The 144,179-nt window shown below is 40.6% G+C and overlaps 1 protein-coding gene and 2 pseudogenes across 2 annotated transcripts; 1 reads left to right on the forward strand and 2 right to left on the reverse strand.

The window, feature by feature from the left end:
- The first annotated feature begins 3,454 nt into the window (after window positions 1–3,454).
- LOC148011803 (dentin sialophosphoprotein-like protein) lies at window positions 3,455–118,850 on the forward strand. Of its 2 annotated transcripts, none has more exons than XM_087670059.1 (12): window positions 3,455–3,934; window positions 4,026–4,553; window positions 25,850–26,073; window positions 26,151–26,209; window positions 26,311–26,385; window positions 26,468–26,802; window positions 70,132–70,206; window positions 70,420–73,292; window positions 73,366–73,443; window positions 117,559–117,688; window positions 117,988–118,038; window positions 118,184–118,850. In XM_087670059.1, the coding sequence occupies exons 2-12, from the start codon at window positions 4,224–4,226 to the stop codon at window positions 118,232–118,234; spliced, it is 4,281 nt and encodes a 1,426-aa protein (XP_087526185.1). In that variant the 5' UTR covers window positions 3,455–3,934; window positions 4,026–4,223; the 3' UTR covers window positions 118,235–118,850. The 2 variants fall into 2 exon arrangements, with proteins under 2 accessions (XP_087526185.1, XP_087526186.1); XM_087670060.1 differs by having other exon boundaries at window positions 117,574–117,688.
- Window positions 7,352–11,696, reverse strand: LOC148011804 (uncharacterized; annotated as a pseudogene).
- LOC148011805 (uncharacterized) lies at window positions 34,926–36,893 on the reverse strand (annotated as a pseudogene).
- Window positions 118,851–144,179: the final 25,329 nt, after the last annotated feature.

Here is a 144,179-nt window from a genome sequence, read left to right on the forward strand (position 1 = left end):
TGAGTGTCTTGCAATAGGACTTGAAAGAGATGATAAACAGCTCTATACATTGTTACAATTTCATGGGACATTGACCTACATCTATCAACATTTACTATGCAAGTCCTTGTTGACAATGAGGTATTCATAAGCATCTTTATATTATGTGTGAGTAAGCTCTTGATAGCTTTCCACTCTGCTATGGAGAAGACATGAAATTGTTGTTGATATTCCCTAAAGGATATTGAAAGATAATGTTTCTCCTTGCCATAAATTGATGGAAATATTCCTTAAAGGATCTTGAAATTTTGGGAGACATAATCAACAATGACTCATGGAGGATGTTGAAATGAATCAACAGATTTGGGAGATTGATGCTCCTATCAAAATGGTAGCTTATTAGCATATGGATTTGTCAAGCAATGAGGGGTAGGATATAATTCAATATGGACAAATTATGGGGGTCAAGGGTCTTTAAACCACGATCGCTCACCACATGTCACTTTTGAATGTGCAAGCCTTATACGAACAAGATTTATTAAGTGAATTTATAAATACATTGCTAAATTTTGATAGGCATATACACTATTCATTGCAACAACTTCCCTTGTCCTACTCAAAATTGATCCCTTGACTCTCTCAAGCTTCTTTTATGTGCCTCTCCCACTTCCCTCTATGAGGATATTATTGCTATCAAGATGGATCTTCTATTCCACTAAAGCCTTTCCCAATCCACCATTTGATCTAGCAACTGGGACAATAACTACTAAGTACACAAGTATTTATGTGTGAATAGTGAAGCACCATTTGCATGTTTTTCCGGGCTAGTGGTAGTACATGCCTTGTTGGTAGGAATTACCTTGGTTCTCAATTCATGATTAAGCTAATTGAAGAATATTAGTTAACTATCGATGCAACAACTAGACATGTTATTATTTGTGAACAATGAAGTGCCACTTGTAGATTTCCTTTAATTGCTAGTAGCAAATGCCCACTTGGCATGAGGTCTCCTAGTTCTCAATTGTCAATTAAGCTCATTTGGGGCCATTGATCAACCATTTTCCCTAAAACAAGTAATTTCTTTATGATATTGGGAAAACATAGTATATATAACCTCATTTTACTGTTCTTAATATACAAGGGGACATTGCCAACATGTGCATTTGAGTATCAGGCCATCATTGGCATTGTAATGGGTAATTACAACACATATTTTAGCTTTTTCATTTCAAGCATCTCGTACTTTAATCTGATCCTACATAGGATTATTGTAAAGGAAGGGTTTGTTTCTTTTCCTTGCTTCTAATTCCATTGACATTTTGTTAGCATCACCCTTTAGGGCATATGCTCATATAATGTTGCAGTGACAAGGTGGTGTAGGTCCCAAAAAATTACCCGCTATTGACTTCAATTAAGTGGTCCACTTAACCTTGAAATGTGTAGATATCTTGCTTTCCAAGAAATAAGAATATAATTTAGAAATTTATAGAAGAAGGGTGCTGTGTGCGCGTGCGCGTGTATGTGTGTGAGAGAGAAAAAAAGGGCAATGCTCTTGCATGTGATAGCACACCCTTGTTGAGCAACTTTGTTGTCATTTATAGAGTCCAAAGGTGAAAGGAGTTGATCCTTGTCTTATAAGTGTTTAAAATGCAATATATCGGTGAGAATCAATGTCCCTATCACAAAGCTTTGGAGATCTATAGTGACAACATTATGGTGTTATTGACCATAAGTTTGAAGTTTGAGCAATCTTGAAGTCTTTAGAGTTTTTTTAAATCCACTTCGTGCACACAACATACCATCCACTTGGCATGGATTGAGGCTAGGATGCATGATTTCAATGATGATGCATGTGATGAATAAAACCTCCCACTAGATTCGGTTAAAGTTGTGTTGGGTTGAGGTAAGGACTTGCCATTGAGAGGATGATACACAAGTCTAGGCTGTGACACCGACTTTGAATGGAGTTTTCCTAGTTAGAGGTGCAACCATCACAAATATAACAAATTCCATGGGCTGTGAATGGAGTTCTCCTAGCTAGAGGTGCAACCATAAAAAGTACAATGATTTCCATTGGTCTTATGCTCTAAAAGGAAGGGAATATTATGTATAGAGGGGTCGTGAATGGAGTCCTCTTGTATAAAGTGACTTGAGACACCAGCACCACAAATAAGACTCCTTTCTGTGGTAGGAATAATATTAAACATGGTCTTCTTTTGGAGCTTTAATGTTGAGGTTCAACCATTGATTTGTGTAGGAACGCTTGTTTCAATGATAAAATGATAATGGTGCATCATATGCATGTGTGCACGTGCACATAGATGCGTGCACATGGGGGCATGCACACACACACACACACACACACACACTCTCTCTCTCTCTCTCTCTCTCTCTCTCTCTCTCTCTCTCTCTCTCTCTCTCTCTCTAGTTTGGTCATGGTGATTCATCTCCTTGATCCAAGAGTGCACCTCAACCTTAATATCGCATTGCCCTTATGAGCAATGCTAAGGATTGTTTTGTAAGAGGGTGAATGTGTGGCTAATTACCATTTAAAAAAGGGGATCTTTGCATTCACATAGTCATAACAATGTTTTATCAATTAAACTCTTCATTCGAAAATAATATTAAAATGTGATTGGTCAGTTCGGTAACGCTTTCCTATGAACAACAACCATGTTGTGGGTTTGGAATCTACAAGCGAAATGTAGCAAATGATGTGGGTGAGGAGGACAAGTTGGTCATTTGTTTCATCCATAGGCATCATCTTTTGAGAAGCCTCAACGGGATGCATTAACCAAAAGCACGTGTATTGAAACCTTGCATGACTATACTGAAACCTCTCTATCTTTTGATTTCCATTTTATCTCTTAATCCATTCCATCATCCTATTGGAGAAACGATACCAAGATCTTGGGGGGGGCAAAGGCATGGGGGTAAAAGTGTATGAAAGACCCCTTCCCTACGAACAATACTAGGATCTTGGGAGGTAAAAGCATGCGAAATACCCCTTCCTATAGTGCCAGGTGGTGTGTGTATCAAAACCTTGTATGACCACAATAGAACCTCCCTACGAACAATACTGGGATTTGGGGCAAAAGCGCATGAAACATAGGATTTTTTGGGGGGGGGGGGGGGGGTAAAAGCATGTGAAACATAGGATTTTTGGGGGGTGGGTAAAAGCATGTGAAACACCCTTTCTTATAGTGCCATGTGGTGCGTGTATCAAAACCGCACACGAGTACGAGGGAGCCTCCATACGAACAATTCTAGGATTTTGGTGGGTAAAAAGCTTGTGAAACACCTCCTCACTAAGGACGATACAAGGATCTTGGGGGGGGGGGGGGGGGGTTGAAGGGCGTGTGAAACACCCATTGCAATAGCGCCACGTGGGTGAGAGATGTAACCGGGGTTAAGGCTGGGGAGGTCAAGTCAACTGAACTGGGGTTAGAGCTATGAGGGAGGGGATGAACGTTAGTGCTGGTTTTTTGGCCCCTCTGGAACAGAAACAGGAAAGGAAAATAACACACTGTAGCAAAGCAGAGAGCGAAGAAGAAACACCACACAGCAGAAAAGGAGAGGAAGCAGCAGCACCACCAGCAGTAGCAGAAGACGACGACGAAGACGAAGAAGAACAAGAAGAAGAAGACGAAGAAGAAGACCACAAGGTAACATACATATCACTCAAGCGCCGGATACAGAGAAACAGGGACGCAACGGCAGGAGCTGCAGCCGCAACCCGGTGCACACCCGGAGAACCAAGCACACAGCCTTCGGCCGTGCAGAAGCGATGCTTGTGCAGGATCAAGATGCTGATGGTGATGGCGATGGAGTAGAAGACTCTATAGCTTCTCATTGAACAGTTCGAGGAGATTTTTTTGTTTTGTTTTGTTTGGTTTTTCTTTTTTGGCCCCTCCTCTCCCTATCGGTATCTTCATGCCTGGCCTTTCACAGTCAGGTAGATTACAGCTTTGAAGATTGCATTTCCTTTTCCTTTTACCCCCTGTCTTTGAGCTGTGTTGCTCATGAATTTGCACCATTGCCTGCAGGCATCTCCGTTGATCTTCCCTTTATCCTCAAGAGGGATTCTGCAAAGGAGACATAAGGGAGTGGCGGCACTCAAATTTGCAGCAAAAAGATAGCTTTATGCATCTCCAAGCACCGAGACACCGTAATTGCAAATTGGTGTGGTTCGACAACTCTCCATGATGTTCAACATCATTTAGAGTTGCACAAAAGTCATCAGAATGTCCTCAGGCAGCAAATTTGCTCGGGGAGGGGGCAGGGGGCAGTTCGCTCCTCCTCATAAGCGAGGAATCATTCCGCAGCGTCAGGCCCTATCTGTAAAGGACAGAATTGTGGTGGTGCAGGGGAAGGATACAGCTGGATCTATCAATGTAGGAAATTCACATAGTTCTCAGGAAGAGTCTTACCAGCTTCTTGCCTCGCCTAGTGCAACAACTCAGCCTTTTGCTATGATGATACGGCTCACGCCAGAGCTTCTTGATGAGCTCAAGCAAGCGGAGACAGAACAGAATGTCCCGAGGATGAAGTTTGGAGCAAATGCTAATGGCCATGTGAGTTCAACTTTCTGCCTGGAATAGCTGTTGTTCTTATTAGAGTAGCAATTACTAATTCAAGCTTTTCATGATCGAGCTACAGCTAGATTGCAAATAATGTCTTCTAAGTCTCTAATTTATTGTCCAGATTAGTGTCTGTGCAATAGTGCCTTATATCGGTTTTCTAGAAGCATGGAGACGAGGCAAGAAGTTAAGCCCGGAATGGAGATTTGCCAGTCACAACTTTGATGCTTGAAAGTAGCAGTTTAGAGCAGATTATATCCTGACGGTGGATCTTTGTCAACCAAAATCTAGTCCTAAGCTGTTCAGTAGAATCACCTCACACGTTTAGATTCCTTTGTAAACGCAAGGGATGCAATGCTCCACATAGTATGTATGGCAAGTGTGTGCAATGTAGCTTTGATGAAGAGATGTGTATCTTTAAGTCTTGTGAGCACCTTGGGTCCTTTTAACTTGTGGTTTGTTCAAAAATGCCATCCAAGCCTCTATCCTATACAATGTTTGCATGTTTCCTTGCTAGTTTGAGCTCTCCTTCAATTGCATATTTAATGGTGACTTACGAGTTCTTTTCCCTTTGTTGGGTTGGGTGCAAAGTTGATACACAAATAATAGATACTCACTTGTGTGTGTGTGAGAGAGTGTTGTAACATTATCACTTGAATAATGAGTGGAAGTGAAAGCAAACTACATCTCCGAGGTACTAAAATACGCTTGGCCAAGAGGGAGGTCACAAAAAAAAAACCCCTTCCCAGTATGAATGTACAAAGTTGCCATTTGTAAGAGAGCATACACAAGGGAATGATAAAAAGAACTCTGTGTGCAACAAACCCCCTTGGAGTGAATGATGTGAATGTAAATAGTTTGTGGCATATCAATCCCCCAATTGTGGTAAGCCTAAAGTCTTGTGAAGGGCTTCAAACTTTGCTCCAAGGACCAAGATACTAAAATATCCTCACCCAAGAGAGCAGCCACACGAGAAAAAAATCCTTCCTGGCACGAATGTAAAAAATGCCCATTTGCAAGAGAGCATTCACATGGGGATGATGAGAGGAACTAACACTCCCCTTGGAGTAAATGATGTGAACGTAAATAGTATGTGGCATATAAATCCCCAAATTGTGGTAAGCCTAAAGTCTTGTGAAAGGTTTCAAACTTTGCTCTTGGAACAACCTTTCTAAACATGTTTTGCAACATTGTTGTGAGTAGGCACGTATACCAAGTTGATATCTTTTGCATGGATCTACTCCTTGGTATAATGATAGTGCATCTCAATGTTGAAGGTGGAACACAACTCATTGCAATTGGCATAGTGTTGTGACAAGTAGTGGAAATCATAGTGGGAGAAGTTTGTTGCTCATATAACTAAAAGACCAACAAGTGATTGTTGAAGCCAAACACATTGCATTGTAGCTGTAAAGGTTGCCCTATATTCAACCTCACAACTATTGTGGGTTTCTTCTTGTTGAACCAAGAAATGCATGATGTACCAAGCATCAAACAAGTGCCATTGTGAGGCGCTGTAGTGTAATTGTATGAAGCTAGAAAGGTGTTAGAACCAAGCTATAATCCTTGAACTAGACTTGGACACCGACTCATCATATTTCCAAATTCCCCTTGAATGATGCAAAGGTAATAGTGTAATAGTCTAATATTGGTCACGGAAGGGCATCATGCTTAAAGGAACCATAATGACATGTAGAAATGCCCAATAATCACGAGCAATGTTGGTTGACTTTGTCTTATTCTTGTTGTCTATACTTGCAATTGCATCATGGGATTCACCTAGTCTAGATTGCTTTTCTTCTTTGTGCTCGAAATAGTTTTCTTACAATAATTACATCTATTCTTCTTTTTCCCATCACTAGGACTTGCATTGGATGGTCTTTTAATTTGCTTGCTAAAAGCCTTGACAACCTTCACCCTTATGATCACTAGCAAAGGCTTGTTTTGTTTTATAAGAAGTTGTTGATTTTGATGACTTTGCTCCTCTTGAAACAAGCATGTATCCAATTGATCAAAAGTCTAACGATTGGCATTGCCCATAGCAACTAATCTCAATGTAGTAGCAAAGCCTTAATAAGAGTCCAATAGTCCATTCAATATAGTGGACACAAGATAATTATCTAGAACAATTTCATTAATGCTCACAAGGTGTTTATTCAAATCCTTGACATGTGTCAAGTATGCATCTATGCTATCTCTCTCATCCATCTAATTGCTTCCTCAAATAAGTAGCCTTGGCTTTATTGTGAACTTGTCATAATGAGGCCAACCGATCCTATACATCTTTTTTAGTTTTACACATGGTTGTCACGTCCGATAACGTTTGATTAGTACAGTCCGATGCTAGTACGGTACTAATCGGACTAATAAATCTTGGACCTACGTCTGATGTTACATCCGATGAAAGAAAAAATACATATAATATTAAGTCTATGCTTAATGTTTGGACTTACAATTAAAACATAAACTTAGAGATTCAAGTCAAAAGTGCAAAAGAGAGTTGAAATAAGACTCGAGAGTGTACAATGTAGCATGAATAATGAAACCAACAACTTTATTATGAGCCAGATGTGCAATCTCATACAAAAAGTGTACAAAAATGGATTGAGATAAAATCCATCATCCATGGCTCAATCCGAATCAAGATACATGATTACTTTAGGTGCTCATATCACTCTCGGCATCGAAGGTGGAAGCATCCTTGTCACCGCTTCAGGAGCCATCATCCTCCTCAACAAAATCACCCTCACTAATGACATTGCCCTCGTTATCATACTCGGGCTCTCTAAGCTCTAGGTGAGATGCAGTGATAGGTATGTCTTCTTGCTCCCACGCCTCGTGTAGCATCTAAGGGCTCCACAAGCATCACGGGCAGTTGATGTGGATGCTGAAGTGGAAGTTCCATTGCTACCGGTGCAAGGGCGAATAACAACACAGGCATGCCGTGCACAAGTGCGAGAGATCCGTCGGTCTATCTCCTCGAGCTCCAAGTAAAGCTCCCTGAAGATTTGCTCCTCCTCCAAGTCTCTCTCGCGAGTCACACTTTTAAGTGTATAAGCGGAGATCTTGAGTGAATCCACATTTATCTATATATTTAAAGAATGAAGAACTTAGATTTAGGACCGACCTGAAATCAGGGTTTCTTTTCTCTCAGCAAAGTCTCTAGGAAGTAGCTAGCGTCGAGCTTCAGATGAACCACTTTATGTAGGAACAATAGAGTCGAAGCGGATTTATGCTGCACTTGGTTCATGGAGAATGGGAAATGAGAGGGATGTGAAGCTCAACCTCTCTACTCATAAGGCATAGTCCCATTATGCTCCCCTAAAACAGCATAAATCGGGATTCTAACTCTACTGACGCTAGGTCTTCACAGTTTCGTTATCACGTCTTTCGAGAAAAGTTCCCAGCTAACCGAGACCACCCTTCCTTGCCTCTTGTGTAGGATTCGGAGGCAAGGAATTTACGGCTAGAGCCTCCCGTGGCACCCAAGCGTGTTAGATATGATCAATGCCCCACCCTCATTAGGTGCTACCAATGATCCATGGTGCTCAAAGTTGTAAGGCCCCCATTATGAGGAGAAGCCAAATGTGAGCCCGGACATTGGTTGAGTCCTGACTTGTATATCAGATGAGGTCTATGTGACCGGATGGCAAAAAGGTGACTGTTGTGGGTCTAATCTTTGGGTTAGACGGAGTGGTTAAGCTGGTAGCAACTCGAGGCACATTGCATTGAGTTGCGTGGTAAGGGAGTTAAAAGGGGCCCCTATTGTGGGGTCCGGGGGCCGCTTCCGCGGCCCCTGGCTGGGGGGTCCCAGGGGGGCCAACGGCCCCCCTGGCGGGGGTCCGGGGGCAGTGCCCCCGGCCCGATGGTAAAGGGAATATTCCCTGGAATATTCCCTGGCCGACTAGTGGAGGCTCATATGGTAGGTCGGTCAGCAGGCCGACCTAACGACCTTCGCGGGCTATAAAAGCTAAACCCCTTCGCAGCCATCTCACACTCATCTTTCACCCAGTCAGAGTTGTTGTTCCAGCTAGCCTTAAGCTCCTCACCTATCTTCTGTCTAGATCGCCATCTAAGCTTCACACAGTGGAAGCGCACGGGTGGACAGAGCCATCTTTGTATCAGTTGTTTGGAGTTAAAGAATTTTACTGATTCTCCTCTTATCTGTTGTGTACTCTCTATCTCTTTCTCAGATTCTGTTCGCTGCGCCGTGTAATATTTTACAAAGCGTCCTCCCGCTCCAAGCACCACCCTATGGAGAGACCTCTCGCGATGGCCTCGGTCCATATACCCTGTGCGGCTAACAACCCCCTTGGATAAGGCCAAGCAGGCAGTTGGAGGTAATTGAGCCTGCCTCTCCCTCCAGGTCTTTAACCTAAAGCATTAAGTGTTTTGCCTTGAATTAGTTCCTTGAGCAAAGAAGTTCAAACAATGTACTTAAGTGTACAATCACGATCATTTCAGTGGTCGTTCGTACGACCACAACTGCTAAGGTGTGATTCCTTCTTCATGAATGCTCCCAGCATTCGGTCCTGGATCGTTCACGACCTGGCAAGATTCCACGGGCTTGGCAAGCTAGGTTGCTTGTTTCCCCTTTTTCTTTGGGTTAGGGTTTGTATCCTACCGACCCTAATTATCCTTACCGAATGAAACTTCTTTAAATATATTTCATAATCTATGAATAAAGTTATGAACTAAAAAGTATAAAATTTAGATATACGATGCCTGTCTTGCCATAGACATCTCATGCATATTGTGTAGCATGCGTAGATTCAAGCGACAATAAATTAGTCGTTGCAATTTTCGTGTGCTAAGCTTGTTACGAATTTTGGTGTGTACGAGGGAATAGGCGGACCAATTCCTCCCACATGCACTCGATGAACAATCCTAAACAATATGACCAAAAAGTAAGTTTAAAGTAACTAGAATTAAATGAAAAAAGTGAATAGATTTTCAAACTTGTGCAAGAATGTGCAAGGCCACTCGTTGGAGGTGAGGCAATTGATAGCCAAATGACTCCCACCAAAAAAGAGGCTTCACTAACGATTCTCGCTTTCAACAAATGGTAGATGCGAAAGCGGTGTTCCTTTGATCGCTATAATTAATGAGCTCTTGGAGGAAGGCACCATGATACTCTTTCGCCAAAGCCTTTGGAAGAAAGGCATCATGATCGGCAAGGACATTGGCATCCATAAAGAGAGGGTTTTTTGAAGGTAGGATGCAAGAGTACTGCAAACCCATGCATGGGTCGCTTCATCCACTCACATCTTTTCTTTGTCAAAAAGAGAATGCAATCTCTTTTAGAAGTGGTATTCAAGATATCACTATAGTAGGTGTAAGATAATAAAGATTTAGAGAAGAAGATTTAGACGTGAAATTTGAAAAGAAAGTGTGAGATAATATGAAATAAAGATTCTAAAACTAAAAAGAAGCATGAATCATTAAAAAAAAAAAAAACATACCATGAAGAGACCTCCCTATCCAAGATGGTCAATGATTGTATCTCCTCCATCGCATCCGCCATAAGATAATAGAGGAGGCCAATAGTAGCCCCCTCCATGTTCGTCATGCGAAGCACCTTGTAGATGGGAGTGATGGCAATGATAATGCCTCTCACATCCATCCAAAATTCCTCCTTTAAGCAAAGCCTTTGAATGGCCTTTGCTTCCACTTGGCTTGATGTGGACTCCCCTTCAAGCCATTCCTTAAACTCATCTGACACAACAGTTTTTTGTAGCTTGTTGCGAACGTCATAGAGACGCTCGAGGAGAAGCCACATGGCCGCAAACCGAGTCTTCGAGGTTTTCTTCAACTCCAAGTCCGAGTTCGAGCGATATATCGCAAGAACTCGAACCTTGGAGTTGACAAAGCCAATGATTGTGCAAGCATCGTTGACAATCCTCGCCACCCACTCCAACTTGCCTATATCTTCCATAAGAAGATCTAGACAATGCGTAGTGCATGGTGTCCATACTATGGACGGAAACTCGGGCTCAAGTTTCCGCCCCATAGATGCACAATTCGAGGCGTTGTCTGTGACAACTTGCATCACATTTTGTGGCCCAACCTACAAGATTATACACAATGAAATTAGAATAAATTTGGGAGATAAAAAAAAGAGATTGCAAAATAATGGATTTAGAAGCATTACCTCAATGATAGCTTGCCATATGTGCCGATACACGAACGAGCCCGTGGTTCTCCTTCCCCTTGTGCCTGCATCCACTGCTCGTAGGAAGTATGTGCCAAGTGGGCAAGAGTCAAGGATGTTGATGATCCCCCTTTTTATTTAGTCACTCCATCCATTGGATAGGATAGAGTATCCATACTTCGCCCAACCGGCACACATGGGCTCAAGGGACTTATCAATCCTCTCTCTCTCCTCATGGAGTTTCTTGGTACATGTCATTGTACGTGACACTGTACCATCCCTCGCATGGACCAACGGTGGCAATGGCTTTCACCATCCGCTTCCATCGATCCACTTTGAGAATATGGAAAGAGAGATTGCACTCAATTATGGTGCGTGCAATCTCTATTTCTGCTTGCCTTTGCCTCTCCTTGAGAAAGGAGAGAAGATCGGAAACTTGCCCCTTTGCTTGTCTCTTGGGCATAGGTGCACCACTCGAATGGCTTTTTATAGATGGGATAGAAGAGGCCCCTCCAACGGAGGAAATCGAGACGGCTGGAGAGGGATCGTCTTCCGCATCCGAGACCTCACGATCAGGAGAGATCACCTCCTCACTTGCCCTTGAAAGGCCTTTGCGTCGCTTCAATGGCAAGTATTTCCGATGATAATCTTCATAGACATCGTTGGGAATACCGGGGCATGGTGTGTCTTCCCCTCCTAATTTGCAAAGGTGGATGAGAAGGCAAGTGACGGATGAGATTTGGACCTTTGGGCAATACTTGCATTGCCACTTGCAAGTGTTAGATTTCTCCTTCACTCGTTCGAAGTAGGCACAATTTAAGCGAAAAGCCTCATGGAGAGGGGGTGCCATTGATGATGTATAGAGAGAGCCTAGAGGGTCACGGCCCACAGGTGGAGGGTGAGATGATTGAAGAAAGGAGTGGAAAGAGTAGAGAGCTTGATGGAGTAGAGAGCTTGAGGGAGTAGAGAGAGGCTATAGCTTGATGGAGGAGGAGGTTGGAAGGGTTGAGAGGTTAAGGGAGGACTCGAGGAGAGAGCTTGAGAGAGTAGAAAGGATGGAGAGCTTTAGAGGAGTAGGAGGGGTGGAGAACTTGAAAGGATGAATGAGATGGTGGGGGAGGGGAGATTTTATAGAAAGGGAGAGTGCTTTGGGGTTTAGGGTTGGCCTTTTTGGGGGGGGGGGGGGGGATGAGGGAGAGTTTTTAAACTTGTTAGTTTAAAACTTTAATCTTTAATATTTTCTCTTGAGTCTTTGTGAGAAAGAAAGAAAAGATAGAGAGAAAGGAAGAAAAAGAAAGGTGAGAAAGAAAAGAAGAAAAGAAACGTAAGAAAGAAAGCTAAGAAAGAAAAAGAAAAAAAAGGTAAGAAAGATAAGGAAAACGGTCAAAAAAGTGACCGTTTATGACTTTATTGGCCGCAAGGCCCAGGCGTACGGGAGTTAGGACTCGCATGCGGGCCATGGTGTAACGGTCATGGTGAGGCGCAGTCAGTGGACGGCGGGTCATAGGGAACTAGACGGATTACGGTGGGGCGCAGTCGGGCGGGTCCGGACGGGACCGAACGCAGCGGACGGGACAGGACGGGTTGACCCGTCTGTTGGACGTGGACAACCTTGGTTTTACAAGACTTGATATGTGGAATAATAGATCTCTTAATCGAATAGGCAATCAATGAATGAGTCCTTGGTGTGGATCAATGGAAGCAAAGAGACAAAGCTAATAGAGCTTCTATAAACGCAAGGAACTAAAAGAAGAGTGAGAACACATTTACTTATACCAAAGCTCTAAGAGAGTGTAAAAAGGCGCAGATTGTGGGCAATCAACAAAGTGTTGGAATCTCCCTCTTTAGTAGGAAGTAGTGTACTCATATAAGTGAATGATAAACAATGGAGGAGAGAGAACCAATAAATAGGCCAGGGAAATACAATAAAATGAGCAAGTTGGTCAACATTAAATGTGGCGAGAAATGCAGTCGAACAACATTAAATGCTTCTCTCCATAAATAGAAATGCCATGTGGCTATGAGTTCTACCACCAAGGATATTACAATGCTAACATCCTATCTCAGATCATGGGTGATCAATTTAATAAAATATAAAATGATTCACATACAATAATGGCAGATAAGACTATAAATACCCAAGCAGTAGGTGATTAAGCCACCACCAAAATACCTTGGGAAGACATTGATGGTGATGTTGATCATACAAGTCCCTGACCACATAGAGTAGAAGTAGTTGAATCTCGATGCTTGTCATGAACGAACTTCATGGAAAGTGTTGACATGACTGTGGATTCCTTGCCTTTCTAGGCTAGATGGCTAAAAGTGTTGCATTGGATATTGTGAGGCATGACATCATTGCTAGGCCTAGAATGCTACAGAGGCCGATGTAGCCTTCATTGCATGGCCAAAGTCGGAGTCATTTGAGGACAATGACTTGTCAAATAAGTTTTTATCCTTCTTTTCTTTTCCTTCTCCTCTTGCAATGTCACTAGTTTTTTGGAATCCTTGCGAAGTGTCCCTTTTTACCATAATGGTATGACTGACTTTTCTTCTCGTTCTTGTTCTTGTTCTTGTTCTGCTTGCCACCTCTCTCTGAAATAGTCAATGCCTTTGCAGGTTCGCCGTCAATAGGAGCTGGTAACCTCGCTTGTAAATGCAAAACAGCCTCATGCTCGAGCAACATGGAGGTCATATGATCGAAACTAACGAGTGTTGTTGATGGCTGATATGGTAAGGTGTTAGTAATACCATTAGACTCTAGAGGCAATTCATATAGTATACTCCCCATAAGATGAGCTTGAGGAAGAGTGGATTGCATGCCGCAAAGTTGATCTTAGATTTGTGTCACCTTAGAAGGAATGATTGAATTGTATCACTGGCCTTGAATTGGATAATTTGCACAATTGGTCATACTCAGTAACATCTCTCATGATTGTTGGAGCCTTGTACATAAGCTAGAGCTTTTGCAATACCTCGAGAAATGTCTTGCAAGAGGTAACTACCAATAAGACTTGAAAATTTTCACCTTAGAATTGATTACATTGAAAGTTTTGCCCAATAAGCAACTCAAGTTGTAAAGTAGACCTTAGGTCCAATGAGCAACTCACTTATGATTAAGGACCCAATCATTAGGGTAAAGTACCTTTAAAAAAATAGGTACCAGTTGGATAGCACTTTTTTGGAATGTAGAACCCTTCTAATATTATAGTTGCGGAGCATCAATGTGACGAAGGGAGTTGCCTTTGTGGTTAGAACAATGAGCATGAAGCTTTACCGGTGGTCGAACAAGGGTTCAATACCTGTCATCTTACTCTAGTAGAGGATTTTTTGTTGGGTGCTCCATTGATACAAGTCAAACGACCTTTTTTTTTCAACGTGATTCACAAATACCCGTCGGTGAAATTGTGTAAACACCTCGAAATTCATTGATTGCACAATCATAGGCGACATTAGTGCAGGCGCAAAGCATTTTTTTGTCCAAATTTATGATCGATTTATAGGGATCTATACACTTTTTTTAGGGGTGTCACGTAACTGGCTCCTCTACCCTAGTTAGCCCTAAATAATAAACAAGATTTGATTTAGGAGTGATTGGTTACTCATTTAGAAATCCGATCCTTGGTTATTTGGGGGGGGGTGTGTCTCTGTTTCTTTCATTTGAGAAACACAAATTTGGAGACCACCATTCTTCTTTGCTTTGTTGTTGAAGTTGTAGTTTTCAGCCATGGAGCATGAGCTGACAGCATGTGTGTAGTTAGAACAATAGCCAATCTTATTCTCTTGGGTCCTTTGAGATTTTGAGCCTTCTACACTTAGCATCACAATCGGTGTTGAATGCTGTGCCTCAAGGTAAATTGAGCTAGATGTAGCCAAATGTCATGCCCCTTAATGAATTGAGCGTCATTGTCGATGAAGAATGCCAAATTCTTGAAAAGCCCAAAATTTTCAGTGGAATTTGGGCAAAATTTTGTCAATTCAATGAAAACCACCAAATTTGTTGATAACATTTCCAAATTTCTTCGACTAAATTTGGTGAAATTGATGAAAATTGGACCAAATTAGGCGAGTTTGGTGAAAACCCCCAAATTTGGCTTGATGTGTGCTTAGATGGGGTTGTGGGCATGAATAGGGGCTTGCTGATGTCTAAAGTAAGAGAATAAAATAATTATTCTTTTTAATCGACAAAATAATTGTGTTAGTTGAAAGCCGACAAGTTGCCGTATGGACGTGGCACCTTGGGTAGGAACAACAATGTAGCATGTCGAATCGATGACCGGAGGGACAGGCGGACAATCTATTGCGTGGTGAAGAGGCAGCGTGTTGGTCGATAGGCAAAAGGGCTGTGAGATTTGACTGATTTAGGATGTATATTTGGAACAGCAGGAAGCCACATGTGTGATGGTTGATAGGGTAGTAGGCCAACACAACACTCGATGGCTATCCCACTTGAGACACATGGCCCAAGCTAGAAGAAAGGTGGTGCACCGGGCTTGTGTGTTGGTAGCAACAATGGCAATTACAACAACAATGGCAACAAGCACCATAGGTTGACGTAGGGCAACTTTGAGCTGTTGCTAGGCACCAGGATAGCCAGGGCAAGGGCGATTGATTTAGAGAGGCAAAGGTGGTGCAAAGGGACCTAATAGAAATTGGATAGTGCTAGTTGTAGGGTAGAGGCTCAGGTGGTGATGGACATAGATGGGCTAAGAAGATGGCAGGACGAAATGCAATTGCCAATAAGAAAATAGAGCCGGCCTAACGATAATGGCTTGTGGGCAGCCAACTATTACAAGGTTGACACACTGGTATTATAGCTTCTATTTTAAAGGAGCAAGCACGGAGCACTAGGTGTACCTATTGCAGCAAGAATGCTCACCCTATCGAAGACTATTGTCATTGATCTTTATTTCTATGCCATTGAAGAATATGTGTCTACTCTAGGCACTCCTTGTGCCAATTTACTGTTTTGGCGATAGAGATTGTTTTACATTGGCAATTAATTTTCTATACTCAAGGCAATAAGATGCATATTATGTGCACCTAAGCCCTTTTCAGCAGTAGGAGGTTCTAAGACCTCACGAGGTAATAAGCGTGCTTGGGAACCCCCACAACAAGCTATAGAGATTTTTCCCATCACTTTCGGGTTTAATGGTTTCATGACCCTTGGCTTCGTAGTCCACTCCATCGAGAGAGAGCAACTGTTTACCATTTACCTTTGGCTTTACAGCCCGCTCTATCTAGAGACAATGTTTGTCTACCACCACCTTCGATCTCAAATCCACTTTATGGAGAGATGAAAGTTGTTGCCCACCTATGGCTCCATAGGAGCTGCACATTTCCACTCCCTTGTATGACTCCATGGGCACCACCTTTGATAAGGGCATTGAGGAGATTCTTTTTGACACCCCTCCCTCATGTTTTGAGTAAATTTGTGCTGTCCCTTCTCCTCATTCCCCTTCTATTTAGTTTTTGGAGGACACTTCTAAGAGTGGTTTGGCCTTTGTTTCATCACAACCTCAGATACCTTCTTCATTACTACTGGTGTTCATTGCTTCTTCATTAGATATATTGGAGGCTTTGCTTCACGAGTTTTTGGATTCCTCATATTCTCCAAATGAGGATTTAGAGGGGGATTTCAGAGGGGAATTGTCATGAGGATGTAAATTTAAATGTGCTAATGTGACTTCCACATGTAAGGTGCAAGTTAATTATTTTACATTGTGGGACCTAGAACTTGGAGATATCAGTTGGTGCCAAAGGAAAAGTTGTAATAAGTTATGCTTGATAAGTACTAGGTGGTACCTGGTGTGAAATTTGGGCCTAGACCAATTTGTTGGCCACTAATGTCAGTAGTGACATTAGAGACTACGCATTATTTAATTAATTAATGCCAATCTAGGGTTCAATAATTGCTCATGAATACTTGGGAGACAAATTGGCCGAGTTAATCTAATTATTGATTGTTGGATTTACTTTTTTGGGCATTAAAATAATTATTAAATTAATTTTAAGAATTATTTTTAAAAATTAATTTAATAAGCCGGATAATGCTGGGAAATGGGATTAGAAGATTGCTACTTGGCAAAACTTGCCCATGCAAGTGGAAAAAACGTTTTTGGTGTGGCTGGTGGAAGTCTATTCCAGCCATTGTGAGAGAGAAGGCGGCTTTTAGAGAGCAAGAAGATATTATTGATGTGAATTGCAGCCATTAGGGACTAATCTTTCAATAGATGATAGTATTTTTGGAGCCCTCTAGAACCAGGCAACAGCAGCCCAAGGTCCTTCTGGTATAGATGATAGTATAAAGGAGGGGGCAATAGTCTTTTTGATAGTCCTAAGCTATAGGTGATAGCTTCCATGGTTGTTTGAGTAAGGCATCAGTAGTTTTTTTAGTATTTCTCGTGATGAAACTCTGAAATTTCTCTCTCTACATCATTCTTTCTCAATCCCCAGCCATCTCTCAAGTTATCTCAGTATTTTTCAATAGTTTGAGTCATTGAAGGTGGAGATATTAGAAAATCTATGTTGTAAATCTTAATTTACAATAGAAATTAGGATTTGACATCCACATTGGGATGCATGCTCAGAATTGAAGACTTAGGACTTGAATTCCAGCAGTTGGAATTGAGGAATTTGAGGGAGATTCAAGAGGTTAGCTAGCCAATACCAAATTTGGGGCTGAATTTGTCTTTCAAGGAGGAGGGTGAAGGCCAATGTCCAAGCAAACCAAGGGGCAAATTGGTTTGGAGGCTTGTTGGTCAGTTTTGATGGCAAGTGGCACTTGGATCAGCGGAGGAGGTTAGAGGATCTTAGTTTAACTCCATCCATTTGCAATAAAAGTTAAAGAAATACCGAAAGGGACACCAATTTTGGGGCCAACAAGCTGTCCATTGTCCAAGATTAAAGTGGTAACATTTGCATTTTTAGTTTATGTGAATTTATGCTTGCTGCAATTACTAGTAAATTAGGTTAGTACCACCCTATCTAAGAAGGAAATGTTGGTCTCAGAATTCTTCTTTCTTTGGTATGTAGACTCCAATCAGCTTGTGATCTTAGTTCTTATTTTGCACATACGGAGCAGTCTCTTTTTGCACTGCTGGAATTCAATAGTACTGCTGGAATTCAAGTCCTAAGTCTTCAATTCTGAGCATGCATCCCAATCAGCTTGTGATCTTAGTCCTTATGCCGCCACTGCCTCATTCCAGAGGACAGCCCTATATTTGATGATGAGAAGGTTGAAATGGCCAAGATATGATATGCTTTAGTTGTTGGCAGTTTGATGTATGCTATGGTTGCTACACGCTCTTGACATTGGCTTTGCAGTGGAGTGGTTAGCAGATACATGGTAAACACTGGTAAAAAGCATTGGGAAGTAACGAAAGGTATTATGAGATACCTCAAAGGCACAAAGGAGTTGTGCAACTGCTTTGTAAAGTAGAAGACATCTGTCATTGGCTTTACAGATGTAGACTATGCTGGTTATGCGGATTGTAGAAAGTCCACTTCTAGGTATGTGTTTACCTTCATAGGAGGAGTAGTCTCTTGGATCTCCAGGCTACAAAAGTGTTGCATTGTCTACTACAGAGGTAGAGTATGTGGCTGCCACTGAGGCATGCAAGGAGGCTTTATGGCTTTCATGTCTGGTGGTGGGTGAGCTTGGCATTACAGAGTTACCTGTTTTCCATTGTGATAGTTGGAGTGCTATCATACTAGCGCGGAATCCCGACTTTCATGCAAAGACGAAGCATATACAGGTGAAGTATCACTTCAATAGAGATATACTTGACAACAAGAGCATTGAGCTTGTCAAAGTGCATATAGATGATAATCCTATAGACCTTCTCACAAAGGGTTTCCCAGCAGAGCAGTTTGCTCATTGCCGACAGATGATGGGAGTTGGATAGATATATGTAGGGTCCTCGTGCCTTTTAAATGTGCTTAGGTGTGAACACACCCTTAACACTTGTAGTTTCATATATATATATATATATCTATCTCAAAACCTAAAGAGGTACACACTTGATTGTAATCACAAGTCGTTCTCACTCTCACTCTCAACTTTTCCCTCTCTATCTTTGTCTCTCTATTGCTAGCAAGTACTGCGTGTCTTGATTCTCGCGTCTCTAAGCTCAACAAGTCATATGATGGGAATCACTAGTATGAATGAGCCTAAGGTCTCTTTGAAGATGATAATTGAACTAAAAGGTTTCTCCATTTCATGGATATGAAGGAACACAAACTCATATGTAACAATTGGGGATGAGGTAGAAGAAGGCTTTGATCATGTAGCTCCATCCTTAGCTCCTAGACAAAGATGAGGGTATTTCTTGCAATACTTCTCCTTGGGATAGGTGCCTTCATCATAGTTTAGGCATTTAGGCTTCCCCTCTAATTTTGTGTTAGAGCTCGAAGAAGTTCTCCTTTTTGTTATTGGCTTTCTTGTTGTCCTTCTTGGTCCCCCCTCCCCGAACTTGCAACAAAAGCTTTAGTAGAAATGGATCCACTAGCTCTATTCTCCTTGAGTTTCTCTTCGTGCTCCATGTTGGACCTAGAGGGGCACAATTGAGAGAGATGGAGGTCGAGCAGGAGTGAGTGTGAGAGTGTGACGGTTGGAGAGAGTGTGAGCAGAGTGAAAGTACGAATTGATAAGAGTGTACCAATAATGTGTTGGTACACAAAGAATATAATGTATTTATACTTAGGGCACGTAAAGGGTGTGTTCACGTGTACAATGTGCGTGTACTATACATGGAGGTTACTGGGCCTTTATATCCCAACACTCCAAAACAAGTAGGACTAACTCCACCCACAACATGGTGTCCTGAATTGTGTAGGCAAGTAAGCTAGTGTAGAAGACATCAAACTTCGGAGATGGGAGTCAAGTAATGAGAGTCATTGCCATATCTTCGAATGATATTATCTTGCTAGGGATGCAAGCTCATGATGCAACTCCTCCATCTTGTTGATGTGGTTCTCTATTGAAGGAGAATCATCAATGGAATTTGGAGCTTCATTGTATGGTTGTACGATGGGAAAAAGTCTTCAATTTGTTACGATGGGCAAAGATCTTTAGTTGGTAGAGAGGAGATAGCTTTGTCCAAGCCTTCACTATGGTTTGAAGCGTGTGCACATGTGCAAGGACAGAATTGTGCAAACTCATAAAGAGAAAAGATCAGCCTCAACAGTTGAGCTGATCCCAAAGAGCAGCTTTTTTGTCCATAGTGGAACCAATGCGAGGATCCTCCATTGGATGGGGTATCAAGGTAGTAACGAAGGCGCATTGGTTGAAATTATCCAATATGCACTCCACTTAGTAGGGCCAAAGAGAGTAGGTGGTGTTTTTAAGGCGATCTTCTTTGGGCAACCATGGAATAACATGCGTCAAATTGCAGGCACATGTACAAATGGTGCTAGAATGGCCATGCAGGGCCTTGTAGTAGGTGTCCTATTATAATCATGTAGAGAAGCAGGGGGAATGAAGCCGCTATGACCTTTTGGACCTGTCAGAGTGATGATCCTTTGATAATTGTGGCTTTCAATCTTCAATCTTTGTGTCACTCTTTGGGACATTCTGATTGGTGGGATTGCATGTCTTAAGTAGTATGGATTGACTCCTCGTCGGTGTCATCAAACACATGGAACCTGTATTCCATATCTCTTCAAGGAAATCTGCAAACACACAAAAAATTGCTGTGTTTTGGTGTCAGGCTGCCAGAATCGAGGAGAAATCAGCTACACTTTCCAAAATGCAGTTATAGATGCCTTGCACACTTCGTAGATCAAATAATGCAGAAAATCTATGTTCTTTGCAACAAATCTACACCAAGTAGAGTGTGGTCTCCTCGTTCTAGAACTTGTGAGTCCTCTCCCTTGGCAATGATACCATGTGAGAGTGCACAATGGAAGAAGAACATGGACATGGAGAGAGAAGGGAAGAGAAAGGCTGCAATTAAAGAAGACAATAGAAGAGAGTCAGTATGAAACACCAAGAGAATGCTGAATACAATGTGGACTGATCAGCCCTTGCATGCAACTCAGAGCGTCATTGAGGGGACCGGATCAGGCTGATGATAGAGAGAAGCATGGGATGATAGAGGAGTGCCAACGGATGCTGGAGAACAAGTCCTGAAATTTGCAAAACAATGTGTGCTGCCACTGAACGAGGCAGCTCTAAATAGGCAGGAACCTCTAAATCTCACTGATTACATAATGATGGGGCCATGGATATTGGCTGATCTGATTCTCGCAAAAAATAAGCTGAGAAAATGCTGATTGCCATCTCGAAACTGGTTGTCTTGTTGATGGCAGTGTGAACACAGCCTCCAGCCACTGAAAAAGAAAAGCATTGTGCAGGTTCACTAAAACAGCTAGTGTGAACACACTAAAACTGACTGAAAATGTAATTGATTCGAATGCACACTCTAGAAAGGGCTGCCACCTCCATCTGGCTCAGATTGAAGCTTACAAGCAGGAGACGACTTTGCATGACACAAATGATTGCTGACATGTACATGATTCATCATTACATTCACTTTTTGTTTTTGACTTGTCTCTCTTAGACTTTAGTGTTTTCTGTACACACTTTGTGTTCCCAAACCCTATTGTGCCTTTACATGCTCATACTTTATTCTTACCATGCTTTTGTTCATTCGTGCATTCTCACACGTCAATTGGGGCATTCAAGTGTTGGGGATGGCCACCTCTCAGTTGGAGGAGGACGGGGAGCAAGAACTGGGAATCCCGATTGGAGTAGGTAGGCTTGATGTTGGGAATGTGGAGCCCCATTTTGGACTTTGCAATAAACAACTTCACAAATATCCATTAACAATCTAAACATCATATCACACTAGTGAGAACAAAATGATTGGTGCATCATGTATTAGGACCAGTAGGGACGGATGGCAGACAGCAAGCTAGCCAATAAGGAAGCTGTTTGGTGGATAGGAGGTAGACATGTGTGACAGGAGGTGGATAAGTGGCAGGAGACAATGGCATGAAAACAGATGCCAAAATGGCTAAAAAGTCCTACCCCGGCTTGAACGTGGCGATCTCGACAATGTTTTCTTATGGTGGAGTGGGGAATGGGATAGTGAATGCACCAACAGCTTGTAACACTTTCCCTGTTCCAGCCTGTTTGGGAATGGGTTCCTGCCCTCCAAGCTCCCATACTTGTCGTTCCATGCAACTAAGGTGAGGATATATCACTTTTGGGATGATTGGTAATCCACCATCTTCATCTCAACCAGACCCAGCATCAGGGTTGTATAATACATTTGATTTGTGCCTTCTGTTATAAGGATGCTCTGGTTTGAGGTCAATACTTTCTCATCTTGTGTTGTTTGTAAAAGGGTGACCAGTCCTACTAGTGGGATCCTTTTTCTGCTAGTTTGCTGGACTGTTGCACTATCCTTTTTCTGGATCAGAGCCATGCTATGACGAGTATAATGATGGTAGCCAATCTCCTGACGACGGTCAATCTGTTCGTGAATCAAATGGCACGAGTGATTCCTTCTTTCACCTCCCAACCTCGCCTAGATGAGTGCTGGCTCCTCTCTCTCCGTTTCCTCTGCCAGTCGTCTGCTTCTGGTGAGTCCTACTATTCTTAGACTCTCTTACTCTCTAGGCTCCCCTTGACCCCATTTGGGTGCCCAAGTCCCCTGGACGGTCATCCCTCGCGCCTGTCTCCCATAAATTACCTTATTAATGTAACATTTCCTTCCCCTTAAGAATCGGTTTTGTCCTTGAAAACGATACTTGGAAGATGCAACTGTAAATTGGAAAACCTTTTCCTTAGGGTACTTACTCGCTCCCATGTTGAGCTTTCTTCTGAACAATCTTTCCATTTGACCAAATATTCTTGATAAATAGTATTTCTTGTTTGTCTGTTACGAACATTTAATATTCTTTCTGGTTCATGTGGATTAGATTGGTCATCTAATAGCTTCTCAATGCTATCATTTAAGATTAGATTATCCAAATCACCCAGCTTCTTCCTTAGCTTACTTACATGAAAAACTGGATGTGATTTACTACCAGTAGGTAGTTGGAGCTTGTAAGCCTGTTTTCCCACCCTTTTAAGTATTGTGAAAGGACCACAATACCTGGGTGAAAGCTTTGGACATCGTCCCGTTTTCATGGTTTTAGTTTGTTTCAGGCACCTTAAGATAGACCAATTCTCCTTCTTCAAAGGAGACGTCTCTTCGGTGAGGATCTGCATAAGCTCTAGCTCGATTTTGAGCTTTCTTAATATTTTCTTGAGCAAATTTAAACATACTATTCATATCCTCCAAAAAGTCCTTGGTTGCCTGAACCTTTTCCTTATGTAGTCCCACTGCATGAGGAGCTCTGGGCTAAAACCCATACATTAGCATAAATGAACTATATCTAGTGGAAGAGTGCTTGGCACTATTATATGCAAACTTTGCTATCGGTAAATACTCTTCCCAATTAGTTTGCCTTTTGCTTACATATGCCCTGAGCATATCTTTAAGGATTTGGTTAACCCTTTAAGTTTGCCTATCAGTTTGCGAGTGGTCCGCCGTAGTCATGCTAAGTTTAGTATCCAACTTCCTAAATACAGCACGCCAAAATTGACTATCAAATTTTCTATCTCGATCAGAAACTATATTTGCTGGAAGGCCATACAATCGGTATATGTTCTCTACGAACAATCTAGCCAATTTTGGTGTTTTAACATCAATTGAAGTTGGAATAAACCTAGCCATTTTGGTTAACCTATCCACAATCACCCACACAGAGTCGTGCCCCCTCTGTGTTCTGGGTAACGCAACAATAAAGTCCATGGAGATACTCTCCCATTTTTCCGAAGGAATCTCTAATGGGTGGAGAAGTCCTCCCATTTTCAATCTTTCAGCTTTATTAACCTGGCATTTATTACATTTGACCACATAGTCAAGGATGTACTTATTCCTTCCAGGCCAATAGAACTGCCTTTTAATAAGACTATAAGTCTTATTAACTCCTGGATGTCCCGCACTAGGGGTATCATGACACTCAAAGAGTATCTGGCGCCTTATTTCTTCATCTTTCGGGACACATACCCTACCCTTGTAGAGTAAATAACTATTATCAATGGTAAAATTTTTCCACTTGAATCCCATTTGAGCAACCCTTGATGCTCCATTTCCTTGTTGAACATCCTCAGACATTCCTTCCTCAATGGAGGCTCTTCCATTGGATCCCCATTTTCTATTGCTTCCCATATGTTGGAATATGCCGGATCAACCTGGCATTTCCCTTTTAAGGATTCAAGTAAATCGGAAGTGAACTGAGTAAAACTCAATTCATTTATGATGGGCATTCTGCTGAGTGCATCAGCCACTATATTATACTTCCCTTTCCTATACCTTATCTCATAGTCGAACTCTTGAAGGAGTTCGGCCCATCTGGCTTTACGTCCTTGTAGATCCGGTTGGTCATTAAGCCACTTAATGCTTTCATGATCCGACAAGATCAAAAGTTTGGCACCGTACAGATAGTGCCTCCATTTCTTCATTGCATGTACTATTGCATACAGCTCCCTCTCATAAACAGAATAATTTCGGTTTGCACGGTCTAATTTCTTGCTTTCAAAAGCAACTGGTCGACCTTCTTGAAAAAAAAATGTGCCTATCGCCTTATCATTGACATTGGCTTCAACCACAAATGGTTTATTGGGATCCACAATTAATAGTACTGGAGCTGTAGCAATAGCTACCTTAAGTTTTTGAAAACTTTCATTTTGGTCTGTTCCCCAATTAAAGCTCTTCCCTTTCCCTTTAAGTTGGTCTGTCATTGGAACAGCTATTTTGGCATAATCTCGAATGAATCTACGATAAAATCCAGATAATCCTAGGAAGAATCTGCAACTCTTTCAGGTTCCTTCGCCTAGATGAGTGCTGGCTCCTCTCTCTCCGTTTCCTCTGCCAGCTGTCCGCTTCAGGTGAGTCCTACTATTCTTAGACTCTCTTACTCTCTAGGCTCCCCTTGACCCCGTTTGGGTGCCCAAGGCCCCCGGACGGTCATCCCTCGTGCCTGTCTCCCATAAATTACCTTATTAATGTAACACATGCCTCTTGACACCTAGTGTTCATTAGCCAGCTAGGGCAATTCACTATTCCCGTGCAAAGCTATAGGATGGCCTGAGACTCTGGTGGTACACCTTGGGCATTAGTACATTGGAATTAGTTTAACATCAGTTATTGAATTTACCCATGTGGGGGCTTTCATAGGAGATGTCCTCTGGCGAGAGGCTTAATCACCCCATTTGTATTCTGTTGCCCTATGTCAATGTTCAATTTGTTGCTCATATACTTCCTTTAGATGCAGGATTTGGTCTATTACATTCATGTGCCATTAATCGTTCGTTCTTTCGAGTCTTGATCCTCTGGTTTATAACTGAAACCTCTACAAGAATTGGGCTTTTTAACATGCACACAGTCTAGCCTTAGCTAGACCTTGAATATTAAAAGTTTCTACATCGACATTTTTATTGAATTTTTCTAAATCTAATTTTCAGCGGACCATTTTTAGGTAGTAGAGTCTGGTTCAAACTCATATCATAGCAGATATGTTTGCGAAAGACATGTATGAGAAGTTTAAGAGTCCTCACTGATGAGAGCTGATTCTGTCCTTTTACTTCAAAGATTCATCCACATTCCTTCCCCCCAAAAAAAGTGAGTGCAGAGTACAGCATTTAATTTGCTTAATATGGAGTTTCCACGACTTTGCAGAGTCTCTCAAATTGAAGGTTTCCTAAGTCATGGAAGAAACTTCCAAGTCTGAAAGGATGTTTCCTTTGCCTTACTAGGCCAGTGCATTGATGCATGATTGGTCCTACCTGCTGCAGCTGTCTTCTTGTGTTTCTTCTGTGTATTAATCTATGTACTGATTGTTTTTATCAATAAAATGACATGCTGTTTTTGCAAGTTACAAAATTTCTCAATCTGCATGGGCAGAACTCAGAAACAGTGCTGTGTGTGTTTAGATCTACATGTTACATTTTTTTTGAAATGGGAGTGGGTGCATTTTCTTGTTTTTGAGGTTATAAGAGAGCTATTTTCTTGTTCCTGTATGCTGCAAGTCAGATTCTCTGCTTACCAGAACCTGATATTTTTCTCTTTGATTATCCTAGCAGATGATACAGATTGGCTCTGAAAATTTCAAGTTCTCATCAGCTCCCGAACCAGGGGATCTTTGTGATATCTATGAACAGAGAAGTGGTGAAAATGGCCAACAGCTGCTGGTTGAGGCTGGTTCCGCATGGCGCAAGTTATCGGTTCAGCGAATTCTTAGTGCTTCAGAGAAAGATCGGGTGAAGAAACGGACAGCTGAGGCAGAAAAAAGACAAAGATTGCGCAAGTATGTACTTTCTATCTGTGAATTTTAGTACTTATGGTTGGACTTCTATGGTCTCCCCTAATTGGAGGTACTTGCAGGTCTATCTTAGTAGATCCAAGTACCCAGATAATTATACCACAAGGTACTCCTGCAGAAGGTAAATTTCTCTGCTGGAATAGCGCCTGAGTATTCCATTGGAAGGAATGTAGTTATGTTTGACGAGCTTTTAAGATTTGTGTGTATTTTGGCTTCCTACAGCCAATGGCAGAAAAGGTTCAGTCAAGACAAAAAGGGAGCCACCCCCAAAAAAGCGAAGGGTAGAGACGATTCAAGGTTAGCCATTCAAAAATTCTTTCAGAGTTTGCTGCTTGTGCAATTCTATTTGGTTAGTTTAAATGTCATCTGTACTGTGCAGTCCCGCCTGCTGCGGCAAAACCAAGGCCTCAGCCTAGTGTTGCTCCTTTGACTGCAACTCAGCGGAATTTATCGCCTGGAACATCTCCAGTTTCTGACCCACCCAATTATTCTGTGAAAGGCATCCCTGTGCCTTCAAAGGTGCGTCCACCTGTGGTTGATGGGATGGCTGGGTCAGCACCCACCAAAGGGGTTTCTTCTCAGAAGGAAAAGGCTCAGTCTACTTCTATCGGTGAGAGTGCACCCTCTGCAAAAACAGGAGCAGGGAGCATGACTGATCTTCGCAACTTCTTGATTGGTCTCTTGCAGGAAAATCCAAAGGGGGTAACAATCAAAGTATGTGTGTTTCTTATATCCTTGCTATTTTCCGAGTTTCTGTTTCCATTTACAGGGAATAGGATATTCGTACTAGGTTACATTAACAAAGAAAATTATCCATCAGCAAAAGTTGCATCTAAACAGAGGTACTGTAAGCTGGCAAAGTCTTTGGGAGAGACTTCCTTTTAGTCATGGGGAACAACTATTCAAGAGTCAAACCAAACATGGTCATGGACATTAAGAAGAGTGACTTTTGCTAGTTAAATGTGGAATCCTTGGATGAATGAACAAACTAGATGCTTTCTTGTACCAGGAACTGTACCTTGGCTTCTTTTGAGGACCATGCTAAATTGCAATTAGAACTGCGGATGCCTGTAAGAGGAAAAGTCTATCTATACTACTTATTTTGCCAAATAGTGGGTGTTTTTATATATCTACATGCTACCCCTTTAAAAATGATATTGTCATTGTGAATCTAGGCCTTGCCATTAGTATCTTGGAGGCTCTTGCATTTTAATTCCTTTGCTCTATACCAGCTTTCTATATCCACAACCCTGATTCCTAATGCAACCCCCTAGGCATGGCTCAAATAGTCTACTTTGAATACATGCTTGAGTGGACTAGAGAATCCCACCTTGAAGGCTCACACTTGGTCCTCTTGTTGACATTCCACTATGGTTGTCACAACCAAATCGTGGTCATCTTCCCACTAAACCAACCAGTTGCTATTGCAAGGCCTTGATGTGGTAAGTAAGAGATCCTCTTTGACCGCTACATGCAATGATGTACACAATAGGGCCTTCATGGTTAAAGAAACAAATCATGAATCCGTGAACGTGTATGATGCTCTCTAGAAGCTAAATTTGGCATCTCCTAAAATTTAGGAGGTTAGTATTTTTGGAAGTTGCTCAAATGAAATTTTTGTCGCGTCAAAGGCTTTAGAATTTCGCAAGTAATAATTTTATCTTTAGTAACTATCTCAAGTTCTTAACCATTTGAGATATTTTAAGAGTAGAAGGTTTGGAAGATTTTTTATCTAGAAAAGTGACAGTGGTATTTAGAATGGAACATGTGTCATTTTAAAGAGATAAGTGTACCTACACTTGTCATTTTCAACAAATACTTGTTATTTGTAGCCTCTACTTTTCACTTTTGAGCACCTAAGCCCTACACATAAATATTGGAGCTCTCTCTCTTCATGGAATAAGCTCTCATGTTGAAATTTTAGCCACATGCTTTGTATTCTCCTATCTATCTCTCATCCAAGAAGCACTTTCTACTTAGCTTGATGTAATCAAGCACTAAAGAAGAAAATCAGTTTGCTTTTTGAAGTTTGCAGAAATTAGAGTTTTAAAATCCTAATTTTCAGAATTGTAGCAAATTAGCCTCTTTGTAGACTGTTTTAGGTACTTGGTACCTGTGGTTTTGTTTCAACAAATTCCTGTAAAGGAGGGAATGACTTTTTCAAAGTATTGCTATTCTCATGTTCTTCCCAATGCTTACATTGGTATTAGAGCAATGACTTTTTCTTTGTAAGACCTTTTTTGGGTGATGGTCTTTGGGCCCAACTTTCTCACCATGTCAATAGGCGAGGTGGAGAATTTTGGTAAACAATCGAAAGGCTCTTGATATTGTGTATTTGTATGTTTCTCTAATTATGAGAAGATACAAAGATACAAGGAGTTGAAGTCGATTAAAAAATTGAAGCTTTTATGGAGAGAAAGACTAAAGCACGGGTTGAAGCGAAGATCTTTGAAGATTGCCATAGTGAGAACGCTCTTGAGAGAGATGGTATTACAGGTGCGAAGGCCTATCTCAACATAAAAGGTATCAATGTTATTGATGTAACTAAGTCTATGAAAGGTAAATATCACCTATCATTCGAGGATCCACCTCAGCGGTGACTTCAAAGTCTCATCATACATAAGATGACTCCTCTTGTTCCAAGAATCCCTCCATAGAGGAGTGTTAAGTTTGATGTTTTCTATGGTAAGAGAGACTCTTAGATTAGACAATCTGATGCTGCTTTTGGTGGTGAAGATTATACAGAAAAATAAAAAGTTAGAATGGTTAAAATGCATAAGAAGGATCTTACTTTAAAATGGTGGCTCAAAATTGTTCAAGAGAGAAAGGAAATCAAGTCATGTAAAGAGTTTAAAGAGATGTTCATCAAGAAGTTTCTGCCTTCATCGTTTGAAGCTAATATGCAACAAGAATGGGATGAGCTGAAGCAAAGCTATGGAGATAATGTTGAAATATATATCAACAGGTTTGTAGTTATTTCTTTTAAATTTACATATCTTAATAAAATACCTTCCAATATGGAGATGAGAAAGTTTATCCATGGATTATATTCAACGATATGATGAGTTGTCAAGATGACAGAGCTTGTTACTTTGGAAGTAGCCCAAGGTACGGCCTTTAAAGCTGAAGAACTACATATGCTATGGATGCTTGGTAAAGCCTAAAAAAAAGAACCACAAAGGAAAAAGACTACGATGTTTAACCAAAAGAAGTCAGATAAACAAGAACCAAAGCATAAGGATGGACTTTGGAGGTAGACTACCTTTGCTATCCAAAAAGAAGCTAACATATCAGCAGTTAGTAGAATATACAAGAGAAGTACGATGTTTCTCTTGTGGAGAAAAAGGACACATGGCCGGTCAAAGTCCTAATAAGGCAAAGAAGGAAAACTAGTCCCAAAAGACACCTCAAGCAAATGTTGTACCAAATGAATCCTTGCAACAAGATAAAACTCCATTAGAGAAAATGAAGCTTTTTATGGCTTGGTGTAATCAGCCTTTCTTCCGTGGATAGGGTGATAAATCCCTGATTACAACTTAATTACAGCAGCAAACAATTAATGTAAATATGAAAATACAAATTTACCTATTGATCTTGGACAATGCACACCCAATTGGCCCCAAAATTGGCGTCCCTTTCGGTATTTCTTTAGCTTTATTGAAGAATAATTTGATCTACAATGGGATACTCTCGATCCCCTTCGCTGTTGATTGGTCTTCTCCAGCCCGTGGCTGTCTCAGAAGGTCCTCCAATGGCTGCAAATCAGACGAGCAGTATCTCCTCCCTTTCTCTTGCAAGCTGAATACACTAAAAATGCCTCTCTCTAACCTCTGAAGACGTTTTTCAGTCTTGCATGGACATTTTTTCCAAATGGTTTTTCCAACATTATCCATAATCAAATATTAATTTTCAGTCTTTAAAGTCTAAAAATTAATCTAATAATTATTTCAGTGTCTTGAAAAATAATCAGACTAGCCAATACTTAAATTGGCTAGGTAACTTCCATTTCCAAGTGTCTTTGCATCATCTTTGACCATCACATTGGCGTTATGTACCATTAAACGCCACTTCTTTAGTGTCATCAACTGCCAAATGAATGACCTAGGCCAACAACTGGCACTAGATACTACCAAGTACTTGTGCGGCATAACTTATAGCAACTTTTGCCTTTGATATCCCGTGATTTTCTCGGGTCCCAGGCTCATAAATTTACTTTAATCCCAGTTGTACCTCACATATGCAACATTTACTTAATCATGTGATTAAAAATTAATCCATATGTTAAGCGCGGTTTCAAAAATACACGTGTCCTCATGACAACCCTCCTCGTTGAAATCCTTGCAATCGTCCTTGATTGCACTGCCAAATGCATCAAAAGCAAAGTACTACATCGGAATTTTCCATAGGGCATCATAGTCAACACAACATTGCGCACTGCTGTTCAACCATTCCATATATCCAACATATGCTGAAAACTGCCAGCCAACATAACATAACATAAGACTCACAAAGAATCTCAAAAACATTGTCAGATTATTATTGTGACATGTCCCTTTCTCATGAGCTCAACTCATCTGGCAAAACCAAACCATAGCATAGCATAACCAAGCATAAACCATGGCCAAAACATCAATGGCATCATAACATATGCTGCTGTCCATGGAACTAGATGTAAACTATTGAAAACTGAGCATAATTTGATCATAAACTGATCACTTGCTGATCTGAGAACTAACCACAAACTGGTGCAAATGTGACCACAAACTCGTTGCAAAAACTGACCAGCAATCAATGCAAAAACTGATCCAAAAAGTGATCATAAACGGTTCTCAAGCTGATAAAAAACTGAGCTGAAACTGATTAGAATTTTTTTTCTCAAAATTGAGGCAAAGTTCATGCCAATTTGATCATAAGCTGATGCAAAAGTATAGTTCCAGTGCTTGGGTGAAACTCATACTCATTTGCATACATCTCACAGTGACTAGTATACTAAGTAGTGATCTCATGGCAAACATACTGTTAGCGCAATACCTTGGATGCATGCTGAATACATCCGAGATCCACTATATACGAGAGCTGTCCATAACTGGAGGAGTGGAAGTGCTACCTCCCCCTTGAGCATCACGCAATGCTTCAGACCCTTGCACTGTTGAACCTTGCGGAGCTTGAACTAAAGTCGGTTATAATTGAAAGGCATCTAGGTAAAGCTGCAACAATTGAGAATGGTTTGCCAAGTCATCCTCTTCCATCCATTTGACATCCATGGTTGAATAATTTTGAAATTTCACCAAGTATCTCTTGAAAAATTTACATTTGATCTTTCTTTCCTTATGTGCCAAAATCTGCTCAGGTACCAAAATCACATCGAGCTCCTCAACCTTAGGCTGAATTTCAGCAGACATATCCTTTGGCACATCACCATGAAAAGGTCTGAGCAAGCTCACATGAAAAGCATTGTGTATCCGCCAGTGTGGAGGCAATTTCAGTCCATAGCATGTATCACTGATCCTCAACAACACTTGAAATGGTCCATAGTATCTCATAGACAGCTTTGGATACAATGGCTCTTTGCCCTTCATCTTTTTCAGCCATGCCTTTTCAAATTGCAACAATACATAATCGCCCTCTGCAAAGTGAAAAGCATGCCTATGACGATCATTTGCTCTCTTTTGCTTATCCTGTGATCTTTGAAGCACATATTTAACTTTCTGATACTTGGCTCTCACCCGAGCGACCTGGGTTCAAGTCCCGGCAACAGAACCATGCAACTAGCCTTCCTTCCGTGGATAGGGTGGTAAATCCCTAATTACAACTTAATTACAGCAGTAAACAATTAATGTAAATCTGAAAATACAAATTTACCTACTGATCTTGGACAATGCACACACGATTGGCCCTAAAATTGGCGCCCCTTTCGGTATTTCTTTAGCTTTATTGAAGAAGAAGTTGATCTACAATGGAATACTCCTGATTCCTTTTGCAATTCAAACTCCCCTTGCTATCCAAAGTGACCAGCAAGTCTTCAATCTGATTTGTCCCTTGATTTGGACACTTAATTGGCCTTCACCCACTTCATGGACGATGGAAATGGAAAGGAAATTGCTAGGGTTTGCATTGAGGACAGAGAGAGTGTACGATCACGACAGAAACACAGAGAGACCGTCACAGACACAGAGGGTAAAACTCAAACCCTAAACGCAAAACTCAAAACTCAAACACAAACAGAAGAAGGGAGAGAGAGAACACAACTCTAAAGTGAATGAATGCTGTAAATGAATGTAAGAGTGTACAGTGTGCTCAAGGGCAGAGCAATGTCGGAGTGTGACGTCCACCAAAGACGGATCCCAAGTTTGTGACCACCAGTCGGAGTGTAGGAGTGTTGAATAGTGAATGGTAGCAGGTTGGTCACCAAAACGCAGTAGTCTGGAGGTTGGAAACTGGTAAACGTAGTAGTGTACCACTGATCGGAGGCTGGAAACTATGCACAGTCTGTTATAAACAGCAGGCTGAAATAGTGTTTGAGAGTGTTAGGGCTTGCAATGTTGAAAACGCAGGCTGGCTGACCCTGGAGATGATGGACATCAGACTGAACAGTAGTCTGGGACAGTCTGGAGTAGTCGCCAGCAGCTGAGAGCTGTCGCTTACAGCAATGGACATGCTGAAGATAATGTGGTTGCAGTCAATGATGGCTGAACAGCAAATAGAGGCGGGCTGTAGGCTGGAAACTGGGCGCCAACAACAGCAGAGGGTGTGTGGGCTGGTGTAACTTGCAAACAAGGATTATCGCTGAATGGGGGCAGCCTGTCTATTTATAGATGTGGAAGGGCGGCCCAAAAATTAGGGTTTTCACTAAACTCTCTTGAACCTCTCCCCGTTTTAGGGTTTCCATTGAACTCTCTCGAAGCGCTCCCCGTTTTAGGGTTTTACTCTAAAAGAGCATTTTTAGTGTGTTTTGGGGCGCTTTAAGAGGTTAATCAGCAAAGTAATGCATATTTTAGCTCAACACTCTCTCTAAGGCCCAAAACTGAGCTGAAAGGTTAGGCCAGCCATTATGATATTTATGTATTCCAAGGCGTCCCACCCCAAAGCAGCCAAGGCATTGGACAAAGGATGCACGTTGGTTGCCCAGTGGCCTACCAAGACTACAGAGGCGATGGTTATCTTGCCAAGGGAATCCAAGTAGTCACCCTAGAGAGGACAGGGCATCGGACAAAGGGTGCACGTCGGCTGCCTAGTGGCCTACCAAGCCCTACAAAGGCGGATGCAACTATATGGATTTTTTTTTTTTTTTTTGGAATAAGTGAAGTAAATTTGATGGGATACGGTTGATTGAGTAAAAGTGACTCAGAAGACGGGAGTAGGGAGGGTACACCCAACACATCATAAAACAGTACAAGCTAACCCATCCACTTAGGGTGTCGATAACGAGGAAAAATAGGTGATGAGGTATCTATGTGATGAAGAAGGAGGGTGGTGTGGTAACAACAGCTGCCGGTGGAAACAGCTTAGGATCCGTGTAAGTGGTGCTCTGCACAATGGGATGCAAAGTATGCTATATGCTGAAGAATGCTCATGCAGCAGGCGCCACTTGGATAGTGTCCCTCGTGAGAAAATTGTTCACTTACCCAAGCGCCCTAGTACATGGATGATGTAATCATGCAATGCAAAGGGTAAGATACAACAGGGGAAAGAAGCCGATGTCGAAGACAAAGTGGTGAAGCTTGTACAATACCAAGAAGGGTAGGAACCCCCTCTCAACTTGGATATAGATACGGAAGAAGGAAGAGGAGCTTGATGTTGGTCTTCATATGGTGGCAAGAACCATAAGGAATGAAAGAAGATGAAGTGGATGAAGCACCCCGCTAGAAGAGCAAGGTAGAAGTCACCGCCATGATAGTATCGAGAGAGATGTTGTACGATCCGCCTCGAGAGGGGAAACCGCCATGCTGGAAGAAGAGCAAGCACTCCTAGGAGGATGAAACCATGAAAGGAACGGTGCGTATCTCCACGTCTCTAGCCCAGGGAGGACCAATGCAATCTGCAAGTTAGCCCTACACTGAAAGACAAAACCTTGCAAAAGAGATGAGAATCTGCAAACACAGAGGTTAGTGGTGAGATGCTCCAAAGCAAAACAGAACAGAAAGAAAATCTAACGCAAAACAAATGCAATGAATGTGTATGTGTGTGAGTAAATGCAGCGGAAGACAAAAAAATGGAAAAACTAAGGATAATGAATCCTATGGGCCTGACTCTAAGAGTGTGAAAAATGAATGCTAGATTGACCTAGGGTATCCGAAAGGACCTGGAGGCATGCGAATCGAAGAAGGTGGCTACCATCGCGTATGTCCAGTAGCAAGGCTCTGCCAAGGGAACGCTTGACGAGGTGGAGAGGAAGGTGAGATGGATGCATGAAGTGCAACGGGATCGGAACTTGCAGACCAATCAGCCAATCCCTCAGGGGTAGTGAAAGAGATGGGGGTGGTTGTCACGTTCGATGACGTCCGATTAGTATAGCCCGATGCTAGTACGGTACTAATCAGACTAATAAATCTTGGATCTACGTCTGATGTTACGGCCGATGAAAGAAAACATACATATAATATTAAGTCTATGCTTAATGTTTGGACTTACAAATTAAAACATAAACTTAGAGATTCAAGTCAAAAGTGCATAAGAGAGTTGAAACAAGACTTGAGAGTGTACTATGTAGCATGAATAATGAAACCAACAAGTTTATTATGATCCAGATGTGCAATCCCATACAAAAAGTGTACAAAAATGGATTGAGATAAAAGCCATCATCCATGGCTCAATCCAAATCAAGATACATGATTACTTTAGGTGTTCATATCACTCTCGGCATCGAAGGTGGAAGCATCCTCGTCACCGCTTGAGGAGCCATCACCCTCCTCAACAAAATCACCCTTACTAATGACATTGGCCTCGTCATGATACTTGGGCTCTCTAAGCTCTAGGTGAGAGCCAGTGATAGGTATGTTCTCCTGGGCGGAAGTGGGAGTACTTCTTGAGCCACTCCCACGTCTCGTGTAGCATCTAAGAGCCCCACAAGTATCACGGGCAGCCGATGTGGATGCTGAAGTGCTAGTTTCATTGCTATCTGCGCGAGGGCGAATAACAACATGGGTACGCCATGCATGAGTGCGAAAGACCCGCCGGTCTTTCTCCTCGAGCTCCAAGTAAAGCTCCCTAAAGATTTGCTCATCCTCCAAGTCTCTCTCGCGAGTCACACTTTTAAGTATACTAGCGGAGAGCTTGAGTGAATCCACATTTATCTATACATTTAAAGAATGAAGAACTTAGATTAAACAAATGAAACTTCTTTAAATATATTTCATAATCTATGAATAAAATTATGAACTAAAAAGTATAAAATTTAGATATATGATACGTGTCTTGCCATAGACATCTCATGCATATTGCGTAGCATGCGTAAGTTCAAGCGACAATAAATTAGTCGCTCCAATTGTCGCGTGCTAAGCTTGCTATGAATTTTGGTGTGCACAAGGGAATAAGCGGACCAATTCCTCTCACATGCACCCGACGAACAATCCTAAACCATGTGAAGAAAAAGTAAGTTTAAAGTAACTAGAGTTAAATGAAAAAAGAGAATAGATTTTCAAACCTATGCAATAATGTGTAAGGCCAGTCTTTGGAGGTGAGGCAATTGATAGCTAAATAACCGACGAACAATCCTAAACCATGTGAAGAAAAAGTACGGTTAAAGTAACTAGAATTAAATGAAAAAAGAGAATAGATTTTCAAACCTATGCAATAATGTGTAAGGCCACTCTTTGGAGGTGAGGCAATTGATAGCCAAATGACTCCCACAAAAAAAGAGGCTTCACGAACGATTCCCACTTTCAACAAATGATAGATGTGAAAGCGGTGCCCCTTTGATCGCTTCACGATCGGCAAGGACATTGACATCCATAAAGAGAGAGGGTTTTTTGAAGGCAGGATGTAAGAGTGCCGCAAACCCATGTATGGGTCGCTTTATCCACTTCCATCTTTTCTTTGTTAAAAAGAGAATGCCATCTCTTTTAGGAGTGGTATTGAAGATATCACTACAGTAGGTGTAAGATAATAAAGATTTAGAGAAGAAGATTTAGAGGTGAAATTTGAAAAGAAAGTGTGAGAGAGTATGAAATATAGATTTTAAAACTAAAAAGAAGCATGAATCATTAAAAAAAAAAACAATACCATGAAGAAGAGATCTCCCTATGCACGATGGTCGATGATTGTATCTCCTCCACCGCATCCGCCATAAGATGATAGAGGAGGCCAATAGTAGCCCCCTCCATGTCCGTCATTCGAAGCACCTTGTAGATGGGAGTGATGGCAATGATAATGCCCCTCACATCCATCCAAAATTCCTCCTTTAAGCAAAGCCTTTGAACGGCCTTTGCTTCCACTTGGCTTGATGTGGACTCCCCTTCAAGCCATTCCTTAAACTCATCTGACACAACAGTTTTTTGTAGCTTGTTGCGAACGTCATAGAGACGCTCGAGGAGAAGCCACATGGCCGAAAACTGAGTCTTCGAGGGTTTCTTCAACTCCAAGTTCGAGTTCGAGCAATATATTGCAAGAACTCGAACCTTGGAGTTGACAAAGCCAATGATTGTGCAAGCATCGTTGACAATCCTCGCCACCCACTCTAACTTGCCTATATCTTCCATAAGAAGATCTAGACAATGCGTAGCGCATGGTGTCCATACTATGGACGGAAACTTGGGCTCAAGTTTCCACCCCATAGATGCACAATTCGAGGCGTTGTCTGTGACAACTTGCACCACATTTTGTGACCCAACCTACAAGATTATTCACGATGAAATTATAATAAATTTAGGAGATTAAAAGAAGAGATTGCAAAATAATGGATTTAGAAGCATTACCTCAATGATAGTTTGCCGTATGTGTCGATACATGAACGGAGGACTCAAGGAGAGAGCTTGAGAGAGTAGGAAGGATGGAGAGCTTGAGAGGAGTAGGAGGGATGGAGAACTTGAAAGGATGAATGAGATGGTGGGGGAGGGGAGATTTTATAGAAAGGGAGAGTGCTTTGGGGTTTAGGGTTGGCCTTTTTGGGGGGGGGGGTGAGGGAAAGTTTTTAAACTTGTTAGTTTAAAACTTTAATCTTTAATCTTTTCTCTTGAGCCTTTGTGAGAAAGAAAGAAAAGATAGAGAGAGAGAGAAAAGAAAGAAAGAAAAGAATAGAGAGAAAGAAAAAAAGAATAGAGAAGATTCAAGAAAGAAAAGAATAAAAAGAAAGGTGAAAAATAAAAGAAGAAAAGAAATGTAAGAAAGAAAGCTAAGAAAGAAAAAGAAAAAAAAGGTAAGAAAGATAAGAAAAACGGTAAGAAAAGTGACCGTTTATGACTTTATTGGCTGCAAGGCCCAGGCGTATGGGAGTCAAGACTCGTGTGCGGGCCGCGGCGTAACGGTCATGGCAGGGTGCAGTCAGCGGACGATAAGTCATAGGGAATCGGACGGATCATGGCCGGGTGCAGTCGGATGGGTCCGGATGGGACCGGTCGCAGCGGACGGGATAGGACGGATCGGACGGGTTGACCCGTCAGTCGGACGTGGACAACCTTGGAGATGGGCCGCTGAGGCTGTACTCGAGCCACATGTCCAACAGCAACAACGACGGGTGGTGAAGGAGCAGATGAAGTAGGAGCGGAGGACGTAGCTCTATTGGACTGTGCAGTCGCATTGGTCTGCCGAGGCTTTTTAGGTGGAAGACCTTGGGCCTTGGAGCGACACTCCTCGTCCACATGGCCTGCTCTCTGGCAATGTGTGCAAAACCGGTTTTTCTTAGGGAGTTGCTGCCAGATAGGTCTAGATTTTGGTTCCATCTGAGGAAGAGGAGTCACCCTTTGATTGGCTTGTCTTCGCATCTAACGAGTTTTTGCCACTAGTGGTTGTCCCTCCCGAAGAAGAGGCAACCAACCCCCTATGCTCTGAATAAGACTGTGATGAGGATTTTTTATGGACTTGAGCATACAGCCTTGTGTAACGCAAGAACTGGCACTCAAACTCGTAGAAGGTTGGCAATCTAGGTTGGGAGATGATGTATTGAATGAAATTGAAATACTTGTTGGGCAAATTATTCAAGAAGAATGTATCCTGATCGTCATCTGACTTTGGAGAGTCAGTAGTGGCGAACTCGGTAAGTAACCGTCTATATTCAGCCAGCTTGACTTATAGATCATCCCCTTCCTTAATAGAGAACTCTTGAAGCTCAAAGTCGAGATTGATGCGCCGAATAGGATCACGAGCCGCATAGCGGTCGAGAAGGTGACTCCAACGCTCTGACGCGAGTGGGAAGTGCTGCAACTGAGAGTGAAACTCAGGAAGCAATCCCTGCATTAGCTCAACATTGGCTGTGGCATTGGCGGGTCTCCATTGACGGATGTAATGAGGGTGAGCTAGTCGAGGGTCTGGCATAGGCTCTAGACCAATGACGAGGTCCCAAAGACCTTGAGACTCAAGCACTTGTTGCATGAAATTAGACCAAGTGGTGAAATTTGAACCGTTAAAATGTGTCTTATCGGTGAAGGCATTGTTGGCCGTTGCAACAAGAGTGGTAGTGCTCGGAGATGGATAGTGTGAAAAAGTGTAGTGTGGGTAGGATGGGGGAGTGGAGTACACTTGGGAATAGGCCCTAGAGTGCCCACTAGGCATGCGTGTAGTGTGCAAGGTGGATCCATAGGTAGGGATGGGTCGACTAGCCAATGACGAGGTCCCAAAGACCCTGAGACTCAAGCACTTGTTGCATGAAATTAGACAAAGTGGTGAAATATGAACCGTTAAAACGTATCTTATCGGTGAAGGCATTGTTGGCTGTTGCAACAAGAGTGCTAGTGCTCGGAGATGGAGTGTGAAAAAGTGTAGTGTGGGTAGGATGGGGGAGTGGAGTACACTTGGGAATTGGCCCCAGAGTGCCCACTAGGCATGTGTGTAGTGTGCAAGGTGGATCCATAGGTAGGGATGGGTCGACTAGGCATGGGCATGGTAGCCACATGAGGAACCCAAGGAGTTGGGACGAGAACACGGTGAGCAGAAGATGGGAATCCCTGCGTAGGTGTAAACCAAGGAGAGTGTGAAGACGCACCATAAGCTAAGGATGGAAACCCCTGTGTATGAGCGGTCATGGGAGATGTGAAGTTGGGGATAGTGAGGGGGATGCCCATCACAATCGTCCCAGGAGTTATGGGTGTGCTCATGTGCTGAAAGGTGAGAGACACTGTGTAAGGTGAGAGGCATTGTGTTAAAGGGTGGCAATCCCCCTAACGAAGTACCATGGTGCAAAGAGGTAGAGAATGGGATGGAGCAGGAAAAAGGTGCTAGGAGCGGAGATGGAAGATCCCAACCCCTAGGGTGTGTGATACAGATGTGGAATGTAATCCAAGGTTTTGGAAAGACGATGAGAGGTGTGATATAGAAGAGGGTGGGATGGGAGGCAAGTGAGAAGTGTGTGTGATATGCTCAAATGAAACAGAAGCTGTAGATGTACCTGAATTTCGTCTGCTTCGTGAGCCCCCTTTATTGAAGTTCATATATGCAAAGCCATCCAGATCCTGTACCTCAAAAGAAGAAATATGTGAGGGTTTTGGTTCATGCAAAATAAAAGAATTATACAAACCTGACATTGGACCTGGTTGAGATGATGAAGATGGATCGCCAGACGTTCCGAATGCCGTATGTCCTCCATGATCGGAGAGGTGGCCAGTCTCACCAATTGGTCCGGATGTGGTAGCAAAACTGGTAGAAGGGGTGTAAACATCACCATACTTGTTGCGATAGTACTCCTCAAAGTTCTCCTGTGTCATGTTAGTGAAATCTGGTGAAGGTGGAGTGTCGTCCTTCTCACCGAGTTCATAATGCCGTCTCAGGGCCTCCAATGATGGAGAAGCTTGATAAGACATAGGAACTGGAGAAGGTGTCTGGGACATTGTGATTCGGTTACGAGTCGTATTGTGTGCCTCGCACAAAGACTAGCTCTCCACAATATCCAAAGGATACTCTTTATAAGAGCACTGACTCTAATACCATGTGAAGGAAACTGCTAGGGTTGTCACAACTCTATAAAAACAGAATTTGTATCCTTTTTCATTAATTTGTCTATATAATGATTTATTAATTTTATTTCCTTTGCACTAATTAGATATAAAGAAAAGTGCATTGGAGCTGGCCACTGATGAGTGGTCATAGGTTATGGTGGACCCACACGGTGGGTTAGAGAAAAGATAGTTCACACTTCCACCTATATGACCCGATTGGGCGCCTGTGACTAGAACTCACGCATATCAGGGTTAGACTCGCACACAGAAAGGATTGATGCCTTGAAGTGTGGGCTAGATCCACCAGAACAGACAGTTACAATCAACAAGATGGCATGATCATGAAATGCTTGTATAATGTGCATGTGTGGGCTGAAAGCTTGAAATGCACATTTCTTTGCATAGGAAAGTCACATGAAGATTCGGATACCATTTTTGCGATGTACACGGAAAAAGCTTTCATATGATACCCATATTGGGGGGGTCCCTAAATTCTAGGAGATCCCTAAATTTTAGGAGGTCCCTAAATTTTAGGAGCCTCGAATTAGCCTAAAAATGCTAGTCCTAAAAAAATAGGGATGTCATTCTAAAAATAGTAAGTTCTGTACTCTGACTGTGCTTACTAAATTTGGTTGTTTCTATTCTTGACAGTATTCAACCCAAAAAGGAAGGCCATAGAGAAGAGACAAGTGTCAAGACACTTGTCACACAAGTTTCCAAGTGTCCCACCACTTGTCACATCTCATGACATGTGGCTGGACACTTGTCTTGTGCTACTCCACTTTCCCCTTTTGTACTAGCTCTCCTCTCTCCTATAAATAAGAGCTCGTTTTTCTTCATTCAACATCATTTTTCTTTGCTGTAAACTCATGTACAGCACCCACAGATAGCCAGAAATTGGCCCTATCCATCCCCATCATCATTCCCCACTTCTCCATTACTTTTACATTTTCATGGCTGTAATTTTGTGAGTAATTTTCATTTTCAACTTTAAGTGTTCATTCTCTTTTATATTAAATCTCGAAAACAAGCAAATATCATAATTGTTAAGCATACTACGTTGTTCGGGGCGTTTACAGTGGTATCAGAGCTTTGGCTCGGTCCTCACCCCCAACACTGGTAGTGCTTACAACTATAAGTTTGTTTGTTTTCAGCCCTTGCATTGAGTGCTTGAGCATATTTTTTTTCTTTAGTCTCAATGGATCAATCGAGTGCTATCCTTCAAGCCATTCAAAGTCTTAGAGAGGAGAATCAGCAAATTCGTGAGCAACTTCTCAAACTAGAAAAAGTTGAGAATCCCAAAGAATTCAAGGAAAGAAGTCCATCTACTTCAAGAAGACAAAGCCATACCAATGAAAGGAGCCGATCAAGAAGTCCAACTACTTCTAAGAGGCAGTCCCATTCTACTTCAAGACAAAGAAAGAGATCGTGTCGAAGCTCATCCTCTTCTTCAAAGTCATCTGGCGCCTATTCTGATGGATCCTCTTCTAGTAATGAAGAGTCACACCCTTCTCGTGGAAGACCTCATCATCGTCAAAGGCGTCGACATTCTTCACCCTCGTCTCCATCTTCATCCCCATCAAGCACTTCATCATCTTCAACCTCAAGAGCATGGACGAAGGCCATAAGAAGAAGAAGAAGACTAAGTCACTATCTCAACTTGAAAAGAAGATCAAGTTCAGTATGTATGATGATTCCCGAAATCCTGATCTTCTTCTGAAGTTTATTCGTCAATTTCAAATTTTGTATGGTCGTGACAAGTATAAAGAAAAAGAAAAGATTAAGTTTGCAGCTTTACATTTAACCGACTTAGCCCATACTTGGTGGACGGGGTTGGAATATGATCATGCTGCCCCAAAATCATGGCGGTCCTTTGTTCGCCTGATACAAAGCCAATTTCTTCCTGTTCATTTCAAAAGAGATGTAAAAATGGAATGGGATCGGCTTTGGCAAAAGAAAAATGAGTCACTTGGTGACTATACCAAGAGATTTTGGGAGCTACTTTTGAAGGTCCAACATTTCAAGAAGATCAACAGTTCGGAAAAGCTTAGGAAGTTTCAAGGAGGTTTGCATTTTAAACTTCGTACTGCTCTTAATCATTATCATTGTTCTAGTCTCAGGGAACTCATTGACCATGCTGAGATATGGGAAATGGAGCACAATGGCAACAAATCATTCCAAAAGAATGATAAGAAGAGAGTAGCTGATGATGAGGAGTATTCAGCCCCAAATGAAGGACAAAAACAGTGGCAAAAGCAGCCACTATCAAATCAAAAGAAGATGAAGCCCTATGCACCTCCTAATGCTCCTCAATTTCGCTCCAATCTATACCCACAAGCAAAGCAATTTTCGGAAGAAGAAAAGCAACGCTTCATGAAAGAAGGGAAGTGCTTTAAATGTGGACAAACAGGCCACATAGCGAAGCAATGTCCAAACAAGGGACAAAGCAAGGTTTCTGACAACAAGCCTAAGTCGCCAGTGAAAATCAATGCTATCAGTGATGTAGTTGCAAACACAACTCACACTCCAGAGACGCGCAAATTATTAAAAGCTTGGGGACAGTTGCAAGGTAAGCAAGCACTATTCTTGATAGATCTTGGGGCGAATGAAAATATTATTTCCTTGCAATTAGCTAAAGAGCTTGGATTAAAGAATGAAGAGATGGACACTCCGGCAGAAGTTCGCCAAGCTTTAAATGCTGATGAAGGTGACACAGTGAAGACTGTGATACCCTACATTGGCAAGCTCAAGTTTCAAATTCAAGGCTACATTGACGAAGATACCTTCTGTATCGGAGACCTTGATGGTTGCGATGTGATTCTTGGCATGCCCTGGAATCATAGAGTAGATTCAACCATCTTCTCTCAGAAAAAGAAGGTAGAACTCACCAACAAAGGCAAGAAGTACGAGATCCAAGCTGGAGTTTCTGGAGATACCATACCTATGGTAAGCCATATGCAAGTCTCTAGAGCAATTAAGGATTGTGTTCAATGTTGTCTGCTTTATGTCACTGATGTAAAAGATAATATGAATGCTAAAAACCAAGAGCAACTTCAGCTCTTGGAAAAGTATAAAGATTGTTTTTCGGAAGATCTTCCTTATCAGCTTCCCCCAGAAAGGCCTGAAGACCATCATATTGATATTATCCCGGGCAGTTCTCCTCCTAATATAGCACCATACCGTGTGAGCCGTCCTCAACAAGAAGAAATCAGAAAGCAAGTCGAAGACCTACTCAACCGTGGGCTAATTAGGCCAAGTAGCTCACCATTTTGTTCACCGGTTCTTCTTGTTCAAAAGAAAGATGGCACATTCAGGATGTGCATTAATTATCGAGCCCTCAACAAAATCACTGTGAAGAATCGGTTTCCTATTCCCAGAATTGATGACATTTTGGATCGTCTAGGAGGCTCAAAGGTTTTCAGCCGCATTGATTTAAAGAGTGGTTATCATCAAATTAGGGTAATACCACAAGATGTATACAAAACTGCTTTCCGCACTTCATACGGTCTTTATGAATTCTTGGTGGTTCCTTTCGGATTAACCAATGCACCAGCCACCTTTAATCGAATGATGGAGCGCATCTTTAGAGAGCATCGACAATATGTCGGTACTTTCTTTGATGATATTCTTGTCTTTAGCAAGAATGAAGAGGAGCATCATCAACACTTGGAAATTGTTCTACAATTACTACAACAAAATCAACTCTTGGTAAATGGTAAAAAGAGTGAATTTTTCATGCATAAAATAAATTACCTTGGGCATGTCATCTCTTTTGAAGGGATTCAGATGGATCCTGAAAAGATCAGGATAATCCAAGAATGGCCTCATCTTCGTGATGTACATGAGGTGCGATCGTTTCTTGGCTTATGTTCTTATTACCGCCGCTTCATCAAGCATTTTGCACATATGGCTTCTCCACTTCATGACCTTACAAAGAAGAAGATCTCTTTCCAATGGAAGGAAAAAGAGAAGGCAGCCTTCACAAGGCTGAAAACAGCTCTTACTTCTGGACCTGTTCTTATCATTCCAGATCTGGTAAAACCATTTGTGGTGGAAGCAGATGCTTGCGGTGATTGTATTGGTGCAGTGCTAAATCAAGAAGGCCATGCCGTAGCCTTTGAAAGCCGCCGTCTAAATGATGTGGAGAAAAGGTATGACATTTATGAAAAGGAGCTCTTAGCAGTGGTTCATGCTTTAAAGATATGGAAACATTATTTTTTAGGCAATGAATTCCTTATTAAAACCGATCATCAAAGCTTGAAGTATTTCAAGACTCAAAAGCATTTGCAGGAGAAACATGCAAGATGGGAAAATTTCTTGTCTATGTTTCATTTTCAAATTATGTACACTCCAGGGAAATAAAATGTAGTTGCTGATGCACTTTCTAGAGTGCCTCGCATTGCAACTATTATAGTGGCTCATCATGAAGATTTTCAAACGATGAAGAATACTTATGATGAAGATACTGATTTTGCAGCAGTTTGGTCAAATTTACAGCAAGGAGGTTTTCATCCAGATTATTTCATCAAAGACAGTTACCTTCTCATGAACAATCGCCTTTGTGTCACTCTTCCTGTTCGACAAAAGGTGCTTAAAGAAAGTCATGAACCCCCTTATGCAGGGCATAGAGGGAGGACAGCCACTCTAAGTGCAATTGAGCGCTACTTTTATTGGCCAACATTACGAAAAGATACACATAACTTCATCGAGGCTTGTCTGGTATGCCAAAAATCCAAATATGATAGGCAGAAGATTCCAGGATTGTTGCAACCTCTTCCAGTGCCCAAAGATCCATGGGAATCTATCACAATGGATTTCATCTCAGGTATTCCAAGAACACCTCAAGGTCATGATATGATTTGGGTCATAATTGATAGATTCAGTAAACAATCACATTTTATTCCATGTCATAAAACATTGAAATCCGCACAAGCTGCAAGACTTTTCATTCAACATATCTTCAGATTACATGGTATGCATTCTGAGATCATTTCAGATAGAGACTCCAAATTCACAAGTAACTTTTGGCGTGCTTTATTTGAGAATTTGGGAACCACTTTAAAGTTCTCCTCAGCTTTTCATCCTCAAACTGACGGCCAAACAGAGGTGATGAATCTCACTCTTTTGGATATGTTGAAAGCTTATGTTAGTGAACATAAGTCACAATGGGAGAAATATCTTCCATTATTGGAGTTTGCTTACAACAATACAGTGCACTCATCCACAGGGAAAGCTCCAAATGAAATAGTACAGGGTAAAGTGATTCCTCCTCCAATTATTCGCACTAAAGATAAGATTTTTGCTGCCGATGAGTTTGCTTCAGATTTAAAAACCGCAATGGATCAAGTTCGAGCCACTATCAAAGTTGCCCAAGAGCAACAAAAGAAGCAAGTAGATAAACGAAGAAGACCTTTGGCTTTTGAAAAAGGTCAATATGTCTTGCTAAAGTTTGATAAAAGCAGGCTCAAACAAGGTTCTGGTCAAAATTCATCTTTTCCAAAGCTCTCCAGTAGATACTTTGGACCCTTCAAAGTGATTGAGAAAATAAATGAAGTTTCTTATCGACTTGAGCTTTCTACTCATTGGAAAATACACAATGCTTTTCATGTAAGTTTGCTAAAACCTTACATAGGACCAGAACCAAAGGAACCCATTACTGAAGATCCCCCAGAAGTTGAAGAAACAGAGCAACTCTTGGAACCTGAAAAGATTTTGTTTCTCAAGGATCGAACCACGAGAAGTGGCCTTGTGACACGAAAATTCTTGCTAAAATTCAAGAATCTACCCACTACAGATGCACAGTGGGTAGATGAAAAATTCATGAAGGATTACCCAAATATTCTACAACAATATCAAGAAGATTTTCAGCTGAGGACAACTGAATAAAAGCCAGAGGGCTATCACAACTCTATAAAAACAGAATTTGTATCCTTTTTTATTATTTTGTCTATATAATGATTTATTAATTTTATTTCCTTTGCACTAATTAGATATAAAGAAAAGTGCATTGGAGCTGGCCATTGATGAGTGGTCACAGGTTATGGTGGACCCACACGGTGGGTTAGAGAAAAGATAGTTCACACTTCCACCTATATGACCCGATTGGGCGCCTGTGACTAGAACTCACGCATATCAGGGTTAGACTCGCACACAGAAAGGATTGATGCCTTGAAGTGTGGGCTAGATCCACCAGAACAGACAGTTACAATCAACAAGATGGCATGATCATGAAATGCTTGTATAATGTGCATGTGTGGGCTGAAAGCTTGACATGCACATTTCTTTGCATAGGAAAGTCACATGAAGATTCGGATACCATTTTTGCGATGTACATGGAAAAAGCTTTCATATGATACCCATATTGGGGGGGTCCCTAAATTCTAGGAGATCCCTAAATTTTAGGAGGTCCCTAAATTTTAGGAGCCTCGAATTAGCCTAAAAATGCTAGTCCTAAAAAATAGGGATGTCATTCTAAAAATAGTAAGTTCTGTACTCTGACTGTGCTTACTAAATTTGGTTGTTTCTATTCTTGACAGTATTCAACCCAAAAAGGAAGGCCATAGAGAAGAGACAAGTGTCAAGACACTTGTCACACAAGTTTCCAAGTGTCCCACCACTTGTCACATCTCATGACATGTGGCTGGACACTTGTCTTGTGCTACTCCACTTTCCCCTTTTGTACTAGCTCTCCTCTCTCCTATAAATAAGAGCTCGTTTTTCTTCATTCAACATCATTTTTCTTTGCTGTAAACTCATGTACAGCACCCACAGATAGCCAGAAATTGGCCCTATCCATCCCCATCATCATCCCCCACTTCTCCATTACTTTTACATTTTCATGGCTGTAATTTTGTGAGTAATTTTCATTTTCAACTTTAAGTGTTCATTCTCTTTTATATTAAATCTCGAAAACAAGCAAATATCATAATTGTTAAGCATACTACGTTGTTTGGGGCGTTTACAAGGGTTTGCACTGAGGGGACACAGAGTGTACGACCACGACAAAAACACAAAGAGACAGACACAAACATAGAGGGCAAAACTCAAACCCTAAACGCAAAACTCAAAACTCAAACACAAAAACTCAAACACAAATAGAAGAAGGAAGAGAGAGAACACAACTCTAAAGTGAATGCTGTAAATGAATGTAAGAGTGTACAGTGTGCTCAAGGGCAGAGCAATGTTAGAGTGTGACGTCCACCAAAGACGGATCCCAAGTCTGTGACCACCGGTCGGAGTGTGGGAGTGCTGAATAGTGAATGGCAGCAGGCTGTTCACCAAAACGCAGCAGTTTGGAGGTTGGAAACTGGCAAACGCAGCAGTGTACCACTGATCGGAGGTTGGAAACTGTGCAGAGTCTGTTGTAAACAGCAGGCTGAAATAGTGTTTGAGAGTGTCAGGGCTTGCAATGCTTAAAATGCAGGCTGGCTAACCCTGGAGATGATGGACAGCAGGCTGAATAGCAGTTTGGAGTAGTCGCCAACAGCTGAGAGTTGTCGCCTATAGCAATGGACAGACTGAAGATAATGTGGCTGCAGTCGATGATGGCTAAACAACAGATGGAGGTGGGCTGCAGGCTGGAAACTGGGCGCCAATAGCAATACAGGGTGTGTGGGCTGGTGTAACCTGCAAATAAGGATGATCGCTGAATGGGGGCAGCCTGTCTATTTATAGATGTGGAAGGGCGTCCCAAAAATTAGGGTTTTCATTAAACTCTCTCGAACCTCTCCCCGTTTTAGAGTTTCCACTGAACTCTTTCGAAGCGCTCCCCGTTTGAGGGTTTTACTCTAAAAGAGCATTTTTAGTGTGTTTTGGGGCTGTCTAAGAGGCTAATTAGCAAGTAATGCATATTTTAGCTCAACAAGAAATGCCCCAAATTCAATGGTTGGCTAGTCCTCCACGTGAATTTAGTTGAAATTCACTTTCAACCCTGAAAAATCCAAGTCTTGGAGCTTCCAATTTCTGGCACGCTTCTTGAGGCTGCTGTTAAACCCTAATTTTTGCTGTATATTAGGATTTACAACAGAGAAATCTGCAATTTCTCAGTCTCCAAGGGTCCAAATGTTGAGATCTTTGGAGCAAGGTTGTTAAATGGTTAGGGGATGAGAGAGAGAGTTGTAGAGATAGAAAATTCAGAGTTTTGTTGCGTAGAATGATTGAAAATCAGTCAAATGCAGCTGCTGCCCTACCACGACAGCTTGTAGATGCAAAGAACTGAAGAAAATCAGTCATTTACTGCTATTTCCCTATCTCAACAGCTTGTAGATGCTGTCACTTGTTGTTGATTGGTCTTCTCCAGTCTGTGGCTGTCTCAGGTCCTCCAATGGCTGCAAATCAGACCAGCAGCATCTCCTCCCTCTCTCTTGCAAGGTGAACACACTAAAAATGCCTCTCTTCAGTCTCTAAAGACGTTTTTAAGTCTTGCATGGGCATTTTTGACAAGTGGCAACCTTCCCAAATGGTTTTTCTAGCATTATCTATAATCAAATATTAATTTTCAGTCTTTAAATACTGAAAATTAATCTAATAATTATTTCAATGCCCTGAAAAATAATCTGACTGGCGAGTACTTAAATTGGCTAGGCAACTTCCATTCCCAAGTGTCTCTGTGCCATCTTTGACCATCACATTGATGTTAGGTACCATTAAACGCCACTTGTCTAGTGTCATCAATTGCCAAATGAATGTCCTAGACCAACAACCGGCACCAGATACCACCAAGTACTTGTGTGGCATAACTTATAGCAACATTTGCCTTTGACATTGTGTGATTTTCTCGGGTCCCAGGCTCATAAATTTACTTTAATTCCAGTTGCACCTCACATGTGCAACATTTACTTAATCATGTGATTAAAAATTAATCCACATGTTAAGTGAGGTCTCAAAAATACATGTCCTCATGTCACTTGGGATAAGATTTGATATCGAGTGCATGAGGATCAAGATAGAGTTCGGTTGGAATATGCATAATGAGAGAGGGAGTGAGTGTAGAGTAGAGAGTAAAGAAGAGAGTGAGAGCACAACGCTCGATGTGGGTACAATGTTTAAGTGTTCCACTTTAGGTTTTTGATAATATATATAAAGTACATGTGTAAGGGTACGTGCACACTTGAACAACGTAAAAGGCATGGTGAGCCTTTATTCCCAATAACCTTCCATCTAAAGGTAATGTGCCTGAAGATAGAGGAAAGAATTAGCTAAGTCTATGTATGTACAAAGCTGAAATACACATATTCTATTGAACCCCATCATCTAGTGGCAATAAGTAAACGGTTTTTTTAAAAGACCCTTTGCGAGAAGGTCTGCAGGGTTATCATCGGCATGTACCTTGACAACTCAATGCTCCTGTCAAGTATATCCTTGATAAAAGAATACTTTACATGTATATGCTTTGTCTTTGCATGAAAGACATGATTTTGTGCTAGCATGATAACACTCTAACTATCACAGTGGAGGATAGAAACCTCTGTAATGCCAACCTCTGTCACCAGACCTGAAACCCATAAAGCCTCCTTGCATGCCTTAGTGGTAGCCACATACTCTGCCTTTGTAGTAGACAATGCAACACACTTTTGTAGCCTAGATATCCAAGCGAGTGCTCGCCCTATGAATGTGAACACATATCCTAAAGTAGACTTCTTGTAGTCAGGATCACCAGTATAGTTTGCATCCGTGAAGCCAACAACAAATGACTTTTGCTTCCCAAAGCAGATGCACAAGTCTCGTGACACCCTTCACTACTTCCCAATGCTTTTTGCTAGGATATGCCATGTACTTGCTAACCACTCCGAGAGCAAATGCAATGTTAGGACGTGTAGCAACCATAGTATACATCAAGCTACCAATAGCCAAAGCATAAGGAATCTTGGTCATCTCACTCTTTCCATTAGTAGATATAGGGCTGTCATTTGCACTAAGTTTTATATATGGAGGCAACGGTACACCAATGGCTTTCCTCCCCTCCATATTGAAATGTTGCAAAATCTTAGTAACATACTCTTGCTATGACAGATAGAGAAGACCCTGCGATCTTCTTGAGTATACGCATGCCAAGGATATGATTGGCTTTACCAAGATTCTTCATATCAAAGCTAGTGTGTAGGGTTTGTTTCAAGGAGTCCAAAGCATGAATATCCTTGTCTGCAAAATCGGCATGTTATCCACACACAAAACCACGAGAATAAGGTTGCCATTTGCTGCCTTCTTGGTGTATAAGCAGTGATCAACTTGAGATTTATGGCATCCTTGAGATTGCATAAATGTATCAAATTTATGATACCATTCTTGTGGTGCCTGTTTCAGCCCATACAAACTCTTGTTGAGTTTACATAACCATATGCTCTTTTCCTTGTGCAAAAAAACCTTCAGGCTGTTGCATATAGATCTCCTCATGCAGATCACCATGTAAAAAAGCTATTTTTACATCCATTTGTATGAGTTCCATATCTTCAGATGCAACTAAGCCAAAAATGGTTTGTAAAGTAGTCATTTTGACTGTAAGAGAAAAAATTTCATCAAAATCAATTCCATGTTCTTGCTTGTATCCTTTAGTAATCAGTTGTGCCTTGTATCTTGGCAAAGAACCAAAAGTGACTTTCATTTTGTAAACCCATTTGCATGGTAGCACTTTTTGCCCTTTAGGCAAATGCACCGAATCGCAAGTGCCATTTTTCATGAGAGATTCCATCTTTGACAACATAGCCTTATGCCATTTCTTGCTGTCTTTTCTGTACATTGCTTCCTTAAAGCATGACGGCTCATCACAATTTGTCAACATGGCATAATTAGCCATGTAATTGACACCAGGAACAAACCTATGTGGTTGTCTTTGCATTCTGGTCAACCTATGGATCTAATGATCAAGATTTGTTGGTTGTTCAACCTGCAAATCTGCATTAACAACTTACTGTTCTGCAAGTTCAACATGCTGTACAGCTGGTTCTGGTTGTTTCAAAGGCATCTATTCTTATTGAATTTGTGGTATATCATGGGCAATATCTTGGTGATCACTTTCAACATTATTCCCTGCATTTTTAGGGCCATTTATAACAAGTATTTGCTGTTGTCTAGCAGGTTTCCTTTTCTCGGAACCTTTTGACTTTCTTAGTTTTTTTAGACTATTTGTGCATGCAATCTTCTCGGAAGATAACATCATTGCTGTATACAATTTTCCTTTTTTCGGGATCCTAGAACCTATACCCCATTTCATCCTCATCACCATATCCTAGGAAAATACATTTACAGGACTTTGGCGCAAGTTCCTTGCATTCTTTCTTATGAATGTGCACAAATGCTTCGTAGTTAAACACTCTCAAGTGAGCGTACGAAGGTGGCTTGTTCGACTGCACTTCTTGAGGGACTTTGGTCCCCCCTCCCCAAAGTCTTGTTTGGTGACCGATTAATCAAGTGTACGACTGTCATAACAAACAGCCTGTGCCCAAAATCCATGAGGTAAAGCAGCATGTGAGAGCATTGTATGGACCCTGTCTTGAATGGTCCTGTTCATACACTTTGCAACATCATTTTGGGATGGATTGTGAACGGCAGTGAGCTCCCTTTTAATCCCTTTGCTATCACAAAAGTCCTGAAAGGCTTTGGACACATATTCCTCACCATGTTAGAGCAAAGACACTTTAATGTCTTGTTGGTCTGATTTTCAACAAATGTCAATAATTTTTTAAATTTATCCAAGGCCTTGTCTTTATGATGGATTGGATAAACCCATACTTTGTGTATGGTATCATCAACAAAAGTAATGAAATACTTATGTCCCAACGGGTTATGCCACAAAGAAACACTTGGTTACTCGGTTATGGCGACTACATGGTCACACATGCTAGATACATACAAAGGATACAAAGTATCACTTTTAGAGCCCTTGACAACAATGTGAGAGCCCTTGTAAATTTTCCACTTGCTATCCCCAAAGATGGTATGATAGCCTTCGTTATCAAGCTGCCCTGTGCTTATCATTCTCTTCTTGAGCCGAGGTACTTGCCTCACATTATGCAAAACAAATATGAAGCCATACTGAAATTCCAATTTCACACTACCAATGCTTGCAATTTGGCATGCATAGTTATCCCCCAAGTGAACAACACCATGTGCACCACCATTATAGTTAGAAAGCCACTCATGATGTGGTGTGACATGAAAAGATTGCACTTGAATCAAGTATCCAAGTGTGCATGTCATTATCAGAATTTGCAATTAATGCATGTGCACTCAAAGAAGAAGCAAGGAGTACATCACCAGCGTTGTCATTCTCATGTGTGACTACATTTACCTCTATTTTTATACTGCTTTTCATTGTAGATTGGCTGCCCTTTTTCTCAGCCTTGTTGTCTTAAGTGTTTTTGCTTTTGCCTTTTTCTTTCCTCAATTGAAAACAGTCCTGTTTGTAGTGCCCCTTCCTGCCACAATGATCACACTTCACATTTTTTCCATGAGACTTGTTATGTGCTCTACTGCAAGAACTGTCCTTTTGCCGAAATCTACCCCTAGTTTGCAATGCATTAGAAGACTTGTTTGTCGAATTGTTTTGCTTGTTGAGTTCTTCCATCAGCAAAGAACTTTCCACATAAGAATATAACAGCTGAGCATTTGAGTTACTCAAAGCTGTCTTGAAAGTATCCCAACTTTCAAGCAAAGTGCATAGCAAGAAAGTAGCTTTGAACTCATCATCAATGTGGAAATCCAAAGCAATCAGCTAAATTGAGTTGAACTCATTCAAGTGTACACACATGGTTGTACCTTCCTTCATGCGAAGGTCCATCAACTTTTTCAGCCAATAAACCTTGTTGGCTGTACTTTTTTGAACCTTGTTGGCTGTACTTTTCTGAATATACAATTCCTCAAATCTTCGCTACATTTCATATGCAAAATTCAGCTCCTCAATGTGAAAGAGCAAGTTGTCTGACACTAAGAGCTCTACGGTAGAGCATGCAAGGTCATCCAAATCATCTCTCTCTTCTTGTTCCACACCCGCTGGTCTTATTCCCTTTGCTTTGATGGGTTCACTTGTTTTTCCTGTGCCAAGACATTGTAGCATTGTTTTTGCCATATCGCAAACTTGTGTGCACCCTCAGGCTTCTTGATGTGCAAAAGGTTGCTGCTGTCATTGTTTCCAGCCATTATTTGCAGCACTAAATTGACTCAAATGTCAGCAAATGCAAGCCCAAATGTCACACAAATGACCATGGTATGGTGCAAGTACCACCCAACAGTGAAAATCAAGAAATTGCAGAAATTTCAGATCTGCAAATTGATTTCCAGAATTAGAGAATGTCTGCTATTGCACTCCACAATCAATTACAGCCAGATTTATAGACTAATGCACCAATTGCATGTGAAATCCCCAAAATTCTGCTGCAATTTCTGCTCCAAATGCATTCTCGGGCACAAATTTGACGATTGTGGTCAAAAGCCCCAAATTTTCAAAGGCAAATCCGCCCAAATTGCATCAATACATGTAGGCAAGTGCATATACCAGGCATTTCTTGCACAATTTGATGGAATTCTGCCAAAGCCCCAATTTTCTTGGGTCCGGGTCGCACAAATTTCAATGAAATTGACAACATTCCACTAAAATGTGAAAAGCCCAAATTTCCCGGGCAAGTGTGCACCAAATTTACAATTTTTGAATCAAATTGTCTTGTTCTGCATTAAAATCCCCAAATCCGGGAAAACCCCCAATTGTTTGACGCAAAATTTCACACTGTGCTTATGCATGTGAGCGCCCGTTAGTGGGCCAAAGGTTTAATTCAGAAAACCTTTGAAATTCTGAAAAAATAATGAAAAATCTGTCCCGTTACCTTGATTGGACTGTTGCCTGCAGTGTGAGCTGTCAGATTGATGCAGTTTAAGGGACTGTTTGACAGAGTCTGAGGGACTTTTTGATGCAGTATGACGGACTGTCTTGACGCAGCTGTGATGTCTGTCCTGACGCAGCTGTGATGTCCTGACGTAGCTCTAACAACTTAAGCTTTGCTACCAGTTTGTCAGCGGATTGTGCGAGGATCAAGGCATGCGATGCTGTGGTTCGCACAGTGAGAGTGAGTGCAGAGTAGAGAGGGATATATATATATATATATATACATATATATATATATATATATGTATATATATATATGTATATATATATATGTATATACATCTACATACATATATATATATATATATATATGTATATATACATATATATATACATATATATATATATATATGTATATATATATATATATTACATGTGCAAGGGTGCGTGCATATCCGAACACCATAAAGGCACGGTGACCACCCTTTATTCCCAACAAAGTACTTTCTATTTAGCTTGATCTAATCCAAGTACTAAAGAAGAAAATCAGCTTGCTGTTGGAAGTCTGTAGAAATTAGGGTTTTAAAACCCTAATTTTCAGAATTGTAGCAAATTAGCCCCTTTGTATACGGTTTAGGCACTTGGTGCTTGTGGTTTTGTTTCAACAAATTCCTGTAAAGGGGAGGTGCCAGTTCCCCTCTCAATGTGGTGTTGACTCCTCTCTCTCTCCCCCCCCTATAATTTTCATGGTGATAATTTATCGAGTTGGTTAAGTTGAAAGTATTGTCATTTTCACGTTCTTCCTAGTGCTTACAACTCCAATATTCATCATTTTCCAATGCCTCTTACTCTCAAAATTGATCTACAAGCCTTTGATCTATTTTGCCCCTTGATTTAATAGGGGATTAGTCTCTAATTGACCCTTGGTTGGTCCAAATAGACCCAAAATCCAATTGGAATGGGTTGGCCACTTGAGATTTCTGAAAATCCTCAAATTCTAATTGTTGCTTCAAGTGCTAGACCTTCAATCTTTAGGCATGTGGCCTTAGGTAGTTGGTAACCCTAATTTTCGCTGTAAATTAGGGTTTACAATAGCAAATGCTTGTGCTATCCACCTTCAATGGCTGAATATTGTCATGAATGGCTGAGATTTTCTGAGAATGGGTGAGAGGGGATAAGACCTTTAACTATAGGAATCTAGAGTTCTTGAAAATGGAAAAACATAAATATTAAAAGGATATCATGGAATAAAGAAGATGATATTGAGGAAATGTTAGAGGATGAGAGAGAAAATCAGCTAGAGAGAGAATGTTATGAACAATAGCTTTGATGGTGATTTTGATGGCATCCATAGCTTCAAAAGGGCAATAAAACTCTAGTATGAATGACAAGCCCTCGGATTTAGTTTCTACCTCTTGCTAAGGAAGAGAAGAAAACTTTTTGCCCTTGTCGTGCTGCAACTAGTCTTCTTTCAATGGATGGGTGGTAATTTCTTAATTACAACTTAATGACAGCACTGAGCATTTATTGCAGAGCTGAAAATACAAATTTATTTACTTATCTTTGGACAATGGACATCCGATGGTCCCAAAATTGGCACCCCTTTCGGTATTTCTTTAGCTTTATTGAAGTAGAAACTGATTTGCAATGGGATTCTCCCAACCTTCGGAATCCAAACTCCGCTCGTTGTGCAAAGTGACTAGCAAGTCTTCAATCAGGTTTGCCCCTTGATTTGGGCAGTCAATTGGCCTTCACCCACTTCGAGGAGTGGAAATGCCCCAAATTTGATGGCTGGCTGGTCCTCCATGTGACTTGAGCTGAAAATCACCTTCACCCTTAAATAATTCAGGTCTTGGAGTCTTCAATGTTGGCACACTTCTTGAGGCAATTGCTATTTTTTGCCATAAATTAAGGTTTATAGAAAAGAAAATTGAAATTTCTTGGCTTCCAAGGGTCCAAAGGTTGAGATCTTCTAAGCAAGGTTGTGAAATGGCTAGAGAATGAGAGAGAATGCTGAGGGGAGAGAATATTCAGATCATTGCCTTGAGAAATGACTGAAAATCAGTTAAATGCAGCTGCTGCTCTATCCCGACAGCAATAAATATTGTCATTTAAACTTGGAGACCCAAAATCTGCTGTTGCCTTTAGCTTGGGACTGTCGTGCAGCTGTCAGCTGCTCTGAATCTGCAAATGCGTGCTTGCAATGGCTGAAACTCAGCCCACAATGGCTGCTTCAGCTCCTCACGATGTGTTTCTAGGAAGAATGGACGATTCTCTCTTTGTCTAAGCCTTCGTTTTTGCTCTCCTAGTCTTTCCCACGTTTTTCCTAGCCTCCCTTTTGAAAATTTAACAAGTGGTAGCCTTTTCAAATGAATTTTCAGTATTATCTAGATTATTATATTAATTTTCAGTTAAAATTACTGAAAATTAATATAATAATCATTTTGATGCCCAAAAAAATAGTATGACTAGGCAGTAATTAAAATGGCTAGGCCATCTCATCTCTTGAGTGTCCTTGTGCCATTTTTGACCATCAGGTCAGTGATAAGTACTATTAAATGCTACACGTCTAGTGTCACCAACTGAAACTTATTGAAAAATCAATGACTTAGGTTATTAATTAGTACCAAATAACACTTAGTATTTGTGCGACATAACTAACATCAACTTTTGCCCATGTGCAACTTTTAATTAAACATGCGATTAAAAATTAATCTACATGTTAAGTGATGCTTGCAAAAATACATGCCCTCATGATACATGCCACATTGCATAATCAGCTGTTGCTTGTCTCAGAGCTAATTCAATGGCTCTTGCTTCCTCCCTCATTCCAAAATGGTGAATTGAGGCTTAGCTAGCCTCCAAGAGCCTTCCCCTCCTTTGCATGGGTAGGTTTTGCCAAGTGGCAGACTTGGAAATGGATTTCTCAGTCATTTTATTAAATTTTTAAATTAATGATTCTACAAAATCTCCTAAAGCCCTTTGTCCTTGCCTAGAAAATTAAATGTGCCCCATCCACAATTATTTTGGTCAGGCCATTTTATTTCCCAAGCAATCCTATGCATTAATTGGTCCCTGAACTGGCATTAAATAACTAATGGATGCCTAGTTCCTAACGTCATCATTGACATTTTATTGACCAATTAAATACCCTAGGCCAAAATTGACACTAGGTCGTTGCCTAACATCTCACCAGAATAACTTATTACAACTTTTGTCTTTAACATCCACTAACGTTTTGGGAGCCTAGGCTTGACATTTAGACTCGGCTGACTTTACACATCACATATATACCTCACAAGTGCACATTTAATTAATGTCTAAGCCAAATACTAAGCACAACACTAAAAATTCACATCCTTGTGACACAGGGCCCTATTGTGTACATCAGTGTGCGATCATTGCTCTTGGACTCTTGGATCGTAGGTCAACACATTTGTATACTAGGACAGTGTGTGTTGGTGATATGTGACACCAGTTCTTGGGATGTGGTTAGTTTGGGGTAAGCCCATTTGGCTCTATGGTTGGGAGGTGAATTTGATGTCCATTCTGTTGTGTTCTTTATCATGTGTATATGTTAGAGATTGTCATTCCCTGGATAGCCAGGAGTGTTGCAGTGTGCAGAGTAGGACAGATCAGTAGCCACATCAGCAGCCATGTCATCTCTGCCAGGGCAAATGCCATGTGTCAGTCTCAGCAGGTGCAGTTAGACAGTTCTGCACCAGCCGACCTGGTCATTATTTGGCATTTTCTTTCAGCTATTTATTGCAGCCCTCCAGCACATTGTCTTATCACTCGTATCTGACAGATTACAGCTTGCTGGTGACGGAGACAACACTCGGGCTGACGGAGATCGAGGTCCTCAAGGAGGAGACATATACAAATATTCTCTTTGCACTCGTGTATAATTCTGCATTCTTATACATCATTCTTCACTGCAGATTTTCTGCGTTTCTCTGTCTCTTTCTCTCTCTCTTCTCTCTCCGTTCACTGTTTGTCATGGTCATTCACTTCCACATTGCTTCACTTTGACATGGTATCAGAGCATTGAAGGATTGACCTAGGGTGGACCTATCTGAAGAGGAGTTTTCAGCGCGACACAAGGCTGCGTTTTCAGTGTTCAAGTGCGAGCAGGTGGGCTACTCATCAGAAAAAGCTTGAGGCGAGCGTGGGCGTGCGAGAAAAGAGAAGATTTGTTGAAGCGGTTGCTGTTTTTTTGTTGTTAGAGAAGGAGGAAGGCTGTGTTTTTGGCCTTCAATTGTAGATTTTACCTTTTCATTGCCTCCGGCGGGTTAAAAAAAAAGGTGCTTGTAAAATATTTTGCTTCTGGGCTTGTGGTCCCGTCAAAGAGCCCACGAAGCCATTCCTTTGACACCTTAAACTGGAGTCAGCCTTATTAGGATAAGTTGAATGCTAGGATTCGTTCTTTTCTTTTTCTGTCTTGTACAACAGTAGTGATAGCCTATATCGAGCACTTGATAGTGGCTCGAGAGATATGGCTGGAACTTGACCAGATGTACAACCGGATGACCCTTATGAAGAGGGTTTCTTTGGAGGTGTAGATGCGGACCTTATACGTGAATAAGTCTTCTTTGCTTCGTGAACACATCAACAAGCTTCGACAACTTTCGATGCAGATTCAAAATGCGGAGAAGCCCATTTTCTTCGAAGACATGGCGATCACTTAATTGTCCCAATTGCCGCCACGATTTGATACTTTTTATTCTGCTCTTATTGCATTAGGGCAGGAGTCGACTCTTCGATGGCAAGAGTTGGTTCTTATGGTCTTGGACCAAGAGGAACAATTGAAGGGACAGAATGCTTCCAAATATGAGGCATTGGTTGGTCAAGCCTCTCTGAAGAAGGGAAAGGACCAAAAGAAAAAGAAGCAGGACGAAAAATCCAAGAAGAATAAAGAGAAAGAATCGACATGTCATATTTGTGGTAAAACCGGCCATTGAAAGAAGGATTGCTCCGACAAGGACAAGAAGGACACCAAGAAGAAGGACACGAAGGATTCCGGAGCCATGGCTGTACCCTCATTAGCTGCTTTTCTAAACTTAGCGATCATTGAGGATTCTACACCGAAGACTTTTGATGCTGCGATGACAACTCCCCAGGCTCGAGAGTGGATTGCGGATAGTGGTGCCTCATGGCACATGACTTCGCCGGCGGTTAGTGTTACCCATTTGCGACCATCGTGTGGGCAAATTCTCATAGGAGATATCTCCTCTGTCTATTGCTGTACAAGGTGAGATGCAGCTGATTCCAGATGGACGTGGTGGTACCCACACTTTTGAGGTATTGCATGTGCCAGGTTTAGGGTATCATTTGCTCTCGGTTCATAAGATTTTTTCTCTTGGTCTCTTGGTGGAGTTTGACAGTGATGCTGTTCACGTTCTTGATCGTGGATCGAGGAAGGTTTTCTCTTCAGGATATGAGGAGAATGACATCTACAAATTGAAGTCTTCTTATGCTCTCACCTCTCAGACATAGTTCGAGCTTTGGCATGCTCGGTTTGGCCACTTGAACTATGAGTATCTTCAGAAAGCGTTGCAAGGATCGCTTGTTCGAGGTTTGCCGGACATAGTGGTGAGCCAGCAACCATGTGTCTCCTGCATTCGTGGGAAGTAGCATAGGGATGCGATTCCTAACAAAGCTTTGAGGTGGTCTACTTCACCTATGGAGCTTGTATCTACGGATCTTTGTGGCCCGATGAGGAATGAGTCCTTGAAGGGAAACTTGTACTTCATGTTGATCGTAGACGACTACAACCAAATGACATGGGCCTACGTCTTGATACTAAATTCGGAGGCTTTCTTCCACTTCAAGGATTAGCTTCTCTTCGAGGAGAACTGATCAGAAGACCTTGCGATCAGACAAGGGAGATGAATTTATTTCTAATGAGTTTACTCGTTTTTGTGTAGATAGGGGCATTTACCTGAAGTTTGCTAATACCAACACTCCTCAAGAGAATGACATTTTGGAGTGGAAAATCTGAAGTGTGATTGAGATGGCATGCACCATGATGGAGCACCGACTGACACCTCAATTTCTGTGGACTGAGGTAGTAGTTACAGCGGTCCATATTCTAAATCGATTTCCCACTTCGACCGTTGACAGGATGACACCTTTTGAGGCTTACTTTGGGACTAAGCCTGATGTATATTTTTTCAGGATCTTTGGGTGTGACGACTATGTGCACATTTCGAAGATGCAGCGTGACAAGTTTGAGGCAGCTTCTCGATGACAGGTATTTGTTGGCTACAGCTCCCAGTTCCAAAGTTATCGCTTGTATGATCCCGTTAAGCGGGATGTCTACACGAGTTGAGATGTGCGGTTCATGGAGGTTTCGGCCATCGTGGGGGGTGAGGAGCACCCCGTGCTTGGAGATCTAGGGGAGAGTTGGGCTCCTGCGACAGTTCCTGTGGAGCCAGAGCCTCTTGATGGCGATTGTTCTTCCAATGCAGAGTCTTTTCTTCCGCTGGCCACCCCAGTGGAGATCTTGCTGGTGGATGTATATGAGTCTTCAGTGGATGGAGAGCCCCGAGAAGGGATTTGGCCTCCTCCTCGTTGGGCCCATGACACCCTCTGAGATTCAGGGATCAAGGGGGTAGCTGAAGTGGGAACCGTTGGATGGATTGCGGAGGTCACGGAGACACCGGGTACATACTATAGAGCTTGTTTGCTCTAATTACCGTTTGATGTTCCGTGTTATGCAGGATAGAGAGCCTATATTAGTGAAGGAGGCTTTACAGTTTGATCATTGGTGGAAGGCGATGGAAGCCGAGTTGGAGGCTATTGAGCGGAATGGCACTTGGTTCCTTGTGCCTCGTCCCTCTCATAAGAAGGTGATTGGTGTCAAACGGGTCTTCAAGGCCAAGTACCATAGTGATGGCTCTTTGGACAAGCACAAGGCTTGCCTTGTTGCTAAAGGTTTTGCACAACACCCAGGTGTTGACTTCCATGATACTTTTGCCCCTACAGCTCGCATGGCGAGTATTCGTGCTGTTCTTGCCTTGGTTGGCCTGTTTTTCAGTTAGATGTGAAGTCGGCCTTCTTGAATGGTGATTTGAAGGAGGAGATCTATGAAGATTAGCCTCCTAGCTTTGGAGGTTTACAGGTTAAAGAAGGCCTTGTATGGCCTGAAGCAGGCTATGCGTGCTTGGAACGAGAAGATTGATTCGTTTCTATAGGCCAAGTTGGGCTATCGGCGTTCTAGGGCCGATCCGCAGCTTTATGTGCACATTTTTGAGGGAGGTCGTGTGTTGTTTGTTTTGTATGTTGATGACTTGATTATTGCAGATGCTCATACCTAGAAGGTGGAAGAGACGAAGGCAGCCCTACACCAGAAGTTCGAGATGACGGATTTAGGACTTCTCTATTTCTTTTTGGGCCATGAGATTTATTAGTCTCAGAGGGGGATTTTCATCTCTCAGGAGAGATATGTACAGGAGCTCTTGGTAACTTTTGAGATGGAGACTTGCCGGACCATTTCTACTCCTATGGATCTGAATTGGAAGGCCACTTCACACTTAGATTCTCCCCTGATGGATGCTTCCCGCTACCGTCAGCTGATTGGATCATTGATTTGGCTTCTCAACACTCGTGTTGATCTTTATTTTGCTGTAGGTCTTTTGGCGGGGTTCATGAGTGAACCAAAACAGGTGCATTGGTAGGCTGCCCTGAGGATTCTTTGGTATTTGAGGGGGACCTTTGACTTAGGGATTTCTTATCTAGCAGGTACAGGTGCTTCAGATCTTGTTCTTGCAGGTTGGAGTGACTTGGATTGGGTTGGCGATATGGACCACCGGCGGTCTACTACAAGCTATTGTTTTACCTTGAGTGCAGGTGTTATCTCATGGAGTAGCAAGAAGCAGTCCAATGCATTTCATGGTTACCATGCCAAAAAGTACACAAAGTTGAAGATCTGGAGGAGAAAAGAGGATCTCAAGCTGTTGTGTTGCAATAACTGATTTTGATGAAATTTAGATCAAAAGCAATCGCATATCTTGCTGCAAATGGAGTAATAGATCTACCCAATGGATTCACCATGTGGAGAGAAGAAGATTGACTATTACCGGAATATTGGCTATTGTCATGACTTCATACATGCGATTCACTTATGCCCCATGGCCAAAATAAAACTAACCTTTGAAAGCCCAAAGGGTATTAAACCACATTTTAGTAAGCACCTAATTCAACTTAATAGTACATTCAAGAAGAAAATTCTGCATGCGATTGGAGCTAGAGTAATCTTGCACCACATATGACTGTTGTTGGTCCCAAAGCTTAGCGTCCCCTTTGGTATTTCTTTAGATTATTGATGTATGCTTGAAATTGGGTACAAATGGCTGTATTTTAGTGATTTCTTGTGGCACAATTGATCCACGAGGGCTTAATGACCTTGTCACCTTCAATGCCTGCCTCCAAGCAACTATAAAGTGTCTAAAATGTGGATGAACACTTCAACTTACTAAACCCAAAAAATAACATCTAGCATTTGAACCCAATTTTAGGGAGCAGTTGTCTAGATAATTTTTGTGTATAGTTTCCATGCAATCCCACATTATTCCTCTCACAAACAAAGGGATTTTCTTGTGATGAAACTGTGAGTGATTCATAGAAGCTGGCCATGCGTAATAAGGAAGCCCTCTCTAAGAGTATAGGGCTCATGGTGTTGACCATCTCATATTAGATTAAAGACTTTAGAAAAGCCCTCATCCTCTACATAATGTATTCTTTGTTTTATCTAGCTCATAATGATGTGCTATAGACATTATTGAAACCTATGGTTTCCTAGGTAATGCATCAGCCACAACATTCTTTTTACCCTCCATGTGCTCTATCCAAAAGTGGAACATGGATAAGAAGTTGATCCATCAGATAGGCTTCTCAGACAGCTTAGTTTAAGGTGTCAAAGGCATCAATAATAGATCGTTTTTGACAGTCCAGTAAAGGATGGGAGGCATTGTCAGCAAAGATAGCATCTCGGTTGACAATAATCTTGTTGATAGAAGGTTGATATAGCTAGTAACCTTTGCTTTCAGCGATATGCCCAAGGAATATGCATCAAACAGCCTTGTCACCTAGCTTGTGCCTCTTTTGAAAAGGCACATCAGCATACGCTAATGAACGAAATGTCCTCATATGAGAGACACAGAGCTTGAGGCCAGCCCATGTCTTATAAGGAGTGATGGTGCACAAAGCTCTTATTGGACACTTGTTCAAAACATAATAACACAAGTAATAACATTGAGCCAAAAAGAAATTGGTAAATTTCTATTGTTCATCATGCATCCTACCATCTCCATGAGTGATCGATTCTTCTATTTTGCTACTTCATTTTCATTGTGGGGAGTAAGGGATGGTGCACTTATGACGAATGCCTTGAGATGTAGGATACTCTAAAAACTGTTTAGAAAGATATTCACCCCCCTTGTCGGTGCAAGCTTGAATGTGTTGGTTCTTCACCATGACAGTAAAAGTCTTTAAGCAAGAGAAGACTTTAGACTTAAACTTCAGCCCATATACCCAAATGGATTGTTTGCATACATAATTGTGCCCCTTGAGGTACATGACAAATAGACTACAATAATGCTTTGCAAGAAGTGATGTACTTAGAAGCACCATTGTTGAAACATTGCAAAGCCTTGATAAGATGTAGATAGATCGTTAAGAGTAATAGAAACAAGTTGATTATTTGGAACTACTTCATCAATACTTAATGATTGTTCTTGAAGATCTTTGATATCAGTGAGATGAGCATCCATATTACCTCCTCCATGTATGTGAACATCTTCTAGTTGCTTATGTAACTTGTGAGTTGTGCTTTATTGTGTACTCGATACAAGGAAGCAAGCTGTTCCCATGCATCTTTGGCCGTCTTGCATGATTGAATGGGGGGAATGATACCTCTCTTCATTGATAAGGCAATTAAGGCATTTGTTTGGGCATCATGACTGTCCCCATCAAATTTCCTCTTGAGTGGAGGCGATGTAGAAGATGAAGATGACTCATCATGAGCTGCCTCTTGATGTAGAGGTGGAAGGTGGTTTGGATGTATGAGAAGCTGGCCTTCACTTAGTGAGGATTACAATATTCAATAAATTCTTTACAACATCAAGCTTTTCATCGGTGCCATGCATGCTCAATAAGTCGTTATTATTGTTGAGGCCATTGAAGGAACTCAATGGCCAATAGTGCCAGGCATGCTTAATAAATCATTATTACGGTTGGCCATTGAAGGAATTCAATAAAATTATGTGCCCAAGATAAATGAAGGGAGAGCATATGAATCATGAAATGGAGAATTGTTGAACCATTGATAGAAATAATACTGGACACTTTGTGAAAGTCGAATAATAATATGTTTTCTCTTGCTGCTTGGTGGTTGAGGAGAGAGGGAAATATGCCAAAAATAATAATTCTGAAGAGATATAATATTACCCATAAAGAAGGCAGTCAGCAGCAGTATGCTGAAATTAGTGATTAATGACTGTTGATGATCCACAAATGGGAACATGTGAACAATAGTAGAAATTGAGGACATTTGCTTGAGAAATATGCCCAAAAAATAGAAATTTGCTTTAATTCGAGGAGAAACAAGACCAGCAAGCTGAATCATATAATTTTTTGGACTTGCAAGGCCAAAGAAAGAGATTCGAGGCAAAACTCCCAAAATTGGGGTGCCTCTAAGGTCGAATTGGGCAGAAGCCTCAAAATTTTCTCAAAATTTGAAGAAAAATTTGAGATATTTGATGAATTTTTACCCCTTGGCCTTGGAACAATCTCCCCATGATTATTCTTATATAATTGAAGACTTCCTACTTATGGCACACAATCTTGTGAGGGAGCGAGAAATATGGGATATGTTTGGTCAATTAATGTGGAATGTTGCGCTTGAAGCTGAATTGAGCCTTGATTTTTTGAATTGGGTTTATATTTAGAAAAGACTCAAAGTTGTCGATGGAATTTGGGCAAAATTCAGCTTGAACAATGAAAATCCCCAAATTTTATCGGCAAATTGAAAATTTTTTGTGAAGTTTTACATGAACAAGCTCAATGTAGCACCAAATGCTAAATTAGGCCTCAAATTGGATGAACTTGGCCAAAATTGATAAAAACTCCAAAGATTCCCAAAAAATTGGAGAGGAATTAAAGGTGAATAGTGAAAAGCCCCAAAATTGATGAGGATGAATAGCAAATTTCAGCAAGTTAACGAGGGAATGCTCCAAATTGATGAAGAAGCCTCAAAACATTTATTTGAATTAAAGTCAAAGTGGATGGATTTGAGGAAAATCCCTAAATTTTACCCAAGTTGTGCTTTGAAAAGGGCGATGTGGGAATGTGGGTTTGCTGATTGAAATAATTAATAAATAATATATTTTTTGGAAGGAAATTAGATAAAAGCGGTATAAGTACAAGACACTAACATGTCAATTGAAATGACTATGTGACGTGGTAGATGTAAGGTGGTAGTATGTTTGATGTGCTTGATGAGGACGTGATAGATAAACAGTTAGTGTAGTAGGGGTGGCACAGATGTTGGTTGCTAGGTGCCGTGGTAGTACAAGTACGTGGCCCAATTGACAACACTGTTGAGGCAATGAGGTAATGAGTGCGATAGCCTAGGTAGTGGGTTAGTGACAAATGAGTGGCAATAGGGCAAGGAGAGCCTTTGAATTGTTGGGCAATGTTGTTTGGAGACCCAAGGTGGAGGACGCGGTTTGCACAAGTAGTAGGGGTAGAACTAATTTGTAAGCACGGGGAAGAACGTGAGAATGACAATACTTTGAACTTAACCAACTCAATCAATTATCACCATGACAATTAGAGAGAGAGAGAGAGAGAGAGAGAGAGAGAGTGTGAGAGAGAGAGAGTTGACACCACGTTGAGAGGAATTTATTAAAATAAAACCACGGGCACCAAGTGCTTGAACCACATACAAAAAGGTTGATTTGTTGCAAATCTGAAAATTAGGGTTTTGAAACCCTAATTTTTACAATCTCCGACTAGCAAGTAGATTCTCTTTTTTAGTGCTTGGATTAGATCAAGCTAAATAGAAAGTGCTTCTTGGATGAGAGATAGATAAGAGAGTACAAAGCATGTGGCTGAAATTTCAGCATGAGAGGCTGTTTAAAATAAAGAGAGAGATCTTCAATATATAGGTGTGGGGCTTGGGTGCTCAAAAGTGGAAAGTAGAGGCTACAAATGATAAGTGTAGGGGAACTCGTCTCTTCAAAATGATACATCTGAGTTTTTTGCATCCTTTTGCCCTTTGTGCCATCTGTCGCAGCACTGCAATTTTTCTTTTTTTTCTCCTTCAAAATACTATCAAGGGATTCATCACAACTTTGCATTATCTTCAGGGTGTTTTCCATCTGTATCAGACTTGCCTTAAGAGTAGCATTAAGGTCCTCAGCTGTTAGTCTTCTGGCCACTTCACTCGACATAGCTTGAATCTGGTTTTTAAGTGCTAAATCTTTTAGATAATAGATGCCACATGTCACTTTTCTATAGAAACAAGCTTTCAAACCTTCTACGCTAAAAATCTCTCAAATGGTTAAGGATTTTAGATAGCTGTTGAAGATGAAATTATCCATTGTGAAATTCTAGAGCCTTTGACGTGAACAAAATTTCCATTTGAGCAACTTCTAAAAATAGTAATCTTCTAAATTTTAGGAGTTACCAAATTTAGCTTCGGGGCAGCTCATTATATAGATTCACTAGTTCATGGTTTGTTTCTTTGATTATAAACTACTAGTTTTACTTTCTGAGCCCAATCATTATATATATATGGGCTTGTAGTCAATGTCACTATGTGAGTGTAAAAGTCTTAGTCATCTGAGCTTTTTGGTCAATCTGACCACCCGATTAAATTTTCAATTTGTCTTGGGCATCTCATCAATGACAACCCAAGTATAATTATAGGGCATTTTGGCCATTGGTCACGCTTAAATGGAAAGATGACTATTTAATCATATTTTGAAATACTTAAATAATACAAATGGCCTTTTTAAAGTACATGAGCATCAAATTAATTTGGAATCATTGAGTGAATATGTCTTAGTAATGATTGATATACAAAAGGTTTGTTACAAATCTGTAATTGGTGCTATTGTAGCTCAAAACTATATGGCAGTGGGTGACCTTGTTGAAGCCTAAGCAACACCTCAATTGAAGGACGCAGAGGTAGGATTGGTGGTGGCAGCACTAGAAGCTAAATAGCATTGTTGTAACTAATAAAAGCAGTTGATGTTGAATTCTGATTAGTGTTGGTAATGGTAGCACGATGATGTATAACCGCCAATGGGATATTTATTGAAGATTGTGAAGAATGGGAGTTGGGGTGAGGGCAATGGCTTAAATAGCGGCCGATCAAGGGATGACACTTTATGACAATGGTTGCATTGTCACAAGCAATGGCTATGGGATAGCTGCTTTGATATCTTTGCTCAGGTATGAAGTAATTGTGTGTGAGAAATGTGAAAGAAAGAGTCATAGAGAAAAAGAGACAATTTATGCACAATGTTAGTTAATCATAAATGAAAGCCAATGTACTAATAGATGAGAGTACAACACTTGAAGCGACCACAATGAACAATGCCAAACTTAGTGTGCTAGGCTTGTGCAAAGTGTTTTTTAGAAAGCCCTAACCCTAAATTGCTTAACTGTCATGAGGAACTCTAACCCTAGTGTGACTAGGGTCCTAGAGGCTAGAGTACTAGGGGTTAAAATTGTTTTAATAATAGTTTAAATACCTAGGGCATCAATGTGAAGCTCATGAGATGGCCTACAAGTCAATGGATGTTTGTTTGGCCTTTGAAGTTGTAATCTTCTAGATAAGGAGTCAAAAAAATAACCTTGGAATTCATTTATGAATTCTGCCTGCTTATTGTTCAGCATTGAAACATTGGACTTAGCATCATCTTTACTAATGTCTTTTGCAAAGACTAAGTACATGGAAATATGATTTTCATAACTAAAGAAATCACTAAAGTAGACACAATAGGAATTGACTCTCCTTTCAACTTTACATCAAGAACATACAGTCACCCTTTGTGATGAGTAACTACAATTTTCTTCTTATATATATTGATCATAGCATGCTCTCTATGACACCATGGAATACCTAGTATTATATCGCAGCCTCTAATGGCATAATATGAAAATCCTCACTATCCACATATGACTGCAAATGAATATGGAGTTTTTCCAATGATGGGGGTGATTGGCTCTGCATGTCCAAGACAGGCCATTGAGCCAAACTAGCCTCATTTCTAGAACCCATCTCATCATCTCTAATGTGGGCTGAACCCAATTTTGTGGCCGATTATGCAGAAATGAAGTTGGCACAAGCAATTGCATCAAAGAAAACTGATGCATTTTGATCCCTCACTTTGCCACATGCATGGCATAGCTTTGACGCATTTGTATTTGGTTGCTCATGAACAAGACCAAACACCATTTGTGCACATCGTTTTGTGTTCATAATAATGTGCATAAATGGGACCCGAGTCCTTTAAGTAGGACTCACACAATGATGTGCACAAATGGGTGTTGAGTTTTATGAATAGGACTCGACTGCCGTTAAGTCTAAAGTGCCCCTACTACATTCGCACTAGGTCACTTTATGACCCAACTTCCAAGGCTGCAACCAATGTTGTTGGCGGCCATGTGGATGTCCAAGGATGTAACACCTAAGCTTTGGGTATTTGCTTCATTTCAAAAGACACAACATGGGCTTAATTTTCCTTGGTGAGAGGGCCAAATAAACATGCCTACAAGGATTGCATACTTAGAACAATGCACTGGACTTCATTTCTCAAGGATGAAAATATATGAGCTACCCAAAAATTGCCGCTAGTGCACAATAATGTATGCATTACAATGTAGACCTCATCTATTGGGGCCCGTCGGGGGTGGGGTTTGCATTTTGTGACTTTCATTGAGGACTTAACGGCTCATGTCTAAGTATCATGGAATGCAAATTGAAGGAGTTTGCTTGCTTTAAAAGCTTCTTGGCTATTACAAAAAATTTAGTGGTTCTAAGTTTTTAACACTTCACATTAATCAAGGTAGGGAGTATATGTTACATGAGTTCAATGCATTTTGGACCAAACACATTATTTAACATTCATCAATCTAAATTGTACAACTCCATTCATGCCTCAACGAATGGTATGACTGAAAATAAAAATTAGTGGCTTATGGAGATGTCATGATGCATGCTTACTCATAAATTTTGGATGGAACCTATTATGTGTTTGTCTTATATCCTTAATTATTGCCTCACTAAAGCATTGAATATAGTTATGCTGTATGCAGATTGGAATGGTTGAAAGCCAGTGGTGAACCTTGTGTATATGTTTGGATGTTTGGAATATGCGTTAGTGCCATTGCTGTGTCAACAGAAGGTAGAAAACAAGGCAATGAAATGCATTTTGGTGGGCAACGTTGTAGAGAGCAAAGGGTACTGTACTGATGCTTGATGAGCAAAATCATCAGCAGTTTGCATCAATTGTGTCTTTTGAGCACTGTTGGCTTGAGGTTAAAGTCCTAGTTCTGATGCCCATTCTCCAGAAGTTTCTTGTGCATCTAGTGACTGTCAATCATTAACGAGACCTTTTGTGTTGTAAAGATGATTCAGCTCCTCTTTGCACTCTCTCAATGTGTACTAGCTTAATCCCTTGATTGAGAACGGTTGGAGCTTGAATCTTCTCGTGTTGGACATGACTTGATGCATGGTTGTTGTGGAGCTGTGCACCTGTTATAGATATGATAGTGGACCATGGACAACTTGCTTGGGTGCAAACAAGTGAGCACTTGTGATATGGGAATCAGCATCAGGCATAGTTCATGGATGGAACGCTGGTTGGTGGCTTCTAAGTGGTCTTTGTAGTTCCATGGGTTTTTCTTTCCAGAATTTCATTCTGAGAGATTGTCTATTGGATTTTCATTTCTGGTGGCTTGCAGCTATAATTTTTGTGGTTCAAACATTTAAGGAGTTTTTCTGAAAACTGTTTTGGGCTTGTTTTCCCTGCTCTCAAGAAAAGTTTTCAGTATGCCTTTGGAGTTCTAAGTCCTTGGCCCAAAAAAAAGGGACAATGATGCTTACTAACAGCAAAAGAGATATATGTGCAGGCAATGGAAAAGGCTGTTGCTGAAGGATTACCGAGTAATCCAGGACGGAAAAATATTGATAAAGTCATCAGAACGGTAGGTGCAAATAGATTGCTTTAATACTGATACTTTACTTGCTCTTTAAAAAGATGCGATATGGATATTTCCTTGTAGCTTTTACTGAAAGCAAGAAATATGCATTTTAATTTCCTTTTCTTGGGGGAGGATATTGTGTTTTTAGGTTTAGTTTGGATTGCAATGCCCGACTGCTGTGGTCTTAGCTGACTGCTTTATTTTTAATGTAAGCAGATAGCTACATTTCATGCACCTGGGAAATATTTATTGAATCCAGGTGTAGAGAAAGGAAGCTACTTGGAAGTGACACCTGTCAGTGTAGAAAAAGCAACTGAACTAGCAGATATGGGGTCGAGAGAAGAAGAATCCTTTTCCATAACCCACGGAGAAGCTGTTGCGGAAAAAGAGATTGATGACCGCACAATCAATAGGGCTTTGTCTAATGTGGCACCTCCTCAACGCTCTTCCACTAAAGAGGCATCTGCACAACCTGTGGAAAGTCAGTTGAGTGATCCAAAGAGCCATGGAAGCTCTCCAAAGCAGAGCGGTGTTGATGCCAAAGCTGCAAGTAGTGGCAGTGATTCAAGCAGTTCAAGTGGAAGTGGAAGTGATAGTGACAGTGAAAGTGATAGCAGTGATAGTGAAAGTGGTAGTGACAGCGGGAGTGCAAGTGGCAGTGGTAGTGATAGTGATGCCAGCAGTAGCAGCAGTGATACAAGCATGGATGAGGATGTTGACATAATGAGTGATGATGATCACGAAAATAAATCTGACACAAAAGGGAAAGTAAAAGCAAAGGAGGGCAAGCTAATTTCAAATGATAGTAAAGGGGAAGAGGTTTTCAAAGAGGACAACCTAAGATTTGCAGAAGAGGACATTACTTTGAAGTCACAAGAGCCGGCCTTGGTTATAGAGAAGATAGATATTTGTGATGAAGTTGAGCCAACTGGTTATGTGCATGGAAACCTTATTAAAGAGGTCTTTGGACCTGACGAAGATGTTGATGTGATGCCAGATACTAATGTTTCCCCTGCAGATGCAGGATTGTTGGGATCTGGGCAATCCAAACCTCATGTTACACCTTCCAGCAGGTATGACAAGCATGTCACCAGTGGTAGCCCTGGAAAAATGCATGTTTCCCAAAATGAAGGGAGAAAATCTTCTTCACGTGATGCTCACAGTAAGTATGAGCAAGTGGAAAAAGTTGCAAGGACTAATGAGGTGGATTCAAGAGCTTTAAAAAAAGCAAAAACTTCCAATGTCGCATTGGAAAGTTCTCGTCAAGAGAGAGTTGACATCAATGTAAATATAAGGACTAACAATCAAGGTTTGCAGGAGTCCAAGTCACCAATTCGCTCAGGTGGACTTGCCAAGAACATGGTGAAAGATACTGGTACTAATTTTGTAGAACCAGAGAAAAGAGACTCCACCAAGGCCAAAGTTGGCAGCGATGGAGTGATTATGAAGAGCACATTAAGTATAGAAGCGAGCAAAAGTGCACACGAAGGCTCACCCATGAGATCTAAAGATAGTTTGCAGAAAGTTGGAAGACCACTGACAATTGAGGACAGTGTTGGGAAGCAGCTTCCTATGAAGCAGCAGCTGAATGCAGAAGTCAGAGGATCATATGTAAAAGTTGCACAGAATAAAGATAAACAGGTTCAAGGTGCAGAAAAGCCTGAATCAGAAAAGGCTCCTGAAAGTAGTTTCAAAGATAAGAGTCCTGAAGATGTGTCCAGAGCAGGTTCCTTGGCTAATAAAAATCGTGAAGGTGCTTCCAAGCTGCATGATGAAGCAGGGCTAAGTGCTGATATACCCAATCAGGGTACCAGAGGACCAAGGGCAGAACACATGGGCTTCAATGGAAGAGATGAAGATGCTCGAGGTAAGGAAAAGGCTACTGAACGGAGCAATACCAAAACTACAAAGGGAGGAGAGCCCTCTGGGAGGCAAATAGACCTGGATATTAAAGATAAGCAACACAAAGATTCATCATTTCAAAGAGCAGGAAATAAGGTGGTTGTGCAAGGTCCCAGCAGAGATTTAAACCAGTCAAGTGGATATAACAGGGAGGTCAACAAGTCAATCAGAGAATCATCGAATCCTTCGCGGCCTATTAAACAAGCAGATGAATCGAGACACATAGATGCAATTGAAAGGGCTGGGTTAAAGGTTGAGCAGGCTGAGAGACCTTTGAAAGAAGTGGATTCCTCCAAAAGGCTGAAGGATGTGGGTGGAAAGGACAGTTTTAAAGAGGCAGAATCAGTGGGAAGGACATCTATGAATGGAATTGCTTCAGGCCTTTTACCTAAGGAAGGCAAGATGGCAGACGATATACCTTTGGATTCTGGTCGCTCATCATACAGTGGGGTTGCTAATGCGGTTTCACAAGATTTGGAGTTAGGTGAGCTTAGGGAACCACCAGTAGATAATGAACCTTTTCAGGTGAAGAAATCATATCCACGAGCTGAGGATAGTAAGAGTAGGCGAGGCTATGAAACTACAAGCAGGGTGATTTCGCAAAAAGATAGTACAAGTCCTGATATGGAAAGGTTTCCAGGTTTCGGTAGAGGCTTGTCTGATTCAATGAAACGGTCTCCTCACCAAGTGGGGCGTGATCTTCCACACTGTACACAGGATATCAGGACTGGAAAGAGAAGGGTAGAGGAGAATGAATCCTTTGAGACTGATAGAATGCCCAAGAGAAAAGTGGATTTGGTGCAAGAAAAGCAGTCTCTTCAAGTTAAACTGGATAAGCTTCCAATAGTGCCAGCTAAGGAGGACTGCCAGGAAAAGTTGAAGCCTGGTTCTTCAGATGCAAGGGAACATGGGCCTGGTTCAAGTAAAACTGCTAGCTTAGAAGCCAATAGGAGGAAATCCAATAAAGAGTTGGATGATAATAAAAACTCCCGTTTCACCAAGACAAAGACCACCAGTACACCTGTTGCATCAAAAGAAAAGCATAGAGAGAGAGCAAAAGCTGACAACTTCGATGGTGTTGGTAAAAAGCAGACTCCTCAATCTTCCGAGGTTCAAGGGAATGAGTTTTTTGCACCTTATGAAAAGAAAGAGCCAGAATTGCGGGGTCCAATTGAAAACTATGAACAGTAAGCATTATACAATTATACTAATGCAAGTTGTTTTCTTCTTATTTTGTTGCTGATTTGGTTTTGCTGGCAGGTATAAGGAGTATTGCAAGGAATATAATGAAAAGCATCCCATTTATATTCAGCTGAACCGATCCCTGGAAAGTGATAAGTATGTCGAAACTTCTCAAAATGAGCCTTTTTGCCCATTCTTCAGTTAGATACAAGTTTCTGCTTGTTCTCTGTGACAATTCACAAATAGCTGCAGTGTCTTTCATTCCACATGAGATGATGTACACAGTGCATGGGAATTTGATGATAAAATATGTTCATAGTTAGGTGGCAATCATGTCTGTTTGTGCATTCATCATGTGTCCAGCTGTCTTGTGCAAGATTACTGATTTTTTTGTTTGACATGTGTAAGGTACAATAAATTACTGCATGAGATTTACAGGGAGTGTGAGCATACTTTTAACACTGCATGAGATGCATACATTTATTGCAGTCAGACCAGCATTAAATGCTGATTGGCCACATTTTCGGGCCCCAAAGTGCAGTTGGCCAATTTTCACGATTTGTGCCTATATATGTGGCACTGCTTCTACTTGGCAGACACATTCTTTTGTCTTTCACTTGGTAGGTGCACACTCCGACTTCGGCTCTCTCTTGTGTCTCCAGTGGGTTGTGTGCAGGGATTGATTAGTCCTCTCCTTGTATTCAGCATTCTTTCCTTGTCCAGTGCAGATTTCTTTTCTTCTTTTCTTCTTTTCTTGTCGAGTCATTGTGTGTGTGTGTTCTTGTTCCTTTTTCCATTGTGCACTCTCACATGGTATCAAAGCCAAATGAGAGGATAGAGTGGAGATCATTGCGGATTTGACCAGCCCAGGCTGAAATGCAAGCACCAACATCTGCGTTTGTTGCAAACATAGTATCCTCTGCATCAAGCGATCCCTTTTGGCTGTTGGCGACAGCCCTCCTCCCTAGGCAAACAAGTTTTTGGATAGGCGACAGCTTATCTTGGCTAGGTGGGGCATCTACATAGTGCTTGTAGCTGATTTCTCATCTATTGTAGATTTCGGGCTTTGTAGATGTCTCGTGAGATATCGAAGATGTCTTATAACCAATTTCGAGGCCATGATGATACAAATGAGGAGCATTCTTACCACTCCTCTGAATGGCAGCGAGATTATCGTTAAGACTATCGTGAAGAGCGTATGGAGATACCACCTGACAATGATCATGAAGAAAGATGGAGGTTACCTAGCTGGTTTATATGAGATCCCTCGCTCCCCATTCTCTCTATGTTTCATAGAAAGCCTGTTCTACTGGCCTCAAAATGTCACCTATGGCATCCTCTATACAGGTGTGTGCACTTCTCTACTATTGGTGTTGCCACTTTGTTGTTATTGCTAGACCGTACTTTGCTCTCCCTTTCGGAAGTCCTATATATGTTCTAGACTTGGTCTTTTCACTCCTCCCAATTTATGATGTGACAAGACTTGGTACTTTGGTTGTCTTATTGAGCAAGCGGTGTTTCTTGAGGATTCTTCTTTAGGAGTTGTTTTAGAGATATATTGGCAGGAGAGCAAGCTTTAGAGGCTCCATTTCCCTTCTCTTATGCAGGGTTCTCTGAGGCAATTGTCTATTGGTACACTTGTTCTTGCTTGTGCACCATCTATTCTACAGGTTCCTTTCCATCCCCATCCTCTCCTCTGATGGTTCCCTTGCATCCCCCATCTCTTTTAGAGAGGGATGGTCTCGGTAATGTAGCTATGGATTTCTTGATCCCTAGTGTTTCAGAGGGGGCTTCCTAGGATCATGAGGAGCTTCTACATCGACAGACTTCCTTGACATTGGCATTCCTTTTGCCACCCTAAGATCTGTTATTTTTTTGGCCTTTCGCCACATTTGGGATTTGCAAGGGGGTGTTAGCAGTCATTAATGTCATGCCTTGTCATCTCCTCCATGTGAGCCTCAGTTTGAGTTAGACGAGGATTTTAGGAGCTCTGACATGTCTGTCACTTTTTTTGAGAGAGGAGGCAGCTCTATTTGAGCATGCATTTTTGTGTGCTTCCCTTGGTAGTCAGTTTTTTGTGTGCATAGGATCCTAGCGCAATTTCTGCATTTCCTAGTTTGTCACCACTTGTTGTGAAGTGTATAAATTCCATGCTATGAAGTGCATAAGTTCTACACAGTAAAATGCGCACTCCAAAATAATAATACCACCTAACTCTGTCTAATTATCTACTCACCACAATACAAAACACATTAGTATCCTTCCATCTATCTACCAAGTATGATGCGACCAGTATTGCACACACAGTTTATGCGACAAGTATAAAAAATTGACAGTAATTGTAATCATCTAACTTTAAACAATTAGACGGAATTAGGTGGTATTATTTTGAAGGTCATGATTTTTTCGCGTCCATCAGGCATCTTTTTCTTGCATTTGTTGTAGTTGGACCAACATTAAATTCTGGTCAATTTTGGGCCCCAAAGTGCAGTAAGCTAGTTTTCATGATTTGTGCCTATAAATTTGGCACTTCCTGCTTGGTGGACATATTCTTTTGTCTTCCACTTAGCAGGTGTACACTTCGACTTTGGTTCTCTCCTCCGTCTCCATTGCTGCCATCATCATTAGCCTAATCTAGTGCTTTCACTGACAGTATGGGTTGTGTGCAGGGACTAATCATTCCTCTTTTTGTATTCAACATTCTTATCTTGTTTAGTATAGATTTCTTTTCTTCTTTTCTTGCAGGTGTGTGTGTGTGTTTGTCTCTGTGTCTCTCTGTTTCTATCTCTGTTTCAATTCTCTCTTCCATTGCGCACTCTCACATGCTCCACATACTTGAGCTTGAGATTTGGGCTTGCCAACAATTCTTTGTGAGTGTAGGAGCTCTCTCTCGAGATTGAGTACGAGCATGTTCCATATACTAGATGGCTGATTGTCCTTTGGCCATTTTGGCTAAGGGGTGTTAGGTCTACCTTCATCATTAGATTCCTCATGGTTCTCGGTAGCACACAAAGACAAACATTGTTGGAAAATGACAGCCAGCTATGGAGGAGAGAAAAGAGAGACAATGAGTGTGTGTTAAAGCAAAAGAGCGGAGTATACTCCTTGAACTGAAAGAATGAGAATCAAAGGTACAAGATAGGTCTAAGATAGACCTAGCTCTAACTCAACTAGAGTTAACTTACTCTTGACTCTAACTCTAAGAGTGGTGATACAACTTATAACTTTAGTTGTGTTTACACTAAGAACTGAAAATGAACTAAATACTAAACCATTGGGCACTGCCCATAGAATTGGCAAATTCTAACATCTCCTTGTAGTGCCAATGTGGTAAAGTATAGGAATGATCAATCATCAAAGGGTAGCTAGTTTACGAACTTGCGAAAAGCCTTGAACTTCTCATGAGGTAGTGCCTTGGTGAAAATGTTTGCAACATTTTCTTGTGTAGGAACATACATCAAGTTGATCTCTCCTACACATAGGATTTCGTGCCATTGCAATAGCACTTTTACTGTCAGAAAGAATGGGCGTAGGACCCTCCAATGGTTGCACAACCATACACATTCTGTTGTTGCCATGAAGGCTGCCCCGTACTCAGCCTCACAGGACAAGCTAGCTAGTGTAGGCTGTTTCTTGCTTAGCCATGAAATGCATGAACACCCCAAAAAGAAATAGTGCCCACTGGTAGACTGTCTAGTGTCTACAGTACTGGCCCAATTTGAATCATTGTAAGCATGTTTAGATATCTCTTCACCATCATGCAAAGACAACTTTAAGCCTGGCTCCATAGGAGTGCACATAGGTTTCCAATCTTGTATATTAAGCCTATGTAACAGCTTATCCGCATACTGTGACTGTGTTAGGATGATACCATGCTGATTTTGGGTGAATTGAATCCCAAATAATAGTGTAGACAGCCCATATTTGACATAGCAAATGCATGTTTTAATTCAGCCTTGAAATTTGCAATTTTTGATTTTGAAGGTCCAATGAACCGCATGCCACCTACATAAAGAATCATAATCAGCAAGTCCCTCCCTTCATTCTTAATGTATAGATTGGGAGCAGTTGGATTGTTTTTGAAACCTTTATTGGCCAAATATGTATCGATTTTAGAGTACCATGCATGAGGAGCCTGTTTGAGACCATAAAGAGTTTTGTTTAGCTTGCATACCATGTGCTCTTTCCCCTTAACCACAAACCTTGGAGGTGTGATGCATAAACATCCTCATGTAGATCCCCATTCAAGAATGGTGTCTTAATGTCCAACTGATGTACCTTCCAATCATAATTTGCAGCCATAGCAATTACACATCTCACTGTATTTGCACGGGATGTTGGAGCAAAAGTCTCTTTATAATCTATGATCTTCTTCTGTGCATAGCCTTTTGCTACCAACTGTGCTTTATACCAGTCAAAGGTACTATCACGAGGACATGTATTTTTCAAACCTCACTTAACATGTGGATCAATTTTTAATCACATGGTTAAGTAAATGTTGCAATGCGAGGTGTAACGGGGGTTAGAGTAAATTTACAAGTCGGGACCTGAGGAAACCACGGGATGTGAAAGGCAAGAGTTGCTATAAGTTATGCCGCATAGGTACTTGGTGGTATCTGGTACAGGTTGTTGGCCTAGGTCATTCATTTGGCCATAAGTGCCAAGTGGTGACACTAGAGAAGTGACGTTTAATGGCACCTAACGCCAATCTGATGGTCAAAGATGGCGTATTTACACTCGGAATGGAAGTTGCCTAGCTAATTTAATTATTGGCCAGTCAGATTATTTTTGAGGGCACCGAAATAATTATTAGATTAAATTTTCAGCATTTAAAGACTGAAAATTAATATTGAATTATGCATAATGTTGGAAAAACCATTTGGAAAGGCTGCCATTTGTTAAAAATGCCCATGCAAGACTGAAAAACGTCTTCAGAGGTTGGACAGAGGGATTTTAGTGGATTGAGCCTACAAGAGAAAGGGAGGAGATGTTGTTGGTCTGATTTGCAGCCATTGGAGGACCTTTTGAGGCAGCCAGGGGTAGGAGAAGACTGATTAACAGCAGGTGATAACATCTATAGGTTGTTGAGACAGGGGAGCAACAGTAAATGACTGATTTTCTTCAATTCCTTGCATCTACAAGCTGTTGAGACAGTGCATCAGCAGTAAATGACAGATTTTTTTGAGTTCTTCACAAAGAAAGTCTGAATTTTCTCTCTCCTGAGCATTCTCTCTCATCTCTTAGCCTTTCTACAGCCTTGCTTCAAAGATTACAACATTGAGATTATTAGAGGCTGAGAGGTTTCAAATTTCTTTGCTGTAAACTCTAATTTGCAAAAGAAATTAGGTTTAGCAGCAACCTCAGGAAGCATGAGAGAAATTGAAAGCTCTAAGACTTGGATTCAACGGGGCTGAAGTTGTTTTTAGTTAGAGACCAGCAAATCAATGAATTTGGGGCATTTTCCATCTCCATCAAAGCGGGTGAAGGCCAATTGACTGCTGAATCAAGGGACAAATCAGATTGAAGACTTGGTGTTCATTTTGGACAGCAAGGGAAGTTGAAATACCGAAAGGGATTGGGAGAATCCCATTGTACATCAACTTCTTCAATTAAGTTAAATAAATACCGAAAGGGGCGCTAGTTTTGGTCCCAACTGGGTGTCCAATGTTGAAGATTATATAGTAAAGTGTGCATTTTAATTTTGTGAATTTGTTAATTGCTGTAAATAGTGCTTAATCAGGTTATTTACCAGCCTATTCGAGGAGGAAGGCTGGTTTTAGGTACCATCAGCCTTGCATTCGAGTTTTAAAAATTCATTTTGTGCCAATGGCCTTATTGCCAAGTGGTAAATCCACAAGATCCCATGTAGAGTTAGTGGCAATAGAGTCTAACTCATCCTGTATGGCTCGCACGCAATGTACATCTTGCTGAGCTTTGTCCAGGGGAGTAGGCTCATCATCATCCAATAGTGAGCTCATAAATACATGCTCATCACAATCATCTACTTTCGCAAAATCAGCCAAATGGGCTCCTTGTGCATCGTGTGTTGCACGTCTAGCAGCCCTTCTAGTGCATTGAGCTAAAGGAGCATCCATTATACTCTCCTGGAGAGTTTGCAACATCCATCTCAGGACTGTTTTTCCTGCATTTACAGCAGCCCTTTCATGTTGTACTACATTTTCCACTACATGTGGTATGTGGTGACGGAGAGCGTGAAGATCAAGACACGCAGGGATTGTTAGCAGTAGAGAGAGATAGAGAGTGAGAGAGAGCAGAGTAGAGAGTGTGTACGATTTTTTGTGGGTACAATGATGAGTGTCCCACTTTAGGTTTTTAGATAGATATATATATGTAAGTACAAGTGCTAAGGGTGTGTTCACACCTGAGCACATTAAAAGGCACAAGGGTCTTTATTTCCAACAACCTCCCACTTAAAGGCAATGTGCCTTAAGAGGAGAAAAGAATCAGCTAAGTCTAGGTATGTACAAAGCTGAAATACATATATTTATCCAACTCCCATCATTTGTGGGCAATGAGCAAACTGCTCTGTTGGAAAACCCTCCGTGAGAAGGTCTATATCATTATCATCTGCATGCACTTTGACAAGCTTAGTGCTCTTGCTGTCAAGTACATCTCTAATGAAGTGGTACTTCACCTGTATGTGCTTTGTCTTTGTATGAAAGATGGGATTCCGTGCTAGCATGAACAGGTAACTCTGTAATGCCAAGGTCTCCTACCAGGCGTGAAATCCATAAAGCCTCCTTGCATGTCTCACTGACAGCCATATACTCTACCTTTGTAGTAGACAATGCAACACACTTTTGTAGCTTGGAGATCCAAGAGATTGCTCCTCCTGTGAAGGTAAACACATACCCAGAAGTGGACTTTCTGCAATCCGTATGACCAACAGAGTTTGCATCCGTAAAGCTAACGACATATACCTTATACTTTCCAAAGCAGATGCACAACTCCTTTGTGCCTTTGAGGTATCTCATAATACCTTTCACTGCTTCCCAATGCTTTTTACCAGGGTTTGCCATGTATCTGCTAACCACTCCCACTGCAAAGGCAATGTCAAGACGTGTAGCAACCATAGCATACATCAAATTGCCAACAGCTGAAGCATATGGTATCTTGGCCATTTCAGCCTTCTCATCATCAGATGTAGGGCTGTCCTCTGCACTGAGTTTCACAATGGAGGCAATGGAACCCCATTTGTTTTTTCCTCTTCCGTATTGAAACGCTGCAAAACCTTGTAGATATACTCCTGTTGAGATAGATAGAGTAATACTTTCGGCCTATCTTTGAGTATTCTCATGCCAAGAATGTGATTTGCATCACCAAGATCCTTCATGTCAAAGCTACCATGAAGACTTTGCTTCAGTGAGTCCAAGGCATGAGTATTCCTGCCAACAATCAGCATGTTATCAACATAGAAAATCAAGATAATCAGGCTGCCATCTGTTGCCTTCTTGGTGTACAAGCAGTGATCCACTTGACTTCTATGGAAACCTTGAGATTGTATAAATGTATCAAACTTATGATGCCGTTCTCTTGGCTCTTGTTTTAGCCCATATAGACTCCTTTTGAGTTTATATACCATTTCCTCTTTTTCTTTTTCCACAAACCTTTTAGGCTGCTGCATATATATGTCTTCATGAAGATCACCATGTAAGAATGTAGTCTTTACATCCATCTGTATGAGCTCCATATCTTCAACTGCAATGATCATCGTTTGTGCTGGTTGTTCTTGCAAATTTCCATCTTCAGCATGTTGTCGTGGCATTTCAGCCTGCAAATCAGCATTAACAGCTTGTTGTCCTGGCTGTGCCTGCCTATGTAGGGGCTCATTATCATGGGCAATAGCTGGCTGATCATTTCTAGCATTATTTTCTGCATTTACAGGTTTATTTTCAGTAGGTATATGCTGCTGTACAACGGGTACATTTTGCTGTCCTAAAGGTATTTCTACGGACCTCCTCAATCTTTTCAAGCTGTTTATGCCTGCGATCTTTCCGGAAGATAACATCATTGCTGTGTACTACTTTCCTTTTCTCAGGATCCCATAATCTATACCCCATTTTATCCTCGTTACCATATCCTAGGAAAATGTATTTACAGGACTTTGGCTCAAGTTTGCTGCGTTTTTCTTTACAAATGTGCACTAAAGCCTTGCAGCCAAACACTTTTAGATGAGCATATGAAGGTGGCTTGCCCGACCACGCTTCTTGGGGAACTCCAGTCTCCCCCCCCCCCCCCCCCCCAACTTAAAAGACTTGTTTAGTGATTGATTAATTAAGTGTACAGCTGTCATAACAACCTTTGCCAAAAAACTATGGGGTAATGCAGCATGAGACAGCATCGTACGGACCTTATCGTGTATGGTCCGATTCATACGCTCTGCACCTCCATTTTGGGGTGGATTATGAGGGGCATTGAGCTCCCTCTTGATCCCTTTATTGTCACAAAATGCTTGAAAGGCCTTGGACACATATTCCCTATCATTGTTAGAGCAAAGACACTTAAGTGCCTTATCTGTCTGATTTTTAGCCAATGGCAAGAATTTTTTAAACTTGTCAAGCTCTTCATCCTTGCTACGAATAGGATAAACCCATACCTTTCATGTAGTATCATCAAAAAAGGTGACATAATATATCTTTCTCCCTAAAGATAATCCTGTCATCTGACATATATCTGAACGTACTAACTCTAGAGGAGATTTTAGTGAAAGAGACTTTCTATGAGACGCCCGTGCATGTTTACCATAAACACAATGATCACAATGCTCAAAACTAGCATAACCAAGACGAGGCAAGCAACCCAAACGAGAGAGCACTTTCATTCCAGTTTGACTCATGTGTTTCAAGCAGCCATGCCACAAAGAAACACTTGGCTGCTCGGTTACGGCAACAATATGATCACTCACACTAAATACATGGAGAGGATACAAGGTATCACTTTTACAAGCTCTGGCAATCACTCTAGATCCCTTACAGATCTTCCATTTCCCATCACTAAAGGTGGTATGAAATCCATCATCATCTAGCTGCCCTGTGCCAATCAAGCTCTTCTTGAGCTGAGGTACATGCCGTATATGCTGAAGCGTGAAGACAGAGCCATGCTGAAACTGCAACTGCACACTGCCAATACTTGCAATGGCACATGCATTGTTGTTCCCAAGATGGACAATACCATGTCGACCCCTTGTATGGACAGAGAACCACTCACGATGAGGGGTGACATGAAAGAAAGCACGTGAATCAAGAATCTAGGTATGCATGTCATCATCTGTATCTGCAAGTAAGACATGTGCACCAAAGTGTGAAGAGACAAAGAGTACTTCATTCCCAATGTCATTGTCATGAGTGACGACATTTACCTCTTCAATTTTAACAATGCTCTTCTTAGGTTGACTCTCTTTCTTCACTTCCTTGCTATCATTTGTCTTCTTGCTCTTTCTGTTCTCTTTCTTTCATTTGTACCAGTCACGTTTAAAGTGACCCTTCTTGCTACAATGATGGCATTCAATATCTTTGCCTCGTGATTTACTATGTCCCTTGCTATCAGATTTGCCTTTCTGCTGTGATCTGCTCCTAGTATGCAAAGCCGTGGAAGACTTACCGGATGGATTGTTCTGCCGATTCATTTCTTCAATGAGTAGAGCACTCTCTACATCAGCATACAAAAGAATCGCATTAGAATTGCTCATAGCAATCTTGAATGTATCCCAACTCTCTGGAAGAGTGCAAAGCTAAAACGTAGCCTTAAATTCTTCATCAATTAAGAACTTCAAGGCAACCAGTTGGCTGAAAATTGAGTTAAGCTCACTCAAGTGAGTAGACATTGTTGTACCCTCTTTCATATGCAAATCCATAAGCTTTTTCAGCCAATACACTTTGCTTGCGGGACTCCTTTTTGCATACAGTTCCTTCAGTCGAGTCCAAATAGCATATGTAGAATCCAAACTCTGAATGTTAAACAACAAGGCATCAGAAATTGATAGCTCGATGGTTGAGCGTGCAAGCTCATTTAACTCATCCCAATCGTCTTGATCCATATCTGCGGGTTTTGTCGCTTTCGTCTTAATTGGCTTTGCCTACTTCTTTTGCAACAAGATATTGTAGCATTGTTTTTGCCAAACTTGAAAGTTATGTGCTCCTTCAAGCTTCTTTATGTGCATGAGATGACTGTTCTCACTGCTGCCAACCATAATTTTCAGCCCAAATGCGACAAAAAATTCAGCAAATGCAGGCCCAAACTGTCACACAAGTGAGCAAGGTACAAACAAGTACCAACCAGCAATAAACGACCACGTAGAAGCAGAAATTTCAGATTTGTAAAAATTTCAGATTTGTAAGTAAATTTTCAGAAGCATCAAACCATGTGCCACAGCATTCCACAACTGATTATAGCTGTTCCAAGGGCAAATACATCACATTACATGAGAAATCCCAAATTTTAGCTGCAATTTCTGTTGTACATGTACCCATGGGCATAAAATTTGACCCGCATGGTCAAAAGCCCCAAATTTTTTGTGCTCAAAGCATTAACCACACATTTGCACTGTCTCTGACATGCATAGAATAGGCCAATTTTGCCAAAATAGAGCAATTTCAGCAAAACCCCCAAATTTCACTGACCAATCGTTCCCAATTGCATTAATACATGTTTCCTAAAGCATAAAACAGGCAAAATTAGTAAAATTTCAAAGATTTTGCAAAAGCCCCAAATTTCTCAAGTCCAAATGTGCACCAATGTCAGCCAATCTGACTTAACTAAACAGTTATTCGCCAATACAATAAAAGCCCCAATTTTTATGGGTCCAATATTGAGAAATTTCACTCAGATGAGCGAAATTTCAATAATTTTGACGAAATCCCTAATTCAAACACGCACAATGTCTGCAATTTCTGACACGGATGCCTCAATTTTGCATGAACAGTGCTTAGTTTGGAGAAGTCCCAAATTTCTAGGCTTAGATTGTACGAAAATTTGAAGCTGTGCCTCCATGAGTGAACCCTTAGTAGGGGAATTTCAAAAAAAAGATTTTGAAGAGAGAAAAAAAGTTGGATGACGAGTTCGTTGACCGGCCATGTGCAGGTCGCTGCCTAGTCGCCTACCCGTCTCGTCGTGTCTTGACAGTTGCGTGGTCGCCACCTGGTCGTTCGTTAGTGCAGCCTGCCCGTCTGCTAGTTGCCCGCCGCTAGTCCCACCGTCTCGTCAGCTAGTCCCGTGGGTGAGCCTCGTTGCTGCCTGTTACGCGTGTTGCTGCCCGTCACTGCCCACTGGTCCACGTTGGACCTCTCGCTTGCTGGACCTACCATGATCCTGCTTGCCTCGCTGAACCTGTTGCTTGCTGGCCAGTTTGAAGTGACTATTTCCACTCTCCTGTTTGCCGGACAAACACCCAGCAGCTGTACACGAGCTGTCTTTTACGTCGGGAAGTGTGCACTCTGTGCCTGCTCTGATACCAGTTTGTAGTGACGGAGAGCGCGAAGATCGAGACACGTAGGGAGAGAGAGCAGAGTAGAGAGTGTGCACGATTTTTTGTGGGTACAATGACGAGTGTCCCACTTTAGGTTTATATATATATGTGTGTGTGTGTGTGTGTGTGTGTGTGTAAGTATAAGTGCTAAGGGTGTGTTCACACCTGAGCACATTAAAAGACACGAGGGCCTTTATTCCCAACATGGTAGACCATCATTAATACCTTACTATTCAGGCACATATGGTGCAGCAACAGCTTGCTGTATTATATTTGTCCGGCCATTTATAACAGCCATAAACTTCAAAAAAAGTGACAAGAGACCCTCAAAGATATCACCGATGTCATGGGTGGTTGTCATTTGAAACTGATCATGTGAAAATGCAGCATTTTCAGCAAATATGACATCCCTATTGATAAAAACTTTTTTTGTGCGTGCGTCATATAAGCAATAGCCCTTACTTTCCGATCATGTGAAAATGCAGCATTTTCAGCAAATATGACATCCCTATTGATAAAAACTTTTTTTGTGTGTGGGTCATATAAGCAATAGCCCTTACTTTCTAAACTGTAGCTAGTAAATATGCATTTTACAGCCTTGTTATGAAGCTTCCCTTGAAGCTCTTTCGGAACATGTGCATAGGCAATGCAACCAAACACTTGAAAGTACTCAACCTTTGGTTTCTTGCCATGCCAAGCTTCAAACGGGGTGATCATCTTTAGTGCCTTAGTGGGTGCATGATTTAGCACATGATTCATACACTGAAGGCTCTCTAACCAAAATTTATGAGGTAGCTCCTTACTTTTGAGCATACAACGAGTCATCTCCATAAGAGTGCAATTCTTCCTTTCAGCAATACCATTGTGTTGAGGAGTCATTCTAATAGTGGCTTGATGCGTAATTCCATGATCAAGAAAATATGTCTCAAAAGCACGAGACATGTACTCCCCCCTCTATTCGTATGAAGTGTTTGTACTTTCAAGGCAGTTTCAGTCTCAAGCTTCTCAACAAGATGCTTAAAATGCATAACTGCATCAGATTTTACTTTTAGCCCATACACCCATGTATACCGAGAGTAATCATCAATAAATGTAACAAAGTAAAGATGACCTCTAAGTGCAAGTATCCTCATGGAACCTGTCATGAGGACATGTGTTTTTGAAACCTCACTTAATATGTGGATTAATTTTTCATCACATGGTTAAGTAAATATTGCACATGTGAGGTGTAACTGGGGTTAGACTAAATTTACAAGCCTGGGACCCAAAGAAATCACGAGATGTCAAGGCAAAAGCTGCTATAAGTTATGGCGCATAGGTACTTGGCGGTATCTGGTGCCAGTTGTTTGTCTAGGTCATTCATTTGGCCATAAGTGTCAGTTGGTGACAATAGAGAAGTGGCGTTTAATGATACCTAACCCCAATCTGATGGTCAAAGATGGCGCAAAGACACTCGGGAATGGAAGTTGCCTAGCTAATTTAATTATTGGCCAGTCAGATAATTTTTTAGGGCACAGAAATAATTATTAGATTAATTTTCAGTATTTAAAGACTGAAAACTAATATTTAGTTATGATTGATGTTGAAAAAACCATTTGGGAAAGTTACCACTTGTAAAAAATGCCCATGCAAGACTGAAAAACTTCTTAAGAGGTTGGAGAGAGGCAAATTTTCTCGAAGGCAATCCAGCGATCCTCAGGGATTACTAATCCAAGTTTCCGCCCGTAGACTAGTATGCGGGCCTCGAGATTCAATCTCGAGTCACGTCGGCCTCTTGTGCAGGACCCGGAGGCAAGGGATTTACGGCCAGAGCCCCCCTGGCACCCAAGCATCCTCCTGCTCCAAGTAGCATCCACGGAGAGACCTCTCGTGGCAGGTTCAGTCCACGTTCTCGGCGCGGCTAACAACCCCCTTGGTTAGGGTCAGACATACAGTTGGGGGTAATTGATGCTGCCTCTCCTTCCACGCCTTCAATCTGAAGCATTAATTATTCAGCTTGCAAGAGAGAGGGAGGAGATGCTGTTGGTCTGATTTGCAGCCATTGGAGGACATTTTGAGGTAGCCAGGGGTTGGAGAAGACCAATCAACAGTGGGTGATAATATCTACAAGCTGTTGAGACAGGGTAGCAGTAGTAAATGACCGATTTTCTTCAGTTTTTTGCATCTACAAGCTGTTGTGGCAAGGCAGCAGCTGCATTTGACTGATTTTCAGTCATTCTTGGCGACGAAACTCTGAATTTTCTCTCTCTACAGCTTTCTCTCTCATCTCCCAGCCATTTCTCAGCCTTGCTCTGAAGATCTCAGCATTTGGACCCTTGGAGGCTGAGAAATTGCAAATTTCTTTGCTGTGAACCCTACTTTACAGCAGAAATTAGGGTTTAGCAATAGCCTTGGAAAGCGTGCCAAAAATTGGAAGCTCCAAGACTTGGATTCAATAGGGGCTGAAGGTGAATTTCAGCTAAATTTAAGTGGAGGACTAGCCAGCCATTGAATTTGGGGCATTTCCATTGTCTATGAAGTGGGTGAAGACCAATCAAGTGCCCGAATCAAGGGGAAAATCAGATTGAAGGCTTATTAGTCACTTTGGACAGCAAGGGGAGTTTGGATTGCGAAGGGGATCGGGAGAATTGCATTGTAAATCAACTTCTTCTCCAATAAAGCTAAAGAAAAACCGAAAGGGGTGCCAATTTTAGGGCCAATCGTGTGTGCATTGCATTAATTGTTTGTTGCTGTAATTAAGTTGTAATTAGGGATTTACCACCCATCCACGGAAAGAAGGTTGGTTAGAGGATCACAAACATGAGAGTGAATAAATTGCAATTTCTGGATGGTACAGTGATTGGGGTGAGCCACCGGCCATGTATGTCTTGCATTTGTGGCTAGTAGCATAGAGATGCGATTTTCTACAAGGCTTCATGAAGGACAAAGGGTCCCTTGGAGCTTGTTTTGATGGACTTATGTGGACCGACGAGGATGGAGTCCCTTAATGGGAGTTTATACTTTATGCTCATTGTTGACGATTTTAGCAGGACGACATGGGTGTATTCCTTGGAGTTGAAGTTTGAAGCATTCTCTTACTTTAAGGATTGGTTAATCTTCGAGGAGAATAGGCTTGGTAGGAAACTTGAGTCTTTGCGATTCAACAAAGGAGAGAAGTTTGTCTTCAACGAGCCAGTTAAGTTTTGTGTTGATTGTGGCATTGTGCAAGAGTTTGCCAACACAAAGATACCTCAAGAGAATGGCATATTGGAGCGGAAGAATCACAGTGTGATTGAGATGGTGTGGACTATAATGGAGCATTGGGAGACACCTCGGTGTCTTTGGGCCGAAGCATTGGCCATTGCTTCCATATCCTTAATCGATTTCCTACATCAGCCGTGGTTGGTATGGCACCTTTTGAGGCTTACTTTGATCAAAAGACGGATGTGTCTTATTTGAGGGTGTTCAACTATGATGCTTGTATTCACATCCCGAAGAAACAAGGAGGTAAGTTTCAGTAGGCTTTCCAAAGATTGGTGTTCGTGGATTATAGCTCGGAGTCACAAGGATACAAGCTTTTTGATCTCGTTTCATAGGAGATATACATGAGTCGAGATGTTCAGTTTGTGGAGTTTCTAGTTGTAAAGGGGGTGTTGAGCATCTTGTACATGGAGATTTAGGTGACGGTTGGGTATTTGAGCCAGTATCTTCTGAGAAGAGGTTGCTTCACCATCGGATTCACCTATTGAGTTGGCACCAGTGGATGTTCCAGAGACTTCATCAAAAGCAGAGTGACAAGGGGGATATCGGTTGCCTCCATGTTGGGCATGTGATACCGTTGTAAAGGGCTTTCTTCAATATGTAAACTTTGCCATTGGATGAGGAAAAGCTCAGAGGTTGCTCAACATAGATCGCCCCCCTTAAATTGGTAGCCATCTGAGTTGTAGGTGCAAAGATATCATGAAAATCCACTTATGGCCGCTACACGAATCCTTTAGTGACTAGTTATGGCTTATGCTTATCCAGAGTGTTATTGCTATGGTATTTGCTCTTAAAGACCCACTTGACTCCAATCACCTTTCTATAAATGGGCGTTGGCACAAAATCCCAAGAGTCATTCCTCTCAATAGCCTCCAACTGTTGCTCTATAGCCTTCTTCCAGTGCTATGATTGCAAAGCCTCCTTTACAGAGGTGGGGCTCCCTATTTTGTGTGGCATGAATCATCAAACAATAGTTTGACAACGTTATGTGCAAGAGCTTTTGACCACTTTTGAGATGGAGGGTTGTAGGTCTATTTCTACTCCCAATGGATCCGAATTGGAAGGCTATGGCCAATGCAGATTTAGTTGCAGTAGATACTATCCACTACAGGCAATCAACTGGGTTGTTGATATGGCTCCTCAATACTCGGATTGATTTGTGTTTTCTTGTAGGTTTGCTTGGATGGTTCATGTTGAGTGCACAGATAGAGGAAGCGAGAAGATTTGCAGCAAAAGTGTGCATGTGAGTGAGAGCGACAGAGAGAGAGTACGATCTGATTTGGCTGTACCAACAATGTGTTGGTATACAAAGAATAAAATGTATTTATACTTAGGGCTCGTAAGGGTGCATTCACATGTACAACATAATAATACATGTGTACAATACACGGAGGTGAATAAAGAACCTTTACATCCCAACAACCTCCCACTTAAAGGTTCGAAGAGAACCTTTAACCAACTCCTACTAGTCGTATGCAATGCTCATGCTGAGTCTTGCTTAAACTTTTAGTGAGAGCATTTGCAGGGTTGTCCTGTGTTTTGATCTTGGTCAATGTGATTAGACAATCTTCCAGAACTTGTCGAATAAAGTGATATTGCACATCTATATGCTTTGTGCATGAATGATACATGGCATTCTTAGCTAGATACATAGCACTCTGGCTATCACATCCCAACACTGGAGTACTCATAGACATAGTGAGATCCTCTACAAGTATGCTCAACCATATAGCTTTCTTAGAAGCTTCTGTAATTGATATGTATTTAGCTTCAGTAGTACTTAGTGCTACGATGTTCTGCAACCCGGAGCACCAAGAGACGGCCCCGCTAGCAAGTGTAAAGACATACCCGCTAGTGGACTTGCGAGTGTCCAAGTCACTTGCCATGTCTGCATCACAATAACCTTGTAGACTAAGTGCACCTTGCCCATAGCAAATACATCTTCTTTGTGTACCCTTTAGATATCTAAGAATACACTTGACAGCCTTCCAATGTGGTTTGCCAGGATTTGACATAAACTTGCTGACAACTCCCATTGCATGAGCAATGTCTGGACAAATAGCGACCATAGCATACATAAGAGAGCCACAAGCTGATGGATAAGGAACTCCCTTCATAGCATTGGCTTCCATGTCATCTTTTGGGCTGTTGGCTTTACTAAGCTTAAGATATGGAGGTAAGGGCACCCCAAGAGGCTTAGCTTCAGCCATGTTAAATCTATCGAGTACCTTTTCAATGTACTTCTCTTGAGATAAAAACAACAATTTCTACGTTCTATCCTTGCAAATCCTCATGCCCAATATATGCTTTGAATTCCCCAAATCTTTCATGGAGAAAGTTGATTTCAGCTAATCTTTGAGAGCATCCAAGCTAGTCTTTCTTTTCCTAGCTAGCAACATATCATCCACATACAAAACAAGTATGATGGGGTTGCCATCTGTATCCTTTTTCATGTACAAAGAATGATCTGCATGGTTGCGTGTAAACCCATGAGAGAGCATAAAAGTGTCAAACTTTTTGAACCACTGTCGTGGTGCTTGCTTCAGCCCATACAAGTTGCGTTTTAGTTTACACACCAACTGCTCTTTTCCAGGAACTACAAAGCCCTCGGGCCATTTCATGTAGATCTCCTCATCAATGTCACCATGCAGAAAGCTGTTTTCACATCCATTTGGTACAACTCTAAATCCAATATAGCAATGAGAGCAAAAAGCACACGTAGAGTGGTCATCTTCACAACTGGTGAGAAGACCTCTTGGAAGTCAATCCCTTCCTTCTGTGCATACCCTTTGGCAACCAGTTTTGCCTTGTACTTGGGTTTCCCATCAACTGTCTTTACTTTGTAAACCCATTTGTTTGGAAGAGGCTTTCTTCCTTTAGGCAATGACACAAGATCCCAAGTATCATTAGACATACAGAGATTTAATCTCTTCCTACATAGCTAGCTCCCACTTACTGCTGAATTTGCATGACTTGGCCTCTTTATATGTAAGAGGCTCACCCTCATCTGTAAGCATCAGATAGTGCATAGAGGGGTCATACCTATGTGGCTGCCTTCTTAAGCGTGTAGACTTGCATACGCAATGATCTACATTCTTAGGAATCGGGTCTACAACCTGGAGGTATGTTATTTTCAGCATTTATTGGCTGCTGTAAGCCATTTTCAGCATGCTGTTTATGCTGTACAACACCTTTATTTTCATTTCCAGCACCAGCGTTTTTATAATTAGCAAGTCTCTCTTGCTGTCCATGACCTCCTTGTGCTTCTAATTTGTTGTCCATCATCATCTGGCTAAAAAAGAATTGTTTTCAGCTTGTGGTATAGGATCATGAGGCTCATCATTTGAAGTAATAGATGGTTGCAAATTCTGAAATTTGACCTTTTTCATGTCTTCATCAGAGGCTAAAGTACTTTTCAGTGACTTTGCATCATTAAACACAACATTATGGCTGCGAACAAATTTCTTGGACTGTGGTAACCACACTCTATAGCCAAATTCACCCTCATCACCATAGCCCATGAAAATGCCTTTGGTGGATTTTGGGTCAAGTTTACTCCTTAGCTCATCTCTAACATGCATAAAAGCATCACAATTGAATATCCGTAAATGGTCATATGAGGCTGATTTGCCAGACCAAACCTCCTCAAGGATGCCATTATTTAAGGAAGTGTTTGGAGAGTGATTGCCAATGTGAACCACGGTTTTAAGTGCCTCTCCCCAAAATTCATGAGGGAGATTAGCTGTGGACAGCATGTACCACACCCTCACTTAAAGTCTTGTTGTATCTTTCAGCCACACCATTTGAAGAAGGGTTGTAAGGAGCTGTAAGCTCCCTCTTGATTCCATGCAAGTCACAAAAAATTTAAACTCAGTCGATGTGAACTCACCCGCATTATTAGTTCTCAAGCATTTCAGCTTTCTACCTATTTGAGTGGTAACAAATGCATGAAACGTTTTAAAAACAGCAAACACTTCACTTTTTTTTTTTTCAAGAGATAAACCCAAATCTTACTGGAACAATCATCAATAAAAGAGACAAAATATGCAACACCGCCCAACGATTTCGTGGGCATACTACATATATCAGAATGTAGTAAGTCCAAGACATTGGACTTACGGGAGACACCAGAATAAAATGAAATTTTCATTTGCTTTTCAAACTGATAGTCATTACAAAAATCAAGTTTAGAGCCTTTTCCATCAACCCTCTTCAAAGAGGTAAGGACATCAAGTCCTTTTTGGGTCATATGACCTAATCTCTTGTGCCACAACTCCAAATGACAGCCAATTTCAGCAACTGCAAGAAACTTGCCATTCTAAGCTTTACAATGCAGACAATACAAAGTGCCCTTCTTGGTTCCTTTTGCAATCAACATGGAACCCTTTTTCAATCTACACAAACCACTACCAAACAGTGTAGCGTAACCATGCAAGTCAAGCTGACCAACAGATAGTAAACTCTTCTTGGTGGGAGGCACATATTTGACATCTTTCAACACAAGCTCTTGCCCATTATCCAAAGACAAGTGTACAGTGCCTATTCTATCAATGCTGCGAGCATGGTTATTTTCAAGATATACTTTTCCATAATTGCCTGCATTGAACATAGCAAAACACTCCAAACAAGGAGTTACATGGAAAGAGGCACCAGAGTCTACAATCCAAGTTTGAGTGACACCATCATCAACTGACAAAAGTGCATCAATCGCATCAGCCTTGGTAATCTGCATATCTTGCATGTGACATACAAGGGCTTCATAATCTAGTACACATAGTACATCAACCTCTACATCCGAGAGCTCCTCTATGATCACACTGGAGGCCACATTGGCCTTTTCCTTGCCTTTGGCTGAATCAGATGCATCTGTCTTATCCTCTTTCTTCTTTTGGTCTCCTGCATTCTTCTTTCTCTCTTGTTCTCTCTTGTAGTACCTGCAATTAGGTTTCTTGTGGCCCTTCCGACCACACTGATAGCAAGTAACATCACTCTTTTTCTTTCCTTTGCTCTTGCTTCTGCTTCTCTGTCTAGCATTTGCATTTTTCTTTTTAGCCTTGTCTCTAATATTGTAAGCTAAGTTGCTACCTTCTCCACTAGACTTACGTCTAATTTCTTCATTCAAGATTGAACCTCTCACACCATCATATGAGAGATTGGGGTTATTACTGAGAGAAACCACCAAGGTCTCCCAGGAATTAGGCAGTGCCATGATCAGAAAGATCGCCCTCAAATTATCATCAAAATCCAAATTAGCATCCTTAAGATGATTTAAAATACCAATAAATGCACTCAAGTGCTTAGCTATAGGCTTGGACTCATCCAGTCGCATATTCACCAACTTGCGCATTAAATGCACATGATTAACAGGTGTGGTGATCTCATAGGTAGTTTTCAACTTCTCCCATATTGCATGACCACTATCTAAGCCCTTAATGTTTGTCAAAATGTCATTAGTGACACCCATTTTTATATAAGCCACAACCTTTTTTGTTGACTTTGGCGCAATCTGCATTAGACATTTGTGCAGGTTTATCTTCCTGCAAAGCATCCTCACAATCCTTTAAGAACAATATGCCTTGTATACGGTCTTTCCAAATGTCAAAACCCTGACCATCATACCATTTGAAACCATCAAACTCTTAATGTCAGAATTGGAAGAAGTTGCAGTCATTTTTATCACAAACACAAGTGTAAATGCACTGAACTGCAAGAGTACAAGCTAAACCAACAAATACACTGCTGTTCTTACGCAACGAGCAATAAACCTCTGCTGTTTTTACATAAACCAAATATTGCAGATTTTACCAAAATCTGCACAAAATCCCAAATTTCCAAGTCCAATAGTGTGTAAATGTTAGCCAATCTGACCCGGCTGAGCAAAATTTCATCAATACATGAAAAGCCCCAATTTTTCTGGGTCCGATGTGAATAAATTTTACTCGGATGATTAAAATTCCAACAAATTTGGCAAAATCCCCAATTTAACTGACGTCAACATGCACAATGTCTACAATTTCTGACACAAATGTCATTGTCAAGCATTAACAACATCAAATTTGGGAAAATCCCCAAATTGTGAGAAGGAGGTTTTCACAGATTTATGATCTATGCTTATGTGTGTGAATGCCCGGAAGGGGAGAAATAAAAATGAAGTGAAATTTCTGATTTAAAAAAATGGGGAAGGGGGGGGGGGGGGACTATTGACTTGCCCGTCCCATTGCGTCAGTCCATCGCATGATGTGACCTGTCGCCCCGTTGGCCCGGGGTCGTGAGCAGTCCTCCACGTGCAGTCTCCTGTTGCTTGCCCGTTGGTGCCTGGTGGACCTCGTCGACTTGTCGTGATCGTGAGCAGTCCATCTTGTCTGCCTGGTCGTTTGTCGCGTATTGCGTGCTACCTGCTCTTGTCACGCCCGACCTATCGTGCAGTACTGTGTGTTGCCTGCTCTACTGCGATTGTAGCTTGCGACTATTGCCTGCACCTCAGCAACCTGTTTGATCCGTCGGTCTTAATGACGATTGCATTGTCTGCAATGATTGCTGGCTTGTACGGTCGAGCTCGGATACCAGTTGTTGAGTGCGCGGATAGAGGAAGTGAGAAGATTTGCAGCAGGAGAAGTATGTAGGTGAGTGAGAGCGACAAAGAGAGAGTACGATCCGATTTGGGTGTACCAACAATGTGTTGGTACACAAAGAATAAAATGTATTTCTACTTAGGGTTTGTAAGGGTGCATTCACATGTACAACATAATAATACATGGAGGTGAAAAGACCTTTACATCCCAACAGTTCATGAGTGAATCCAAGTTGGTTCATTGAAAAGGTTGCTATGAGGACTTTGTGGTTCTTGAGGGGGACTCTTAACCTAGGTATTTATTATCCAAGAGGTATAGGAGATTCAACTTTTGTTCTACAGGGATGGACAGACTCAGATTGGGGTGGAGATGTTGACCAGAGGAGGTGAACAACATGATATTGCCTTACTTTGGGTGCAAGTGCCATCTCTTGGAGTAGTGAGAAGCAGCCCATAGTTGCCCTATCATCTACAGAGGTGGAGTATAGAGCAACATCTTCTACCACATATACTATTATGTGGTTTTGGAGATTGGTAGGAGAGCATGGCTGTCCTTAGACAGGTCCTACTACCCTTCATTGCAACAATGAGAGTTGCATTGCTTTGGCATGGAATTTGGTATTCCATGCTAGGTCATGGAATTTGGTATTCCATGCTAGGTCGACTACATTGAGATACAATACCATTTCATTTAAGAGGAGATCTTGGATGAGACTATTGATGAGGATAACTTGGTAGACTTGTTTATGAAGGCTCTTCCTCGAGCTATTCTTTCATAGCACTCCAAATCCTTGAGCCTTATGCCGTGTCTAGGATTTAAGAGGGGTGGTTAGAGATTTAGTCATCCCTTGGATGGACATAGGCAGAGTATTGTTGCTCTTGACCAGATTTATGCATTTTCTAGATGAGGTCAGAGAGTTTCATGTAGTCGCTAGCTGTTTTGGAGTAGTTTTGGGTAGTTTGGCAGGTTATATAGGTTGAGTGCACTAGGTAGGAGTGCCCCATGTCATGTTGCAGATTTTACACAACTTTTTTTTGATTATTTTATTATTTTCTGCTGCGGTCGGCCAAGTTTTGGCTGATTGATCTGCATATTTTATTATTTTTCCTTCATCTATATATTGCTGGCCTGCTCTTGGTCATTCTTACTTCAGATTTGCAGGTGGAGAGTGTAAGAAGATACCCTAACACAAAAGCATAAATAGAAACCGTACGACAAAGCACAAACTGATAAAAGAACACAGTTAGGGTTAGGGTTAGGGTAACTCAGAGACAATGAGCACAGTGAATAAATGAAATGATATGACTACTAATAATATGATGCTCATGCAGCAAACTCACTATGCAGTGAATGAATACCGAACCTTGAACTCCTGTATCTCAAGGATCAGGGCAGGGGTAATGAGCAGGAGAGTGTGTCGTACTCCGAACGGATCCCGAATCGCAGCAAGGCAGCCTCCGGATGTCGAACACCAGCAAAGGCAGCAATGAGAAGTTGGATCTGATGCAGACAGCAGTGAGGAGAGAGAAAGGCTTAAAACGTAGGCAGGACAGCTTGTAGGATAGAGAAAGACTAAAAACGCAGGTAGGACAGCCTGCAAGAGAGAAAAACTGCAGCGACTGCAGCAGGAGAGAGAAAACTGTTAGGGCGGCAACTGGGGCCTGCAAACGCAGCAGTTTGCTGACGTGGTAGGCTGTACGACAGCAGTGCAGATGATCAGCAGTCAGTCGCTAGGCAGAAACAGCAGCAATCAGCGTGTGGAGGGCTGGAAACAGGCGCTAGATTGTAGGGAACAGTGATGGACAGCAAGGGCTGAGATGTCCTCCGCGAACGGGGTGTGGGCAGCAAGCTGATAACACCTGAAACCTGCAAAAAAGAGATTCGGGGAAGAGTGGAGGGCTAGTTGCCAATTTATAGAAAAGTAGGGTTCTAGATTCTCTCCCACTTAACTCTCTCGATCTGCTCCCCATTTTAGGGTTTTGGCTAAAATAAGCCTAAAATAAGCTTGTTTTGGGCTGTTTTAAGTGGCTAAGAGCAATTCTTAGCACAACAGAGAGAGATCTTTTGTGGAGATACACTCGACAACTGGTGTACATATTTGTTTTGTTCATTCAGCATTCGTACAATGCAGATTTCTGCATTGTACTGTCTCTCTCTCTCTTCTCTTCTCTCATTGTTCATTTTCTTTCAGTCTAGTCATGCACGTCCGCATTTGTTGCACTTTGACAACTTCCTCTCCCTCTTTCCCTCCCTCTCCTTGTTTCATTGACACGTTCTCTTCCTCTCCTCTCCCTCTTCCTCTCACTTTCAAGTTTCGGTACATTCCCTCTCTCCCTCTCTCTCACTTTTAAGCTCATGGCACTTTATACTTTCCATGATCTATGTTTAAATTGCATATTTTATATTTGTGTAAGCTGATTTTCTACATGATTTTATATGTATTTTTTACAAAACAACTTATTTTATTTTGAAGATTCTTGTGTATGTTGCATACTGTACATAATCACATACTAAATGTATCATACTGCGACTGCTTCCTCCCACTTCTCTCATCACAGGTTTGCCACATTGGTGCTATGGCTGCTTTCCCTCAGGTTGAGGTTATTTAACTTTAGATTGTTTCCATAAACCATTGAACCTACAAGTGAGTACATACACCTATGCAAAAGCACTCCTTGTGCGACCTTATCATTTGGGTGCCACAATTTGTTTTACTTTTGGAGTTCTATGCACAAGGCATGAAGATACCTATGATGCATGCTAAGCCATCTTGAGCTGTTGAGACCATGAGACCTCATGAGGCAATAAGCCCCGAGTGAGACTACCCCAATGAGTTATGGAGATTTCCCCACTCTATTTATGGGTTTGGTGGCTACTGGACCCTCAACTTTGTTGTTTACCCATTGGAAGAGAATAGTTGCTTGCTACTTTCGGCTTCATAGTCCGTTGTATTGAGAGATAGATAGTCACCTATCCATGGCTCTTCAAGATCTGCACATTATATGCCCTCATATTATTCCATCCATACAAAATCCCCCATGAACATCAAGGAGATCATTTGTCATACCCTTCCTCCCATCTCTCTTCTACTTAGCATTAAAGGCCACTTCTAATATCTTCTTGGAGAACAAGGTTTCACTACCTCCATAGTTGCAGTCATCATGTATAACTTCTTTAGTTTTTTGAGTGGATATTCCCTTTTCTTCATAGACTATTATTCATGAGTTTCTAAATTCCCTCTCCTTTAAAAGGGAATTTAGAGGGTGCTTGATAGGGGATCATGGTCCTTTGCAACCTTTTGTTGGAGGATTTGGAACTATCTTCGCCTCCCAAGGGATCTATCCATCTTTATTATGGAATCTTTGATTGTTGTGCCAAAAAAAAGGTTCATGTTTTGAACACACTTTTATGGAGTTTACCCATTTTTGTAACCATTACACTACGTAGACTTGTTTCAACATTCATTTAAAGATTTGGTTTCTATGATCGAGCTCAACATGAAACCCATGTCATGTTTCTATATACATCCATGGTGCTCCAATAAAAATGGTGTTAAAATGTGGCTATTTGTCACAAAGAAACAATATATGCTTGACATGGAAGAAAAATCTGTAGACACACTAGGTTGCTAGAGTGAGAGATTCGATCAATGCTACATTTAGGTGAATTAATTTTCTCACACCCATGATTATTGGATCACATATAGCAACTAGCCCACCAACATATGCAAAGGCTCGCAAATGATTTATGCAAGAACATGAACAAATGGGCCGTTGTAATCAAGTGACCAATAATAGTCTCATGGTCCTTTCAAATACGTATCTTATGGAAACATATCTTTGCTAGAGAGACAAGGTAACAACATCTCCAAGTGCATTAAAAAGCATGGCAAAGGATCCATGAGTAAGGGTATCTCATATGACACTAGCATAAACCCTCAATTTTATCTAAGAAATGAAGCAATTATCTTGCATAATATGGTTGGCATTCAACTCTTGCTTGTTGCTTTAGGGCCCGTAACAAAAGTCTCAAGGATCAAGTGGTAATACATCAATAGTGTTAGCTAAAAAAAAAAAAAAGCCTTGGCATGAATCCATATACCAAACATACATGCTTTAACATACGCTATGCTCCTCAAGATGCTTTATCCAATGTACAATGTAAGGATTATTTGCACGTCTTAGACCCATTGCTGTCACATTGATGCCAAGACTAGTATATCATGACCATAAGAAAGCATTCAATGTAAAACTAGATATAATCATTGGATCCAAACATGCGTTCAATGCATGCAAATATATACTCAATGTATTCATAACATCTTGTACTTTTCGTGTATGTCTGTTCTAATGGTTAACCTACCTTGGATATGTCCACTCTAGTATGACAACATGTAAGACTGGCTAATCATGGTTGTAATAAAAGACATGATGGACCAAGACCACAGTGCACACATTGCTGAATGTTTAACTTGCAGTTTCACTTGTGCCACAACACATCAGGAAATAACTTGTATCCGATTAAAAAGTAACTTGCAGTTATAAAACTCAGATATAGCAGTCTGTTTCCTCTTTGTTTCCCACCATTTCATCATCAAATTAGCTCAAGTGTTTGTTCCTTTTTATTATCTTGGAAATTTTTGTCACAAAAATAAGAATATTTTGATTCTCAAGCCTAATATGTTGTATGGGAAACTTGTAGTGGTATTACAACTTTGGCTCGATCCTCACTCCAATACTATTAGTGCTTATAATTATTTCTCGCCCTTGCATTGATTGCTTGAGCTTGCTTTTGTTAGAGTTTCAATGGAAGAGTCAAGAGTGCTATTCTTCAAGCCATTCAAAGCCTTAGAGGGAAAAATTACCATATCTATGAGCAACTTTTGAAAACGCAAAAAGTTGAGAATCTTAAAAATAAATAAAATTTTAAAATAGTGCAATAGAGTTGGCCATTGGTGAATGGTCATAATTTATGGTGGGCCCATGCAATGGGTTAGAACAAAGATAGTGTTTACTTCCTCCTACTTGACCGCTTTGGGTGCCTGTGATTGGATCTCAATCACATCAGGGTGAGACTCACATATAGAAAGGATGGATGTCTTGATCTGTGGACTAGATCTATCAAAATAGATAGATACAATTAACAAAATGACATGATTATGAAAGTTTGTGCAATATTTATGTGTAGATTAAAGTTTAGAATGTATGCAACTTTGTACGGAAAATTCATATGAGGATTCTAGACTTTTTTATTATATATTTGGAAAGAGTTTTCACATGACATCCATATCTTTTGTTTTTTTTTGGGGTGGGGGGGGAGGGGATGGGTCCCTCAATTGTAGGCATAGTTGCACTAGTACTATGTATGAAAGGATTTATACCATGCCACACTATAGGTACGGTACTACCTTAAGTGTTACTCAATGGATGCTTCTTTTCCGGTCTGATCCGCACTTTGGGATGAGTTAGATGAGTCATAGGATAATATAAATTGAGATTCAAACAACTTCTCTATCCTTTTTTATTCTTGTACCATATTGCACTTTTGGTATGTGACAACCATGATTTTAGGTGCCTTGGATTTGCCTTAAAAATGCACATTCTAAAAGATCTGAATGACATTCCGAGGAGAGTAGTTCTATGGCCTGATAGGCCTTACTAATATTGATTTTTTAAATTCTTGATGGTTTTTAACCAAAGAACGAAAGACATTGGTCTTATGTTGCTCTACTTTCCTTCTTTATACTAATTTTACTTTTATCCTAGGAAAAAAACTCATTTTCTTGTTCTCTGTCAAGTTTTCTTACTATAAATGTGCGACACTAGCTTAAGATAGCTCTTAATTGAAAAAGAAGTTGATGTACAATGGGATTCTCCCAATCCCTTTCGTTATTTTAACTCCCCTTGCTGCCAAAATGACCAACAAGTGTTCAATTTGATTTGCCCCTTGATTTGGGAAATCAATTGGCCTTCACCCACTTTGATGGAGATGGAAAATGCCCCAAATTCAATGACTAGTTGGTCCCTCCACTTGAATAGGCTAAAAACAGCTTCAGCCCTATTGAATCCAAGTCTTGGAGTTTCCAATTTTTGGCACGCTTCTCGAGGCTATTGGTAAATCCTAATTTCTGCTGCAGATTAAGGTTTACAACAGAGAAATCTTGGTCACAACCTTCTTGGCACTTGCTCTTTCTCCTTTAAAAATACCTCATTCTCTCTTTCTAGATTAAGTTTCCTTGCTGTAAATGTAAGACAGTAGATGAAGACAACTCCAATGTTGGTCATGACTCACAAACATCTTCCTCTTCATTTTGTTTCACTTGATCATCTGATCTCTCAACTTCTCTCTTTCTCACGTTGTTGTTTTCTTAGAACAATAGACCTGTAAATCCGTTTTCAGCACATCAGTTGAAGAATTTACTGTCCTCTTGATCCTCTTTGGGATCAGAAAGGAAGCCATGTAGATATATAACTTTATAACTGTGAAGAAAGGTTGATATCCCCTTTTCCTTCTCTTTAATTCATGGATAGTTGGTATATTGCATCAAAATTTACATATTTTGGTGTGTGTGCATTTATATATTTTTTCATGATCTATGTGAGTGAATTGTACTTCATTACTCTTAGGTTGATTGTAACTAAGTGACCATTTTAGGGGGCAGGGGTTGCCCATATTTAGCCCTTAATTTTCACTGTCTCTTTTATATGTCTCTAATTACTTTCGAATAATTTGTTGTACTCAGTTGAGGTGTTTGTTGCTTCCATTTCCTCATGATTTTTAATCATGAGAATAAGTGAGTATTTTATTTATTAAGCCTACTATGTTGAATGAGACGCTCACAACTTGAGACAACCATAAGATCATCCCCTTCAGAATGATCATGATATACTCTGGAATCTTTTGCAATGATCAAATTACAACTCATGGTTGTGCTCCGAGCAACCATATTCTTACCTCTTAAAAGAAGATGGTGATGTTGTGGCAATGGAACAATGCAGCTGTCCTTCAGCTAAGTAGAATGTAAACTTTGCAAGCACAAAATACTCAAAAGAGTAAAGCAACCAGCTAAGCACTCATAGACAAGGGAGCTAGAACACTCTTACTCAAGTCTCAAAGGCCACAACACCAACTGGCCTCAAAGCATGGCACCCCTTGTTGTACTTCTTTGTGATTCTAAAAGAAGAGCTTTACAAACTGCTGTTCATCTAGCTAATCAAGGTTCAGGTGGACTTTGATGGTAAGCAAGTACATCTAATCCATCAAACAATGCTCCATTGCAAACACTAATCTACAAACCAACCCCAAATTTATCATTGATTCCATAGGGCATGCTCTTCAAGTTAGGCCAACTTTGCCCATGTTACCAAGTGGTGATACTTTTTGCAGTTGCTTTTCTTATTTACTTATATAAATATTTTATTTTTCTTTTCTTTAGTTGTTGTTGCTTTTTACCCCCAGAGTTCTCTTGGATTAAGCCGGGATCTTTGCATGGCTAGAAGAGGCAGCCATTGGGACAAATTGGACTAATGGTTTGTCTGAGCCTTGGGATTGGATTGAATGGGCACTGAAGAATAGAATGCTAGTGGTTTGAGACTCTGTGCTTAGCCACTAGAGATGGTGCAGGACAATGAGCCTGGCCGAGATAGAAGATGCACATGTGAGAATGCTCACGGAATAAAAGTCACTGTAACTGAGCCACATTATACTTTTTGATGTGGTTGCAATGATAAAAGTTGCTCAGAACAACTTGAGGAATGCAGGGATTACCATCCCTAAAATTTAGGGAGTTACTATTTTTGGACCTCGGAATTTGTTCGCGTCATTATCTTCGTTTTTGCACGATGATTAATTCTCTGGTATGTGCCGAGGTCAAATTTTGCACTGATCATATAGAAATTTAGACCGGAAAGTTTAAATAGGAAAATTGTTACATGTATGCCATGTGTCACAAATTGGGCACAAATTCCCAAAAGAGAGAGAGAGCATTAAAAAAAAAAACGTAATAGGCAGGAGGGGCAGATCTGAGTGTGAGGTTTTCAGGGGCTGAGGGCAGATTGCTGCAAGTACATCAGCTATGGAGAGTACTTCTTTGTCTCTGACTCGTGTAGAGAGGTAGAGCTTGCTTCCTCTGGTCAACCCTCTCTCTATTCTCAGAGAAAATGCTCTGTATGATGGGTTGATTCCATCGAATGTACATTTTTGTGTTTTCTTTGCATTTTTGTCGACACAAGAGTCTCATTGTCTAGGTTCAGGAGCAACTGATTGCTTCTTCAATTCAGGAACTAAAGAAAGTGATGACCATGCCACACGAGAACAGGGTTTTCAGCTCTGATTTAGTGCTGTTTGTGGGACTGCTTTACTACTGGAATGATGCTAGGGTCAAAGGGTTTGTAGTCCATTTAGTATGGAACAGATCTGGAATGGAATAAGGTTGAGAAAAGGTCAAGAAATAGAAAGGGATGTTGTTTTGGATATGTTGTACTTTCCTTATGCGGCTGAAATTTACTTAGAAAGGGATGTTGTTCTGGATATGCTGTATTGTCCTTATGCAGCTGAAATTTACTTAGAAAGATGAAAGCCAAGTGTTCACAGGTTTTGTACTTTGGAACATTTCATTTTTTTGGTAGCCTTCCATCTTTTAATTGATAAAGAAATTCCAAGAGGGGCGCTGGTCTTTGGGGACAATGTGGGGTTGAGCAAGGGAGTGAGGTCTCTATTTGTGTGTGTATGTGAAAAGACGAGGTATTAATTGAAGGTACTGCTTTATGTGAGTCATAGACCGGTTCCAGCCTCGGTTTCAGCCCATGTGCATCTGCCCACAGCTGTTGCATCAACAGTTGCATTTCAAGCAATAAAAGTGTCAATTGAGTTGAAAGCACTCCAACATGTGCTCACATGCACACAATCCACAACAGCTCTAATAGTAGTAGTATGAATTGTAAACCCTGCATTCTTGATGCAATCCACAAGTGAACTTGCTCTTTGGAGAGTATACACCTGATTTGCATAGATTACCAAGAATCCTAGTCATCCTTGCCTCATCAAAACTGGTCAATAAGTGTGGTAGTGAGGAAACTCAGCAAATTATAGAATAGTCCTAGAGCAGAAGGCAAACAGCCAAATGCTGATCAAAATCAGCAACATGATGCTGATTATTATGTAACTACATGTTGGCCATGATTGCATACACTGACTCGTTTCTCAACATACCGTGATGCAGTTTCCAACTCACACAAGGTCCTTGTTGCTACTCTAGTACAATCTCCACAGTGTGACGCTTCATTCTTCTTCTTCTTGTTCATTCTTGGCATAAAGAGGTCAGATACAAATGAGTATATTTGACCATGTCTTGACTTGAGAACAACAATGAAAATAAAAGATGCCTAACTATACTGAGGCTTACAATCATAATGGCTTTAAGTCTAGACTACCATCTTGTACAAATGATTACTTGATGATCTTTTAGCTGACCTGGAGGATCCTCCCCTAATCAATAGGACTCTCCAGGAACACTATACTCTCCTTGAGGTAAGAATATGTCATGGGGTAGTCTAAGATAGAGATTCCACTGAGAGGGGTACTCCTCTTTGTGGCAAGCTATGATGGCTGGAATCTATTGAAGGAATGATATTGGGTGTGGAGCCAAGTTATCGTAATTTGGCAGCTGCCAAAAGGGTACATTCGCTGTATTTGCATTATAACCAGCAACATATGAAGCATTTGTATGATTGACATTTATTCCTTGAGCCTTATACATACTAGGGGGTGCAATGCATTACCATACACGCCACTTTGTGCTTGAGGCATCATCCCCATAGTACCATACATGGGTTTTGCATTCCACTTTCCATACCTTGATACATTGGGTTTTGCATTCTATGCATAGGTGGATTTGTGCCATACATTCCTATATGTGGTCCTTGACCAGCCATAGCATGGAATATTGTACCACTACCAAAGCAGCTTAGGTGCTACATATTTGCATGCATGCCTTGCTATTGCAAAATCCATTGGATTGGCACTACCCACATGGCCTTGCATTTGCAAGTCTAGCCTCCCTAGCATTGGTTGCTTTTTCGCATTACCAAGTTTTGGAGCATCTTGAGGTTGCGGTTGCTCTTCTTTGGGAGCTTCTTGCTCTTTGGAAGCTTTAGGGGATGACATCTTCTTCTCACTTGTCCTTTAGAAAGCCCAATAATTGCATAAATTGTGTTGGGAATAAAGGCCCTCGTGCTTTTTAAATGTGCTCGGGTGTGAACACACCGTTAGCACTTGTACATATATATATATATATATATATATATATATATATATATATATATATATATATACACACACACACACACACACACACACATATGTATATATGTATATATATATATGTATGTATGTATGTATGTATGTATGTAAAAACTTAAAGAGGTACACTCGTCATTGTACAAAAAAAAATCGTGTTCACTCTCCTCACTACTCTGCATTCTATCTCTCTCACTCTCTCTGCTGCTAGTAAGCAGTGCGTGTTTCGACCCTCGTGTTCTCTGTCTTAGCAAACTGGTATTTGAGGGGGCAAGAGACAACTCAGGTGTACACGCATCTCAAGACAGTTGACAGGCGTGCGTAGGCTTAGCAGCAGGTGCATGTTAGAGTCTGTAGTCGAGTGCTTGACAGAGGCAGCCGGACAAGCGGGCACGTTTTTTGTAGAGGGTGGGCTGTTGGAGAAAAGGTGATAGTTACTGCTAGAAAGGTTAGGTGAACAGGCGATTGCCTTGACCCGGGCTGATGAGCGTGCAACGGTTGGGCGAGTAGGCAACGGCTTGGTAAGCAGGTGACGAGCTGGACAGGTTAGTCACGGACCAATGGGATGTGACAAGTGACGTGATTGCACAGTGACTTCATTGGCGCTGAAGGCGAGATACGGTGGGCGACAGGATTGCAATAGCGCGGCAGTTGACAGGACATGCGTGGCGCTAACAAGTGGTGTTAGTCGTGACGGGTCAACGGACACCCGTCATCCAACCTTTTTTTCTCTTCAATTTTTTTTGAAATTCCTCTTCCACTACCGAGATTTAATGCGCACGAACACAAAAGGACAAATTTTTGCAAACTTGGTCCAGAAATTTGGGGCTTTTCCAAATTGAGTGTTGTTCATGTAAAATTGAGGCATGTGCATAAAAGATTGCAGACGTTGTGTCCATTTGAATTAGGGATTTTGCCAAAATTATTGAAATTTTGCTCGTCTGAGTGAAATTTCTCAACATTGGACCCATATAATTTGGGGCTTTTACTGTATTGGTGAAATTCTGTTCAGCTGAGTTAGATTGGGTGACATTGATGCACATTTGGACCTGAGAAATTTGGGGCTTTTGTAAAATTTTGTGAAATTTTGCTAATTTTGCCCTTTTTTGAGCACAACATTTTGGGGCTTTTGACCGTGCGTGTCAAATTTTATGCCCGTGGATACATGTACAATAGAAATTGCAACTAAAATTTGGGACTTCTCATGTAATGTGATGCATTTGCCCTTGGAATAGCTATAATCAGTTGTGGAATGCTACATGGTTTGGTGCTCCTGAAAATTTACTTACAGATCTGAAATTTCTGCTTATACGTGGTCATTCATTGTTGGTTGTTACTTGTTTTGTACCTTAGTCACTTGTGTGACAGTTTGGGTCTGCATTTGCTGAATTTTTTGGTCACATTTGGGCTGAAAATCATGGCCAGAAGCAATGATAGCAGTAATCTCATCTCATGCACATTAAGAAGCTTGAAGGAGCACATAACTTTGGAGTTTGGCAAAAATAGTCCTACAATATCCTGTTGCAGAAGAAGTAGACAAAGCTGATTAAGACCAAAGGGGCAAAACTCGCAGACATGGAAGAGGAAGATTGGGATGAGTTAAATGAGCTTGCACACTCAACCATCGAGCTATCGATTTTTGATGCCTTGCTGTTTAACATTGAAGGTTTGGATTCTGCATATGCTTTTTGGACTCGATTGGAAGAACTGTATGCACAGAAGAGTGCCGCAAGCAAAGTGTATTGGTTGAAAAAGTTTATGGATTTGCGTATGAAAGAGGGTACAGAATGTCTACTCACTTGAGTGAGTTTAACTCCATTTACAACCAGCTGGTTGCCTTGAAGTTCTTGATTAATGAAGAATTTAAGGCTACGTTCTTGCTTTGCACTCTGCGAGAGAGTTGGGATACATTTAGCACTGCTATGAGCAATTCTAATGCGATTCTTTTGTATGTTGATGTAGAGAGTGCTCTACTCATGAAAGAAATGAATTGGTAGAACAATGCATCTAGTAAGTCTTCTAGTGCTTTGCATACTAGAGACAGATCACAGTAGAAAGGAAAATTTGATAGCAAGGGACGCAGTAAATCACGTGGCAAAGATGTTGAATGCCATCATTGTGGCAAGAAGGATCACTTTAAATGTGACTGCTACAAATGGAAGAAAGAAAAAGGAAACGGCAAGAAAATAGATGACAGCAAGGAAGAGAAGAAAGAGAGTCAGCGTAAAAAGAGTAGTGTCAAAATTGAAGAGGTGAATGTAGTTACTCATGATAGTGACAATGGGAATGACGTTCTCTTTGTCTCTTCACACTTTCGTGCACATGCTTTACATACAGATGATGAAATGCATACTTGGATTCTCGATTCAGGTGCTTCCTTTCATGTCACCCCTTATCGTGAGTGTTTCTCTGCCTATACAGGGGGGTCGACATGGTGTTGTCCATCTTGGGGACAACTATGCATGTGACATTGCAGGTATTGACAGTGTGCAGTTGCAGTTTCAACATGGTTCTGTCTTCACACTTCAGCATGTACGGCATGTACCTCAGCTCAAGAAGAGCTTGATTAGCACAGGGCAGCTAGATGACAATGGATTTCATAACACCTTTGGTGATGGGAAGTGGAGCATGTGTAAGGGATCTAGAGTGATTGCTAGAGGTTGTAAAAGTGATACCTTGTATTCTCCCCGTGTATCTAGTGTGAGTAATCATGTTGTTGCCATGACCGAGCAATTAAGTATTTCTTTGTGGCATGGCAGGTTGGGACACATGAGTCAAACTGGGATGAAAGAAGCATGGTGAGGCAAGCCACCTTTATATGCTCACCTGAAGCTGTTTAGCTACGAGGCTTTTGTGCACATTCTTAAAGAAAAACACAACAAACTTGAGCCAAAGTCCTATAAATGCATTTTCCTAGGATGTGGTGACGAGGGTGAAATTTGGTATAGATTATGGGATCCCGAGAAAAGGAAAGTAGTATGCAGCAATGATGTTATGTTCCAGGAAGATCGCATGCATAAACAACCCGAAAAGATTGAGGAGGTCCGTAGGGTTGTATTTTGGGAAGAAATACATTTTGGACAGCAAAATGTACCTGCTATACAGCAGCAAATACCCTTGTAAATGAACGTGTAAATGCAGAAAATAATGATGAAAATGATCAGCCAGCTATTGCCCATGATAATGAGCCACTACATGTGCAGGAATGGCCAAGACAACAAGTTGTTAATGTTGATTTGCAGGCTGAAATGCCAGGATAGCAAGTTGAAAATGCTCAACCGCCAGCAAACAATGATCATTAGGTTAGGAGATCGTCTAGGGCTACTTGACAACTTGATAGATTCATTCCTGATGCAAACAATGTGGCTGATTATGTCATGTTGACAAAGTGTGGTGAACCATCTTGCTTCAAGGAAGCAATGGACAGACATGACAACAATAAATGGTATAAAGCCATGTTGTCAAAAATGGAATCTCTTGAGAAAAATGACACTTGGAACTTGCTGCAGTTGCCTGAAGGGCAGAAAACACTTCCATGCAAATGGGTTTACAAGATGGTCACTTCTGGTTTCTCACCAAAGTACAGAGCAAGATTGGTTGCGAAGGGATACAAGCAGGAACATGGAATTGACTTTGATGAGATCTTCTCTCCTAGAGTCAAGATGAAACCGGCCTGTTCACTGGAAAGAGTGGTAGTGTACAACCAAAATATATAAATGCTTTCACCCAATTCACAGTCGCCCACTTTACGTGAACTTAAAGACACAGAACCAAGAAGAAATATAGGAAGCTAGAATGCTCCTGTTGCGACACAGACACCCTGTTGGCCCCTAAGTCAGGCACCCCTTGCGGTATTTACAAGCTGTCCTTGTACAAAGTGGAGAAGGAAACATAGTTCCAACTTGACACCATAACGGCAGTACAACTTGACCTGGTCATTATCTTTACTCAATAGGTGCCTCCATACACCTAAACACACTCAATGAAGTGCCTAGTAAGAAATTCAGCACGCTGAATTTTCTGGTTTTTGTCTTTAAACTGCTCCAAAATACATGTACAGTGTCCTTGGAGCTTCCTTGAAGCTTCTGGAGCAAATAGACACAAAAAATGTCCAAAAACCTAAACCTGCAAAAATATACAGCAAACTGTAATTTCCTGTTTTGGGCCCTGTTTTACCTGCTAATCACTTGTGTGCGTAGCCAACAGGCTCCCGCAACTTATGGGCCACTTGCCCTTTGAATCTTGTGAGATTTTACACGAGAAATCTCAGGAAAACAACGTTTTCCACACAAGTATCTGCTTGGGAATGCAATTAGCAAACCCTGTACCTGTTCAAGAGGCTCTTGCCTCGGCAATTATGCATAAACCCACAACACTGTACACGATCCATCTGATCAGCCCACAACACTGTACATAATCCATCTGCTCAGATAAGGAGAGAGTGACCTAGGAGGAGCAAGCTCAACCTCTGTACATGAGTCAGAGATGAAGAAGTACCCTCCATAGCTGATGTATTTGCAGCAATCTGCCTTGAGCCCCATGAGTTCCATGCTTCAATGTGCCCCTCATGCATTGAAACTCGTTTTTGTGTTGCTCTCTCTCTCTCTCTCTCTCTCTCTCTCTCGGGAATTTATGCCCAAATTGCGACACATGGCATACACGTAACAATTTTTCTGTTTAAACCTTTCGGTCTAAAATTCTCTATGATCGGTGTAAAATTTGTTCTGAGCACAGACCAGAGAAGTAATCCTCGTGCAAAAACGAAGATAATGACGCGAACATATTCTGGGGTCCAAAAATAGTAACTCCCTAAAATTTAGGAGTTGCTTCCATTGCATCCCCACTAGTCTTTTGACCATCTTTGCAGACTATGGCTACATCCAAATTTGCAATGTAGCTCAACTGAAAGTGAATTTCCACTGATGACCCCACATGGACTAATCTCTTGCAGATTTGTCCATCTTCACTTTGAACTAGTCTCTTCCAGGCTAGCTCTTCAACACACTTGTCCATATACACTTTCACAAGTCTCTTCCAGGCTTGTCAATCTACAGTGCCATCAGTCTCTTCCAGACTTGTATTGGACCTTAACTATCCAGTCTTGACTCACTGGACATTCCTGTCTGTTTCACATACTGGCTATGCAACTCAGGCGTTTAGATTTCAAGATGATCCTTCCAAAAAGAAAAACCAAATAAAGTAGTAATAAAGAAATCAGTAAAAAGATAATAGTTGTCACAGTCTTGTGATACAAGATGACTATATAGAGAACCATTTTGGGCTTGGTTGCAGCTGAAGATATGGAGCTCATACAGATGGATGTAAAGACTGCATTCTTACATAGTGATCTGCATGAAGACATATATATGCAACAGCCTGAAGGGTTCGTGGAAAAAGGAAAAGAGAAGACGGTATGTAAACTCAAAAGGAGTTTATAACAAGCACCAAGAGAATGGTATCATAAGTTTGATACATTTATGCAATCTCAAGGTTTACATAGAAGTGAAGTGGATCATTGCTTGTACAACAAGACGGCAGCAGATGGTAGCTTGATTATTTTGGTTCTGTATGTTGATGACATGCTGATTGTTGACAGTGATACTCATGCCTTGAACTCACTGAAGCAAAGTCATTATGGCAACTTTGACATGAAGGATCTTGGTGATGCAAATCACAGTCTTGGCCTGCGAATAGTCAGAGATATGTCAAAAGGATTACTCTATTTATCTCAGTAGGAGTATATCTCCAAGGTTTTGCAATGTTTCAATATGGAGGGGGGGAAAATAATTGGGGTTCCATTGTCTCCATATGTGAAACTCAGTGCAGAGGATAGCCCTACATCTGATGATGAGACGGCTGAAATGGCTAAGATACCAGATGCTTCAACTATTGGCAGTTCGATGGATGCTATGGTTGCTACACGTCTTGACATTGCCTTTGCAGTGGGAGTGGTTAGCAGATACATGGCAAACCTTAGTAAAACGCATTGGGAAGTAGTGAAAGTTATTATGAGATGCCTCAAAGACACAAAGGAGTTGTGCATCTGTTTTGGAAAGCAGAAGGCATTTGTTGTTGGCTTTATGGATAAAGACTATCCTGGTCATGTGGATTTGGTATGTGTTTACCTTCATAGGAGGAGCAATCTCTTGGATCTCGAGGCTACAAAAGTGTATTACATTGTCTACTATAGAGGTAGAGTATGTGGTTGCCACTGAGGCATGCAAGGAGGCTTTATGGCTTTCATGTCTGGTGGGAGAGCTTGGCATTACAGAGTTACTTGTTCTCCATTGTGATAGTCAAAGTGCTATCATGCTAGCACGGAATTCCGTCTTTCATGCAAAGATGAAGCACATACACATGAACTACCATTTCATTAGAGATGTACTTGACAAGAGCATTGAGCCTGTCAAAGTGCATATAGATAATCCTGTAGACCTTCTCACGAAGGGTCTTCTAGCAGAGTGGTTTGCTCATTGCTGACAGATGATGGGAGTTTTATAGATGTATGTATTTCAGCTTTGTACATACCTAGACTTAGCTGATTCTTTTCTCCTGTCAAGGCACATTGCCTTCAGGTGGGAGGTTGTTGGGAATAAAGGCCCTCGTGCCTTTTAAATGTTCTCAGGTGTGAATACACCCTTAGCTCTTGTACTTTCACACACACACACACACACACACACACACATATATATATATATATATATATAGAGAGAGAGAGAGAGAGAGAGAGAGAGGTACACTCATCATTGTACCAAAAAAAAAACGTATTCTCTCTCCTCACTACTCTGCATTCTCTCTCTCTCTCTCTCTCTCTCTCACGCTCTCTACTGCTAGTAAGCACTGCGTATCTTGATCCTCGCATTCTCTGTCTCAACAAATTGGAGATCCTTGGCCAGCTGAGCAAAGATGTTTACTGCTGTCCTCAATCGAGCCTTGAATTGTTCATCATATTTTGGCTCTTCTTGCTGGTCATCAGCATCTTGTGGTCTTGAGGGACCTAGTTGTTGCTCTAAATCCACATTTTCTCCTTGTTGCCTATGCTGAGTGCCTATTCCAAGGTTAGGCATTGCATTTCTTGTATTGCTTTGTGTACCTTCGGAGGGTGAAGCTTCATCATGACTTGAGCCATTGTATGATGACATGGTTGTTGTAATGCACTTAGCTGATCACAATTTGAGCAATATGCAACTTCCCTAACTCGTGCTCAGGTGCTTCGGGCCCACCTAATTAAGGGAGTTGATATATTTTGGCAATGGAACCATATGGGCAAGGAGCCTTCCTTCTTGGCAAGGGCGGTGATAACTTGATTTAACTCAAATTGCAACAAGCATTAAATGCACAAATCTGGAAATGCACACTTTACCACTTAATCTTGGACAATAGACACACCCAATTGGTCTCGGCAACTAGTGCCTCTTGTGGTATTTCTTTATCTTGTATTGCTATAAAGTTGAGATTTGGATTAATCTCCTTCAATCTTCAATACAATGGTTGTCATAAATGACCAGCACTGCTTGGGCACATGTTGCCCCTTGATTGTATAACGATTCGGTGTGAGTTTGGGTCTTTAATCTCTTGCAGGGGGCGGCAATAATTTGAAAAGGGCTACCCCTCGGATTAGCACAAATTAATGCCTTTTGTTGTTACATGAAGTACTTAGTTTTCAATACATGGGCTTATATCCCAAGGTGTCTGTGGAAACCCTAAATTTTTATGTAAGTTAGGGTTTCAATAACAAATTTTTAGTTGCTCTTCACCCAAAGCTGGAAAGGACTGAGAATTGTTGAGAGATTAAAGTAGACGGGTGAGAAGCTGATGAGAGAGGAATCTCTGATTTCTATTGTGAGAAGTGGGCTTAATCTACTACCACCACCCCTAGGACCAGCTAGAATGCTGTTGCCTGTTGTCAATCAGGCAACAGCATTGCCTCGATGCTATTGCCTAGCCTTGGATTGCCTCTTCCTGGCTTGAAATGCCTTGAATTGGCTGGTGCCTGCAGTCTACAACCACTCTTCTTTCTCTCTCAACCTCTAAATGGCTGGAATGACCCTCAGCCAGTCCCTAAACAGTCCTCACTCAGTCTGCATGGGTAATTTTGATGAAAGTGACAACCTGTTTTGCCAATTGGTAGCCTTCTAATTGCATTTTCCAGCATTAATTAATTACTTTTCAGAATTTAATATATGAAAGCAATTAATTTTCCATTTGATCTTGGCCAAGAACTAGCTAATGCCTATTCCCAATTCATGTGCTAACCCCCATAGGACTTTTAGTTATCCCAACATTAATTGGCCTAGGGATAGCATTAATTTATTGATTAATGCCTAGTTCCCCAATGTTACCACTAGACATTTAATGGCCCAATTAATGGCTTAGGCCCAAATTGATACCAAGGACCCACAAGTACTTGTTTGTATAACTTTTATGATTGTCACCGACTGTTCACTTGGGCTACTTAAGGCCGTCATATGACTTAATTAACTTGCAATGCATATGTGCACCTCACATGTGTACAACATATTAATGTTAAAGCTAAGCATTAAAAATACATTTCCTCGTGACACTTGGAATTATTTATGTATTAATGTTGGAAGCGTGGGAGAGAGTGTGAGAGAGCCTTGGAATTATGATAACAAACATATGCCTTGGAAGACGGAAGATATTGTATGGTCCAATTTACATGGTAAAAAATAGCTTATTTTTTGGTACAAGTGGTATGGATACATACAGTACAAACCATATGGGATGTACAAGTTCGTATATTGTACAAGTACAGCTGTGTGCCATGGTATCATTTTAAAACATGGTCGTGTTTACATACAAATGAAATGTCTTAGAATGTTCTTCTTCCCAAATTTCCATCTTGAAATGATTCTCTAGTTTTACTCATAAATTCTACATTTTCAACTATGCTTGTGATAAGACTAGTATCTCCATGGATTTTGTAGTAGCATTGCCACATATAGTGAGATTCAGAGTAAATTGACATGCTTGTGATAGGATTATCTCTCTTTAGATCTCTAGTGGCCAAGCGGATAAGACACGAGTATGTTGACGATGCATTTTTTTTCCTATGGTCACTCCATCGGTCAGTGCGAATGGAGTATATTGATGATACATTTTCTCCCATGGTCACTCCATCTGTTGGTGCGAATGAAGTATATTGACGATACATTTTTTTCCTATGGTCACTCCATCCGTCGGTGTGTAGCCCGAATTGCTTGCTGATTGTTATTACAGCAAGGGGCTTTTAGAACAGCAAAGGAGATTGTGGAATCTTAGCTTGTACTCATCCCATTAGCAATCAAAGTTAAAGAAATACCAAAAGGGACGCTAGTTTTGGAGCCAAGAGGGTGTCAAATGTCCAAATTATTTAAGTAAATTGTGCATTTTAATTTATGTTTATTTGCTAATTGCTGTAATTAAGTGCTTAATCAAGGAATTACTACCCTCTCTAAGAAGGAAGGCTGGTTTCACTGGTTCATCCTTTGCATGGATCCACATTTCCAATGGCTTTTACCATCTTCTTCCATTGCTCTTGCTTTAGGACATTAAATTGGATATTGTGTCAATGACTGTGTGCAAACTCAAGGTTTGCAAGTTGTTTTTTCCTAAGAAAGGAAACTGATCCTATATATTGTTGGGGTCTTGGAAGAGAGTGGATTGCCTCTCTAGTGCCACACAAGTCTCTATTAATTGTTTTTTAAGAGATAGATGTGGATGTGGAGTCAACATCACCAATGGTAGAGGCATCGGTTGGAGAGAAACCTATATTCAAGACTTTATCACAAGTTGGTATAGGTATTGGTCGTCTTGACCCACCATCACCTCTTCCTCTAGTAGATCCCCCTCTCATCTTGGCAAGAATCTTGTCCATGGTGTTTTGAGGGATCTCTTTACATGGAGTGACTTGTCCCCCTATCTTTGAAATATATTGAAGAAGTCCGGTCATGCCACTTGTGTAGTGTTTCTTGCAATACTTGCATGTCCAATGGTGGGAGGTGGGACTTCTTTGTGTCCTTCACATGGATGGCATGCAAGGTGAAGGCCTCATACTTGTCCCTTGTCATGATGCTGATGGAGGCTTGGATGTTGAGAGAGAGAGAGAGAGAGAGAGAGAGAGAGAGAGAGAGAGGCTTGATAGATTGTAGTCTGGTGGGAGGGGAGGGGGGAGTGTGAGAGCTTTCCTCTCAGGTGATGCTTAAGAGAGGGACATTAGCTGGCTGAATGCTCGTTGTTTTTGTGTGAAAGAATGGAGAGGAGGAGCTCCTTTTATAGTGCAGGAGAAGAGAGGAATCTGAGAGTTTAGGTGGCTGGGATCCAAGGCTCTATGAACAGTGAGAAGGCTGAAGCTGGCTGCATAGGGAATCTAAGGGGGCTGGGGTGTGCGCATGATTGGAACAGGGCTGGAGCAAGTGGTCCCCAAGGCCAAGTGGGCTGAGGAAAAGTGCCACGTAGGCAGGACATGCAGGGGACATGCAAGCGGGATGTGGATTGAATGTATAGGGACATGCCAGACATGGTGTCCAAACTGAAGCTTTATCGTATGAATCTGTTTGTACTCATATGGTATGGGCACTGTACAGATTGTCCCATGCATACTGGTCGGGAAAAAGTGCCACATAGGCAAGACAGGAAAGGGACACGTAATCAGGATGTGGATTGAAAGCATAGGAACGTGCTAGATGCGGTGTCCAAACTGCAGCAGTTGTATTGTATGAATCCATCTGAACTGGCATGGTACAGCACTGTACAGATTGTACCGCTGCGTGCTGGTCCATGTATGATGTCTGAAGACAACCATGGCAGCCTTCTAAATGCAATTTCTAGCGTTAATTAATTGATTTTTGGAATTTAATTTTTGAAAGTTAATTAAAATATTAAGAATTTAAGTTCTGAAAATCAATTAATAATTCCTTTGTCCTTGCCTAAGAACTGGCTGTTGCCCATTCGTATTTAATTGATTAATGCCCAGTCTAAATGTCACCCCTAGACATTTTAATGGCCCAATCTGGCCTAGACCCAAACTGACAGCAAGCACCCACAAGAACTTGTCTAGCATAACTGTACACAACTTTTGCCAATGCCACCCATTGCATATTTAGGGTACTCAGGCCGTCACTGTGACTGAACTGACTTTCACTTCACATGTGCACCTCACATGTACACAACTTAACACTAAAGGTACATGTCCCTTTAATAGGACCTGTCAAGAAGCTTTTGGGTTTGGGAGGAAACTCAGACCACGAAGATGTTCTCTTCTAGGTAACATGGCCTTTACGGTATAAACTGTATAAGATGCTCGGGTAAGCAGGAATGCCTAGAACCATGCATCAAGCTGAACGAAACTGTAGACTTGACTCGAGTGCCCAAGTACCTGTCAAAAGCTGCAAGCTCAGAATACTCTTGATCTCTAACTATCATGAACTGTAGCTGATACTTACTATTCACATCATATGAAGTTTTTGGCTTGGAGGCAGCCGCTGGCTGCTGTGATGGTGAGTCAAAGTTGTCAATTGCACACACATGAAATTTTTGGCTTGGAGTAGAAGTCAGCCATGCGAACAGCACTACTATAGGGGGAAGCAGGGGATCTTCATTGCTATATACAGGTCTGCAGGGAGGGAGGAGAGGAAGGGAGCAAGGGATCCACATGGCTATATGTCTGGAAGGAGGGTGGAGAGAGGGAGTGTCTATGAGAAGGACTAGAGGTGGCTGGGCAGAGAGATCCGGAGCAGTGGCACAATAGATAGAGCTAGGTGCAACATGAGGCATGAGTTGGCTGATGACCATGAAGGTGTGGCTAGCAGAGGCTGCAATCAGGCACAGAGCAGGGAAGTAAACAGCTGATGACAAGGGATGTGTTAATGCACCCCCTTTTTTTGGGGGATTGGGGGGGTGGGTGGGAGTGGCGCATGTGAAGAAGATAAAGGCCAGGAGGATATGGTAAGAAATAGCAATGCAGTCACGTAGTCCAGTACTAGATGGATGTTTTGGATGTGATGTTGTATCTTTGGAGTGTAATCCACCAATTTCAGTTTCAGTTGCTGTTCAAGTTGTATCAGGAAACAATCTTAGAATAACTGTGAGAAACGTGGATACCCTGCTACGCTCCTGCATTTAACACTGTTTAATAAACTGGTCACTTGGTTGTGGTGTATTACATGTATTCTAGCATAAAACACAAAACCTAAGATGGACTTCCCATCCACTACCTGTGCAAACTTAATATCAGTCTTGAGTCAAATTTTCACTAAGAACACTCTCAGAACACCAATGCACTAGCATAAATCACCACAATGTTGTTTAATTCAGAGGCATAGTATGCAACCTGAAAACATGTTGGTATCGTAGGTCCTCACTTTTATGTTTAGCGATAGCAGTGGATATTTAATGGTTTTTGAAGTCAGTGCTGATATTCACCCTCTAAACCAAAGTGCGCTATTACTTGATAAGTAGTTGTAAATGCTTTCTAGTGTGCTTGAAAAATGTGCAATTGGTTGTGCACATCTTACTGGGTATAACTCCTCACATACAATGTCCATGAAATTATTAAAAAAACTACATTGTTGTTACTGATGCCTTTGAGTATTTAAAACTGCATTTAATTAATGCAAATTTTAATTGGTATTTTTGTTTATAGTCTGGTGCTAATTCTGAAGATTGCTGATTTAAAAGGCCATCACTTTACAGGGAGGAGTTTGAGTCTCTAAGAAAGCAGATAAACGAGGCAAAATATAAAGATGATAAAAATAAGCTTGTGAGTCTTTATGGAAGAGTCAGGAAAGAATACTCCCAGTGTCACAAGGTACGCAAAGCAAACTCATGGTACTAGCTCTCCATTGCGTGGTGTTTGTTGACATTTTGGATTATAAGATAAAGCAACGCGTCCTACTGTTGTTCCGCTGTCTCACCTGTGCTTTTATATTTGCATGTGGGTAGGGATGCATGTGGCTGTGCGGTTGCATGTGAGGGCATATTTGTGTATGTGTGGTTGCATGTGTGCAGGCTCATCCCCACTTCAGGGAAATGCATGCATTGTGATGGTGATTGTTCAATACTTGGTTCTTTTGCTAAGAGTTTTTCTTATCGTTGCTATGATTACAGAGGTACAGACGAATGCAGTCTACGTTTCGGCTACTGCATCAGGAGCTGCAGGTATCTGATCTTAGGATGAAGCTGGTTCTTTCCAATATGCTAATGCATAATTTTTGCGAGTGCTGAAGATTAAAACTGGTTTGTTGAAGTAGCGGGGTTGTTTTGTCGTTCACCTTGGCTCTGGTTTGGTGATGATTCAATACAGGCCATTAAGCTACGGTGTAAAGAGTACGCAGAAAAAGTTGGACAGGGCTAATTGAGGAAGACTGCTGCTGCTTTATCAATTATGTTACACCCTGTAAAATTGGTGCTGGTGGCTTTGTCAGGCAAGTGTGTTGTTTGGCTACGGTGTATTCTCCTGTGGCGTCCACCCACATCTCCTATGCGTGTACCCATTGCCTAGTGTTGGCACCTGAGTGTAAAGTTTTCCATATTCTTTCCATTTCTATGATATTTGTACAAATTTAAAGAGTTGAACAGGATTGGTGCAATGCCACACAATTGTAACACTTTCAGTGTGTTAGCAAGATCTGTTATAGGCTCATATTTTGTACAGAGCCAATTTTGACATGAGCACGCCTTTATATGGTCAAAAGGGAATGTATATCTAATCTTCCTATCGAAATGCTGCTTGACCAACATATGGTCCATCCATTGGGGTTGCCAACTGTCTGATGTAACCTTCATGCAATTGACAGTCAAATAGCCTCTCTTAGAGGATGATGACGTGAATTGTTGAATATCAGCATTTGTAAATTGGGTAAGCAGCAAGAGCTACCAATCAAAATCTTGGTTGCTTTTGAGCACCATCTTAAAGATTAAAGATGTGTCTGTCTACTGGAGTTAAATCAGAATATACGAGTTTTGAATAGACTCTGTTCTTCTTGAAACTCTTTATGCATTCTGTTTTAAGAATCTTTTGTCTATTTTATGTACCGTTTGTTAAGACTATGGAGTGCAGAGGACAATATACATGGTTTCACCGCATGGCAAAACTGGACTAAGAAGTGACTGACTTCATCTGTGTCAGCCATCACCTCAGCAAGTAATAGGCACTATGACACCTGCATTTATCCTCTGCTCGTCTACGTGCAGCTTCATGATGGTCAAAATGGATTCTAGAGTACAAATGAAAGTATAGGGGCCATTAGAGGATATGATTAAGTACATGCTCCCTTATAAGTTGGAAAAACCAAGCCAAGGGGCACAATTAAGAGAAGGCATCCTTAATCCCAAAGTTCACAATGGGATCATCAATCTACCTACTGAGTGGTCATCATAAAAATCTAATATCTTGGTTGGAAGTCAAACTTAGAAAATAATCTTGCGGTAAATGTTCATACGACTAAACTTAAGCTATGAAGCCACATTGGCTATTGGATTAAGAGAGTAATTATTTGGACAACAAACTATGGGCAGATTTGGAAAGATAGTGGAGACTAAAAAGCACAATGTCTCTATCTGATGTGCCTATGGGAAACATTATAGACACACAAAGAATTGATGGACCAAGACAATGTTCGTGCGCCAAACATCCTTATTGAGGCTCTAAATGAGGACATTGCGAGAGAAGTAATGACTTGCCTTCTAATATGTTCCCTCAAGGTAAGCATTGTTTACCTTGTCTTTTAATCTTTCCAAAAACATTAAACTTGTGCTTAATAATAATCTCAATTGCAACGGAAACTTGATACAATCACTTTGCCCTAATTAAATACTATTCGATTGCTTTAGGATGCCATCTATGAAATTCTCCTCCTTGCTAGGCTTATAGTTTCTCTCTAAGCTTTTGCACTTGTCATATATACATAATATCCATAATTATAGAGCTTTTGTTGAAATTGTACATCTTGTATTGTGCTTGTTTTATATGGCAATCAAAGTGCACATTCATTTAGCTTTTATGGATCATGTGCAAGACATGGATTGATGTAATCTAGGTATTGAGAGATCTCAGCAAAGTCTCAATTCACAACATAAATGTAGGGTTAGGGTCTCACAGGCAGCTAGTCTCAATCCAATTACTCTTGTGAATGATCCTTCTCTCTCCTTTGCACTTTGGCTTATGGCTTCTCTCTTGAAGCTCCAGTGCGAGAGAAGAGCATTCTTAGTGTTTAAGGCTCTCATTAGTTTGTGTATATATAGGAAGTTATTTGAGGCTTCAATCCTTCACTTTGAACATGAGAGGGATGAGGGTTGTAGTGTTTTGTTCTACATGTTATCTAACAAATGGCTCAAAATTTAAAACAAGATTCAATAAGCAAAGTTGCCATTTTAATGAGCTTGGTAAAATGAGATGAATGATATGTATCACCCATTTGAGAATGATGGAAATATCTTACACCATGAGCTCGAGCTCTAAGCATATGAGAAATAATTGCAAGAAAATCTATGTTGTACCATCAAGTAGCATCTTTTTCATCTCTTCATAGAGAAACAAAGAAAACAATTGGAACAACAAGAACATCTTCACACAACATTATAGACAATCTCCCACCGATTTATCTTTATTAGAACACAGTCTTCATAGCAATGAACAAAAGAGAACAACTTATATACACCATCATATGAATGGAATCAATCACGTAACCTTCATATTATAGCCTTCGAGAATGTAGCCATTTCTTGCTCTCTCACAATCTCTCTCATATACAATATATCAATCTCTAAAATGACTATCTTTCACTCAATATATCTCTCTCACATACTTTAGATCACTTATGATGATTGCTGAATTTGCTAGCTACTTCTATAGCTTGTTGATAGTCATCCTCATCGTCTGAGAATGGCAAGTGAACGGTTGCCAATACACGCATCCAATCATGCTCATCCTTAGGGCAAGGAATATGCTTAGTTAAGGGTCCATGTTTGTACTTTCCTTGTGAGTCACCCTTTAGCATTGCAGAGATAACATCAAGGTCAAATGGTGTCCATCTCTACTTGAATAGCTTCTATCCTATTGCCCAAGAATATTAGGCCATTACCCCAATCCTCTATGAGTCGGGCCTTTTCATAGGTTGTGGCTCGCTTGGGGATTATTTATCAGCGACATATTCGTTGTCTATCCTAGTGATCTTATCCATGTTTTTTCTTCTATTTTGCATGCATTTCTTTGTGTGTCTAGTGTGTGTTTGTATGCCATCTAAATTTCTTCTCAACTAGTCAAGTATGTTTTCTTGGTGCCTAGGGACTATTATTTGCTTCTCCAATGGGATTTTATTTGTAAGGCGGGCTTGTATGAGTCCATGGCCAAGCCATTGGCGCTCTTATATGAGGATCTAGCCTTTTGTGACACCTTCTTATCTTCCAACAAATATGCCAGAACTGTCCGTGACACTACCCTCACAAAAACCTCTTGGGGTCTCAAGAAGGCTTTGTCTCTTCCATATCACATAGAAGCTTTTCCATCAACTCGTCAACTACTATCTAAATAAACCATACTAAATGTGCTCTAGAAGCAAACACCGAAAACATTGGTGGTAATCACTTTCTCAAGTGTGTCAGTAGCTGCCATGCTCTCAGATCCTTTTTGGAAGCAATTATGCAAATTCCTTGAAGACAGATTCATGCTAGTGGAAATTCCTACCTATTATCTTTTTAAAGAGTTATTCAATGCTTCCCGTCTAGTGCTTAAAGGTGTTGTTGTGGATTGGATTACTTACTTGTGTGCTAAGATGGATCAACATTTTTTGAAGGTTGCCCAAGGTAATGTTGCCTATGTCATAGATGGTTCCTACTTGTATGCTCCTTTGACATTTAATGCCCCTTCAAAAGATTTATCTCCACTACCTATAGATCCTCCTATAGCTTTTATTCCTATCAGGGATCTAGTCCTTATCAAGGAAGATAATGATTCTTCCCCTCTTCTTGTGCTTCAATGCAAACACTTGAAGCCTATTATCGAGACAGTACCTGATCAAGCCCCTACAATCACGATCCCTACACATCAAGAAGTCCTCTTCATGCCTTTTGACATGTTCAAATATATTCTTTAGACATAGAGAGGGTAATCTTAAAAATTTATTTACTTTCTTCCACTACCTTGTGGCAGGCGATGTGATTCCCTTCTTATGTATGGATGTTCAACACTATGGAATTAGTAGTCACTCCTAGAGTTCAAGAGCGCTCTATTCCTCTTTCCATAAAGAATTTGCAATAGTCCAAGGATGAGCTTCACAAAACCCAAATAGAGTTAAGCTCTACTAAGGAGACCTTGATTAACGTTTTTAAGCAAGTGGAGGAGTCTACCAAGCTATTGAAAAGCCATAAATCTAAAATATCATTCTTACACGTACAAGTTAATGATAGTACAACTCAATTGACTTAGGTTATATATGAGAAGGATCACCTTGTTTATGAGGTACATGAACTTAAATCTTTAGTTGCTACTCAAACAAATGAGTTACATTCTACTAGCTATGCTATGAATGATCTAACTAATAAGACTAAGGAGTTGCAAGATCAATTGGCATAGTCCTACTTCATTTTCCCTAGTTCAAATGTTTCAATAGTTCCATCTCTTTCTACTACGAACTTGGCACACCTTAGATAGAATACTACCTTGTGTCCTCTCTTTCTAGCAATGATGGTTAAAAGATTCTAGTCTTCTAGACTATCTTTGAGCAATATGTGGAGTATGTTCCTCCCAATCACTCCTTTTGGGTCCATTACCAACAACAAAAATTGGTCTTTCATATGAAGTTGTCAACAATCAATCTATCTCATCCTAAGGAAGGTTGGTTTGGTGAGTTGACATCTAGCCTCTTGGTTGAGGTGGCTAGAATGGTCTTTGAAGATTCTATTATGGAAGGTACCATGATGACATATTTCATGTTTTTTCAAGGGGACTTACTCATTCTTGATGATGAGGATATTTCTTGGTATGTTGGGGACATGATTCTCCAAGCTACACTTTATATTTATCATGTAGAATTGTGTATAGATGATATCTTCCAAGAATATTCTTCGAGAGTGGTTGGTTGCTTTTAGTCTACTTGGTACTCTACCATATGGACTCTATTATCCTAAATCATCAACAGTTAAAGACCCCTATGAAAGTGCAAAATCATAATCAATTGAGGCATGACCTCTTACCTATATTTCATAACATCCGTATTTTGAGTCTTCGTTCTATGAAGCTTATTCTCATAGATATGCTTTAGGACCCTCTGTTCCCTATTATCAACACAATTTGCCCATAGATATGAAGCCTCTCTTTCTTTAATAACATCTCAATCCTAAGTTATTCCTCCTCTTTTATTTCAAGCATCATCAAATCCTCAAATTCCAATTTTTACTCATTGTCCATACATTATTGTTCATATCTTTTCTCCTACTCCTATATTTTCTACACCTCCTATCCTATTTCTTTTCACATTCCTACCTTACTTTTTAACTCCCTTCCTATATGATTCCATTTCTTTCTCAAAATCTCTTTCTTTGTCCCTCTCTTCCTTTTATGATTTTGCATATCCAATGTTAGTTCCATTGAACCTTGTTCCCCTTCCTATTTTCACTTTTCTTTCTCTTGATCCGCCTCAGTTGGTTGGTGATATATGCAATGTTTGATTTGTTGAGAATAGCAAATGATGCTTAACATGAATGCCCGTAGAGGTTGGATGTGTGCCCAAAAGAGGCTTGCTCACAAGTGGCTTTTTACTAGAAGATAGACAAATGATGTATGCTCTAGGAAGAGATGTTCAGAATCCCATATGCATAGTGAGGAGAGTGATACTATCCAAAAAGCTATATAAGCATGTACTTGACACTCATTTCAAGGTAATGGAACTATCGGTTTGAGTTACTTAAGACTGTCTTTATGAGTCCAAGCTAATCTATCTTGGAACCTAATTCACTTGAGTTACAATCTCTCATTTTGATAATGTATCGTGTATTTGATAACTAGGTGTAGATCCGTGTTTCTCAACATGGTATCAAAGCCATGGCCAAACTAGTTGGCTAGTGTGTGTGCACTTTAGTAATCTTCCTTACATATCCATTAAAATCCTAGACATTAAGGTGATTTACCATTTCTTTATATTTGCCATCGAGTGTCTTTTGACACTAGCATTGTGTGCTTTCTCAATTTCTCTAAAGTATTTTGTAATCGGGATTAGACGCTGTCGTTAAGCGAAAAGCAAATTGGTGAGATCTTCCCGCACTTGAAAAAATGACTTTTTTGCACCACGTGCAAATGATCGATGCCTTGTATGTCAAAGAAAGCCTGACAAGACAAGACCATGCACAAATCAGTGTGTTTACTTGTAAAAGCATGAAGCAAAACAACTGTGTCAAGAAGACTGAGGCAAAAAGCATGTACTATATCGACAAAAGGGATAAGGAGCACAACAAAAGCCAAGGAGCATGAAAATAAAGAAGTCCAAGAAGACAAAGAAGAAATTCGAAGAATGCCAAAGAAGCATGAAGAAGAAGATACTTTCCACTGCTACAAACAAAATGTTTTGCAAAAAAATTTCCATCATGGATGTTGTTTTCCCATAGTGGATGTAAAAGCCCTTACCAAAGATGTAAAGTTTCAAGCCTTAACTTGACTAGGTTGCCAAAGAGCTAGCCTCCCAAGCCATGTCATCATGTAGGGGGGGAAAAATCCAGCAAGGGTAGAGACTCATCATTTGAGGGGGGGTGTTGAGAATAGCAAATGATGCTTAACATGAATGCCCGTAGAGGCTGGATGTGTGCCCAAAAGAGGCTTGCTCATAAGTGGCTTTTTACTAGAAGATAGACAAATGATGTATGCTCTAGGAAGAGTTGTTCAAAATCCCATATGCATAGTGAGGAGAGTGATACTATCCAAAAAGCTATATAAGCATCTACTTGACACTCATTTCAAGGTAATGGAACTATGAGTTTGAGTTACTCAAGATTGTCTTTATGAGTCCAAGCTAATCTATCTTGGAACCTAATTCACTTGAGTTATAATCTCTCATTTTGATAATGTATCGTGTATTTGATTTGCATCCACCATAGCTAACTAGGTGTAGATTCGTGTTTCTCAACATGGTATCAGAGCCATGGCCAAGCTAGTTGGCTAGTGTGTGTGCAGTTTTGTAATCTTCCTTACATCTCCATTAAAATCCTAGACATTAAAGTGATTTACCATTTCTTTATATTTGCCATCAAGTGTCTTTTGACACTAGCATTGTGTACTTTTTCAATTTCTCTGAAGCATTTTGTAATCGGGATTAACGCTATTGTTAAGCGAAAAGCAAATTGGTGAGATATTCCCGCACTTGAAAAATGATTTTTTTGCACCATGTGGAAATGATTGATGCCCTGTATGTCAAAGAAAGCATGACCAGACAAGGCCATGCACAAATCAGTGTGTTTACTTGTAAAAGCATGAAGCAAAACAACCGTGTTAAGAAGACTGAAGCAAAAAGCATGTACTATATCGACAAAAGGGATAAGGAGCACAACAAAAGCCAAGGAGCATGAAAATAAAGAAGTCCAAGAAGACAAAGAAGAAATTCGAAGAATGCCAAAGAAGCATGAAAAAGAAGATACTTTCCGTTGCTACAAACAAAATGTTTTGCAAAAAAATTTCCATCATGGATGTTGTTTTCCGATAGTGGATGTAAAAGCCCTTACCAAAGATGTAAAGTTTCAAGCCTTAACTTGACTAGGTTGCCAAAGAGCTAGCCTCCCAAGCCATATCATCATGTAGGGGGGGGGGGGGGGGGGGGGGCAAAAGCCAGCAAGGGCAGAGACTCATCATTTGAGGGGGGGTGTTGAGAATAGCAAATGATGCTTAACATGAATGCCTGTAGAGGTTGGATGTGTGCCCAAAAGAGGCTTTCCCATAAGTGGCTTTGTACTAGAAGATAGACAAATGATGTATGCTCTAGGAAGAGATGTTCAGAATCCCATATGCACAGTGAGGAGAGTGATACTATCCAAAAAGGTATATAAGCATGTACTTGACACTCATTTCAAGGTAATGGAACTATTAGTTTGAGTTACTCAAGATTGTCTTTATGAGTCCAAGCTAATCTATCTTGGAACCTAATTCACTCTAGTTACAATCTCTCACTTTGATAATATATCGTGTATTTGATTTGCATCCACCATAGCTAACTAGGTGTCGATCTGTATTTCTCAACATGGTATTAGAGCCATGGCCAAGCTAGTTGGCTAGTGTGTGTGTACTTTTGTAATCTTCCTTACATCTCCATTAAAATCCTAGACATTAAGGTGATTTACCATTTCTTTAGATTTGCCATCAAATGTCTTTTGACACTAGCATTGTGTGCTTTTTCAATTTCTCTGAAGCATTTTGTAATCAGGATTAGACGCTGCCGTTAAGCAAAAAGCAAATTGGTGAGACCTTCCTGCACTTGAAAAAATGATTTCTTTGCACCATGTGTAAATGATCGATGCCATGTATGTCAAAGAAAGCCTAAAAAGACAAGGCCATGCACAAATCAGTGTGTTCACTTGTAAAAGCATGAAGCAAAACAACCGTGTCAAGAACACTGAAGCAAAAAGCATGTACTATATCGAAAAAAGGGATAAGGAGCACAACAAAAGCCAAGGAGCATGAAAATAAAGAAGTCCAAGAAGACAAAGAAGAAATTCAAAGAATGCCAAAGAAGCATGAAGAAGAAGATACTTTCCGCTACTACAAACAAAATGTTTTGCAAGAAAATTTCCATCATGGATCTTGTTTTCCCATAGTGGATGTAAAATCCCATACCAAAGATGTAAAGTTTCAAGCCTTAACTTGACTAGGTTGCCAAAGAGCTAGCCTCCCAAGCCATGTCATCATGTAGGGGGGGCAAAAGCCAGCAAGGGTAGAGATTCATCATTTGAGGGGGGGTGTTGAGAATAGCAAATGATGCTTAACATGAATGCATGTAGAGGCTGGATGTGTGCCCAAAAGAGGCTCTCCCATAAGTGGCTTTATACTAGAAGATAGACAAATGATGTATGCTCTAGGAAGAGATGTTCAGAATCCCATATGCGCAGTGAGGAGAGTGATACTATCCAAAAAGCTATATAAGCATGTACTTGACACTCATTTCAAGGTAATGGAACTATGAGTTTGAGTTACTCAAGACTATCTTTATGAGTCTAAGCTAATCTATCTTGGAACCTAATTCACTTGAGTTATAATATCTCATTTTGATATTGTATTAGGTATTTGATTTGCATCCACCATAGCTAACTAGGTGAGAGATCCATGTTTCTCAACATGGTATTAGAGCCATAGTCGAGCTAGTTGGCTAGTGTGTGTGCACTTTTGTAATATTCCTTACATCTCCATTAAAATCCTAGACATTAAAGTGATTTACCATTTCTTTATATTTGCCATCAAGTGTCTTTTGACACTAGCATTGTGTGCTTTCTCAATTTCTATGAAGCATTTAGTAATTGGGATTAGACACTGCAGTTAAGCGAAAAGAAAATTGGTGAGACCTTCCTGCACTTGAAAAAATGATTTGTTTGCACCACATGCAAATGATCGATGCCATGTATGTCACTGACAAGACAAGGCTATGCACAGTGTAAAAGCATGAAAAGCAAAACAACCGTGCTAAGAAGACTGAAGCAAAATGCATGTACTATATCGACAAAAGGGATAAGGAGCACAACAAAAGCCAAGGAGTATGAAAATAAAGAAGTCCAAGAAGACAAAGAAGAAATATGAAGAATGCCAAAGAAACATGAAGAAGAAGATACTTTCCGCTGCTACAAACAAAATGTTCTGCAAGAAAATTTACATCATGGATCTTGTTTTCCCATAGTGGATGTAAAAGCCCTTACCAAAGATGTAAACTTTCAAGCCTTAACTTGACTAGCCATGTCATCATGTAGGCGAGGCAAAACCTAGCTTGCCCAAAAGAGGCTTGCCCATAAGTGGCTTGGTAGTACTGGAAGATAGACAAATGATGTATGCTCTAGGAAGAGATGTTCAGAATCCCATATGCACAGAGATGAGAGTGATACTATCCAAAAAGCTATATAAGCATGTACTTGACACTCATTTCAAGGTAATGGAACTATCGGTTTGAGTTGCTTAAGATTGTCTTTATGAGTCCAAGCCAATCTATCTTGGGACCTAATTCACTTGAGTTACAATCTCTCATTTTGATAATGTATAGCTAACTAGGTCTAGATCCATGTTTCTCAACATGATTCACAAGTTTCAAGACATCAACATTAGAGTCCTAAAGATCCTTTAACGGGTCCATAAATCAAATTGCCTTTCATTCAAGGAGAATGGGATGCTCCTTCCAAAGCTTTTCACAACTATGTGCAAATTGCTAAAATTTATTGTCAACCCACTAATCCTTCAATATGTTTGGTTGCAGAGTTCTCTTGGCACTTGATGTTTATGCATCGGTATTCTCATATTGATTTGAAGTTAGTACCAAAGCTGTCTTAATCCAAATGTAAATATTGAGTATCAACAATTGGATATGTTGTAATTCATGTCCATTCTTTTCCTACCCAAAGTGGAGAGAATGTCTTGTTTGCAATTTTTTCAGAATCCTCTTAGAACATTTATGGATGAATCCCATTCCCTAGAAAGATTCAAGAATAATAAAGATTTTAAGCAATACCATCTTCATTGATTCTTGTGATGATTGTATCATTGATGAGCCATTCAAATTGTGTGTTATGTGTTCTATGTTAGTGTCGTGTGGTGCATGTGTATTGTTCTTGATCGCATATTTAATGGGGTTAAGGTTGAATATTGAAGATGATCATGTTTGTTAGACGATTAGTTGAAGTTGATTGAAGCTTTGCATATTAAAGTGACAATGAAGAAACTATTATATCCTTAAGAGTTTAGTTAATAAATGATTAATGGCTCAAAAGGATTTTCCTTGAAGTAGCAATTGAAGATTGAAGTGAAGACTTGTAGTGACAATGTCAGTGATGAGCTCTGAAGGGACACTATAGTGGCTCTGATAACTCTTTTAAGCATCCATACCCTTTGTAGTTTGACATGACCTATGCATATATGAAACCAAAAACTTGGTGAAATGTAAAAGTTGGGACATTGAAAGACCTCGTAATGGGGGTTTCTAAATGGTAAGTGGAATTAATGAGTGAACGAGTGAGTTACAAAAGTAAGAGTGTGCTTATAAACATCACCACACTTGTAGTTTTATTAAGAAAATGTAGACTATATCTAAATTTAGAAAGTACAATAAATAATAATTTGACAATGTTACCATTGCTCTTTTCACATGTCTTAATAGCTATGTTTACATATAGTTCATCCCCATACAAAGTAGTTAGGGGTAGAGGTTTCATGTAACAAAAAAGTGAGTAACAGCAGTGAGTCCATACAAATAAGCTTTGGGTAAAATTAGGGACCAATAGTTTTGTTTAAGAAAAAATGAGGGCAACTAGGAGGTGAATGACACGATAGAGGGGAACAAAAGGAACAATAACCATGCATTTCAAGTTTAGAGATAGGAAAAATGTGCATAGGCCTTTATTAGGTTTGGGTTACACTTTTCTCCAAACAAAATAGAGAGTAGCTAAGAGAGTCATGGCAGTACTAAGAGTGATGAGGACCGCATGTTGCAAGATGAGAGGCATATTAAAAGATTCAAGTTATCCACTTAAGAGCTTGATGCGGCTTCCTTGTAGTAGTGAATGCAACCAATTGCATAAACTTATGAACTCCTACATTGAGTGCCAATACCTTTGTGAATATATAGCAAAGGTGCTTGCATGGCATGCATTTTCTTCCTTGCTCAACTCAAATTTGGAAGTCCATGCAAGTACACGATAGGAACTTTGATATGACCACCGTCTATGTCTCTCCCCTTCTTCGGCTACCTTGAGAAGCTAAACTATGCTCCACATGTTCATGTATGCTATTCACCATGTTCCGATGCACAATACATTCCATTTGAGCATCGGAGTTCATTCGGGTCTCACATCCAAACCTATCGACTCTTTATCCAAAGCGTGCACATTAGTAGGCCTTGGTCTCCCAAAAGCAGGTGTCAAGAATCGTGTGGTAGGGGGACTTGCTTGAGCTGCTATGCCAAACACACACTGTATACACAAGAGGAAGCTCACTCAAGAATATAAGAAGAGAGATGGAGGCCAAAACGTTTTCTTGTTGATTTTTTTTCTTCTTCCACACACTATACAATGTTCACAAAGTATAGATAAGATACAACATAAAGGAAAGTGGCTTACTAAGTCAGTGCATAACAGACTACACTAATCGATTGGCGCTATATCTTTGCAAGCTATAGGTAGGTGTAACAAACTAAATATAATAAGTGATAAGTTAGTGGTTATGTGAGTATCATAATGACCACCAACGTGCTAAGTGTAGATGTGCGGACCCATCTAGCTAGGTGGTCCATCATCAATGTCCGCATGTTTTGAGCTTGCCATCTCAACATTCCCCCTCAAGCTCAACTCTATCTTTGCAACTCCAAGTAAGCTTCAGAACTTTCGAAGCTTCTCTGCACCCACTGCCTTTGTGAAAATGTCAGCTATCTGATCTTGTGTGCTGACATATACCAAGTCAATCTCTCCTGCAAGTACATTCTCTCTCACAAAGCAATAGTGAACGTCAATGTGTTTTGTCCTAGCATGGAACAATGGATTCCTAACTATATGCTGCTCATGTTGTCACAATGAATGACAACTGGACGATCTCCCTACACATCCAAATCACCTAATAACTTTTTCAGCCATGCACCTCACATGCTGCCATAGCAACACCTCTAAGCCTTCATACTTGATAAAGCAATTGATAAAGCAAGTGTAGGTTGCTTTTTATTGCTCCATGTAACTGCTCCACTACCAAGGGAAAACATGAATCCACTAGTAAATCTTTTGTTTGACATGCTACCAGCCCAATTTGCATCTGTGTGTCCAGAAATGTGTACATCCTTACCTGCCTCATAAAAAAGTCCATAATGTAAAGTGGACTTCACATATCTCAATATATGTCTAACTGCATCCAAATGAGGCTTTCTAGGCATCTACATAAAATGATTGACAAGGCCAACAACATGGCTCGAGTCTGGCCTTGTGATAGTCATGTAAATCAAACTCCCTACCATCCTCTTGAACATAGTAGGGTCTTCTATCTCATCCCCAACGTCCGCACTCAACTTCACATTTTACTCCAATGGTACTAAAAGAGGCTTACATGCTGTCATACCGTACTTGGATAACATATCCAAGCCACCATACTACCTTTGTGATAGCCATATACCATCATCACATCTGATCACCTCAATACCAAGAAAGTATCTTAGCTCACCCAAATCCTTCATCTCAAACTTCTTCTTCAAGAAGTCCTTAACTTTAGCAATCCCATTGTCATTGTCACCTGTAATAATCAAGTCATCCACATAGATGACTACGATGACAAACCTGCATCTCCCTTTCTCACATAAAGTGAGTGATCAGCATCATATACAAAATACAATATTGACAAGATTCTCTCCAATCTTGTCAGACCATGCTCTAGGTGCTTGCTTCAGCTCCCCCATAGAGCGCCTTCTTTAACCTGCATACATATGTGGGATTCTCTAAATCCTCATAACTTTCTGGCTACTCCATATACACTTCTTCTTGCAATTCACCATGCAAAAAGGCATTCTTAACATCCATTTGTTACAAACTCCAACCTTTGGCTGCTACCAAGGCAATCACACACCTGACAGTTGCCATCCTAGTAACTGGACTGAATGTCTCTTTATAATCTATGCCATATGTTTGAGCATAGCCTTTTGCAACCAGCCTAGCCTTATACATGATAATTGAACCTGCATTATGCTCGAGTTTGTAAACCCACTTATAGCCAATAGCTTTCTTACCCTTAGGGAAGGGTGCCAAATCCCAAATAGTTGGCATTAAGTCTTCCCTGTTAGAAGAAGAAAAGCAGGTAAAATCCAAAGAAGGCAACTCTAAAGATGAACAAATGTTATATGTAGGTACCAGGTACAAAGGCAAGAAAGATAAACTAGTATGTGACTTTTGCAAAAGGATCAGGCACACAGAAAATTCTATCATGCCAGGAAAAGGTCCCAAAAGGCCTATCTAGTTGTTGTTAAAGAAGAAGAAGAAGAAGACCATGGAGCAAAAGAAGAAGAAGAAGAAGAAGAAGAAGAAGAAGAAGAAGAAGAAGAAGAAGAAGACCATGGAGCAAAAGAAGAAGAAGAAGAAGAAGAAGAAGAAGAAGACCAGCAGGAGAAGAACAAGCCTCATCAATCCTTCTATTCTAATAGACTTTTTTAGCCTTGTATTGCCTAGCCCTAATGCTTATGACATAAGCTTGTAAAGTCCTTATGTAACTTTGTACTATAGCTTCTGTACCCTTTGTGAGGCCCTTGTTACAGCCTTTGGATATCCACAATGTCTTTGGCACCCACACTTAGCCTTTTCTGTGATAGACTCTAGTGTTTATCATGTTTGTGGTGTGCCCACACTTTCTAGGTTGTTGCTCATTGAAGCCTTTACACACTTTGTACTTCTCTGGTTGTGATTGAGGAGGCGTGTTGAGATTTGCAATCACATCCATGCTGCCTCTTTGTATGAAGTAGATGGGTAGAGGATATGCAAGCTACTTGAATCCCATAAGTATAGAGAGAAAGACTGCCACCTACCCTATTCTATATAACATTGTACTTGGATGTCACTTTCATATATGATGAATGCAATGGCATTATCATTTTGTTCTTCAGCTTAGTATACTTGGTTTACTTGTGTTTGTACTTCTAGTCACGTCTTGATTCTTGTAATGTCTAAGTACTCATGAATCTAGTGTTTGAAAGGTGAGAAGGATCGAAGCTTGCACCCGAGAGCTATGGTGGGAGAGCAAGAGCAAGAAAAAGAGAGAGACAAGAAATGGGAACTCCAACAGTCACAATGTGTGACCGGGCCTTCCTTTATTCAACTATCACTAAAAGAATAAAGAATAAAGTGACGGGGACGGGCGCCCACCACTTGCAGTGTGTAGTGGCGGTGACTGTCAGTGTAGTAATACACAGGTGGCTAGGCGGAGGCGCCTTTACCCCCAACAACCTCCCACTTAAAGGTGAATCTGCCCTAGTGAGGAGTGAAAAGAGAACAAAAAGGATAGTACAACATATACACATGTACAACAGGATGAGGAAAGATGTAATCTCATCCTACGCCCATCAACCTCCTGAGGAAGGCAAAGCGCTTTAGAACTAGACATGCTGATCAATGTAGTTGATACATTATTATAGTCAAGAGACAAGCTTTTTAACAACACACCAGTACAAATAACTTCATCCATCTTGAGATCAATTCTTGCCAGCAGAGTTAAGAGACTTTTCATGTAGTTTAAGTGAGTTGTAAGAGATGTGTTTGATTTCACATATAGTCTGAAAAATTCAATTAGTAATCCATACTTAGATAACTTTGATTGTGCACCAAACAAAGTATCTAATCTCTTCCATGTATCATTACTAGAGGTTTCACAAGTATCCACATGGTGGATGTAGCTGTAATCCAATTCCAGTTTGATAATGGCGTGTGCCTTATCATCATTGTTTTGCCATGTGACTGCGAGGTCCGCATTTCGAGACTTCCTCTCTTTGCCATTTGTGATGGCCTAGAGATCCTTCTTCATTAAGATAATCTTGATGTGGGTTTGCTAGGTGTGAAACCCGACCCCTTTGAATTGAATTATTGGTGAGTCCTTGACCATGTTGAGGTTGAAAGATCAGTAGTAAATCATATCCAAAAACTTCAAATTTCAATAGCCGAAGAATTGAGCATAAGTGCCAAGATGCACTAGGTGATTAGTATCAAGAGATACTAGGTGACTAGTATGCCCTTTGAACTTGAAATATTCAAAGATGTTTGAGGTCTTTAGGGTCTTCTCCTCCTTGATTTGATACTAGAGTAGCATAAAAACTTACATTTGATTAGAGGCAAAGCTGATTGTGTCAGATGACATAAGCGACAAGAGTCACTAGATCTTGCAAAAAAAAAAAACACCAAGATTTCCCAAAAATCTCCAACGATCTTTCATTCCTTGGTGTGTGTCACTTAGTAGATCAGTGAATCAGAGTAGCAATATGTTAATTTGAGTGGTAGGAGAGAGAAACTGAAGTGAGAGATGAGCTTGAGCTCAAAAAGCTATGGAGGACTAAGAGTTGGGGTTTTGGTTGGCGTGGTTTTCTATTATGTGTGCATTGTAGATGATCATTTCCCAAACTTTTTACATGGATAGAAAGCCTATCTCATGGGATTTCAAAGCCCCATGGTGACAGCCCAGATCGTAGTGTGTAGAAAGTGCAGATATGGTATGAATAGGCTGCACCTGTTCAGGGACTGCGACCACAAATTTTTGAAATGCTAGAGCTAGGGTTCACCAATGTCATGCAACAGAGAGTTGCTCTAGGAGTAGAAAAAACTCTCTCCAGAAGGAAGCATGAGGAAATATGGGCTCTAGGAGTAGATCAAGAAGCTCCAAGTGAGCTGGGTACTGTCTGGCTATGGCAAGAGGGAAAAGTGAAGATGGAGGTGTGAAATGAGTTCATGCAGTCAAGCCAAGTTGGGACGTGAGCTGAGAGGAGTGAGAGGAGACCTATAGGAGCAGAGAGGTGAGATAAAACATGCTAAGCCATGCTTAGCTGTGCTTTGATACCATGTGAAAAACACAGATCTAGAGTATGGTAGCTATGGTGGCTCATAGACCAACACTAGATTCATGAGTACTTAGACATTACATGAATCAAGACTTGACTGGAAGTACAAACAAAAGTAAGCGAAATAAAAAAATGATAATGACATTGCATTCATCATATATGAAAGTGATATCCAAGTACAATGTTGTGTAGAATAGGTTAGGTGGCAATCTTCCTCTCTATGCCTATGGGATGTGGCTGCTTCATACAAAGAGGCAGTATGGATGTGACTGCAAATCTCAACATAGGAGTGTGTAGAGGGTTTAAGAAGATCCTTTGCACTTGGTATATTGTTGAACCCTTGGGAATAGCTCATATGGGAGATGACTAGTATGGTGCAAAGAAATTTTCAAGGGTGGTAGCATATGTTGACGGCATATTAGTGGTGGATCATGCCATTGTGATTACGGGATCCTCCATCAATATTATCAAATTAGAGTTGATGGAAAGGCTTGGACTAGAAATACAAAAGAATGCCTCCACAATTCTTTGGAGATTATGACAGTTTAAGACAACCAAAATGCTACATTACTAAATTTCACGTGACTATTGCTAATGTGGAATGCATTTTGGACTTTAGGGTTATTAGGTTTGCATGGTGACCAAGCTATCAAGTATTATTAGAAAGGCCATATATCTTGCAATCCGATTGTCAAGTTGATATACCCATTGTTCATCTAAATTTTGATAGATGTGCTAGACGCATAATAGTAGATGCACGAAGTGAGAAAGTACCATTATCTTTAACATAACTAGATGCATTAGAGGATCCTTATGGTAGTGAGACTTCATCAAGTAATGAATCAAGAGGGGGATCCACTACAGAGGATGTCTAGATGACTTTGAATAAGCCACTAGAAGCTCAAGAAAGAATTAGAGATGTGAATCTGATTGAGCTAGATCACAATACGTTGAATGAGCCAAGACATATTAAATTAGGGTCTATGCTTAGTTTGGAAGAGAATAAGGACTACTATCCTTGATCCAAGAATTTTGTGATATTTTTGGTCAGAGCTAAGGGGTATTCCTCCTAGTTTGGCTATGCATACTATTCCCTTGAAGGAAGGTAGTCGACCCATTCGACAAAAAGTGAGGTGTATGCCTTTTGAGCTAAGGGACGGATTATTTGAGGAGCTACAAAAATTGTGTAATTTTGGCATGATGTTTCCTATATAACACATGGAGTGGTGTTCATTGATAGTTATCAAGAAAAAGAAAAATAATCAAATCTAGCTTTGCATAGATTTTAGGGAGCTTAATAAATAGACCATCAAAGATTACTATCCATTGCCATGTATTGATAAGATTCTAGATCAGTTAGCAAGTAGGGATATCTACTCGTTATGGACTACTTTTTTGATTATAACCGAATGGCTATCATAGAGGAAGAAAAATTGAAAACAAAATTCATGATCATATTTGATATCTTTGTGTATCATGTTATGGCTTTTGGCTTATGTAATGCGTTAGGGAACGTATGACTGATAAAAATTTTGGTGATATTTTTCTAGAGACGCTAAAAGTCTTTAATGATAACTTGGGGGTAGCCAACACAAGGGAGAGACAACTGATCATTTCAAGAAAATGTTTCAAGCATTGTAAATAGTTTTGCATTGCTCTCCATCCAACAAAGTGCATCTTTGGAGTGCCTTATGGATTGCTATTGGGCCATGTGGTTAGCTTGACTAGTGTTGCAATTGATCTTGAAAAGATAAAAGTTATCATCGCTATGAGTTCACCACGTACTCCTAAAGAAGTACATAGATTTCTGTCTCATTAGTCGAAAATTATTGACACTTTATTAACACACTAGTTGAGAGGACATTGCCATTGAAAAATTTACTATCCTTCAATTGTCTATTTGTTTGTAGTAATCCGTGTCAAGAATCCTTTGAGTGTGAAACAAGAATTGAAAAAAGCATCAAACCTGAAAGCATCAATTGAGATATTTTATATATTTTCAATGGCTATGACGTATAGTATCAACTCTGTTGTTTAGCCTAGTTTTGGGAGGAGAAGTGGTACCATCTGATTGTGTTTGCCAATCGGGAATTGGGGGTCTTCGAGATTAATTATACCAACTGTGCCTTGGGATGGTCTTTGCAATGAAGAAATGGATGCACTACACCTTACATGAAAATGTCGTATTTTATACAAAGGTAGAGGGGCTGAGGCTATTTTTGAATAAGTTGCAATGGCCTAATTGCCCAGTGAAGTGGTTGATCACTTTGCAAGAGTTTGACTATGAAAGTAGGAGTAAGCCACCAAAGTTGTAGGGCATCATTGAATGTCCTGTGGATTTTGGGGAGGCAAAGAAAGTCTTAGCTAAAGGTAGTGACATAGAGGGTCTATTCAAAATCGATATGCCTTCCATTCCCTCCTGGTATACTGCCATAACACGCTATTTATCCATAGGAGAAGTATATCGGTAAGGGGTCGATGATGTTTATCACCAAGGTGTTATGTTTGATGAGGTTCCATTTATCTTGGAAGAGTGTCATGACTATGCTTGTGGAGGGCACTTTGTTGGATGGTTGACCGCACTAAAAGCTTTGAGAGCTAGATATTGGTGGCTATCAATTTTTAAGATGCATTTGCATATGTTAAGAGATGTGATACATGTCAAGGACATAATAGGAGGAAGAATGGAAAGTACCCACTAACCCCTATCATGGCTATATTACCATTTGAGAAGTGAGGCATTGATTTTGTTAGACCTATACACCCTTTCTCAACTACATGAAAGCGTTATATCATTGTGGCAATAGACTATTTCATGAAGAGGTTTGAAGCCCACACTACGATGAAGGATAATGCTAAGGAAATGGCTAGTTCTATTTTGGAGCAAATTGTTTGTTATTTTGGTCCACCTAAGGAGCTTGTTTCTGACTTTGGAACACCATTTTTAAATTAAGTATTGAGGCTTTAATGGAAGCTCTAAAGATTAAACATAATAAGTCCATATCTTACAATCCCCAAGCTAATGGGAAAGTAGAGAGCACTAATAAGTAGCTTATGGGAATTTTATCCAAGACTGTATTCGAAGGTAAGCACGATTGGGATAAGAAGTTGTATGTGGCTATTTGGGCTTATAATATGACATTCAAAAGAAATAAATGCCACATCCCCTTTTAAATTACTATATGAAAAAGAGCGTATTTTACCATTGGAGATTGAGCTATCTACAATAAGGTTTTCTCTAAACCATTCTTTGGGTGAAGAGAAAGAATTGCTAGGAAGATTCACTTGCCTTGCACATCTTAACAAGATTCAATTACAAGCCTTGCTACATTAGGAAAAAGAGAAGAAGTAGATGAAAATGCTTCATGATCTTCGGGCTAAGAAGTATAAATTTGCTAAGGATAATTGGTCCTATATTATGATGCCCGTCCCCTGAGCTCTTTCTAGGCAAGTTGGAATCCAAATAAGATGGTTCTTATAAGATTATTCATATAGGAAAGAGTGAATCTATAGCTCTTTTAGCAAATTTTCAAGGGATTGTACCTATCTTACATCCCCTCTCTCAGTTAGATTTTGACTATTATAAGTATGAGTAGGTTGATTGCCATGGTAGGTTACATCAATGACGCTGTGGTTTATATCTTATATTTTGGTTGAGCTTCTCAAGGACCTGCTAAGCATGCAAGTGTAGGGGTTGTTATAAAAGACCCTCGTCATCAAGTGATTTTGAAAATGGGAGTGTATTTAGGCATTTCTTTTACAAATAACATGGCAGAATACAAGACCTTGCTTTTGGAATTAAATCTAGGCAGACGAGGTGGTATTCACCGATTATTAGTGAAAGGCGACTTGGAGCTAGTGATCAACCAACTGAATGGAATCTATAGTGTGACGAATCCCATTCTACCAATGTACCATCATGCAAACTTAGACACCCTTGAGATCTTTAAGGTAGTGAATTGCCAATTGATTCCCCAATAGTGGAATCGCATTACAGACTCCCTAGCTAATTATGCCTTTTTCAAAGGTGTATTTCTTAAGTGTGGTCATGAGGGGCTTTTACAATTTCCTTTTGATGTTAGTCTAAGGCTACTATGGTGACTGCTTGTTTGTTGACATGTTCTATTTTGGATGTCGATGTTTAGTACGGGTTATGAGCTAAGTAGCAGTTGACCATCTTCCTATTCTATCATGGATACATCGAATCATTCAATAGCATATTTGTTAGACACCCCTTACTATTTACATAGGGGGATTAGCTAATAATTTGATGCATTTAGTGTAGGGTCTAAATGGCCATTCCCTTGGTCTAGTTTTGTGCTTTAATATGATTTATGTGGGGACCAAAGGTTTGCTTTCAATAGTAGGTTTCTAAATGGTGTGCTTTATGGCTATATTTTTATCAAGACAAGAGGGTTGTTGTCATTGGATTTAATATGAAATTTCATTAGGACAAGAAATCCATTTGTTTCTTTGATGCGGTTGTGGTTAATGTTTTTTTAAAAGTGTTGCACTAACCAATTCTAGGGAGCCCTAGAGAGAGCCTCTTGCTGCAAGAAGATTCTTGTGGCCAAATCCAGGTGATACCCTTCCTTTATGAGTTCTTTCTCCTTATTTTGTATGTGTATATATACTTGGATTCTTTCCTTTTGTTAGGGACCGGCATTCAAGGCATGAAGTCCTAGGGGCTTCTTAAGTGTTTCCAAGGAGGTTGGAGCAATTTTTTGCCTCCTATAAGATATCGTCAGGCACTCTAAGAGTTATTTTGAGGATAGTCCTATTGACCCTGTTCTACTAGCCTATTAGGCAATTGTTTCTAAGAAACCCTATTAGTTGCGAGTCAGTTAGGGAAGCCTACCAAATAAAAGAGAGAAGAAACAATGGGTATATTTGAAATATAGAAAATATTGAGGTGTGTAAAAAGAGGTTCGAATCTCCTAAAATAAGAAATAAAAGAATAAAAGAAGTCCAAGATAATATATTCATTTCCTTGCATGTTGAGATGGCAAGCTCCACATGCAGACATTGATGATGGACCACTTGGCTAGATAGGTCTGCACATCTACACTTAGCATGCTGACGGTTGTCATGATCCTCACATGGCCACTAACTTATCACTTGTTATATTTAGTTTATTGCATCTATCTACAAGTAGCATAGTTATAGCACCAATCAATTAGTATAGTCAGTTATGCACTATTTGACTTAGCATGCAACTTTTATTTATGTTGTGTCTTATCTATACTTTGTGTACATTGTATTGTGTGCGGAAGAAGAAAAAGAAAATAGCAAGAAAACATTTTGGCCTCCGTCTCTCTTCTTGTGCTCTTGAGTGAGCTTCCTCTTATATGTATGATGTGTGTTTGGCACAACAACTCAAGAAAGTCTCCCCACCATGCGATTCTTGACATGGTATCAAAGTAGCACCACTAAGCGAGGCTAGTTTTGAAGGTTGAAGTAAAGGATAAAAAGCAAGGATTTGGGTAAGCAAGCAATTAGTAAGAAGCTCTCCCATTCTTCCACTCTTTCTCTTGGATCGTGCTTGTGGAGGTACCAAAAGCAAGGCAGATTGAAAATCTCATATTGCTATGAGATTTGATATTTAGAGCTTTTTGCTATTTTTTTGGGCATCCTGAGAACATTTTTTTGAGCCTTGTTTTAGAGTTACAAGGTTGCAGATAGCAAGTTCAGGGTATACTACGATATCGGCTGTATCGGTCAAAAGTGGGTGCACACGTTGCAAATTTTGAATCTGTAATTTTTGAGGCATTTGCCAAGAAGTAAACATAAGTTTTATATGTAAACATGTTGTAGATTACATGTACTATTGATCAATTAGTAAAAAAGGTTGCTTAGTATATTGCTATGCACTTGTTGTGAAAGGTTGCAAAATACTTGCTTGTTGTTTTGTATAATATTTGTGATAATGGTATCATTGAGAAGCTAGACAAGAAAAACTACCCTTCATGGAAGTTTAGCATGATGAACTTTCTCATTGCAAAGGGCTTTTATGAGTTTATTTTGGGTGAAGAAAAGGAGCCAAAGTTGAGTATCCCTGCGCCATGACTGTAGATGAATTAAAGGCATGGAAATAATGGAATGAAAAAGACAAAAAGGTGATATACTGGTTATTCGCAACCACTTGTAATACTATGTTGGGACGACATATTAGGAAAGTAAAAAATTCACATGCAGCTTGGACAATTTTTTAGAACATGTTTTCAGTAAATACAGAGGCATGAAATATTCAACTCAAGCAAGAGTTGAATACCTTGAAGAAAGGAAAAATGTTTATAAATGAGTATGTTTTGAAGGTGAGGAGCATTGCAGATGCTTAAACAGTGATTGATATAATGCTTGATGATGATGATTTGGTTTCATCTACTTTGGGTGGCCTTAACAATTAGAAGTCTTGAAAATCATTTATCACTTTTGTATATGTACAAAAGCCATTCCTAGATTTTGATGAGTTGGTCTCTCTCATGATTACTGAAGATATCAATATGCAAGGTGACTCATCTAAAAGAAATGGTGAATAAGTTCAAGCATTCTACTCAAGTTCAAGAAGGTGACATGGAAAATCCTCTTTGAGGGGCCATGGTATCGGACGTGCTAGTGATAACTAACAAAATAGGTTAAATAAGCAATTTGGTGAAATACAGGTTTCAAGAGGCCGTGAAAACTTTAGAGACATGGGGAGCTCTAGAGAAAGAGGTGGATAGCAAAACAGAGGTTCTAGAAATTCTACTATTATTTGCCTATTTTGTGGCAAAACAGGTTGTATTATAGTCCATTGTTATGATAAGAGGATGATATTCACATTGGCAAATTATAGCAAGGAAAATATGCATCATCTTCATGATAAAATAAAGACAAAAATGAGCACCTATTTCTTATGCATCATATGATGAATGTTGTTACAGGAAAGGGGACACATGATGATGTATGATATGTCAATTTGGGTGCATCTAATCATATGACCAATCTTGTTGAATGGTTTGGAGAGATGCAAGACTTGCAAAATCTAGGTTATGTGTAGATGGGTCTAGACAGATAGTATGTCACATGTATTACATGTGCCATCAATCATAAAGAATTTAGTGTCTATTGGCCAAACGATAGAGCAAGGATTGCAAGTTTGATTTAATGTAAAATATTTTGTAGAAGACTTTAATGATAAGTGTAGATTGGTTGCAAAAGGAAATAGAGTTGGCTGCATGTTCACTTTAGATGTTGGAATTCTTGCAATAAATGCTGCTATGTATGCTAAAGGAAAAGGAGTGGTTGCAAACATTGAAATATTGCATAAATGTATTGGACATGTAAATATGCAAAGACTAAAATTAATGTAGTCCAAAGAATTGGCTACATGGTTGCTTGCTTTTGGAGTTGCAGAATTTCATAAAGTCTATGAAGCATGTCAGCTTACTAAGCAAGCAAGACAACCTTTTTTGCATGATAGAGATGTGAGCAGAAATATACTTGATGTTGTGCATAGAGATGTTTGGAGACCTACATAGAATGTATCTCTTGGTGGTAACAAATACTTTGTCACGTTTATTGATGATTATTCAAGGAAGCTATAAGTATATTTCATGAAGAAAAAGAGTGATCTATTTGAGCACTTCAAATCTTTCAAGGCAACTATTGAAATAGAAACATGCTTGAAAGTTTAGTTCTTGAGATCAGATGGAGGGGGAGAGTACCTCTCTAATGAGTTTAGTGGCTTATTGAGGTCTCATGGGATAATAGATAGTTTACTTGCAGGTATACCCCACAACAAAATGGGGTTGCAGAAAGAAAAATTAGACATATTACAGAAGTTGCACGGGCATTGATGGTGCTAAACAGAACATGACAAAATATTTTTGGTTTGAAGTTGTTTATACTATTATCTATATTATGAATAGAACTCCAACAACTGTGGTTCATGGGATAACCCTCAAAGAATGCTTTACATATAAGAAGCCTGATGTGTCACACTTGAAAGTGTTTGGATGTATTGCATATATTCATGTGTCAAATGAGTTGCAAAAGAAGCTTTATCCAAAGGCTAAAAAATGTATTTATATTAGATAATCTTTAGAGAAAAAATGATATCGTTGTTACAATCCTGCCACATGTGAGTTCAAAGTGAGTAGGGACATTATTTTTATGAGATGAGCAGTTGATATGCATCTACTAGTGATGTATTAGAGATGAGGGGATAATGATCATGATAGCTGTATGTAGAAAGAAAAGCAAGAATCACGGAGCCTTAGTGGACCAGACACAACATCTGGTGCTACACCCACAATTAGCCCTTGGTCTAGAAGACTAAGGAGTAGTTCAACATCTTCAAGTGGATCTACAAGTATTCCAGGTATAAACAAAGGAAAGAAGAAAATGTTGGATGGTAATGATGTATCTACTAGTCATTTGGGATTCAATGGAGATTCTAGTGGTTTAGAGAGTTTGGATTATGAGCTTGGTATCTCTTCAATTAGGACACTAAGTGTACAGAGAGCACATAGTAATGTAAAGGCTCCTCTGAGTGATCTAGTGGTACGCATGTCTAGCAAGGTAAAATAACTTGTTAAAATATTTGGTTTTGAACATTATCTAGCTCACCATTATGCTTATATGGTGAATGCAGTTGAGGATGTTAAGCCCACTTCTTTTGAGGATGTTATTTGTCATGCTCATTGGGATGTAGCAATGGATGACGAGATGGCTACATTAGAAACTAATAAGACTTGGAATTTGGTATCCTTATCCAAGGGCAAGAAAGCTATTGGCTATAAATATATTTACAAAATCAAGCATAATGTAGTTTGGTTAGCACGTATAAGGCTAGGTTGGTTGCAAAAGGCTATGCTCAAACATTTGGCATAGATTATGAAGAGACACTCAGTCTAGTTGCTAGGATGGTAACTATTAGATGCGCAGTTGCTTTGGCAGCAACAACCAAAGATTGAAGTTTGTAGCAAATGGATGCTAAGAATGCCTTCTTGTATAGTGAATTACAAGAAGAGGCATATATGGAGCAACCAATAGGTTATGAGGATTTAGAGCATCCCACATATGTGTGCAGATTAAAGAAGGCACTCTATGGGTTGAAGCAAGTACCTAGAGCATGGTCTAACAAGATCAGAGATATCTTGTCAATATTGGCTCTTATTTTTTTGAAGCTGATCACTCACTTTATGTGAGAAAGGGAGATACAAGTTTGGTTATCATAGTTATCTATGTGGATGACTTGATTATTACATGTGATAGTGACAATGGGATTGCTAAAGATAAGGACTTTTTGATGAAAACTTTTGAGATAAAGGATTTAGGTGAGTTGAGATACTTTCTTGAAATTGAGATGATTAGATGTAATGATGGTATATGGCTAATTTCAAAGGTAATATGGCTTGGATATAGTATCCACATATGGTATGACAGCATGTAAGATTCTTTCAGTTTTGTTAGAGCAAAATGTGAAGTTGAGTTCTGATGTTGGGGATAAGATAGAAGACCCCACTATATTTAGGAGGATAGGTAGGAGTCTGTTTTACATGACTATCATAAGGCCAAACCTAA

The sequence above is a fragment of the Lygodium microphyllum genome, chromosome 28 (genome assembly GCF_053477565.2).
Source record: "Lygodium microphyllum isolate KBCC chromosome 28, Lygodium_microphyllum_v1.1.10, whole genome shotgun sequence".
NCBI classification, from domain to species: Eukaryota; Viridiplantae; Streptophyta; class Polypodiopsida; order Schizaeales; family Lygodiaceae; genus Lygodium; species Lygodium microphyllum.

Bases quoted from the DNA above. Each gene is read 5' to 3' on its own strand.
- LOC148011803 (XM_087670059.1), top strand. From the start codon at position 4,224: ATGTCCTCAGGCAGCAAATTTGCTCGGGGAGGGGGCAGGGGGCAGTTC. The intron at 73,444-117,558 runs GTATGTCGAAAC...CTGATTTAAAAG, and splicing joins CGATCCCTGGAAAGTGATAA to GCCATCACTTTACAGGGAGG. The intron at 117,689-117,987 runs GTACGCAAAGCA...CTATGATTACAG, and splicing joins AATACTCCCAGTGTCACAAG to AGGTACAGACGAATGCAGTC.